Source organism: Sciurus vulgaris (assembly GCF_902686455.1).
Source record: "Sciurus vulgaris genome assembly, chromosome: 1".
Lineage (NCBI taxonomy): Eukaryota > Metazoa > Chordata > Mammalia > Rodentia > Sciuridae > Sciurus > Sciurus vulgaris.
This window is the reverse complement of record NC_136461.1, coordinates 17,775,270-17,897,165: the sequence shown is the minus strand read 5'-3', so window position 1 is coordinate 17,897,165 and position 121,896 is coordinate 17,775,270. Positions and strand designations below refer to the sequence as shown.

General features: G+C 45.6%; 4 protein-coding genes and 1 long non-coding RNA gene across 12 annotated transcripts; 4 read left to right on the top strand and 1 right to left on the bottom strand.

Annotated features, from left to right (window-relative positions):
- Positions 1-354: 354 nt before the first annotated feature.
- On the top strand, positions 355-34,526 carry RHCE (Rh blood group CcEe antigens). 2 transcript variants are annotated; one of them, XM_079130651.1, is made up of 9 exons: positions 362-672; positions 4,508-4,658; positions 9,568-9,715; positions 10,881-11,047; positions 12,991-13,125; positions 18,929-19,050; positions 25,957-26,036; positions 28,675-28,745; positions 33,840-34,526. In XM_079130651.1, the coding sequence occupies exons 1-9, from the start codon at positions 506-508 to the stop codon at positions 33,864-33,866; spliced, it is 1,068 nt and encodes a 355-aa protein (XP_078986777.1). In that variant the 5' UTR covers positions 362-505; the 3' UTR covers positions 33,867-34,526. The 2 variants fall into 2 exon arrangements, with proteins under 2 accessions (XP_078986776.1, XP_078986777.1); XM_079130650.1 differs by lacking the exons at positions 28,675-28,745; positions 33,840-34,526 and having other exon boundaries at positions 355-672; positions 25,957-26,563.
- A 555-nt stretch (positions 34,527-35,081) lies between these two features.
- On the bottom strand, positions 35,082-56,887 carry TMEM50A (transmembrane protein 50A). The gene is made up of 7 exons (XM_079130721.1): positions 56,735-56,887; positions 54,693-54,797; positions 51,760-51,872; positions 44,805-44,872; positions 42,619-42,711; positions 39,399-39,459; positions 35,082-35,557 (listed from the first exon to the last, which is right to left on the bottom strand). Exons 2-7 carry the CDS (start codon positions 54,783-54,785, stop codon positions 35,512-35,514), a joined length of 474 nt encoding a protein of 157 aa, XP_078986847.1. The 5' UTR covers positions 54,786-54,797; positions 56,735-56,887; the 3' UTR covers positions 35,082-35,511.
- A 486-nt stretch (positions 56,888-57,373) lies between these two features.
- On the top strand, positions 57,374-65,359 carry LOC306655966. 5 transcript variants are annotated; one of them, XR_013762369.1, is made up of 4 exons: positions 57,374-57,934; positions 58,693-58,720; positions 59,380-59,513; positions 65,287-65,359. It is a non-coding gene; the product is annotated as an uncharacterized lncRNA (long non-coding RNA). The 5 variants fall into 5 exon arrangements; XR_013762370.1 differs by lacking the exon at positions 65,287-65,359 and adding an exon at positions 62,903-63,138; XR_013762371.1 differs by lacking the exon at positions 65,287-65,359 and adding an exon at positions 61,651-63,138.
- A 10,242-nt stretch (positions 65,360-75,601) lies between these two features.
- On the top strand, positions 75,602-79,541 carry RSRP1 (arginine and serine rich protein 1). 2 transcript variants are annotated; one of them, XM_079130659.1, is made up of 5 exons: positions 75,602-75,757; positions 75,917-76,502; positions 77,193-77,344; positions 78,531-78,614; positions 79,099-79,541. In XM_079130659.1, the coding sequence occupies exons 2-5, from the start codon at positions 75,974-75,976 to the stop codon at positions 79,210-79,212; spliced, it is 879 nt and encodes a 292-aa protein (XP_078986785.1). In that variant the 5' UTR covers positions 75,602-75,757; positions 75,917-75,973; the 3' UTR covers positions 79,213-79,541. The 2 variants fall into 2 exon arrangements, 1 of the variants encoding a protein (XP_078986785.1); XR_013762344.1 differs by lacking the exons at positions 78,531-78,614; positions 79,099-79,541 and adding an exon at positions 77,986-78,506 and having other exon boundaries at positions 77,193-77,758.
- A 5,274-nt stretch (positions 79,542-84,815) lies between these two features.
- Positions 84,816-92,416, top strand: SYF2 (SYF2 pre-mRNA splicing factor). 2 transcript variants are annotated; one of them, XM_079130693.1, is made up of 7 exons: positions 84,816-84,957; positions 85,156-85,266; positions 88,043-88,168; positions 88,904-89,021; positions 89,356-89,446; positions 90,745-90,843; positions 92,101-92,416. In XM_079130693.1, exons 1-7 carry the CDS (start codon positions 84,931-84,933, stop codon positions 92,264-92,266), a joined length of 738 nt encoding a protein of 245 aa, XP_078986819.1. In that variant the 5' UTR covers positions 84,816-84,930; the 3' UTR covers positions 92,267-92,416. The 2 variants fall into 2 exon arrangements, with proteins under 2 accessions (XP_078986819.1, XP_078986820.1); XM_079130694.1 differs by having other exon boundaries at positions 84,856-84,957; positions 85,159-85,266.
- Positions 92,417-121,896: the final 29,480 nt, after the last annotated feature.

Genomic DNA, 121,896 nt, shown 5'->3' with positions numbered 1-121,896 from the left:
CAATGGGAGCTCAGGGCCTGCCTCTGCCTCCTCCTCCCGTGTGACCTGGGTCACGTCACTGCTGTGGCCTCCTTTTCTCACGTGCATGACCGGGAGTTGCACCTGATCTCCAGTAATAGCAGCAATTACCTCTCCTGAGTGTCACCCATATGTCAAGCATGGGTCCTGACGTTCTGCACTTGTTCGTGTCATTATGCTTATTAATAAAAACAATTGCTACACTTCCTGAGTGCTCACCGTGGGCCAGACCCTGCCTGAAGTGCTTAACCAGCGTTAGCTCATCTGATCCTCACCTCAGCCCTGTGCAGATGTGTGTGATCCCCATTATTCAGATGAGAAAACTGAGGCCAGCAGGCAGAGTGATTTGACCAAACACCCTTACTGCAGTGTTCCTTCCAGTGGTCATCCTGTAAAGCTCTCATTCCGTACCCACTCCTTTTTGTCTATTTCCTCCTCTTCCTTCCCCACCCCTCTTCTCTGAGCAGGCGTCCAGGAGCCTACCATCATGGCGGTCTTTGGCTTGGGCTTCCTCAACTCGTCTTTGCGGAGACTCGGCTGGAGCAGTGTGGGCTTCAACCTCTTCATGCTGGTCCTTGCGGTCCAGTGGGCTGTCCTGGTGGACGGACTCTTTTCCTTGATCCTCAATGGGAAGGTGCCCATCAAACTGAACAGGTAACCTCTGGGTCATTGAGGGCATAGGGTATGAGAGGGAAGGTTCTAGAAAAGTTGGAATATCTTTTTCTTTCTAGCTGTGGTGCCATGCAATACTTAGGGCATACATGTTCTAAAACATTGTTCATTGTTTGTCTCCAATGCCAAGTTAGCTGGGCATCCTGCATTTTATATGATGTCCCCAGTCGGTGGACTCACAGGCCTTCAGGGCTGCAGCCCTCCCTGGACCCTGGCTTTTTTATTATTGATTATGATTTTATGAAGACACACAGTCAACAAAGGCTCATGGAAAACTTAAGAGAAAGAGAGTAGACAAAAAGAAGCAGTAGCGGGGCTGGGGCTGGGACTGAGGGGCAGAGCGCTTGCCTGGCATGTGTGAGGCACTGGGTTCGAGCCTCAGCACCACATAAAAATAAATAAATCAAATAAAGCATTGTGTCCAGCTACGACTAAAAAAAATTAAAAAAAAAAAAAAAAAAAAAGCAATAATGTCACACTTGGAGAGACAGACTCTTGAAAAGAGGTACTGCAGATGCTGATGCCAAGGAACAAGCAAGACCTTGCTAACCTGAAGCTAACGTTGATCCATTCAGATGCATTCGGATTAGATGCTAGGAACGAGCAAACGTACACCACGTGCTAGAAGTCAGGTAATGGGCAACAAGTGGGTATTGATTAGGAAGGCGCACAGAATCACCCGCAGGCCAGTACGTGGTCTCTAGGTGAAGGTGGGCTAATCCGGGCCGTCACACTTGAAGAACCAAGTGACGTTTTTCCTTAAGAATTTTGTTGTTGTTTTATCCAACTCTGTCCTGCCCATATAATGATAATGCCATCTTAGGCACCTGGGGAGATATCACGCCCTCCTGAGGCCACCTCTGAGGCCCTGCTAGACCTTCTGAGCACTGCTGTTGAACAGCTGTCCATGAGCCAGGCACTGCACTGTGCTGGCCACTTCACAGGCATTTTGTTTAGCCCGTCCAGGTAGAGGTCCAACCTTTATTTATATAAGGTAATGAAGGCTCAGAAAGGCTAAGGCACTTGCCTGGGGTCACACAGCTAAGTGGTGGTGATGGCTTCGGCTTCTAACTATCCGCAACCTTTCTCACACACTCCACAGCGGTTGTGACATGAAACATGACCTTGCTGTTTTCCCAGTGCCCCTGGGTGGGGGTGGGGGTGTCTCCACATTTTTCACTTAAAAAAGCTGTAGAGCTGATCCCCAAGGGAATCGGTGTGCCCTGGTGTTCCCCTGGGAAGGCCCCCAGGAGTTCCGATGGCGTGTCCCTGGGTTCTCAAGCCCTCGGACTTCTGCACATCAGCAGGTCAGAGTGGGAGGTGTCTTGGGCTGCTCCCTTCTGATGTCCACCGGGACCTGCTGGTTCCTGACTCAATCCTGGAAGACAAGAAGGGGCCACTGGGGACTCCGTTGCCCTGCCCAAGGCCACCTGGGTCCTCCCAGCTGTGACCCTCACTGGACTAGATTGGATCAATGGGCTTCTTCCTGCCAGTCAGCCAGGCTGGACTGATGGGGTCCCCCTGACCGTCTCTGGGGACAGGGTCCTCTCCCTCTCTCCCTGAGCCTCACTGGAAACCGTGCTACCCGGCTCAGCACTGGACTGGTTCCGCCTTGATTCCGGCACGGGGGTCCTCCTGGCCAGCTGTGTCCTCCGCGTCCCTCACACAGTGAGAGCTGAGTGGTAAATGATTACCGGAACAGAGGATGAGATCAGAGGACCCGCAGCCAGTGATTCGCGTGTGCGCGCGCGCGCGCGCGTGCAGCTGGGGTTTGACAGGGCTCAGCCTGTACCAGGCACGTGCTCTGGACCCCATTTTAGCCCAACACCCCACTTTTTGTTTAGTTTTGTGCTTTGGTACCAGGAATTGAACCAGGGGTGCTTTCTGCTGAGCCACATCCCCAGACCTCTTCCTCTTTCTCCTCCTATATATTTTTTTTTTTTTAATTTGATACAGTGTCTCACTAAGTGGCTGAGGCTGGCCTTCAACTTGAGAGTTTCCTGCCTCAGCCTCCCACTGAGTGATTTTTTTTTTTTTTTTTTTGTGGTGCTGGGGATTGAACCCAGGGCCTTGTGCATGTGAGGCAAGCCACTCTACCAGCTGAGCTATGTCCCCAGCCCCTGAGTGATATTTTTAATGCTGTATTTTGAAAAATTCCAGAGGACTCTCCCTGGTGACAGTAGCAATAGCTGACCTTCTCATTGTGCTCAACAAGCATTAACTGGCTCCACCCTTCCACGGCTCCAGGGCATCGCTCTGCCTTATAGACCAAGACACTGGGGCAGAGTGGTTAAGTAATTTGCCCAAGATCATACAGCCAGGAAGTGGCGAAGTTGAACCTCCAGCCCAGGCAGGCTAACCCGGACACTGGGCTCCTAACCACTGTACTTCCTGGTCTCAACCTCTTCCCAGCACCACCTGGCTTCTGAGGTCTGAAATGCTATGGCTGGTACACATCCGCTCCCAGCGATGTCAGTGAGCCAGGCGCAGAAGCACATACCAGTAATCCCAGCTACTCAAGAGGCTGAGGCAGAAGGATCACCAGTTCAAGGCCAGCCTCAGCAATTTAGTGAGATCCTAGGCAGCTTAGCGAAACCATCTCAAAGTAAAAAATGGGAAGGGCTGGGATGTGGCTCAGAGGTAGAGCAATCTTGAGTTCAACCCCCAGAAACAAAACCAAAACAACACGAGGCCCTTCTTGGGGAAATAAGTGCTCACAAGGCCCAGGCTGCCCAGCCTTACATTGAGTAACCCCTAGATCTAGGTCATTCCTGGTCCTGTCCCCTTGCCCTGTGCCCCGCTGAAGTCCTTGAGCCTCAAGCAGGACGTATGTTAGCGGTGAACGCTGAGGGAGCACAGGCTTTGGATTGGCAGCTGGCTTTGAACCTCACATCTGTCACTGCAAGTCAATTCTCCTAGTCCAGTGTCTCCTGAGCGGTCACTTGTCACCGTCTTGCAGAAAGTTGCCCCGAGGATCAGCACTTAAGCGGTGACCAGCCTGTCGTGAAGCACTGTGATCACGGTCCTGGTGGTTGTCACAGCGGCAGCATTGACTCCTGGGGGTGGAGGGGTCCCTGGAACAAGGTGCTCAGGGGAAACAGACTGTGAGGTCAAATGCTGCCTCCTCCAGGAAGCCCCCTGTGAGTCCAGCGGGCACCACCCGCTCCTCCCCGAGAGCCCCCTCTGGCCTTGCTTATGGCGTCAAGGATGCCAGCTTCTCTTCCCGAGTCAGGTCTCCATGCCCGTCTTGGTGCTAGACACCACCCCTTCCAATCCCGGGCACCACTGGGAGATAAGGGTAATTATGGTTCTTATTTTACAGACAGAGAAACAGGCTCAGTGAGGTTACATAGCTACTCAAGGAGCGAAGCTGGGATGGGAAGCCCTGTGTCCCACGTCCAAAGCCAGTCTCTCCATCACCAGGAGGGAGAGAGAGGGATGCGGGGACGACAGGCGAAGGGCGCCCTCTGTTGAGCATCTGCGAGGGGTGATGGCAGAAAAGAAGTGCCACGGGCAGAACCCCCGGGGTCAGACCCCAGCGGGAGCCTCCTTGACTCACGTGACATTGGTGTGAGGCCTCGGAGCACCCTGAGCACAGAGCAGGCTTGGCGCCACTGGGGGACGGGGCAAAAGAGTCTGCAGACTGCACAGCCGCCCTCAGTGGGGAGACCTGTCTCGTCCCCACGCTGTGTCCTCAGTGTCTCGAGCAGGGTCAGGCACAGAGAGGTGCCTGCTGGACTCCCGGCTGCAGGAGCCAGCAGATGGAGGAGAGGCGTCCTTCCCACGTGGTCAGGCTGGCCCTCCCTGTCTCCTCCAGTATGTACTCGGCCACCATGAGCGCTGTGACGGTGCTGATCTCCGCCGGCACGGTCCTGGGGAGGGCCAACTTGGCGCAGCTGACTGTGATGACGCTGCTGGAGGTGACAGTTGTTAGTGTCACCAGGATGGTCACCTGGAAATTCTTCTACGTGAGTCACGGGGCTGGGGGGGCTTGTAAAAGGGGGGTGAGGAGGCGGGGTGGGGGTGGGGAGGGCGCTGCCTCCCTTTGGTGAAGCTTCTGGGGTTTGAAAACATCAAGTCAGGACCAGATGGGGTTGCGAAGTGGTGGTCTGCGTGACTTCCAAAAGAGGAACCCTTCCAATTGGACCTTACACAAGATAATCACAGGATATTTAAAAGAATGAATTCCTGGGCCCCACCAGCAGCGGGTCCGGCAAGTTGTATGGCCAGTGTCTTCTTTTAAATCAGTCAGTGTGTCAGTGACGACCTCGGTGACCTCGCTGGGACAGACCGTCCAAAGTCCAGGTTTGAACCAGGCGTGGTAAAGCTCTCCTGCCATCCCAGCCACTCAGGAGGCTGAGACAGGAGAATCTCAAGTTCAAGGTCAGCCTCAGCAACTTAGTGAGACCCTGAATCAAAGTATAAAATTTTAAAAGGGCTGGGGATGTGGCTGAGTGGCAAAAGCATGTCGGGGTCCAATCCCCAGGACTAAAAAAAACCCACAAATGTAGGTTTGAAGCAATCCGTGAAGGTGATGCCAGTCCAGATGCCTCTCCCAGACCCTCTGCCCTCACCCGGACCCTGTGAAGACATGGCTGAACTTCCTAGCTTGCAGATGAGAAAGATGGTGCCCAGAGAGGGGAAGGCACTGCCCACGGTCACACAGCAAGATAGATAGTGACTGAGCCTCTGGGAGAGCCCAGAGCTCTTACTTGATTCAGGAGAAAGAGCACTGGACTTGGGGCCCAAGACGGGTCTGTCTCCCGGTGCTGCCACTAATTCTTCAGCCCAGGTTCAAAGCTCAGCTCCACAACGCCAGTGCAGTCAACGCAGGCCCCTGCATTGACCTCTCTGTGCCTCAGTTTCCCTATCTGTAGAGTGGGTGACTCTATCCCCACACCTGGGGCTGCTGTGAGGCGTCCGCAGTGAGGAGGTCAGTGCCTGGCGCAGGATGCTGTTTTCCATCCTCATCCCTGTCCTCAGGCTCAATTGATTGGCATTGCTGAGGTGGGGACAGGGAAGGGGGCAGGACCAGTGGGGATGGGGGTGAGTGACAGGCCTGTGGGGGGACACTGGGTGTGGGTGGTGGAAGTAAAGTGCAGGAGAAGGTTTCAGAGCAGAGAGGGAGGGGCGGGACCAAGGTGCCCTTGGAAGGGCGATGGGGCCAACGTCCGCCGGACCAGGATGCCGAGGGCGCGGCAGCTGGGAGGGGCAGGGGTCGGCATGTCCTGGCGGTCGCTGGAGGGGCTTGGAGCGGGCAGGAGCCGGGGTCTGGGGCAACGCGGGAAGTCCCTACTGTTCATTAACTTTCAGTGCCCTTCATCAGCGTTTTCTCGTTTTTCTTTTTCTCGTTCTTTAGAGGAGGGAAAGTTTGTTTTAGGCTCATGGTTTCAGAGGTTTGGTGGTCAGTGACCTCTACGACTCTGGGCCCCAGACCGAAGACCGCGGTAGAAGGGTGTGGCCGAGGAGGGGGCGGTTCACGGCAGCCAGGCGGCGAGGGGGAGGGAGAGCTCAGCAGTCTTTCCTTATGACCCTAAATACTCAGCGCGTGGTTCCTAAGAACAGCATTCTCTTACGGTAGCCTTGTCCAGTTATCAAAATTGAGAAATCAACCTTGAGATAATATTATTACCTTATTCCGATGTCACCAATAATACCCTGTCCTAATAATACCCTGTTAGAGCAGAAGAAAGAAGTATTTTTCTGGTCCAGAATCACCCCTTCCATTTAGTTCTCATGTCTTTTAAAACTATCGTCAAGACTAGTTCCTGATCCCTTTATCTTTCCTGATTTTGATGTGTTTTGAAGTTAAAAGCCAGTCATCTTGCAGAATGTGGGCTTGTCTTCCATGTCCTCATGGTTGGATTGAGTGTGTGCATCTTCTGGGCAGAAATTCTACAAAAGCAACATTTTCTTTTGGTACATCATATCAGGAGACAAGCTGTCAGGTTGCCCCATTATAGGACATGTTCGCTTTGATCCCTTGGTTAAGGTGGTGTCTGCCTGGATCTTCCACCGTAAAGTTACTGTTGTTCCCTTTCTAATTAATAAACCCATTGTTGGGCGATACTTCCTATGACCACTCTGTTTCTCATCCAGCTTTCCCCAGTGGGTTAGCATCCATTGATTCTGGCTTGAATCAATCAGTACTATGACAATTGCCAGTCTCGGATTTCTAATTCCATCTTCCCTTCTCCATCCATTAGATTTCACTTTTGCTTCATTCATTCATTCATTCATCTATTTATGTCACTACAGGGCTCATGGACTCACATAGGCACACTCTCATTCCTTGCCTTTTCTGCTTCATGTAATGATAGATTACAACTCCTTGGTTCCAAAGAAGAAAATGTCCTTGGTGTTTCTTAGGCAGAATGAGAGGAATTCAGAATAAAGACCTCAAAACTGGTTGTGGTGGCACACACCTGTAATTCCAGCTATTCTGGAGGCTGAGGCAGGAGGATTGCAAGTCCAAGGTCAGCCTTGGCCATTTAGTAAGGCCCTCAGCAATTTAGAAAGCTCCTGCTTCAAAATAAAGCAAATAAATGAAAAAAAAAAAAAAAGGACTGAGGATGTAGCTCAGTGATGGAGCACCCCTGAGTTAAATCCCCAGTACACACACACACACACACACACACACACACACACACACACACACATGAAGCCCTCCAACCTCCAAGGGCAGAAAGTGCAGCTAGACTCAGGCAGGAAGGGACTGGACCTGCATATGAGTAGTGAGTGTCTCCATGCCAGGTGGTTTGTGCTCTCCGTCTTTGGGCTTCCTTGCTCTGTGCACACCAGCTTTCTCTTTAGTAAAAAAAATATATCCCTCCATCCCACCTTTCCATTTGTCCCAGATTCTGCAAAACACAAAAAGCAAAAACAAAAACAAAAAACCCCCAGCAGCCTTTTGTCTTGGTGTCCAGGGAGTCTCATTAGTCCACTGGGGTGTTTATCTCCTGGGGTCCAACCAGCCACAACTGGCCTGGAAGATGTTCCACACAGAAAACATGGCTGTCAGGAAGAGGGGTGAATCCAGGGATGAAACAGTACAGAGCTTCCAACTCTGAATGTTGGGTTTCATGACCAACATTGTAAGAGGATGCACATTAAGTTGACACCCTCTCTTGTCTTCTCTGCAACTTTGACTGGCTAGACAAACTGTCCCAGGGGAAGAGTCTGGCTCTGAAGGTTCAAGGTCCTCAAAAATTTTCCCTGGGTTTGTTCAGTGGAAGGGCTCAGGTGGAACCAGGGCTGGGGACCAGGGCCACGTCAGGGAGGCAACTCAGGAAATGAAAATTCCAAGCCATCCATGATCCCTGTGCACGGCTTCTGGATGCCTGGTGGGACTCAGACTTTTAAAAGTATGAGCTCTCTTTTTGTTTTTGTGGTACCAGGGATGCAACCGAGGGGTGCTCTACCACTAAGCTACCTCCTCAGCCCTTTTTATTTTAAGATAGAGTTTCTCTAAGTTGCTGAGGGTCTCACTAAGTTGCTGAGGCTGGCCTTGAACTTGTGATCCTGCTCCCAAGTCCAGCCTCCCAAGTCACTTGGAGTCACGGTGTGTGCTGGGCTTCTTTGCAGTTGTCATAAGAGAGTCGCATAGACTTGCATCTTTATGTATGATAGAGGATCCTTACAGCCGTTCGTCCATTTCAGGAGCATTTATTTAGTACCTATGATTTACCAGGCACTCTTGTGGCTGTGAAATCATTCAACTCTCCTGGAACTTCCATTCCAGAAGGAAGGCTGCAATTACCAAAAACCAGTCAAAAGTGATGGTGTGTTCGATGGCGAGGAATACCATGGAGAAAAATAAAAGGGAGAAAGGGAAGGCGAATGTTGGGGTGGGGGACAGAGCGTCAGGTAGGGCAGGCAGGGAAGCCCTGTCCCCAACTGAGTACAGCCCTGAGGGGCAGTCAGCACAGCGGCTCTGAGGACAGTGGCAGAAGACCCCCGCAGGGTGGGTTGTAGACCGTCCTCATCGCCTGCGCCTGGGGCAGACGGCTTGTCCACGCTGCCCTCGTCCTGCCCATACTGGAAAGGACTTCCCGGCACCGGCACGACCTAAGCGGGAGCCCGCTGGGGGTGAGGAGGAGGAGCAGGGGAAGGTGGGTGGCGGAGTACAGGGGCCGTCGGCTGGGGTCGTCCTGAGGCCACAAGGATGAGACTCAGTGAGGCGGGACCCTCTGGAGGACTCTGGGCAGGGCGCTGGCGAGATGGGACTTTCGTTGAACAGGGTTTCTTGCTGCTGCCACGCGGTGAATGGTCAGCAGGGAAAGGGTGGAAACGGGGTTATTGCAGGAATTTGGGGCGATGATCAGGGTGGCTCATACCAAGGAGGGGCCTGTGGGGAGTGGTAGTAAAGATTCTGCCGATTCTGGTTATTTTGGGGAGGCGCAGCTGCCGCCTGCCCCGTAGCCCTAAGTGAGTTATTGAGACTTACAGAGTTTAACCCTCATGAGGAAAATCAGCACGTAGCTGGAATTTACCGGAGACCTTGGAGTGGATCCTAAGAAGTCTGGGTGCTTCCTGTTGCAAAATTTATGTCCCTCTTCATTTCAGGCAGAACTGAATTTCAGCTGAAAAGTGGAAAGAAGTGGGGCCAGCCATGTGGCTTTTGCCCCACCTGAATGGACCTTGGCCAACAGCACTGAAGAGCGCTGATAAGGCCACCAGCAGCTTCCCTGAAGCCACCCTGCTGCCCCTGGGCACCTCTGCAGGGAAGGCCAGCTGGCAGGGCTGGATAAGCTCTGAGCCTGTCTGGCGACTTCAAGTCGAGCCTCCTGCAGGAGGCCCAGAACCTTCTTGAGCAGCCACGAGGCCGCCGGTGGGGAGCACGGTGACACTCACAGCTCCCTTGGGGTTTCACTGCAGATGGAACACCACACGGACGCCCTGGTCTTCCCCGTGTTCGCCGCCTATTTCGGGCTGACTGTGGCCTGGTGCCTATCACAGCCCCTTCCGGAGGGAGTGGAGGAGAAGGCTCAGATGGCTACGAGCCCCAGTTTGTTTGGCATGCTGGGTAAGGACGAGGTGGCCGGGTGACCTCCTGCCTGGGCTGAGCCACGCGGGCACAGGGGTGAAGTGTGTGAGGTTAGGGCGACAGCAGGTGGCTTGGGGTCCTGCTGGAGGTTGGGCAAGGATGAGGCTGGGCTCTGGCAAAATGTCTCCTGGGCCCTCTCACTGGGGTGCCTGAGGCCCTCCAGCACCCGTGGCCTCCAGCAAGGCTCGCTGAGTTCACCTTTGAATTAAGCATCTCCTTCCAAGGGCCTGACTTCGTCAACATGCAGTGGAGAGCAGAGGTCATTACACCTGAGTTTATTCAGTCCTTTGGTTCTCAGCTGAAAGGAGGAGACCAGACAAGTAGAGACAGTGGGCCCATGAGCAGGAAAGGGCGGAACGCTGGATTCTGAAAAGCAGCAGGGAAGACCACCAACCTAGGTGGCTGGGAGGGCCGTGGAAGAAATCAGGCAGAAGCCTGGCATGGTGGCACACGCCTGTAATCCCAGCGGCTCTGGAGGCTGAGGCAGGAGGATGGTGAGTTCAAAGCCAGCCTCAGCAAAACAGAGGTGGTGCTAAGCACGTCAGTGAGACCCTGTCTCTAAATAAAATACAAAATAGGGCTGCGGATGTGACTCAGTGGTTAAGTGCCCTGGGTTCAATCCTTGGTACCAAAAAAAAAAAGAAAGGAAAGAAAAAGGAAGAAAGAAAGAAAGAAAGAAAGAAAGAAAGAAAGAAAGAAAGAAAGAAAGAAAGAAAGAAAGAAAGAAAGAAGGCTATGGAACCAAATGGAAGCAGTGCTTTGATTTTCAAAGCATGCATTTGGGGGCGGGGCTGTGGCTCAGTGGTAGAACACTCGCCCAGCATGCGTGAGGCCCTGGGTTCAATTCCTAGCACTGTAAGACAAAACAAAAACAAGTAATTAGATTAACAGGGACCAGGGTTGGGAGCCTGAGGTTTATAGATTTCAGCTCCCAAGACCCTAGTTGGCCTGCCTGTAAAACATGTTAGCTGGTCAGCTTGAGGCTGCAGAGGGAAGAATCCTGAGGGGAGCCACAACTTCCCCGAAGTCCTGCAGCTGGAAAGCGACCAAGCCGAGGCTTGCCAGCTTGAGGGTTCCCCCCCTCCGAAGCCTCTGGAGGTTCAGGACTTTGGAGCCCATGCCAATGACCCTGTCTGGTCCCCAGGTACTCTCTTTTTGTGGATATTCTGGCCAAGTTTCAACTCCGCTCCGCTGGACTTGCCAAGTGAAAAGAGGACCGTTATTTTCAACACCTACTTTGCCCTTGCAGTCAGCGCCGTGACGGCCACCTGCGTGTCAGCCTTGGCTCATCCCCAAGGGAAGATCAACATGGTGAGGAGGGGCTGCCCCAGGGCACACTTGGGTGCAACAGGCCAACCACAGGTATCCGTGCCTGGCTCCCAGAACCAGCCTCAAGGGTCAGGAAGGATGGCGGGCTGCCAAAGCTTCCTTGTCTGCAAAACAGGAAGAAAGCTAGGGGGTCACAATGGGCCCTGGAACTCAGGAGCCTGTCAAACGTCACAGGCTCTCTGCAGGGGAGTGAGTCAATTCATCAGCGCTGACATCACACAGCCCACATTTGAGCCCCGTTTCTGCTAGTTACCAAAGTCAGCTATCTACCATAAACCACCATCAGCAGAACAGACTAGAACAGGGTTAGTCAGCTTCTCCTCTTCCCTCAAGAAATTTCAAGACTGGAATTAGCATCATCAGAAGTAAAAAAAAAAAAAAAAAAAAAAAAAAGTTATGATAGTCACATGACCTGGGTCAAGCCACTTTAACTCTTTGAGCCTCAGCTGTCCCATCTGTAAAGTGGGAATGAAGAGAGAATGTGTATAAAGTGCTTAACGAGGAGTGGATGTGAGGCAAGGTTAGCTGCTGTCATTGATGTGGGGGGGGCGGCTGTGTGCACAAGTTTGGGGAGGACCGCTGGGTCAGAAGAGAAGGCTGATGGGGGTAAGAGAAGAATGGAGGCACTTTGGATTATGTAGAGGGAAATGAGGGAGGGGAGGGGGCGGGGGAGGAAAGACATGGACTGAGAAAGACATCGTTACCCTATGTACACGAATGGTGTGACTCACATTGTGTGTAACCATGGATATGAAAAGTGGTACCCCATTTGTGTACAATGAATCAAATGCAGTCTGTAAATATAAAAATAAATACAATTTTTAAAAAAGAACCATATGCAATCTAAAATGATTAAGAAGTTCTTCTTGACCTTGGAGAACCTGAGATCTTAGGAGGACAGAGACAATTATTGTAAGACACAAACTGTATTATGTAATATAGGTGTAAAGGTATGCTATTGGTTAAAGGCTACAACATAAGAAAGTTGAACAGTAATCTAGCAAAATATAAATATCAGTTAAAGTGGGTCTTCAGGGTTTTTTCCTTCAATTTTTTCCCAGTTAAAAAAAGATACACACACACACACAAAAAGAGAGAGAGAGAGAGAAAGAGAAAGAAAGCAGATTCTCAGATGACCAGGCAGGGGTCAGGCAGCCAGAGGGGCTGGGGAAAATGGTGGATGGCGGGCCTGGAGTGGAGGGAATGTGGCGCATGACAATTCATAGCATAGTTCCAAAGCTGAGGGGAGGCTGATGTTGCCACACGTGAGCCTAGGAGCACACAGGAGGGGTCGTCCTTGGAGGTAGGACTTGGTATCGGGTCAGGAAGGCCCAGGACCTGTGCCGGGGCCCAGGGCTCCAGGCCTGGTTAAAATGAAGGGGCCAGAAGGGATCAAGACAAGACTCCAGATCCAGAGCATGAAGGACAGCAGCAGAGATGTGACCCAGGAATAGGGTCTGGCTTATTGGAACTGGATCCGGTCATAGGGAGTGGCATTGGCACCAGGTAGCCAGTGACAATAAAAACAACAACCGTGGCTCATGTTTATTAGGCGTTTATTCATGTTCTGCACCGGTTACTGGCTCAGGGCCTTATATGTGGTAACTAGGTCCTGACAATAGTTATGAAGTAGGAGTCATGAAACCCTGCTCTTCTAAGTGCCCACGAATTAGCGTGACAGGCCAGGGTGCTGGGTCTTTCCCTGCCTGCTTCCCAGTTGGAATGACTGCTTGCTCCTGAGCCTGAGAGGTGGGACTAGGGCAAGCCCATGGAGGAAGGTCCCCTGGTCCCCACTGAGGGGAGGGGATGTTTTCAGGACAACAGAGCAGGAAGGACATTACAGGGCTGCTCTGCAGTCAGCTCGCCAGCTTCCGGCAAGGTGGGGTCCCTGCCTCTCTTCATTCACCTCAGCTGTTTCTTTGCAGATTCACACCCACAATGCGGTGCTGGCTGGAGGCGTGGCTTTGAGTGCTCCAGGTCACCTAATTTCCTCTCCTTGGGTTGCTATGCTGCTGGGCCTTATGGCTGGGTTGATCTCCATTGGGGGAGCCAAGTGCCTGGTAAGGAATTGGGCAATGAATACTCTCTGCTTGGTCTGAAGTCTGCAGATGCCTGAGTCCCTGATGGGTCACTGTGTTCTGCCATGGGCTGCGTTAGGCGTGTTTGGGTGCTTCTTAGGTTGGCTTCCAAGCCTGGCAGAGGGACCACCCTAGTTAGCTGGCGCATCTGTTGGGGTGCTGGGGAACGAGTACTTGACTCATTGGAGCTTGCTCCGGCTAAGAGGGGATTTGTTGTAAGGGTGGCAGGGCGTCTAGAACCCAAGGACAGAGACCCTCCGGGTACCCAGGAGTTACTGCATGTGAAGCGATGCCAGTAGGTCTCTGTCTACTTCTTTCCTTGCTTTTCCTGAATATCTGCTTGATTCTCAGTCTGTAGACCTGCCTGCCCTTCTGCTCCACATTGTAGAATGTGGTCTTTTGCTTCAAGAAAACAGCAGGCAGACTCTCTAGGTCCCAAATTCTCTGGAAAAGGGGCTCCTTGGTTTAACTTAGGCCGTCTTTGTCTTTGGCTGGGGTGGAGGTGCTCAGGCACAGGCTGCTGCTGAGGAACTGTGGGGGGGAGGGGGGGAGCAGCAGCGCTCAGAAGAGGGAGAGCCAGGCTGCTAATCCAGGTCCTGTCCCCTCTGATAGTTTAATTCTTCACATGGATGGATTTTCATCCTTCTGTACTCCATGGGTAATGATTATACCAGAATGCTCCACACTAGCCAATTGGTTATGAAGTACATCTAAGAGGAATGTCTAGGGACATCAACTCTTAAAGAGTTTGAAGACACCACATAGAAAAAACAAAGGGCTTTTGAAGGCTGAATGTGGATAAACAATGGATATGCCAGGAGTCAGTTTTGACTCAAAATAAAGAATTGACCAGGCTTGATTTGACCAAAGATAAGGCAGTCTGCTTTTCATCTCTGCGGTGTGAACAGATGTCTTTTTATGTCCTCTGACTTTGAAACCCTGAGATGAAAGGAGAACATCAGGGAGGAGATTGAAAAATTCTTAGAGGTCAATGAGAATGATGATACAACGTATCAAAATCTCTGGGACACTATGAAAGCGGTACTAAGAGGAAAATTCATTGCATGGAGCGCATTCCAGAAAAGAATGAAAAGTCAACAATTAAATGACCTAACATTACAGCTCAAAGCCCTAGAAAAAGAAGAACAGAATAACAGCAAAAGTAGTAGAAGACAGGAAATAATTAAAATCGGAGCTGAAATCAATGAAATTGAAACAAAAGAAACAATTCAAAAAATTGACATAACAAAAAGTTGGTTCTTTGAGAAAGTAAACAAAATAGATAAACCCTTAGCCACACTAAAAAAGAGAAGGAGAGAGAAGACTCAAATTACTAAAATACATGATGCAAAAGGAAATAGCACAACAGACACCACTGAGATACAGAACATAATGAGAAGCTACTTTGAAAATCCGTATTCCAACAAAATAGAAACTACCGAAGACATTGACAAATTTCTAGAGACATATGCTCCTCCCAAACTGAACCAGGAGGACATACACGATTTAAACAGATCAATATCAAGCAATGAAATAGAAGAAGCCATTAAAAATCTACCATCCAAGAAAAGCCCAGGACCAGATGGATTCTCAGCCGAGTTCTACAAGACCTTCAAAGAAGAACTCATTCCAATACTTCTCAAAGTATTCCAGGAAATAGAAAAGGAGGGTACCCTACCGAACTCATTCTATGAAGCTAATATCACCCTCATACCCAAACCAGGAAAAGACACATCAAGGAAAGAAAATTTTAGACCAATATCCTTGATGAATATAGATCCTAAGATCCTTAACAAAATATTGGCAAACCGTATCCAAAAACATATTAAGAAAATTGTGCACCACGATCAAGTGGGGTTCATTCCTGGAATGCAAAGATGGTTTAACATCTGTAAATCAATAAATGTAATCCATCATGTCAATAGACTTAAGGATAAGAATCATATGGTTATTTCAATTGACGCAGAAAAAGCATTTGACAATATACAACACCCCTTCATGCTGAAAACACTAGAAAAAATAGGGATAGTAGGAACATACCTGAACATTGTAAAGGCTATTTATGCTAAGCCCATGACCAACATCATTCTTAATGGAGAAAAACTGAAACCATTCCCTTTAAAAACAGGAACAAGACAGGGATGTCCTCTTTCACCACTTCTATTCAACATTGTCCTCGAAACTCTAGCCAGAGCAATTAGGCAGACTAAAGAAATTAAAGGGATACGAATAGGCAAAGAGGAACTTAAGCTATCACTATTTGCGGATGACATGATTCTATATTTAGAGGATCCAAAAACTCCTCCAGAAAACTTCTAGACCTCATCAATGAATTCAGCAAAATAGCAGGCTATAAAATCAACACGCATAAATCTATAGCATTTTTATACACAAGCAATGAAACAGCAGAAAGGGAAATGAGGAAAACAACTCCATTTGCAATAGCCTCAAAAAAAATAAAATACTTGGGTATCAATCTAACCAAAGAGGTAAAAGATCTCTACAATGAAAACTACAAAACACTGAAGAAAGAAATTAAGGAAGACCTTAGAAGATGGAAAGATCTCCCATGTTCTTGGATAGGCAGAATTAATATTGTCAAAATGGCCATACTATCAAAAGTACTATACAGATTCAATGCAATTCCAATTAAAATTCCAATGACATACCTCACAGAAATAGAGCAAGCAATCATGAAATTCATCTGGAACAATAAGAATCCCAGAATAGCTAAAGCAATCCTTAGCAGGAAGAATGAAACAGGGGGGTATTGCAATACCAGAACTTCAACTATACTACAAAGCAATAGTAACAAAAACGGCATGGTATTGGCACCAAAGTAGACAGGTAGATCAATGGTACAGAATAGAGGACATGGACACAAACCCAAATAAATACAATTTTCTAATACTAGACAAAGGGGCCAAAAATATGCAGTGGAGAAAAGATAGCCTCTTCAAAAAATGGTGCTGGGAAAACTGGAAATCCATATGCAACAGAATGAAACTAAACCCCTATCTCTCACCCTGCACAAAACTCAACTCACAATGGATCAAGGACCTTGAAATCAGACCAGAGACCCTGCATCTTATAGAAGAAAAAGTAGGTCCAAATCTTCACCTTGTTGGCTTAGGATCAGACTTCCTTAACAGGACTCCCATAGCACAAGAAATAAAAGCAAGAATCAATAACTGGGATAGATTCAAACTAAATAGCTTTCTCTCAGCAAAGGAAACTATCAGCAATGTGAAGAGAGAGCCTACAGAGTGGGAGAATATCTTTGCCTCTCATACTTCAGATAGAGCACTAATTTCCAGAATCTGTAAAGAACTCAAAAAACTCTACACTAAGAATACAAATAACCCAATCAACAAATGGGCTAAGGAAATGAACAGACACTTCACAGAAGAAGATGTACAAGCAATCAACAGATATATGGAAAAATGTTCAACATCTTTAGTAGTAAGAGAAATGCAAATCAAAACCACCCTAAGATTCCATCTCACCCCAATTAGAATGGCGATTATCAAGAACACAAGCAACAATAGGTGTTGGAGAGGATGTGGGGAAAAAGGTACACTCGTACATTGCTGGTGGGGCTGCAAATTAGTGCAGCCACTCTGGAAAGCAGTGTGGAGATTCCTTAGAAAACTTGGAATGGACCCACCATTTGACCCAGCTATCCCACTACTCGGCCTATACCCTAAGGACCTAAAATCAGCACACTACAGAGATACAGCCACATCAATGTTCATAGCGGCTCAATTCACAATAGCCAGACTATGGAACCAACCTAGATGCCCTTCAATTGATGAATGGATAAAGAAACTGTGGTATATATATATACAATGGAATATTACTCAGCTATAAAGAATAATAAAATTATGGCATTTGCAGGCAAATGGATGAAATTGGAGAATATCATGTTAAGTGAGATAAGCCAATCTCAAAAATCCAAAAGAGGAATGTTCTCACTGATAAGCGGATGATGACACTTCATGGGGGGTGGGAGTGGGACAAGAATGGAGGAAGGAGGGACTGTATAGAGGGAAAAGAGAGGGGGGAGGGGTGGGGGAAGGAAAAAAAATAATGGAATGAATCAAACATCATTACTCTATGTAAATTTATGAATATGCAAATGGTATGCTGTTACTCCATGTACAAACTGAAACAACATGTATCCCACTTGTTTACAATAAAAATAAATTAAAAAAAAAAAAAAAAAAAGAAAGGAGAACATGCAAAAAAAGGATGCATAACAAGGCCAGGCGCTGTGTTGCCCACCTGTAATCTCAGAGACTTGGGAGGCTGAGGCAGGAGGATCACAGGTTTGAGGCCCACCTCAGCAATTTAGCAAGATCCTATCTCAAGATATAAAAAGGGCTGGGGATGTGGCTCATTGGTAAAGCTGCCCTGGGTTCAATCCTGGTACTAAACAAATAAAAGTGCAACAAGTCACCGTCAGGCCCAGTGTCCCTTGGTTTTTTGGGGTCCTTCGGTTGCTCTGATATAACCAACTACTGGTGTCTGTGTGATGCTATTCAAAGATCATTAATCAACTAATGTTTTTATTCATCATGTACATTTTAACACTTCTCAAGCTATAGCCTAGTGAGGGAAATGGACAGACAACCACCGTGCAATAGGTGCTACTGGAATTTAGATGTCTAAGCTGGCCTGAGACAGTCAGGAAATGAGTCCCAGAGCAGAGGACATCTTAGTGGAGCTGTGACAGGTAAGTGGTACTGGCCAGGTGGAGAAGTGAGAAATGTATTCCAGGCAGAAGAAGCTGAGTGAACAAGACTCAGCCGTGAGAAAGCTCGTGCCCCACCGGGAGACAGAAAGATGTTCTCATGGCCAGAGCCTGGGGTTTCCCTGGCAGCCTGGTGGAGCCACAGAGGAGGAAGAAGCCACCTCCTCAGCTGGATGACTAGTCTAATCTAAATTCTTTTTTTGGCGGGGTGGGTATCAGGGATTGAACTCAGGGGCACTCGACCATTGAACCACATCCCCAGCCCTATTTTTGTATTTTATTTAGTGACAGGGTCTCACTGTGTTGCTTAGTGCCTCGCCATTGCTGAGGCTGGCTTTGAACTCACCATCCTCCTGCCTCAGCCTCCCGAGCTGCTGGGATTACAGGCGTGTGCCACCTTGCCGGGCTTAATCTAAATTCTTACTCTGAAGACAAGGGGGTTCTATGGAGGGAACCAGCCTGATGCAGTTTGCACCTGGGCTGCCGGGGAGGTGGAGGGAGCACAGCATAGGCGTCAGAGGTGCTCAGCGCCCTCCTTCCGACTTCATCTCAACGACCATATTTTCTAAGGGATGCCGCTTAAGCCTGTCTAGACCGGTGCTTACCCATCCCCCACCATCCCCCACCCCCCATCTTGGCACACAGGTGGGGGCACTACCGGAGTGTAGAATGTGGGCGGAAGCCAGGCTGCTGCTAAACATTCTGCGAGGCACAGGGCAGCTTCTCCCTGTCCCCAGCATAGAATCGTGGGCCGCAAATGTGAGTAATGACCGTACGAGTTCCTGGCCACTCAGAGTGTGAGCCGTGGACTAGCAGCACTGGCGTCAGAAGTGCCAAATCCCAGGCCCCCTCAGGGCCACTGATTGTCTGCATTTACACAAGCGTCTCAGGGGTGGAAGTGCACGTTCAGGTCTGAGAGGGGCTTCTGTAGGTGAGCCTCACATCTGTCACCACTTGGCGTCCTGGAGGCTAAGGGTGTGTAAAAAGGGTGGGGACAGTTGCAGATACACTCACAATGCCATTTGTCCCCAGGTGAGTTTTAACCACGTGCTGGGGATCCAGGACTTCAATGGTGTGCACTATACCTTCGGCTTGCCGGGTCTGCTTGGAGAGTTCGCCTACCTCGTGCTGCTTTGGAACACCAAGCCTTCCATGTGGGTAACTTGGCCCACTTCCTTAACGCCCCGATCCCGTGCAGTAGGAAATGTGCCCAGGGCCCTGGGGAGGGGGTTGTGCGTTCAGGGCCTGGCGCTTCCTAGTCCTCAGGAATAAGCTGGTCAATAAAGTCTTCCCTTGCTTGGGTTATCACTTCCCCAGCCCCTTCTCCCCTGGGGTGCAGGGCCAAGGTGGAGCTCAGAGAGGCCCAGACAGGCAGGCAGAGCAGAGCAGTCAGGCTGAAGCCCGCTGGAGCTGTTTTCTAAACCATGGAGCTGAGGCTGCGCTGGATGACCTTCAGGTCATTCCCCCCACATTCCTGCAGGGTCACCACAGAAGCACTCCCGCCTCGGTTGCCCCAGTATGAATGGGGACAATGAGAGGGTCTCCTCTGGTGGGCTCGTGGGGAGGCTGTTTAACCACGCTGTTTGGTTAAGAAGATTTAAGAAGTTGACGTAGGGAAGTCTAAGCACAGCCAATCCTCAAGGTGCAGAGAGGGACGGGGCTTGGTGGCCGCCTCACTGTGAGGGGGGATCATGGGCTTCTGGATGAGAGGCAGGCTATGTGTCCCCCAGAGAATGGACAGCAATAAGCACTTAACTTACCAGAGCCCTGCTCTGACCGCCTGGCGTTCCTGTGAGTTTTTGCTGGACATGGCTCGCATAAACTGAGACTGTACAGGTGAGCTGATACAGCATGATGACATTACTCATATTGACCACTGTCCGTTGCCTGCTACTCATTGTGGCCAAAAAAAAAAAAAAAAAAAAAATTACATGCGCCATATGATCTTCACAACCAGCCATCTGCCCAAGGTCACGTGGCTGGAACCTGGGTCTAAAGGTGGAGGAAGTGGGGTTCGAGCCGGTGACTGGAGGCATCTCTGAGAAATCGTGGAGGGGGTGGGGTCTCTTTCACCTCTTGGATCCTGTGGAGCTCCGACAATCGAGGCGACCATAGCCCCAATCTGTAGGACGCTCATGGGTGGGAGACCTGTCCCTGCCTGAGTGCTGAGCTGAGGAGGACCCCACTCGGGAGGGGAGAGGGTGGTCTGTGTGGAGGCCCCTCGGCAGTGTCGTCCATGCTGCGTCTGCCACTGCCACACTATCAAGCTGTGCTCCTCCAGGTAAATCGCTTCCTCTCTCTGGGCCTCAGAACCCCATTCTGTAAAATGAGGGGTTGATCCAGCAGGGTTCCCAGCTCAGATGCCTGGAGGAACCAGGCAGATAACATATAAAATGAGACCCGCCCAGGGAGGCTGGCGGCTGCTCTTTCAGTTCAGGTAACCACTGCTGTGCAGGGACCCAGGTTCCGTGTCACTAGATCCACTGTTTTCAAGAGAAACCAGAAGTCCAGAATTTTGCATGCATTCCCCAAACGTTGGTGAAAAATTCAAAATCATTAGTGATGTTGAGTGGACTGAATTCTGTTTGTGGGATACCAACCTTTAACCTGTGGACCATCTATACTTCTAGGTCCCCAGTTCTGTGTGGCTCTGTGATTCTCCTAGGACAGTGGTTCTCAGACATCAGCAGCACCAGGGAACCTGCTAGAAATGCAAATCCTATGGCCCCACCCCAAACCTATGTGGAATAGGGCCTGACAATCTTTTTTTTTTTTTTTTTTGTAGCAGGGATTGAAACCAAGGGTCACATCCCCAGCCTCTTTTTGTATTTTATTTAGAGACAGGGTCTTGCTGAGTTGCTTAGGGCCTCACTAAATTGCTGAGGCTGGCTTTGAACTCACAATCCTCCTGCTTCAGCCTCCAGAGCCACTGGGATTACAGGCATGTCACCGTGCCTGGCCTAACCACCTTTTTTTCTTTCTGGACTGAGGATGGAATGCAGGCCTTGCACATGCTAGGCAAATGCTCTACTGCTGAGCTGTACCCCCAGTCCTAGTGCTGCTGTGTTTTAACAAGCCCTCTAGGTGAGTCTCAGGCAAGCCTGAGTTTGAGACTCACTGGCCTACAGGAAAAATAAATAAATAAATAAAAAATTCAGCAAGCGTGCTGGCAGAGGACTAAGAGACTGTTCTTAATCTTGGGAGGACAAAGCCTTTCCCTGCACTTGCTGATTACTGTGGTGTAAATGCTCCCACCAGCTGATTCAAGCTGCATCACTGAACACAGCTGGGCAGATCAGTCCTGCAGCCTGTGGAGCCATCAGGGTGACTCAGCAGAGGACCAAGCAGTAGTTGTCCTCTCACCTCTGCAGGAACCTGGCGAAGCAAAAGGCAGAGTGACAGCCGTGACCCCCTTTGGTGAGAACTTTGGTCTGCTGGAAGCAAAGGCCCAGGCTTTAGAGGCAGACAGAGCAGGGGCGTATTTACCAATCATGTGACTGCAGGCATGAACCTCAAGGTCTTTAAGTGTGGGTTGTTCTGTTTCTTTGTTTTGCCAGGTTGGGGATGGAGCATGTTAGGCAACTGCTGTGCCACTGAGCCACATCCCCAGCCCTATTTTGTATTTTATTTAGAGACAGGGTCTCACTGAGTTGCTTAGGGCCTCTCTAAGTTGCTGAGGCTGGCTTTGAACTCGCGATCCTCCTGCCTCAGCCTCCAGAGCCGCTGGGATTACAGGCGTGCGCCACCATGCCTGGCTGTGGCCCCCGTTTGGGGATGTTTATTGGTGCTGCTGCTTTCCTACCACAGGCAGCTCTGCCCATGGAAGGGTGGAGCGAGCTGCAGTCAGGATCAGCGGTTTGATTAGCTCGTGACTGGGCAAGTCAGTTACCTCTTCATCCATTCCATGAACGGTATTTGCCAGTTTTCTGTTCAGATGAGCATGTGGGACCCAGGCTGAGTGCAGATGCGGTGCTTGCGGCCGGGATGGGCTACTTTTCACTCATGGTGGGATTTTTAAGTGATGAGCAGATTCACAGAAGTAATGCTGAATAGTGCAACACGGGTGTTCTTTTTCCATCTTCAATTCTCATTCAGGCCTTTCCCCCCTGGTTTATTTAGTTTGATGTGGTGCTGGGGATCGAACCCAGTTCCTACCACGCGCTAGGCCAACGCTCTACCACTGAGCCACAGCCTTAGCCCCTGCTCAGGCCTTTGATTGACCAGGGCATAAAGTCTTCCCTTGGACTGAGGTCTCTGTGCCTTAGAACTCTGGCTAACTTTCCTGTTGAACAAAAGCAGAGGCGGCAACCCCCGTTCACCTCTGGGGGAGATTTTAGCAACACTTTGTTTTGGTTCTATTTCTTTTTACAGTCATCTCCCGGTTTCCCTTTCCTTGAGGTTAGTGATGCAACGTTGCCTTTTGAATTCATTTATATAAAGCAGGGGGGGAGGGGTCTGTTTTTGTTTTTAAAGAACTTTTTAAAAGAAATAGCATCTATGGCTAAGTATGTGAAGGTCGCCCTCAAATGTGGAAATTGGGGAAACTTGGCTCAGTTTGGTGGCCACAGTCAGGCCTGCCTGCTTGGAATCCCAAGAGCCACTAGTTCCAAGCCGGATAGCAAGGGGACACTTGTTCACTTCTCACCTGGACTTCTGCTCTGGGAAACACAGACGCAAACTCTGGCTCGAAGTCTGCGGCCAGGATCATGTGAAATCTGTTGGCAAAGAGCCAGGGCCTGGTATAGGGGTGGGGATGCACCCGGGAACGATTAATCTAGCATGGATCCTCCTCCGTCCATTTCTGCTTTCCCTTGGCACCACCAAAGTGTGGGTTACGGGGCAGATGCAGTGGCGCACGCCTGTAATCCCACGGGTCAGGAGGCTGAGGCAGGAGGGTCGAGAGTTCAAAGCCAGCCTCAGCAACTTAGTGAGGCCCTAAGCAACTTAGCAAGACCCTGTCTCTAAATAAAGTATAAAAAATGGCTGGGGAGGGGCTGGGGCTGGGGCTCAGTGGTAGAGCGCTTGCCTCACACAGGTGAGGCACTGGGTTCAATCCTCAGCACCACATAAAAATAAATACATACAAGATATTGTATCTATTTACAACTTAAAAATATATATACATTATAAAAAAGGGCCGGGGGTGTACCTCAGTGGTTAAGTGCTCTGGGGTTAAATCCTCGGTACCAAAAAAATAAATACATAAATAAACAAAAAAAAATGCGCATTATGGGTTAGCTGGTATGGGTTTAGCCTCCATTCTGCCACTTGTTGCTTTTAAAAATATTTTAATTAAAGTATAATCTACACTCAGGAAAGTGTGAATATCAAGGTACTACCTGATGAATTTTTGACATGTCTATGTAACCAGCACTCAAAATCTCTCCATGCCTCATCCCAGGATGACCACTAACCTGGCTTCTATTGGCCTCCTTCAGTTTTGCCTGGTTTTATGCTTTATGGACATGGAGTAACGGAGGCAGCCTGTGCTGTGTGTGCCTGGCATCTTGTGCTCACCACTGAGGTGTCCGATTCATCCACGTGTTCCTTTTTCAGTGGAGTATAGTGTTCCATCATGCCTGGGTCTTAATTCATACAGGTGACTGAGTGGCGACACAAAGGGGGTCAATGTCACTGGAAGGGATAACTTAAGGTTTCTCACAGTTCTACTGCAAGGAGAGGCCCAGCACCCCAGGCAGGGCCACACAAAACCATATCACATGCAGGGGCCAGGTGGCAGAGAGGAGGGGAAGGAAACTGGCAGGATGCCTGTATGACAGCAGCAACAGGGGAGTAACTGGGTGGGCATGTCCCCTCTTGGGCTGGAAGTGAGAATGGATGTGTCAGAGTTTATGAGTTCCCAAGAGTTGACTTGCAGGAGAATGAAGTAAATAACTTTGGCCACTAGTGTGGTCCTATGATAAATGAATGCCAGAGAGACAAATAAGAATAAGTGTTCCATTGTGTGAATATGGTGCAATTTATTTGTCCATTATTGATGAGCATTTGGGTAGTTTCCAGTTTGGAGTTAGCATGAATACTGTAGAATTGCTCCTGTGAACATTTTAGCATGTTTATTTTGGGAAAACGAATGCAGTTCTGTGGAGTTTATGCCTAGAAGCAGAGCTGATATGTCATATGGTATCCAAATGATAAGTCTGAGTGGCTATCACCAGTTTTCCCCAACAGTTCACGCCAATCTAACTGCCAATAGTACAGGAGGGTCCTCCTGTTTGTGTTCTCTAACACTTAGTGTTTTCTTTCATTTTAATTAGCCATTTAGTCACCAATATGTTTCAATTTTAACTTCCTCAAGGACTACTTAAATGGAGCACTTAGCTGGGTTCGGTGGTGCATGACTATAATCCCAGCTACTCAGGAGGCTGGGGCAGAAGGATTGCAAATTCAAGGCTAGCCTCAGCAATGTAGCAAGGCCCTGTCTCAAAAAATAAAAAAGTGGTGGGGAGGTGGCTCATTGAGAGAGCACTTCTGGGTTCAATCCCCAAATCTGGGGTGGGGAAAGGGGGGAACTTTCACAGGGTACTTTTAGGGCATTTGGATATCTGGTGACATGTCTGTTCGAGTTCCCAAACCATTTTCTATTGTGTTGTTCTTTTTCTTATTGATTTGTAAGAACTTTTTATATATTCAAAATTCGGGTCTTTTGTTTTACATATATACGAATACACACATATGTGTATATATATTACAAATATCTTCTCACATTTTGTGAGTTACTTTCACTTTCTTGTGTCTTTTGATCAATAGCAGTTCTTAATTTTAGTGGAGTCTAATTTGTCACGGTTTGATTTAGCTCTTTTACGTCTGTTTAAGAATCTTTGCAAGGTCATGCACATGTGCTGTGTTTTTCTCTAAAAGTTGCCCTTAGTAGATCAATGAATTGGGTAATTTACTGGATTTTCCATTCATTCAACAAACATTTCCCTGAGCTGTTAGCCTGAGTGTGTTTGGTGCTGGGTGGAGGCAGACTACCAGAGAGAGACAAAGGAGGTAGAGGAAGGGCCTGGCCCTGTCACCTGGAGGGGGGACTTGGCTTCATCTACCCCGCTGATGATCCTGCATGCCGGTCAGTGTGGCCTCTCTCCCCCTGAAGCCACGAGGTGGGTACTGCCATCATTGCCCCACCGTACAATAAGCGGCAGTAAAGCCAGGTTTACTGAGTGGCCAAGATCACCCAGAAATGGTGGGGGCTCCTACAGGCTCTGGGCTCTGCTTTCCTTGTTTTCAAAATGGGGCCCTGCCCACCTGCCTATGGAGCTTTGAAATGCGGAAAAGACCTGAAAACTGCCTTGTTTTGCCCAATCACCGAGCAGTGCGGTGACGGTGACGAGGCCAGAGCCCAGGCTGGGGCTGAACCTGGGGATCACTCAGCCTCCGGGTTCCTGTTAGTGCTTAATTTTTAAAGTGATGCCCTGGGGGCGGGGGCTGGACTCGGTGGCGGCAGCTCGCCTGGCCCGTGTGAGGCCCTGGGTTCCATCCTCAGCACCACATAAAAATAAAAAAAATGAAATAAAGGTCCATTAACAACTAAAACAAAACAGAACAAAAAAAGAGAAGGTGATGCTGGAATGGCTCTGAGGAGAGAGGGACCCAGAAGTGTTAGCAGGAAGCATGGCCCAGGAATAGGGGGGGAGGGGACGCGGCAGGTACCAAGCTACCCCCTACCCGCCCTGAGGGAAGTGAAGCCTTCGTCTTCATTCCGAGGAAACCAGGGCTCTGAGAGGCTAAGTGACTCGCCCGGGATCACACCGCTAGTGACAGCTGGGACTGGAACTTGGGTCTGCAGACTCCTGGTCTAGTTTATTATCCATGGGGTCTGAGGATCAAAATAGGTCAGTCTTGGAAGCCCTCCTTCCTCCTTCCTCCCCTGAGCACGGGTCTGCACGGCTCTGCAGGACAATGGCAGGGACCGTCCCAGCCGGGGAGGAATGTGGTCTCCACGTGGCTCATCCTGGCAGTGGCTGATGCCAACTGTCCTTTCGCTCCCGACGGCCCCTGCGGTGGGATGCCCGGGTGACCCTCTGCTTTGTCATCTCCAGGGTTGACATGAAGGTGCTCATGGGGACGGCGGCGTTCAGCTTCGCTGTGATCCTAAGTCTGGCCTCTGGTCTCCTGACAGGTCAGTATGACACAGGGCCCAGGGCACATCCTGCCTGGGCTGGCTGCGTGGGCGCCCTCCCCTCCCCCATGAACAGACCCCTCAGCTCCAGCTCAATGAGGCAAAAGGCTCAGACCCTGATTTTTTTAAAATCATATAATATATAATTCCAGAGATGGAAAGGCCTTCGGTCAGAATATTCATCTGCCCAGAAGGGGACTCGATTCCACAGGCAAACACCTCCTGTTGGTTAGACATCCACGGGTGTGTCCTAGGCAGGGGGTGGAAGCCAAATCAGAGGCAGAGTGGCCCACAAGGCACAGAGTTGGGTAACACCGGCTTATTACTTCACTCCCTCTGGGCCTGGTGAGCTTCTCTGTACAATGCAAGGATTACAGTAATAACATCTGCTTCCCTCCCCACTGAGAAGTATATGGAGGTATTCTTGAAGCGACCTGGGTAATTTGGGGCCTAAGACATTGGCTCAGTGTCTGGCCTGAGCTTTCGATGAAACCTGAGAGGATTAGAGATGGAGGTGCATTAGGGCCACAAGCCAACCGGCCGACCCTGGGCTGGACGGCGGTGTTTAGCAGATGAACACCCAGGCCCCATCTTCCCAGTTCAGAATTAGATCAGCGAGGACTCCACGCGGGCTCCCAGGCTCCAGCGCCCTCCTCACAGCGTGTACGGGGGGCACTGACTCGCACTGTGAGCACCCAGGAGTCGCGCAAGAGCAGCAGAAGAGACACCCGTCACCCCTGCAGGCAGCTTAGGGAACGCAGACGACTCGGCTGGGCCACCGTGGCTCCCAGGCAGAGTTCCTGCCGCGGCTCAAGGTCCAGCTTCGAACCCAGAGCCACACGCAACACACTCAGAAAGGACCTGGCCAGAGGGAGGGCCAGAAGTCGCAAAAGCAACCACAGTAGCACCAAGCCGCATGCTGACACCAGGCCCGCAGCTTGTTCCTAGCTGCTGCCCCCACCCGGGCCCACCCGGGCCTGTCTGGACTGGTTGGGCTTCCCCGTTCCGGCAGGTTAGACAGCGATGAGAGGTGGATGGTCTCTAGAGGTGACATGTTGGCAGAGTCAGAAATGAACACAGAGCCTGGCAGAGGACCAGCACTTCTTAATTCCAGAGCCCAGGACTGGAAATGCCTGGGCGGCAGGCACAGGCCCACAGGCCCTGCCAGCCACGGGGCTCCAGGTGTACAGCACTCCGCGTCCATGGGTGTTTCTAACTGTGGTTCTGGGTTCTATTTTATTTTATTTTTTTAGTACTGGGGATTGAACTCAGGGGCACTTGACCACTGAACCACATCCCAGCCCTAGTTTGTATTTATTTAGAGAGAGCATCTCAGGGAGTTGCTTAGCACCTCACTGTGGCTGAGGTTGGCTTTGGATTCTGGTTTTTTTTTTTTTGTTTTTTTTTTTAGTGTCTCTAAATATGTTCAGTGTTGTCTCTTAAGACAAGAAAATATATTTTAAGCCAAGCAAGGTGGTGCATGCTTGTAATCCCAGTGATCTGGGAGGCTAAGACAAGAGAATTGCAAGTTCAAGGCCAGCCTCCGCAACTTGGTGAGGCCCTAAGTAGCTTAGCGAGACTCTGTCTCAAATAAAAAATAAAAAGGGCTGAGGATGTGGCTCAGTGGTTAGGTGCCCCTGGGTTTAATCCTCAGCACCCCCCATCCCCTCCCCTGCAAACACACAAAAAGCATTTTAGACCGATGTTCATGAGTGATGAGGGGAAACCTTAGTTATCTGGAAAATTCACATGGGCGCTAGAGATGACTTCTGAATAATTCTAGCTATGTGATGGGTGCCGTTAGCCCCCCGCATGCCTATATCAGTTAAAAGCATATACTTCCAAAGGAAAATAGAAGTTCATGAAGCACGTGCCTTCTCCTGTTAGCCTTATTATTCAGTACACGAGCCAGTCGTCATTAAAAACACCAGGAGAGCTGGGTGCAGTGGTGTGCACCTCTGGTCCCAGCTGCTCGGGAGGCTTAGGCAAGGGGATTGCTCAGACCCAGGAATTAGAGGTCGCCTCAGCAACAGTCAGACCTTTGTCTTTTAACTCCCCCGCCATGTGTATAGAGATAGACCCAAGAGGAGCATTTCCTGCTTCACGTGAAAGGTTAGCACTCACTTGTGTGACGTATTCTGGGAAATTCACTAACTGCAGAGCCAAGGGGACCCAAAGGGTCAAGCTCTCTGGGCAGAGGCCAGATAGGAAAAAGGAACAGGAACAAAAGCAAGTTGTCCTTGATGGTCACTTCACAGTGGAGTCTCGAGCTGGGGTTGCTGGGAGGCGTTGGAGCAGGTCAAGACGGACCTACCTGGGCCTGCTGGGAGTCGCTCTCCATGGCAGCTCTCGTGTTTTGAACCATCAGTTCTGAGTGAGGCCCACCTGCCAGGGCCCTTCGTCAGAGCCAGGGCTGTTGGACGCTGCCTGGTGTCCTCTCCGCCACTCCTTTTAGAAGATGCCCACAGAGTTGACGTCACTGGTCCAGGAGGGACCGTCCTTCCACTCGCCTATCTCCCCCAGGTGGACCACACAGGGTTTCTGTTGAGATACCACAGTCTACACACAATATTTAGGTTCATCTTGAGATCATAAATGTGCTCCAAATATTTTAATATTGAATTACCATTTGTTTAAGGTTTGCTCCTGAAACTCAAAATCTGGAGGGCACCTCATGAGACCAAACTTGATGACCAAACTTTCTGGGAGGTAAGATTTTTAACCAGCTCACATGAGCGCTTTGGAGGGGATGAACTTAAGACGGTATCTGGGTGGGTGTTAGTGTGGTGGTTATCACACCGAAACAAAAGTGAGGTAGAGTGTCTGGGAGGAGCAAATCTATGGGGCCTGTGCATGAGGGGTGTGTGTGTGTGTCTCGGTGGGGAACTGGTAAGGTCATCATCACCCCAAGGCCTCGACACCACTAAAGGTCAGGTTGGAGGGGAGAGCCACTGGCCACCTTGCTCTCCCCAAATGGAGTGACTAAGCAGGCAGATAGTCGGACAAGAGGGTGATGGAACCCACGATGTAGGAGCAGAAGATACTGTGGGCCAATGAGTCTGACCCCCATTTATCAGATGCTCAGAGTGGAGACGCAGCGGTGTGGCTCACTGAGGGAGTGACAGCCCTGGATCTGGAACACAGCTCCGGATGAATTAAAGGAGTGGACACAAGGAAACATGGAGTCGGAATCTGGGGCCCCTTAGCAGAAGGATTCAAGGACTCAAGGGCTATGGGGACTCTGTTACATCGTAGCTTCCATGGTCGGGAATGCTCTAGAAAGGAGGTCAGGATCATGCCTGTCACCCCGCCGCCCTGCGCCCTTGGACTCACATACATGGTGCAGAGCACTCTGGCGTGTCCCTGGGAAATCAATCCTCCAACCAATGCCACGGGCAGGTGGGGCAAGCAGGGTCAGTGTGGCCAAGGGAGGCTGGCCGAGGGAGGTCAGGCTACAGCCCAGCATCGTGCCTTTGTAAGCAGAAGAGACACCAGCCACCAGGAATCCTGAGTCCCAGACCAGTCCTTTCTCCCAAGACCTCCAACATACTGACCACGAAAGAGTCAGAGGAGCAGTTTACTACAGGCCTGGGCATGCGTGCTAGCAGGGAACAAGCAGGGGGAACCTGGAGAGAGAACCCGCCTCTTCTCCATTTCCCTCTCCACCTTCTTCCTCCTGCCCTTCAAACAGCTTTACTGAGGTATAATTGACATACAATGGACTGTATTTACTTAAAGTATACATAAAATCAGGAACATCTCAACATGTTTATGACACTATCATGCATCAAGTCAAGGAACTTATCAGCCCCAAACATTTCCTTGTGCCTCTTTGAACTGCTCCCTCTTTATCTCTCCTGGTTCCATTCCCTGACAACTGCTGAACTACTTTCTGTTAAGTATAGTTTGCATTTTCATTTGTTTGTTTTTTTCTTGGTACTGGGAATTGAACCCGGGTCCTTTACCACTGAGCTACATCCCCAGCCCTTTTTTGCATTTTTTAAAAAAATTTTGAGACAGGGTCTCCCTAAGTGGCTGAAGCTGGTCTCAAACTTGCAGTCCTTCTGCCTCAGCCTCCCATGTTCGCTGGGATCACAGGCATGCACCACAGTGCCCGGCTGAATAATAATAATCTTTTTTCAATCTCACTAGGTTGTATGAAGATCAAATGAAGCAATAATGTTTGTAACAACATCCTGGAAAATGCAAACCGCTAAGTGAATGTGCAAGTTTATTCTTAGGGGTTTAGCCAACCATGGAGGGCTGAGCACAATAGTTATCACAGTGCGAGCCTACTTTCTGATTTTGTGCCACACGCCTTTCAGCATTATTAGATTCTATCCTCACAATAAGCTGGCATGACGGCAAGTCGCCCAATTTTAAAGATAAGGAGATTGGGGCTGGGGTTGTGGCTCAGTGGTAGAGCACTTGCCTGGCATGTGTGAGGCCCTGGGTTTGATCCTCAGCACCACATATAAATAAGTAAATAAATAAAAGATCCGTTGACAACTACAAAATATTAAAAAATAAATAAATAAAGATAAGGAGATTGGGGCTGATGGAGATTAAGTAGCTTGTCCAAAATGACAGCTAGTAGATGGAACAGGAGGAATCTGAACAGATGTCTCTCTGGCTCCAGAGACACCACACATGCATGGGCTGTGGGCAGCCAGTGGGGAGCAGCTGTTCTAGCCACCACCACTTGGGTGATCTGCTGATTTATTTTCTTGCATCTCAGTGGAACCATTTATTCAGAAGAGTACCATTTTCAGCTTGCATTCAAAAGCCAAATATCCATTAGCGGCAAGGATTCAAACTTGCAGAGCTGATAAATCCTGGGGTGATTTTTTTTTTTTTTTTGTAAACTGTCCAACAAGACATTTTAAACTTTATTAATACTTATTGCACTTCACTGACCAGACTACTGGAGTTGAAAGGACCATTAAAGCCAGCTCAGGGGCTGGGAGTGAAGCTTGTTCTTTCCTTCTCCAAGGCCCTAGGTTCCATCCTCAGTGCTTAATAATAATTAATAACAACAACAACAACAACAATAATAATAATAAATGAAGCTAGCTCAGTTGTCATTCACTAGGGACCCAGACTTTGGTGCTGAGCAGGGGTGTCCACCCATCCTTGCCTGGTTTGTGAACAGGTGCTGATTCATGCACTAACTTACTGCACTACATGAATTAGTCTGTGACATTTAAGTTCTAGGAGACCAATTTAAGGAAAACAGTTTTGGGTCTCAAGGAGACAGATGTACTAATCCTCTGTTTCACTGAAGTTATGATGACTCTCACTGGATACTGATTTATAAAATTCAGGTCAGAACACAATTTTTCATATGACTTGTCTTTACCAAGAGAATAAACCACTTCCTTCAGTTCTTTATTTCAATTAATAAACCAGGAACTTTATTTCATGCTTTGAAAAGCACAAAGATTCACTGACATCTACTCTTTAAAACTAATGCCACAATTAACATTTCTGAAGTCAGGCAAGGAGTTTTTTGTGAGTCTACCAGTGGGCCAGCTCCCGTTCTGAGCCTCGTGTGCAGGACCCAGGAAGTAGGGTTTAAGCACTTGCTTGGAGGGACTGAACCTTTGCGTGTGCACAGATCTACTCGTAAGGACCGAGTCACCCGGGCAGTAGCTGCTGGAAGACTGAGAGCTCGGAGGTTCTGTGTAGGGAAAGTCAGGGAAAATGAACTTGGCATTGTGTTGGACTGGGCTAAGTGGCTGGAAGCAAGACGCCCTCCGAGCAAGGGAAGACCAGACGCAAGGCCAGAGGGCGTGTGAAGCAACCTGGCTCAGTGGTTTGTGGGAAGGCTGTAAGGTAGCCAGAGCCACAGGAGTGGGGGAATGATGCCATAAAATGGAAGTTTCAGCATTCAGAAGGATGACAGGATTGAGCGTGGAGGATGGATTCTGAAACGACAGTATGCTGAGGGTCACCGCTGGCTTCTGAATCGAGTATCTGCAGTATCAGACCAGGAACCCCTGGTGCTGGGGGTTGAAACAGGGCCTCGGGCATGTTCAACACATGCTCTGCCATTGAGCTACACCCCCAACACCTGGAGTGCATTTTTTAAATGATTTTATTGCCAAGAAATATAAGCATCATTACCACTTGGGCACAAAAATGCAGCAAAATGTGTTGGGTTCCTCTTGCTGTTTCATGCAGATGTGATTTAAGAAACCTGGTCTTGCCACCCTGGCATCACCCACTTGATTTTAAGTAACCGTTCTAGACACACAGGAAGGGTCCAATAACAGCTGGCCAGTGGGATGAGGAAAGCCAGCTTTTAAAGTAGGAAAACAGATTGGGAGCCTGCCAGGGGCCACTTCCAGTGCCAGAGGTTTAAAAGAGCTTTGTTCTGGAAGGGAGATCCGAATCTAGTCCTAGCTCACCCACTGGCAGGCTGGAGCCTCTGGGCAGGTCGCTTGACATCTCTGGGCTCCATATTTTTAAAAATCTATAAATGAGATCAAACTCCACGTTCTAAGAACACACGCTCTGGAGTCAGCCAGACTGGGCTCTCCTATGTTCACTCCTGTGAACTTGTGGAACCTGACCCCCACCCCCATCTCTGCAATGCAGGTAATGCTAGCAACTCTCTCACTGGGTAGCTGTGAGGGTTTAAAGGAAATAAAGTGAAATGCTAGTGCACTGATCCACAGGAAATGCCCCTAAGCGTCAGCGGCCCCCTCTCCAGCCTAGGATAGTGACCCAAGGTCACGAAGCACGCAGTGCTGTTGCTCGGCAGCATGGCAGGCTGACCAGCATTGAAGAAGTCAGGTTTCCTCGGCCTGCAGAAGAGGACACCCAAAGAGGCTAGAAACTCTCCAAACACTCGCAGGGTGGGCAGAGAAGAGCTTCTCCCCATGGGCCTCTGAAGAATCTGAGGTCCAGTGGGAGGGGCAGCATACACTTCTCGTTTTTTAGATGCTGATGAACCTTTGTTTTATTCATTTATTTACATGTATGCTAAGGACAGAACCCAGGGCCTCACATGCTAGGCAAGCGCTCCACCACTGAGCCCCAGCCCAGCCCAGTGAACACTCCTAAATCACAACTGTTGTGCAAAATGGAGCGTGCTACTTCATGGGACAGTGAGCTCCCAGTACTGGAGGTATTCACACAAAAGCTAGATGATAGTCTAAATGAGCCATGTACACAGGCACACCTGTAATCCCAGCAACGCAGGAGGCTGAGGCACGAGGATCCCAAGTATAAGGCCAGTCTGGGCAACAAAATAAAAAATAAAAAGTGCTGAGGATGTAGCTCAATGATTGAGTGCCCCTGGGTTCAGCTCCCAGTACCAGAAGAAAGAAAAAAATCTAAACAAAGTAAATCTAACTATTCTTCTAATTCAGAGTTTATAGAAGAACCCCTCTGGTCTTTGTATTACAACATTTAGGGGGGCTGGGGTTGTAGCTCAGTGATAAGAGCTCTTGCCATCTGGCATGTATGAGGCTCTGGGTTCAATCCTCGGCACCACATAAAAAAATAAATAAAATAAAGTTATTGTGTCCATCTACAAGTAAAACAAACAAACATTTAGATTGACATAAACTTCAAGAGTTCAAGCCATAGCTGTGTGAGGTGGTGTGTGCCTGTAATCCTACCTACTTAGAGGTTGAGGCAGGAGGATTGCAGGTTCAAGGCCAGCCTCAGAAACTTCGGGAGACCTTGTCTCGAGAAAAAAAAAAAAAAAAGGAGATGGAACTGGAATCAGTATGAATATAAAATGTAAGAGGATAAGGATTCATCTGTAATATAAATGTTTGCTTTGTTTTACAGTTTCCTCACTTGGCTGTTGGATTTTAAGCAAAAGCATCCAAGAATAACAAGACAGACTGATCTTGGAAACAAGTCAGCTTCCTTTCCCTGTTAGCTACCTTTGTATGTGACTAACACACACTGATTACAGCAAGGGCTTCTTATGTTCAGTGGCACAAGGTCAGAGACGGATTTGATATTAGAAAATAAAAGACTAAAAACTTGCTTAAGTAGTAATTTAATGATAGTTTTAAATAATAAGATTTCATTAAAGATGATGCTACCAGAATTTTCGGTTTGGGTTAATTAAGGTTTCGGTTCCATTCTATTAACAATCCTTATGTTCTTTCTCACGCTTAATGGAAGTGTGCTGGCCACTTAACTGCCTGCAGCGGAAGAGCGGATAATATGAACTGGGAAAACGAAGACCTCACTTCTATTCAGTCCCTGCAGGCTTGCTCTTACAAGGTGGTCGGCATGGTGGGGACAGGGGCTGGTGTCAAGGGTGGGATGGAGATGGACTGCCTCGGGGTTGAACTAGTTCCCTGACCTTATTTGCAGTCTGGGTCCTCACATGTATGAAACAGCAGGTGGATTTGAGCTTCTGAGAGGCCCTCCCGCTTTTACATCCTACAGAGCTATGCAGAAACTCGAGTCATTTCATGGGGGATGACAGCGATCCTATCGTTTCTTTGAAGAATGTCCTGATGAACGAGTGGCAGCCAGTGGCGACGTGGAAAGCCCACACATAAGACACAGTTTGTGTTTCCCATGGGCTGAGGCGTGCCCTATTTTGCAGACGTAGAAAGCTGGGGGCGGGGACAAGAGTTCCAAGAGGAACAGCCTCAGGGTTCCTGGTAGCTAACATGTGTCATTATAACTGACCGTGCTGGTCTGCTGAGCTCAGTGGTTCAATTCAGATATAAAATGAAACAGAATCCAATTTATTATCAGAACAATAAAGAAACTGTGTCACCTGAGAGAGGTGTCAAGTCCCTCTCCTTTTCCTTTCCCTCAGTAGTAAATGTGAACGCCAGTGTCCAGGGCCCTGGGACCTGGCTGAGTTGCCTCTTCCTTCCTTCCGAGCCCTGGCACAGTGGAAGAGAGCCTCTCAGAAGGGACACAGGGAGCCTGGTGGCCGGATCACTCCCCAGTGGGAGACCCTCAGGTGCTACTTATGCAGAAATGTGGACAGAAATTTTTGGTAAAACTGTGTAAACCAAAACCAAAGTATAACACAAAAGAATTCTGACCATTGAGTAGTTTTGAAAAACAAGAAATGTTTATATTTGAGACCTGACACAGGAGAGGCCACATTTAAATAACCACATTAAGTCTTCAGAGCACTTTCATTCTAGTTTTGGACCTCAAGTCAGAAAATCCTTATATTCGTAAATCCATAATTTCTTTTGTAACTTACTTGAATTTTATGAATCAGACCATGATAGAACCTGGCAGCAGTTGCTCAGGAGAGGCAGTGTCCTTGGGCGCTGTGGACGTGGACCCAGTGCATTTAGACCAGGAGGACTTGGCTGCCGACACGCTTTCCATGGGGAGCTCTCATGATTTTAGCATTGTGCAACTCGAAGCTGAGGCCACACTCAGAAATAAGTTTAGAAAACGGCTTTACAAAATACTGGGAGTGAGCGGTAAAGACGCCCACGCAGGGCTGTGAGCAGCAGGAACCAGTGCTTCACTGCCACAAGTCTTCTGTGCGGCCAAACTTAAAAACCAGTCCTCTGTGGATAAAGCAAGAAACATCATGTGACTGCCCGACCCGCAGAGAGGAAGGCACGAGAGCGGAGGGAGCCGAGCGGCAGAGGAGAAACACGTGAGCTGTGCACGTCCAGACAGACCGCCAACTCGGCTGGTGCACTCTCCCGCCAGCCCAGCTATGCTCCCAGTCATCGCCCTCCCCGGACCTCAACACAGAGGTGCTGGAGATGCATGTGATGTTTGAAGAGCCAGCTGACATCCAGTGTGTGACCATTATATACTTTGTTTTGTCAAATTCATTCAACACCTTTTTGCAGTGTGGGCTTGGAACCCAGGGCCTCGTGCACGCCAGGCAAGTGCTCCCTCATTAAGCTGCACACCCAGAGTGTCCCGATGTGCTAGATGCAAGGGCTATAAAGATAAACAGGAGACAGAGTCCTTGTCCTCAAACTGCTCACATGTGCTAACACCATGTGGTCAGGATGGGGCGAGGGCAGACAGAGGTGGACAACAAGGACGCGGACGCACAGGATCAGCCCAGCTGCAAGGCCGAAAGGGTGTGCAGAGGTGGTGATGTATGGACGGTGCTGGGGGGTGATCAGGGGCTCAGATGGAACAAGAGCTCGTGAGATGATGGACAAGGTGCTTCAGGGAGAGCAAGCAGCACCTCAAAAGGCAGGGAGGCCTAAGAACATGGGTTTTGGGGGCTATGCTGTGCGGACTGCCCCCGGATGGCGCCTGGCAGCCAGCCAGAGGTTGCTTTGATCACATTGTGGGTGAGAAGGTTGATTAACATAAGTACACCCAGGTGATTTGTCATTGGCCGTATCCAATTAAGTCCACGCACACAACGCGTGCACAGGTGTTCCCCAGTGCTCCTGATCGTGCCTGCTCGTTTTGACCTTTACCATGATTGGGCAGCTAGCTCCTCGCCTGATCTTTGCATAAATGGCGTCAGCCCTACCCTTCACCTCCTAGGGGGGATATAAGCCGGCTCTCCTCGAGTGCTGGGTTCGAGGTTGAAGGTTGGAGGTTTGAGGTTGGAGGTTCCAGTTCCCAGTTCCCAGGTTTGCTGATTCATCAATAAACCGTTTCGAATTCAAGAGCCTCACTACTCTTTTGTCCCCTGCGCCAACTTGACTCCGCTGGACGGCGTCACATGGGGCCAGGGCGGGTGTGGCTCAGGAGTGCAGGGCTTACACAGCACATGAGAGGCCCTGGGTTCCACCCCAGCCCTGCCCCCAAGCCCCCCCAAATCTCACCGGGCATGGCAGAAGCAGAAACAAAGCAAAGCGCGTCAGGAACAGGCCCTCTCAGCGCTCTGGCCTTGGGCCTGGGCTGCCTACAGCTGTCCTACAGGTGCCAAGAAAGAGGCACAGGATGGCAACTGTGCTGACAAAAAGCTGTCTGGGGTGCCAGAGGACGGGGGAGTCCAGCGTGGCTAGGTGACTGCTGAAGAGACGAGGAGGACAGGGGACAGGCAGCCAGGCTTTGGGGAGCCAACTACCACGGGGGCCAGCTCTCAGGTGCCAAGGCTCCAGCTGAGTGTTAATGTCTGGGGCCTGTGGTTGTCAAAACTTCCAGTTTCTCAAGAAAAGTCAAAATTCAGATTTTTATGTCAACTCTCTTGATTTTTTAAAATATTGGCTCAATAAAATAAAAACAATACTATACAGGCTAAATAAAACAGCTGTGGCAGGGAGTGGCTGGGTGGCCACCAGATTTCTTAGACAGCTGAGATTAAACATGGTAAGATGGGAAATGACAGGATCTGGGCTTTGCTTGAGAAGAAAACTGACAGTGGGAAAACTGCTCACTTCTGGTGCCGACGTCTGTCTCTGATTTCTGGAACAGTAACTGTGACCTTTGCTAAGGACTGTTCTGTTCTAAATCAGAATGGCAGGCATCCGTTCCAACTGTTCTACAGCCATGCCCGTTAGCTGAGTTCAATTTCAATTTGCCTGTAGTACTTTCACAAAACCTAATTTGTTTTTAAACTGAATAAAAGAGAAATCAACCAATCTTGTTGCCTATGAAACAATTCATTATAACTAAAGTGGGACCAGGACAAGTCAGTGGTCAGTTTCCCAGGTTTTATGAAATCTGATGATATGTGGAGTCCATGTCTCTCCCCTCACTGGAAGGCAAGTATTTCCCATAAAATGTCCTCTCTCCCTTCTCTGCTCACCAGCTGTCACACACTAACTCCCGAGGGAGCTTGCTTAGCACTGCATCCTTTGCCCTCACCGGACGGATCGGATCGTGACTGGCTGGAGGCCCTCAGCCAGTGCCCTCCCCACGCCCCCTGGGGCTCCTCTCACCCCTGCCTCTGACCTCTCGACACCAACTTCCTTTGGCTGGCACTGCGGGCTGCTGAGTCCCCGGAGCACCTCTAACCGCATGGAGCTACGGGAGCCGAGGATGCCTGCTCATTAACACTCAAATCTCAGCACCGTGACTGGAAAGAAGAACCCTGAACATGGACGTGCTCCTTCTCATAAGCACAGGCCACACCTCCCTACAGAGTAATAGACTTACTCAAATTTTATTTCATAAGGGGAGGCGAGGTTTATTCATTTTATATTTTTCAAGTCTAGGGCTTAAAAGGAGGAAGGAAACAACTCACTGAGCAACTGGCTGAAGACTTAGCAAAAGGAGAAAGTATCAATGAATTCACCTCAGATTTCACCATAGCAAGCTTTGTAGTCAGACAACCTTGAGCTGAATTTCAGTCACGTGGTCTCAGGTTACCTAGGTCTCCTGTGCCTGTTTGCTCACATAAAATGGGGTAATGATGGGGCCACCTTCAGAGTGGCTATGGGGGTTAACCAACCCTGTATACATAAAAAAAGCCTAAAAGTGGTGCCTACACATAGTAACTGCTCAATAAACTTCAGTTATTATTATTTTCTGCAAAAAAGTCAATAGTTTTACTTAAAAACAAGACACTCTGAGTTTTTTCAGGACACAAGGTTTAACCCAAAGAGGACATGTATCCTGTCACATCTCAATTTAAGCTTATTTTCAAACTGACTTTATAAAATGGCAAAAATGACTGGTGGTGGAAAGGAGTAAGTGTGAATACCAACTGCTGACTCCTACTAAGGGCAACTAGTAACTAATGGTTCAAGTGGATAAAGGGCTTTTCTTTCTTTTTTGGAGGTAAGAAGGGATAGGGAAAAACAAAGCTTATAATGTACAGCAGTCTCCCAGTCACTTTTGTATTCCTTCTTTAAAAATTTGATGAAAGCCACAGACTGCCCAGAAACCCCAGCTCCTTGCACATGGCAACGCCCGGTGGCTCTCCGCCGTCAGAAGCCCGCCTGTGGCACCGCGGTGGGGGCTCCTGAGGCACAGACTAGAAGTGGTGTGGTGGAGAGAGCGGCTGGGCAGGGAAGCACGGGCGCTGGGCTTCCAGGAAGAACGGCAGGGACAGTGACTGCCGGAGGCTGGGAGGACAGCGTCAGCCAGGGCTGCTCCTCCACAGTTCAGAGCTCACTCACAGACTCTAGTGACATCAAGGACAGAAGAACCAGGAAATGTGCCCGGAAGCCAATGTAAGGAGAGATGGCTTTAGGCAGGATTATTTGCTAAAAGCAACTATTGGAGATCTGTACTTAAAAATGAACATTTCCTTTCAGGTAACTAAACCTACAGGAATCAGTTATTCATTAACGGGTGGCAATAAGGAGTTAACTGTGTCCCCAACATGGGAAGCAAACTAACCCCTGTATTAAAATGATTCTTTCATTCTTCGTACTTTATGAAAATAGCATGGGGGAGGGGCATCGAACAAGCAAATAGGTACAGAACATAAAAGAAATGTATTAAAAACAGGAGATGGACAATAAAAAACAAACTTACCCAAAAAAGATGAAGGCATTCTGGAAAAATACAGCAATTCCAGGATATACTATGGGTTTCTCTGTTAAAAGACAAATGTAATATTTAGGAGTTTAGATCTCAAAACATTCATTTTTGGATGTACCCGCAAATGTCAGTTTCCTTGCCTAAGGTGACTGACTGTTCTGGTAACTGTGGCTGACGTGTTGAGTAATGGAGTATGTAAGACGGCACAGGAGCGGCGGAGTGAAAGGCAGCTCCCTTCATTCCGTGACAAATGTTTACTGAGGGCACACCGGGCTCAGCACGTGCACACACCCGGTTTAACGTGCTACGGAGTCAGCAGTAAACAAAGTCAGCAGTAAACAAAACAGGCGTTTTTTTTGCCTTCATAGAGTTAGACAATATGCAGAATAAACCGGGAAAGCAAATAAAGCCGACTGACACAGGAAATGTAGCACAGGATGGCACGAGACACAGGTGGCTAGAAGACCTCATGAGAAGCTGACCCTGGAGTGAGGACATGAAAAGGAGAGGCAGGAACCTTGCAGTGCGAGAGCAAGTGCAAAGGCCCTGAGGTGGGAGTGTGCTGGCCTGGTGGAGGAATGGCCCATTGGGGATGAGAGAAAAACGGGGGACTGATCAGAGCTGTAGGGGGCAGGCTGGTGGTGAGTGTCCCACACAGCCTTGCAGCCTCAGTGAGGACTCCAACTTTTATCTGAGTTGAGAAGCCACTGGAAAGTTCTGAGACAAAAAGTGGCATTGGCGACGTATTTTAACAGGATCCCTCTGGCTGCTGGGCTGAAAACACATGACAGGGGTCCGGGGAGACAGGGAAACCAGTTTGAGGCTCTTTCAGGAAATCAGGCCAACAACTGTGACTGACCCAAGCAGTGTGGCAGCCGTGGAGACGGCAGAGTGGAAAGAGGCTGGGTGCATCTTACAGCAGAGGAACTGCACACGGATGCAGAGGACAGGCCTTCGCAGCCTCAGGCTCCTGGCCTCCACACCTGAAGGACAGGGGAGCGCTTACCTAAGGTGGGAAAGGGAACACCATGCTGGGACTACATTTGGGGCAGGAGGTGAAAGCTCGCGAGCGAATGCCCACTCCCAGGCTGTCAGCGTCCTGACAAAACAAGGCCTGATGGGCATGAGAAGCGTCAACTTTTTCTCACTTCAAAATGGTGGAAGTTAATCTAATTAGCAACTGGCTGGTCTAGGCCTCCCCTCTGATGCCACATTGCCCAAACGCTGCCATTAGAATGACTCATATAAAAATGTTAGATAAAAGCAAATTCATACAATTACAGGTCTGCTGCTAATAATTCTCAAAGCGTGACCCCATTCCAGAATGAAGCCACAGGAGAAGTCCACAAGAAAGGGTCTCTCTCCATTTTCCGTCTTTCTCTCTGCCATGCTGGGATGGAACCCAGGCCTTGTGCACGGCAGGCAGGCAGACCAGCCTCTGCCGCAGCCTGTGTTGAGTCATATTTGGGAAAGAACTGTCAGTAATTTTTTTCGTTTAGTACTTTTATATTCTGTTTTCTATAATAAACAAGCATTATGCAATTCACGTAATAAAAAGTAATTTTTTGTTTTTAAAATACAATGGTGATAGACATTTTGTGGCAGCAAGAGATCGACTTAGGACATCATGTTAAATGCCAAAAGCAGGGAGCACAGTTGCATTTATTGTCACAATAACAACCACACAAAAGACGTATAAAAGGTACTGGGTGGAAACATACTCAGATGTTTAATAAGAGTGGCAAGATTATTATAGCTTCTTTTTTTTTTTTTCATTTCTACATTTTTGGTAATAGTTTTAATAATACATCATATAAACAAAAGAAAAAATACATATTATCTTATAAATGTCTATCATTCCTATCTATAAGATTCAAGTAATTTTAATAAAAATTTAGGAAACCCATAATTTTAACATAAAAGTTACATTTTCTTCTAAGAAGTAAGGTGTTAAATGAGCTAAATTATCTCATCTCAATTCAGAAAACTGACAGTGCTGTGTGACGGCTTGGTCAGAATCAACGGAAGTCAAGGGAGGGAGGGCGGAAGGGAGGGTGGGGGTGTCTGGCTGGTGCTGGAAGAGGGGTTCAGGGCTTCCTCCCAAGCGCTCCTTCCACATGAGCTCTGGACCCATTGGCCAGCGATTTTCAACCCGCTACGAGTCAGCACATTTTTGGAATGTGGGGTTACTAGGGATTTAACCCAGGTGCTCTATCATTGAGCTATATCCCAGATATTTTTATTTTTTTAATACTTTTTTTATAGATGGGTACAATACTTTTATTTTATTTACTTATTTTATGTGGTGCCGAGGATTGAACCCAATGTCTCACACATGCTAGGCAAGCGCTCTACCACTGAACTGCAACTCCAGCCCTCTTATTTTTATTTTATTTTCAGACAAATTCTTTTTAAGTTGCCTAGACCCTCACTAAGTTGCTGAGGCTGGCCTTGAACTTGAAATCCTCCTGCCTTAGCCTCCCAGGTTGCTGGGATTACAGGTGTGCAGCACCATGCTCAGTGTATATGTTAACTATACTCTAAAAGGAGAAATAAAAAGAAAGCACATTGCTATTTTTAAAAAAGAACTAGATTAAATCTAGTTTGGTCCAATTCTTGCAAATCATTATTGTTATGCTTTTACTATGATAAGTACAATTTTATCTGTAACATTAAATGGGTTTCATATTTTTCTTGGGTCCCTTCAGGGAATTTCAGCCAGGGATTTAATAGTACACTCTTTCCTGAGCTTTTCTTAACCTGCCCTTATATGGCAGACATATTTTAAATGTTAATTAATTTTTCTATATAAAAGGATAATTTATCATATTACCAGGAGACTTAACTGAATATATTTCGAGTCTAGGATGTTAGAGCTTTGCATGAACACTATTCTGAAAGTCAAAACTTGCTAAATAGCTAGGGAACATACACATTCTGCCTCTCAGATTTTGGGAAGCCAGAGAAAGTGCTGAGCTGTTTACCACTCCTACCAGACCCTAGACTGGAAGATAAACTAACTACAGAAGAAAGGGATGCTAAAAACATATCAAACAAACAAACCAAACCCTAACGGGAAGGAGGGAAGTACTCAGTAACGAATGCCTTGCTTGTAGCTGGCCCACCTATGTGAAAAAAGCTTCATTCCAGAGTTACCAACTTCAATGCTAAATTCAGGATTACATTAAAGTAACACAATCAGCATCTCTCTCACCTTTAGCAACATAACCTCCAAAGAGGATCCACATAGATGCGATCAGAGAGCCGAAGGCCAGCATGAAACCCAGGAACAGCCAAATGCGAGCACCTGGAAAAAGGGACAGTTACCAGAACTGCCTCACACAGAGCTGCCGTCGCTCAGTTAACTTCCAAAGGAAAACAAAAACCCAAATGGGAGATGCGCTAAAGTCTAAGATAGGAACAGTGGGAGAAAATGCGTTAGGAATCTTTCACTGGTGGAGATGTTGGCCTTTTTCTTCCTGGTTAGAGTGTGAGAGAGAGAGAGAGAGAGAGAGAGAGAGAGTATGTGAGTGTGTGTGTGTGTGTGTGTATGTGAATAAAAACTTATTGGTCTGTATATTCTACGTGGATATATTTAATTTTCTCAGTTACCTATGCTGAAAACATTTTTACTTAATTTTCCTATAAAACATTTCATATTTCTCACTATATCCAATGGGTCATTCCTTATATATTTCTAAAAACTGTGCTCCAAAGTTTAAAGTTCTCCAAGACCACTTTCAAATGATAACACAAATGTAGTTTTAAAAATTTATATTTGCTAGGCACAGTGGTGCATGCCTATGATCCCAGAGGCTCAGGAGGTTGAGGCAGGAGGATCCTGAGTTCAAAGCCAGCCTCAGCAAATTAGCGAGGTCCTAAGCAACTCAGTGAGACCCTGACTCGAAATAAAATTTAAAAAAGGGCTAGGGATGTGCCCCAGTGGTTAAGTGCCTCTGAGTTTGATTCTCGGTACCAAAAAAAAAAAAAAAAAAAAAAAAAAAAAAAAAAAAAAAAAAAAATCATATTCAGTGATATAGGAATCAAAAAGCTACTTCCAGGGAAGTCACAGAATAAATTCAAATTTACTAGGGCCAGCATGTAGGAAAGTTGCATTAAAATTATGTTAATAGAGGAGGTTAGTCAACTTTTTAAAAAATATTTTTTAGTTGTCAACGGACTTTTATTTTTTTAATATGCAGTGCTGAGAATCGATCCCAGTGCCTCATGCACACTAGGCAAGCCCTCTACCACTGAGCTTCGACTCCAGCCCCAGAACAGTCAACTTTTAAACCACCTTTATACAACACTTGGAAGATTTGCTGGAAACATCAGACTACCTATCATGAGTACAGAGTCCGTTTATAATAATAACGAGCACAAACATATTTTAGCAAAAATACTACCTGCTCAATAAACACAGCAAACAGAAAGTAATATATTCATTTCTGATTTTAGGCCCAAAACAAAATAATAGTTCCAGTAAGCTACTGCTCTCAGATGCGATACTAAAATACCGGGGGCTCTAGACCCCCAAAGCTGTGCTGGCTGATGAACACTACTTAGAGGTGTGATGGCCACGGAGGCGCGGTCCAGCCGATCCAGCCACGCGGGCTTACACTGTGACCCTAGCTGCAACCATTCACCTTTCACAATGAGACAGGGGGCTAGTGCTATTTGTTTCACTAAAAAAAAAAAAGTTAAAAAGTCCCTTGAAATTGCCTAGATCCAGGCCATTTTTACGTGGATGTCATACTTAGGTTCATCATTTAATCTGTCTATTCAGCATCTGTCCCTGGAGCCTCTCGGTACCCTGTGCCCCGCCCCATCCTGCATCCTGCCCGCTTCAGCCACTGAGTCCAGGCTGGGAGTTCCCAGAGGAGAAAGCAGGGCCTGTGCGAGTCCAAGCACCCAAACTCTGTGATTCACTCAGTTCTGCAAGGTGGAGAGTTCTAGAGAACAGCGGCATGACCATGTGAATGTATGATACTTTCCTAATAATACTGATTGTGCATGTGAAAGTGGTTAAGATGGTGGGTTTTATTATATGATCTTACCACGTTAAAAAAAAATAGCTCTATGATTCTATTTCAAAATGCTAATTCAACCAAATGTAGTTGGCAGAAGAAGAATTTTCATGGTATAGTTCAAAATACTATGAATTCTATTTTGCAAGTGTTCCCACAAATTGCTCCCCACCGGATCTGGTGGGCACTAAGGCTACCTGCTACTGAACGGGGCCATGCACTGACCGTGGGCGGTGTTCTGCACTGTCGGCCAACTTAGACCAAAGGTAACTTCAGCTCTCTGCTCTAGACACCATCCTCCCTATGCCTTCCACATGCAGTTCTCATTTTAAGGACAAAAACACATAATGAAGTGCTGTTTGCACCTGTTTACCTGTTTGACCAAGACAACCTTCACTGTAGCTATCACCCCGGACTTGTCCATTCGATACTGCATTAATCCTGTGTGAATAAAACAAAACCAAGAAATCAGGGCCTCTGACTCCAAGGGGAAACTGTCTGTGACGTCAAACTACTAGAAATAATAAGCTAAATTCTCCCAAATTCAATGTCAGTCCTCATGAGTCCTGGGTAATGGGTTCATGTGACCTTACTTGAATCACCTCAGCCAGCCACTTGCCAAAGCTGTGGTTGTGGCCCCAGAATGGCAGAGTCAGAGCTACCTGGCAGCTTGCTTGAAAATTCTGCTTCACCTACTTACTGAAGCAGAACCATGGGCTGGGAGCCCAGGAATCTGGGTTCTGATCTTCAGGTGATTCTGGGTATAATTCTCAAAATTTTACCGTGCTAACACTAGAACAGGTAAAAGGATGTTCAGCATTATTCTCTCTAGTTTCATTTGTATACATCAGATATCTTCAACACAGAACCATGTTTGGCAATGGCAGAGAGGAAATGGGCTCTTGCCAGTCCAAAACTTACTTAAAATTGGCTTTGGAATAAAATTTTTTGTAATAATTTTATAGTAGTGCCCAATGTTTGGCGCACTGTAAGTCTTTTACTGATTTATAAAATACCACTCTAAATTGATGATCTTTGAAAAAATTTAAAAGCCATGGGTAAAAGTTCACAATGTATCAAGTTGAAGTTACAAAATATTACATACACCCATTTGGGGTGTGTGTGACTATAACTGTTTAAGGGTCCTGAGGGCAGGGCCATGTCTACATTGCTTTCCATTTTTGTTCTCAGTGCCAGACCAAGGCTTGGCATATAGTAGATACTCAATAAATGTGTTGAAAAAATACATTTATACCCTAACTGTTTTTTGTAATAACGAGGTCTTAACTTACACAAATCAAAGTTTTAGAATGATTCAAAATACTTATAATTATTTTTTATGAACTCAATACTAATTTTTGTACATAAAAATTTATTTAAAACAACCTTCATATTAAAAATGCAAATGTGCTTAGGTTAGTGATTCTTAGCTCTGTTTTTCCTTGCTGAGCCATATGAATAAACTTTGTCTCTCTCTGTCAGACACCTCCCCCCCACTATCAGGTATATCTGGAGTGAACAATTTCTACTGTTTTGTCTAGCATTATGACATACACATTTATTATCAAATTTACACAATAGTAAAATTTTTCCTGTAGCATTTGACGTTTCAACTTGACACCCCATAACCCCATAAACTTTTACATATTTTCTACAAATAAGACTATTCTACAGAACCACAATTATCAAATTTATCCATCAGTCATCTAATCTGTAGACCCTATTCCAGTTTCCCCAATTGCCCTAATAATGCCCTCACTAGCAAAAGGATCTTGTCCAGAATCACGGAACACATGTTCCCATTTTTCTTTAGTCTCTGTGAGTCTGGAACATTTCCTTAGCCTTTTATGACTTTTATAATCATTATGCTTTTGAAGAACTCAGGATAGTTATTTTGTAGACTCTCCCTCAATTTGGGTTTGCTTAAAGTTTCTTTTTTTTTAAAAATATTTATTTAGATGTTGACAGAGACCTTTATTTTATTCATTTATTTTTACTTGGTGCTGAAGATTGAACCCAGTGCCTCACAATTGCTAGGAAAGTGCTCTACCACTGAGCCACAACCCCAGCAGCCCCTGCTTAATGTTTCATGATTAAGTCTTGGATATGCATCTGAGGCAGAAAGAACACCCAAGTGACAGTGTTTTCAGTGCATCCAGCTGGGTGGCACAGGGCTTTGATTTGTCCCATGATGCTGCTGTTGACGCTGATTACTTAGGTGTGATCTACCAGACTTCACCATAGGTATTCCCCAAGGCGACTCATATTTGGTGGGGAAGTACTTGGAGTCTGCGTGTGTCCTGCTATGCAGCAAATTTTCTCTTTTTGTATTTATTTATATCATTATAGAGCCATAGATTCCTATTTTATTTGAAGGGTTAAAGTATTTTTTTATCATTATTTATTGGTCCCTCATTTGGCTACAGGGAGTTCCTTGAGTTCCAAGATGTCTTCTAGGTTCTCTGACACTTCCCGCCGTCTGTGGGTGTTTCTTTGCTCTTTGGCAAGGGAGGGTCACTCTCCTCATGTGTTTCGGGTACTCCCTCTAGAATCAGCCATGTGCTGAAAAAGCTGAAATCCTTTTAGTACAGAATGGTGTAATAATCCAAGATCTAGGTGTTACATGTGCTCTGTTTTTGGAGTGTAGCTGTTCTCTGACTGCTCCTCACTCTCATTATGGACAGCCTTGTCACTTTACTAGACTCCTACGTCCCCTATCTTCTCCCCACCCCCACTGCAGGGCCCCTCCCATCCTGTCCAGACCTGCGAGCCAGTGCTGTGCAGACAACTTCCCACCTGCTTTAGCTCTGCCATGCACCTGGTCTTCTGTTGAGGATGGCTGTCATCCCTGACCCCACCTAATGGTGTCTGGACTAAACTTTTCCAGGAAGGACGGAAGAAAACCAAGCACAGTGGCACCTGCCTATAATCCCAGCAACTTGGGAGCCTGAGGTGGCAGGATCACAAGTTCAAAGCCAGCCTCAGCAACTTAGTGAGACTCTGTCTCAAAACAAAAAATAAAATGGGGATGAGGCTCAGTGGTAAGGTACCCCTGGGTTCAATTCTCAGTACCAATCAATCAATCAATCAGTTTAAGAGTATAGGGGAAAAAAAGAGTATAGGAAAGGAGAAATAGTTGAATAATACTTCAAAAAAATAGATATAGGGCTGGGGCTATAGCTCAGTGGCAGAGCGCTTGCCTAGCATGTGTGAAGCACTGGGTTTCATCCTCAGCACCACATACAAATAAAATATAAGGCATTCTGTCCAAATTAAAAAAAATGTTTAAATGTATATATGTTAGGAAAAAAATGAAAAAAAAAAGGTAGAATAGATATCAAAATGTTATAGTGTGGTGTGGGATTATAGGTAACTTCTTCTCTTTTGCTTATTCGTATATTCCACATTTTTAACTAAAAAAGATAAGAGTAAAACATAAAACATTTACTAACATTTTAAAAGTCACAAATACAAGAACTTTTTAAATAAGAGAAAAAGCTAGGTGTGATGGCACATGCCTGTAATCTCAGTTACTTGTTAGGCTGAGGCAGGAGGACTGAAAGTTCAAGGCCAACCTGGGTAATTTAGGGAGACCCTGTCTCACAAATAAAAAATTAAAAAATAAAAAGGGCTCAGGATGTAGCTTAGTGGTAGAGCACACCTGGGTTTCATCCATAGTACTTCAAAATTAACTAATTAAGTAATGAGTTATTAACAAAAAAGTAACCACTCTTTGACTCCTATACACTTGAATTACAATGAAGAACTTTATCTTAAAAGGTCTGCTGGGCTGGGGAGATAGCTCAGTCAGTAGAGTGCTTGCCTTATAAGTACAAGGCCCTGGGTTCAATCCACACACACACACACACACAAAAAGGTCTGCTGGATTATGATTTGACACTATCTTGAAAAGATATAAATTGAAGCCAAGCAGATGGCAAAAACTAATAAAAATATGAGTCAGATCTGCAATGACTGGGTGCCAGAAACCCAGCAGAATACCAGTCTGGCAGGGGACGCTCATTTGCACAGTCCTCTTGACCCCATTACAGCACCTCTCCTTCCAGTCAGGGCTGCGAATGCTCCATAGGGGAATAAAATAATTTTTTAAAGCTCTGAGGACAAAATGAATGAGTAATATCACAAAAATAAAACTTTTAAGTTGGAACCAATGTTGAAATTTATAAATGTGCCAGCTTTCTCTAAAGGGATTTTAACAGCATACTGCTGCAATAAAATTGCAATGAAATGGAAGGAACTAGAAATAGCCACTTGCCAGCTGAACTTCAAAGAAAAAGACTCCAGCCCTCTGCTTATCAGGCGGCTGAGGTGAGACCTTCCTCTGTCATGGTTAACTGTTCTGCACTGAGCGTAGCCCCATCAGAGCCACTTGGCCCTCAAGTCAGCGTAGGGAGAACTTGAAATTAATGTGGGAAATTTCAATCAGGTTAGGTGGAAGTCTCTAAGAGTCAACTCCAAAACTCAAAAGTGCAGGAAAGCATGACAGTGACAGAGGTCAGGACGGCGTTGTGTGCTGGGGTGGAGGACTGACTGGCAAAAAGCAGGAAGCACACTCTGAGGTGATAAAATGTTTCAAGTCTTGATCCAGGTGGTGCGCACACAGGTCTACACAAAAGTGAGAACTTACTGAGAAGTACCTATGATCTGTGACTTCAAGTTCCTCACTGAATATATTTGATACTCTATTTTAATATCATAGAGGAAAATCAAAAAACACCACTTGCTGGACGCAGTGGCTCATGTCTGTAATCCCAGCAGCTCAGTAGGCTGAGACAGATTGTTCACAAGTTCAAAGCAGTCTCAGCAAATTAGTGAGGCCCTAAGCACCTTAGCGAGACCATGTCACAAACTAACAAATTAAAAATGAAAGTATAGGGAGAAAAATATAATATCATGAAAAAAAAGAAAATGAGAGAGTCCTCAGCAGATGAAGTTTTCTTCACATTTGGGGAATACAGATCAACACAGATCAAGAGGAGCCTGCACTTAAGAATCTGCATCCCTCAGAAGCAAGATGATCAAATGTTCAAATAAGAATAGATAACAGGAGTCCCCAGGCCCCCAAGGCCTGCAGCATGTCCGGGACCAGACAGACAGTCGGCCCTAAAGCACTAACAGACAAGAAGCACAGAGGCACTGGAAACAAGAAAGCCTTCGGAAATAAGACATGAGGCCTGAGATGAAAACATCCATCAGGTGGGACGATGACCCTGAGATGATTCCCTGCAGTGTGGAGCAAAAGAAGACAGGAGACCCTACCATGACAGCAGCGCCCAATCGGAGTGCCAGGGAGAGGAGCCGGGTCCATCATCAAAGACAGAATCCAAGGCAATCTCCCGGAGCAAAGGTGACACGGGAATCCTCGGCATCTTCACAAGCACAGTGAGGATAAGATCAATGCCTGTCAACAACCCCGCCCGCCCGAAGATGGCAGGGCAGGGACTCCAGGTTCTGAGGTAAATGACACTGAACCTAGAATCCTACATCTAACCCATCTATGAATGAAGCATGAGGGGAAACTGAGACGTTTTCAGGCAAACAAGGACCAGAGAGTGGAAACGAGGGAAAAAGTGGACCCAATCCTGAGGAAACAGGGAAGGGAAGTACCCAGTGCAGCTCTGTGGGTGGCTTACACAACACCACTCCTACCAACACAGACTGCGGCTTCTGGGATGGAAAGCTCTAGAACGAAGGAGTAGCAATACAATACTAATAATTTACATTATTGAGAATTTGGAATAATGGCAGGATATGCAAGAAAAGAGAGAAAAGGCAGCTAGAAACTAGAAAAAAACATAAAGCTGAACAAGACTATATTTCAGTCCACACAGTAAGCAACCACCAAAACTAGAATGGCAGGGCTGGGGGTGGCTCAGTGGTAGAGCACCTGCCTAGCACGTGAGGCACTGGGTTCCAACCTCAGCACTGTATATAAATAAATGAGTAAAAGAAAGGCCCATCAACAACTAAAACTAGATAGATGAATAATTAAAACAATAGAAAGGCTTTTAAGGAGAATGAAAGGGGTCCTACAGCAAACATAATTCTTTTTGTCAACAAGGCAACCAGAAACTCCAGGAAAAACAATACTCGATAAGAAAAGCAGCACCCAGGATGGAAACAAACTAACACATAGCTTGGACTTGAGAAACCAGCGGAGCACTGGGGTATTTTCAAAATACATGTGAACATGTGCTGAGAAGTGAGGAGTTACGGTATTCAGACCGCCATCAGACCACCCTGACTTGGTGGTGAATGTTGTCGATGGGTTTTTGGTACTGGAGACTGGACTCAGGGGTGCCTCACTACTCAGCCACATCTCCAGTCCTTTTTTATTTTTTAATTTGAGACAGGGTCCCATTAACTTGTTGAGGCTGATCTCGAACTTGTGATCCTCCTCCTCGGCCTCCTGAGTCACGGGAATTATAGGCGAGCACCACTGCGCCTGGCACTGCCCACTATTTTCAAGCAGGAAACGTTCCCGTTAAGTCAGGTCATACCATTCTTCTCCGACTCTCCAAAACTCTCTGGCAGCTTCCATCATCCTCACAATGAAGCAAAGTCCTCGCGTTGCTTTATTCTATGCCACGTAACAGGTGCCACGCCACCTCGCCAACTCACCCTTCCCCCTCTCCCTGACCACACCCTCCAGTCATGGAGGTCTCCCTGCCTCAGAGCCTTTGTAGAGCACTTGCCGTTCCATCTGCCTCTCTTTCCTGACCCCATGGTCAGTTCCTTCATTTTTTTTCAAGTCTTTACTAAAAACCACTTTCTTGTGCAAGCGTCCTTGATCCTATGTAAAATGTCTACACTTCCTGTTCCCACCTTCCTGCCTTCTGTGCACTTATTGTCATCTAGCATGCTATGAATTTAGTTTCTCCCTAGTTGCTGTTTGCCTCACTCACTGGAGTATAAATTCCATAAGGGCACGGGGTTTTCCCTGTTTTAATCACTACTGTATCTACGTACAGGAACCTGGAACATAAAAACAATAAATATTTGATGGAAGAATGAATAATCCCTTAGATGAAGTACATGTTTTTTGATTTAAATGTAAAGTTTTAAACTCTAGCAGTGCAGAAATAAAAGGCTAGCTGGAAGAAGCTGGGAGACAGACATGGGAGAGGAGAGAGAGAAGAAAGACTAGAAGAGTACTGTCACTTTTATGTTTTCTACAATTTGCTTTTTATATCATGCCCAATATGTTAATTTTATATCATTTTAAAATTGTAAATCTTGCAATTATATGTAAACAATTTGGCCTTGAGGTAATCTACGTGGGTGGTGTCAATAATGAAGGCACTTACATCAGGAAGGCGATGGTTGCTATCACACCACAGGCATGGTAAGAGTGGTTGAACTCTTCCATGGTGGGATAAATAACAGCTGCATCTATGATAATCCACCAGCCTGTGAAAAACTGAAACAAGAACAGGTGATACTGATGAGAAACACAGCACTGTCACATCTGACTGGCTAGCACGAAGGCAAGGTATTTAAGTGAAAGGGTCCCTTCCAATGAATTTCAAAAATTCCTTAAATGTTCCATCTGTTTCTTGCATATAATTTACACATGACTTAATAGCTGATTAAACATCAGGTGCCCTAAGCTTCCTTCAATTTCTATTTTATATTGTTGTAATAAAGTCTACAATTTAACTTTGTGAACTAGAAACCAGTACAACATGTTATGGAGAAACTAGATCAGATTCCAACTGACACAAGAATTGCCTTATTGCTAATGTATTACAGGCCTGTAGGAAGACATGATTAAAAATGAAAAAAAAAATTTTCAATTAAAAATGGGAAACAATTATTGTTTGTAGAATTTAGCTATTCTCTGAGCAGAGTGGAATAACTCTGCAGTTCTGCTTCTCCTTTTGATGAATTATAGTGCAATCTTGAGATGATTTCAGATATAAGTTTAATACAATCTGAATATCAAATTATAATGTACCTAACTGAATTTTGGTTCTGGATATTATCAAGGACAGATCATAATAAAAAAAAACTACACAGTATTTTTATCATCTGAGTAGAAATTTATAATAGTAACCAAATTCTGACAAGAAGATTAGAAGGTTTTGAAAGTAATCACCTGTTCTACCCCTGTTCCCATCATCGACCTAGTTAGCGCCAGAAATCGCCATCTCCTGGCAATTATTGCAAATAGCAATTTTAGGCTAATCAAGTTACTTTTATTGGGTTATAAACAGATCCATAAGCTAATGATGACATTTTTATAGGCTAGTATGAGTAATGACTCATTTTTTTTTTTTTTAAACCCTCAGCTCAATGTAATTAAATTTCTTTTTCCTTTTTGTGATACGGGGGACTAAACCAGGCACCCTCTACCAGTGAGCTACATACCCAGCCATTTAATTTTTTATTTTGAGACAGGGTTTTGCTGAATTGCTCAGGCTGACCTGTAACTTGTGATCCTCCTGCCTTGGCCTCTGAGTAGCCAGGAACGCTGGCATGTACTGCTGTGCCTGGCTTCAAAATATTTCCTTCATGGAAAAAAAGAAAAAGCTTTAAAAAATATTTATAAGAAGCCAGTGTGGTGGCACTTGCCTATAATCTCAGCTATTCAGAAGGCCGAGGCAGGAGGATTGTTGAGTGTGAGGCCAGCCTGGGCAACTAAGTGAGACCCCATCTCAAAAACTAAAAATTAAAAAAGGGGTGTAGTCTGGGCATGGTGGTGCATGTCTGTAATCTCAGTGACTGGGGAGGCTGAGACAGGAGGATCCTAAGTTCAAAGCCAGCCTTAGCAACTTAGCAAGGCCTTGTCTCTAAATAAAATATTAAAAAAGGAGGCAGGGGATGTGGCTCAGTGGTTAAGTGCCCCTGGGTTCAATCCCCAGTACCAAACAACAACAACAACAAAAGAAGCGTAATTCAGAAGTTAGAACACCCCTGAAGCTGGGCACAGTGGTGCATGCCTGTATTCCCAGTGACTTGGGAAGCAAGTATGAGCCAGCCTCAGCAACTTAGCAAGGCCCTAAGCAACTTAGTGAGACTCTGTCTCAAAATAAAAAAAGGGCTAGAGATGTGGTTTAGTGGTTAAGCAACCCTGGGTTCAATCCCTAGTATAAAACAAAAATTATTCATTAAAAAAAATTCTTTTAGACGTTGATAGACCTTTTTTTATTCATTTATTCATATGTTGTGAGAGAATTGAACCCAGTGCTTCAGGTATACTATGCAAGTGCTCTACCACTGAGCCTGAACCCCAGCAGCACCCCCAAAAGAATTTAGAAGAGCAGAATTTCTATAGTGGTATTAAATATTGACATATTTTGGTTAAATATAAAGCCACTGATTTGGTGAATAGGAGATATTTAAGTTTAGGTTTTTATTTGTTCATTTTAGTTAGAATCTACTCTTTAGGGACTGGGGATGTAGTTCAGTGGTGAAGAATCGTGAAGCCCTGGGTTGGTTCAGTCCCAAGTACCACAAAAAAACAAAAATAAAAAGTTACTCTTTAGACCATATAATACCATAAGATTGTACAACACAAACATCAGACGCTTGAGGAATTTGCAATTTAAATAAGAATTTTATTCTGTAAATTATTTCTTTTTCTTTTTTTTTTTTGAGGTGCAGGAGGATCACAAGACCCAGGGCCTTGTGCACGCAACACAAGCACTCTACCAACTGAGCTACGTGTTGGCAATATAGCCCATCAGGTAGAGTGCCTGACTCGCATGCTGGAGGCCTGGGTTCGAGTCCCCAGCACTGTGGGATTGTGGAAATAACAAACAAGTGAAACCAACTGAGCTATATCCCCAGCCCAATTCCGTAAATTATTTCTAAGTAATATCTTTTAATAAATGTCCTCTAATTTTTCTTATGAGATTGAGAAGATAGTGAACTTTGGATTATGGAAAAATGCAATCATATCTTTTGACTGGTTTTAACCAGACTATTTCTTCAATAGTTCATTGTACCTTATTGTACTCATTAAGATGAGGCATACTATTTTTATTGAATAAAAAGTAAAATGTTTTATCATGTCATTTTTACCATGCAGTTAAACTAGCCCATCCAATCTATTGAATCAGATTTCAAACCATTAATAACCCCCCATGAAAAAAAAAAAATCAACATTTATTAAAATAAATTCAGTGGTCAAAAGATTTTTTTTAAAGTGCATATTTTAAAATATCACAACCAATTCAAAACATATAAACGAAAACACACCACAACGATGACAGCCAAAATGACCAGTGACACTTACCAGAACACCGGCAGCAACAGAAGCAATAGTATTTCGTTTCTCCCCCCAATCAATGCATTCCGAGCATCTCAAACCTTCTAGAAATCCAGACATCTTTGTAGGTTACTTAAAAAGAAAACAAAACACAACTAAATAAAGCATTTTCATTTACTCTTCAAACCTGATTTGTGTTCCTAGAAAATAGTTAATAGTTCAAGAATAACTTAATACTGTTAGCTGGGCTGGGTGGCACAAGCAGGTAATCCCAGTGACAGTGGAGGCTGAGGCAGCTGAAGGCCAAACTCTGCAACCTACTGAGACCCTCAGCAACTCAGGAAGTTCCTGTCTCAAAATAAAAAATAAAATGGACTGGATATAGCTTAGTGATAAAGCATCCTTGGGTTAAATCCTTAATATGCGCCCCTAAGGGAATAAATTAATACAAGTGAAGTATTTTGGCTCCACATATTTCTTCAGAATATGATGAACTGCTTCTGATGAACTGCCACACTGTAACTTTGGAAAACAAAATCTGGACTAGGGAGGCTGAAGCAGGAGGATCACAAGTTCAAGATCAGCCTGGCAATTTAAGAGGGGCTGGGGATGGGGATAGGTGATAAAGTGCCCCTGGGTTTACTCTAGTACTGGGGGTGGGGGGGATAGTTTGGGTATATTTAAGTAATTTAATAAACATGGGTATCCAAATATTGGAAAAAATTAAGAATTTAACTCCTGAAATCTGTCACATCCTATTTAATACATTATTAAGTGATCCTTTAAATAATGTTAAATTATGGAGTATAATGATTATTAACCCACAAGAATTCTTTTGGTTTAATTCCAAATTAAGTTATTTGTTTTTGATACCTACAGTCCAGGAACACTAACATAGTGAGGACAGGCAGAGGTGATAAACTTTGAGTTAAGAGCACAGAATCAGATTTTTAAAAATTTCACCTGAGAATTTATACATTTTATCATAGAACGTGTGCTTCTTCATATCCAGATATAAAAAATAAATAAAACACTGCAGTGCATTTTACCTCTACCCACATCACTTCCTTTCACCTCAATTTTTCCCCCTTTTCCAAACCTACCTTTTGGTGTCGTTTCTATTTTTTTTTTTTAATTTTATTTTAATATCTCTAGTTCTGGTTCTAACAGATGTTTCCAACACCCTCCTTCAAAAGCACAGAGCTGAGGTTAATGTTAATTCAGACCATAAATAAATAATCCACCTCTATTTAAATTTATCACAACCGTACTAAACTCTCTTTAACAAATTACATGAAACACTCCTCCAAGCTGAGCCTGAATTACATATAACTTGCTAACAACCCAGAAACACCCAAACTCCTGCAGTGAATCAGAACCCGTCCACTGAGCTGCGCTGCAGCCAGCAATTATGGTCGTCCAAAAACCATGATGCCCTAAAAAGTGCAACGATTTCAATTTTTAGCTTCCTTTTTAAAAATTAAATATAAAAAAAAAAAAACTATGATTATAACCACTGCTACTCTATGCCTTTGGGCCGAGTCTATTTTGAAAATTCACCCCTCTTCTGTCCGGGAGGAACAGGAACCCAGTTTTATTTTCGGTTCTCCCCAGCGGCCCCGCCCCGCATCCGTTCCCCGCTGCACGACTGCGGACGCTGCAGCCCACACTCCGCCCGCCAGGCCGGGAGCGGCAGGTCTGCAGAGCGGACGGGCACCTGGAGGATGCGGGTCCTGGCTGAGGCTCGGCCGCTCCCTGGCCGAGTCAACCAGCCGGTTACACTCGCTCTCGGGGTCTGCGGCCAGCTTGGGCGGGGGTGGTTTTCAGGCCCCTGCGTTGTCCCGGGCGAGGCCCGCCGTGCCGCTCCACCGCCCCAGGAGTCCGAGCCGGGAGGGTCTGGTCGCGGCGGCGCCGGGCGCAGGACGGCAGGAAGTGGCCAGGAAGGGTCCGGCCCGGCACAGCCCGACCCCACGGCTTCCCGCAGGGTGGAGAACGTGACCCGACCGCCTCAGTCAAGGATGTGAGCCCTGGGCAGCCTGCGGCCGCGTCCCCACCCCCTGGGCACTTACGTCCAGCCCCGCGGGTGCAGTAGGTCCCGATCCCCCAGTCGCGCTGCGCCGGGCAGCCTCACTTTCCCGGACTTTCGGCCAAGAAAACAAAACACCCACAGGCCGCCAGACGCCCGGATGTAGCAGCTCCGCCCCCGGGCCAGTTGCGCATGCGGAGACGGGGCGGAGGGCGGGACGCGAAGAGAGGAGACGGGGCGGCCCGAAGAGGGCCACGCCCACCGCGCCGACGAGTCTGCGCATGCTCAAGTATGCTTCTTAGGTCGGCTTCAAATAGTCCGCGTTGCTTCTGAACGTGGCGAGTTCTATCTTTGAGCAAGGCTTTCGGAGCTGAGTGTGAGAGATCGATTTTTGTCCTAAGCTCTAGAAAGGGAAGCGTCCATCAGTCCTTAGTATCCGTCTTGAGTGAGGGCGGTGCATTTTCTAGTGTTGAGGCTGGTCCCGCTGCTCTCTCAGATGTGGGCCGCAGGTGAACATTCGGGCCCCTTGTGGTGCAAAAGGTGGGTGCGGGCTCGCGGACTCGCTGCACTAAAGTGTTCAGGATTAAAGTGCTGTTTGTTTTTGGAGCGCCGCAGCTCCAACTCCTCGCCAGAGGCGGGCTCAAGTCCGGGGCGGGGCTTCCCAGTTCCGCGTGTAGGTTCCCTGAGCTCCTGCCGGGCTCCGGACCCTCTCGGAACCTGACCTTGGCGATTTGTTTTAGGGAAAGATATCTCAGCCTCGGCCCTACTCACATTGGGGTCGGATAATTCTGTTTATAGGTGGCTGCCCTGTGCTCACCTGTCGTCTACCCAATGTCTGCAAGCAGCTCCCTCAGTTGCACAACCAAAAATGTCTCCAGGCTTTGCCAAATATGCCCTCCTGGGAAAATCTTCCGGTTGAAAACCACTATTTAGGAGATATCCTGAATTTTCGGGAAGCAACAACCCTTTTAGAAGAGAGGAAGATAAGCCGGGAACAATGATGTCTTAGCCTTGTGAAGGACTGGTGCGCGGGCGCCCCTCTTGCAGAAGCTGTCAGTCCGGGTCCCACGTCTCCAATCAGTCGGTGTCCAGGAGTGGGAGGGAGGCGACCCGGGAAGACAAGCAGGTCAGGGTCTCTATCGAGAAGGCGCTACTGGTGGAATTAGACGCTGCGGGTTTTACCCGCAGAGCCCGACGTGATCCCTTGGCGCCCGTACCAAGAGGCGCTGCTGCTGTCCCGGAGGTATTACCAGAATCCTCGGTACAGATCCCGGAGCAGGTCCTCCTCCTGGAGAAGGTCGTAGTGTTAGAGCCTACGCGATCACGCAAGCGCGACGCTACTGCGACTTTGACCCAATAGTGTACTGAGAGGAACCCAAGAGATCGAGGGAGAGATCCAGGAAGGCATTATTTGTCATTAAGAGAGGCACGCAGCCCCGCGCGGTGGCGCATAGATGTAATCCCAGACTGGAGGCTGAAGCAGGAGGATCGCAAGTTCAAAGCCAGCCTCAGCAATTTAGCAAAGCCTTGTCTTAAAATAAAACATAGAAAGGGCCAGGGATGTAGCCCAGTGGTTAGGTGAACCCAGTGGTTAGGTACCCCTGGGTTCAATTCCAGGTACTTCCAGGTACAAAAAGGGACAGAGGAGGAGGACAGAGAGAGAGAGAGAGGCAGACACACAAGTTTGTGCTATTTACATGTGACCCAGGCTGCGGTTAGGCTAAGGTGGTTGTGTTGTTTCTTTTCTGGTGATGGTGCTGGGGATCTAACTCACCTAAGCACGCACTCTTCTGCTGAACTGCCCCCAGTCCCAGCACTGAAGTTTTTTTTTTTTTTTTTTTTTTTTTGTAGATGGACACCATACCTTCATTTTATTTATTCATTTTTCTGTGGTGCTGAGAATTGAACCCAGTGCCTCACACATACTAGGCAAGCGCTCTACAATGACAGCCCCTGCAGGCAGTTCTTAATGAGACCTTTTTTCTTTTTGTGGTGCTGGAGATTGAACCCAGGACCTCCTGCATGTGAGGTAAGCACTCTACCAACAGAGCTATATCCCCAGCCTTTAATGAAACACTTTTAATGTCTATTAATGATTAACATTAGTTTACCAGCTCTTAGCAATATTTCTGTTCATTCATTCATTATTTTTTCAGTGCTGGGGATCCAACCCAGGGCTTTGTGCATAGTAAGCAACTGTTCTATCACCGAGCTACCTGCCCAATCACTTATTAGCAATTTTTTTTTATAAGGAGATACTGGGGATTAAACCCAGGGGCACTTTACCACTGAGCCACATCCCCAGCCCTTTTTATATTTTATTCTGAGACAGGGTCTCCCTAAATTGCTTAGAGCCTTGCCAAGTTGCTAAGACTAACCTGGAACTTGTGACACTCCTTCCCAGAGTTGCTGGAACTACAGGTGTGTACCACCACACCCTGCTCTTAACAGCATTTTAAAACCTTAACTAAAACTAATAATAAGCTACCTGACCATAAGAGGAAAGGTCTGACTTAACTCTCTTATTCTGTCGCTACCCTTTTTTTAACTTTACCTTTACATGATTGTCAAGAAATTTATACACGAGTGAACATTATATATTGCTATTATAACAAAAGACATGCTTTGTCATTCTTAGTTCTTGGGGGATATGTGTAGAATTAATGAGTATTTGTTTGTCTTTTGTAGACTGAATGGAGCTATTGGAAATAGCAAAAACAAGTGCAGGGAAAACTTCAGAAACAACCAACCTTGACTTGCCAAGGAATCTCAGAACTAAAGAAATAAGCTGCGGAGCAGGTGTACCAAGTAATGATGCCAAGGTAAGTATTCTAGGACTATCCAAACAAAGCCTTTAGGACTACCGCCAGAGAGATGTGATTTACCATTTTAATTTGATTTATCTTAGATAAAGATAAAGATTATTGAAATATGATTTGCTAAAGTCAGAATAGCAGACCTGAAAATAGTAGGCAGGCAGTCACCCACGAAAATTGGAGTGTAAGGGATTTTATATTTTTGGTGAGCAGCCATTCTGGATTGTCTGGGATTGTTCCTGAAAGTTCCACATTTCAGAAAACCACTTTTGGGTGTAGAAAGTCATGGTTTTCAGCTGAGCATGGAAGTTTGGAAGGGGTGATATAAAATCTACTTGGTGGCCCAAAAAGGCACTGAAATGATAAAAATACTGTTTTCAGTGGTAAATGAATATGGTAGTGGTCTGTCTTTTGCTGAATGCTGTGATGATGGCTCTTCCAGTCTCTCAGAGCAACTTAAGTTCTAGTCAGTGTTAACCATCCAGTTAACTGTTGTGCTTTGTCTGGAGATAGCTATTGCTAATTTAATTTTTAACTTTGAGATAGTGTCATGAATACAACACCAGGGCCAGCATAACCCAGACATTACCAAACGGGAAGCCTAAACAGCTACGTTATTTTAATAACTGGTGAAGAACACATACAACTGGATTAGGGAGGTAAACTACTCAACTGGAGCATTACTCAGGAGATAAAGGAAAGAATTTGGGGAGGCGATGATGCTTGCCTATAACCCAGCAACTCGAGAAGCTGAGGCAGGAAGATTGTGAGTTTGAGGTCAGCCTGGGCAACTTAATGAGGTTCTGTCTCAAAAACAAAAAATACTGGGGATGTAGTTCAGTGGTGAGCATCCTGAGTTCAATCCCCAGTATCCAAAAAAAAAAAAGAAAAGAAAAGAAAAAAAAAGAAAAGAAAAGAAAGAAAGGAAAAGAAAAAAATAGAATTTGGGTTTGGGCATGGTGGAAAAGAGGAATTAAAAGCACATATGGAACTGACTCTCCCAAGCCCAGGATGAGACATGAAAGTGCTTTTGAATCAATATAAAGTGTTTTTGTCTCCCCAAAATACCAACGTTCAGCTGAAAACAGCAGTCACTAAACTAGCTTGAGCATACCATATAAATAATCATTATCATATCATTCCCTTGATCACTTTATAAAGTTGCATTTCCTGACTCAGAGGTTGCAACTACAATGTCCTGTGGGCAAAGAAAAGATAACAGATATGTTGATACCTTACAGTGTAGAGCCGATTTGGTCAGATCTTCCTGTGATCATACTTTGTACAGCATATCAAGTGATGTGATGAGTGATGGCAATAAAATGTGTTCCCCCTAGCTCTTCGGTACTTTGATTTGAAAAATGGAGTCTCAAATGGTCTTCTTGATTTTTGTGAAGATTTTGATGAAACCTCAGAAAACATAAAAGATTACTGACATCTTGTCCAAATACAGACTAGACTTTGCTCACCTCTCTGTATATTCAGCAGAGAGTACACATGTAAATTTTGGCAAATTTCATTCCATCTATAAACTTTTTACCAAAGAAAATGAAAAGATCTTACTTGCTGAATGTCCTGTATGTCTTGCACACAAGACTGCTAAAAAGGGGTGTGATTTGCTTTTCCATGACATTGAAGCCGCCTTTTTTTTTTTTTTTTTTTTTTGACTGGGGATTGAACCCAGGGGCGCTTAACCACTGAGCCACATCCCTAGCAAAAAATAAATATATTTTTATTAGAGACAGAGTCTCACTGAATTACTTAGTGCCTTGCTAAGTTGCTGAGGCTGGCTTTCAACTAGTAATCTTCCTGCCTCAGCCTCCCTAGCGGCTGGGATTACAGGCATGCACCACCACCCCGGCAAGGCCTTCTTAATAAAAGTTTTTGGTTACTTTTCAGTTTTCTCAAAAGATGCAGAAACACTTAATGAGATTTTTTTACTTTGTAGAAAGAAGAGATAGATTCTTTAGATTTGTACCTATACAATGGCTGTCATTATTGCTGGTCATAGAAAAGATGTTAAAATGTTGGTCTGCTTATAATCCCATGTGAGAAAAGAAGAATGTCCATCTCTAATTTGGAAATATACTGAGGATGAGAAAAGGATTATACTACAACAGAAATTTATATGCTTTTTGTCCAGAACTACTTAATGACCTTTGAAGAAGCCATAAGAAGCCTAGAAAAGGGCAGACTGACTGCACCTGAATTATTTGGTATTTATCTTGTCCAGAGCAACTAAACTCTTGGGTCCAGAGAGGGCCGAAGGGGGATTGGAAAATAAAGATTCACAGACACAGATCTTGAAGATTAAGCTGGGATCAGGTGGAGCTTTGTCCTCTGATGGAGATGCAGATCTAGAGTTACTCCAGCAATATTTTTTTATACATGTCTCATTATCAGGTTAAAGATTATACAACCATTATTCTTTGTATTCAGGAACGTTACAGAAACTAGGATGTCTATGTAGCTTTTCCACAGTTGCAATCCACAGTTGCAAAGTGCAATGTTAGGAGCTTTGTGCAGCTCTCAAGGAAGTCCATTGTTTAAAGTTGCTGTAAGGTGGGCAGGAACCTGAGAAGGGGGGCTGGTGAAACATTGTGGTTGTCTAGCATAAGAATTCCTTCCTTCCCGGGAGCTGTGTGCCTAGATTAAGGTCAGAGCTGATAGGACTCTTGTACAGAGCCTCCTTATGCAGGGCAATGCCACAGCAGCTGAGCATCCTGTGCCCTTGCACGGGAACATTCCCAGGCACCAGGCTTGCAACAGCCATGAAATCATCAGAGACCCCCAATCTCAGTCACTGCTTTTCCATCCTCTGTCACTGCTCTCCACAGGTATTATGCGTAAGTTGCAACATGAACTCCTAACAATGAAAAAAATAACTCATTTTTTGGAAAAAAGACTGCTTTAGGATTCAAAACAATGTCACCAAAAGAGGGCAACCAAATTAAACAGACTTTTCCCATTGCTTTATTAGAATGATAACTTTTTTGGAATCCAATTTCAATTTTACAAGTTCAGATTACCTCTGTGCTTGGCTGGGCATGTGGCACATCCCTGTAATCTCAATGGCTCTGGAGGCTGAGGTAGGAGGATCCCAAGTTGAAGGCTAGCCTCATTAATTTAGTGAGACCCTAAACAATGTAGCAAGACGCTGTCTCAAAATAAAAACAAAGGGCTGGGGATGTGGCTCAGTGGTAAAGTGCCTCTGAATTCAATGTCCAAACCCCTCTGCTCAAAAAAAGAACAACAACAAAAAAGCAAATTACCTCTGTGCTTTAAAACCATTTTCCCTGAGGAGAGGTTTAACTTACATGACATTCAGTGGGCTTTAGAATGTTTAGAAATGATGAGCCTTTTAAACACAGATAGCCCTTATGATGCATTTACAGATGCCCAGAACCTGATTGACAAACAGGTGGTCTACCCAAACAAGCCTGTACATTAAAAAAATGGATGGACATTTTTGGAGAGCTAGGAACAAATTCCTACGTCTAAAAAGCTGCTGTTGCTAGTAAGCAAAATCCTAAGTATTCCATGCCCAGGTGTTTTTGCTGAGAGAATATTCCGATTGATGTCATCACAGTGGACTGACACCAGGAGTTCATGTAATGTGGGCTTGGCAAGAGCGAGCTACAGGTCAAGGAGAATTTCATATCTGACTGTGTTCAGTTTTACCATGACAGAAAAGAAAAGAAAGGTATCCTCAAGATTGCCGACGATTCAGAGAAGTATTACTGGAAAAGGAAACAATAGGAGTAAAAATTGCCTCAGCCAGGGATTGTGGCACAGGATAGTCCCAGCTGCTTGGGGGACTGAAGTCGGGGGATTGCCTGATCCCAGGAGTTTGGGGCCACCCTGGGCAATATAGTGAAACCTCATCTCAAAGGGAAAAAAAAAAATCTTTCAAAAAATATTCTATTAAGCTGGTGTGGTGGTACATATGGGTAATGCCAGTTAATCAGGATGCTGAGGCAGGAGGATTAAAGTTCAAGGCCAGCCTGTATATTTTAGTGAGACTGTATCTCAGAATAAAAAAATAAAAAGGGCTGGGGATGTGGCTCCGTGGTGGAGCACTTGCCTAGAATGTGTGAGGCCTGGGTTCCTTTCCAAGTAACACACACACACACACACACACACACACAATTCCATTAAATTATGAGACAAACATGGCATTGTACTTTTAAAATCTTACTTTTTTGCAATTTAAGAATATTGAGTAATATTACCTACAGAGGTTAAATATTCAATATGAATTTTAAAATGTAATTTTAAATGAATTTTTAAATGTTAATTTTAAAATGTATCAGGATAGAAATATGTAAAATTGTTCTATATTTCTTATATATTGTTTATTCCCATTAATTATTATTGTTTCTTTCAACTGGTTCTTTGGTGTAAAAAATCACATTTATGTAACTGAATGATAAATAATATAGCCTTTATGCTTTCAAGTAGACACCTTTCATGTTTTTGTATTAATAACAACAAACTCCTCTATAAGGACTGTATGTTGTATTGTGGCAGGTTTGTTGGGTTTTATCCTAGATTGTCTGCCTACAGTCAGGCCTTCTAAGCTTCTTAACTATGGCATTTTGATCTCTGGTTTAAGTGGATTCTCTTTGTAGCTTTTCCCCTCAGTACCAGTTATGCTGTGTGAAGAGAAGCATTACATAATTACTTTTGGCCGAGGGGATGAGGCAGACCTTATCCTCTGAACTGGGTCTGAACAGACAAACATTAGGAAGGACCTTCTAGAGAAAGAAACAGTTGTATCAGGGAAAGATACAGAATTGGGAGAGTGTTGACTTGTCAAAAGAAAAAGAAAAGGATTCATTTGACCTCAAAGGTCAGTTGCAATCAGTTCATATAGGGCTTTTTTTTTTCCGGGTGGGGGTGGGGGTGGGGGTGGTTTTAGGAATTGAACCCAGGGGCAGTTAACCACTGAGCCACATCCACAAGTCTTTTTTTTTTTTTTAATTTTGAGAAAGGGTCTCGCTAAGTTGCTGAGGCTGATTTGAACTTGCAATCCTCCTGCTTCAGCCCCTTGAGTCACTTGGATTACAGGCGTGTACAATGGCACCTGGACCATAAAGGGCTTTCTGAATGCCTAATGTGAATTGATAGGAAGTGGACCTGCCTTCAGATCCCCTGCCCAGGAGAGTGAGATGTCTGAGGGACCTTGAGATCACCTTGGCACCAGTTGCCTGGATGTGTTGAAGGAGGATTAGTGATGGGAAGACTTTTTTTTTTTTTTTTTTTAAGTTGTACATGGACACAGTGCCTTTAGTTAATTAATTAATTAGTTAATTAATTAATTTTTATTTATACATGGTGCTGAGGATCGAACCCAGTGCGTCACACATGCTAGGCAAACACTCTACCACTGAGCCACAACCCCAGCCCAGTGATGGGAAGACTTAAGGAACTTTATAACAATAAAGCAGGGTGTTTAAAAGAACTTTGACTTTGGGGGCTGGGGCTGGGCTCAGTGGTAGAGAGCACTTGCCTAGCATGTGTGAGGTACTGGGTTTGATTCTCAGCACCATGAATTAGTTAAAAAATAAAATAAAGGCCCATCAACAACTTAAAAAAAAAAATTGTGGACTTTGGAGGCAGCCAGACCTGGGTCCATATATCAGCTCTGCCACTTGGTTGCCTGACTTCAGCAAGTCACCCAATTCTTGTGATTTTTCACCCCTCCCCAATCCTAGGGATTGAACTGAGGACTTTTTGCATGTTAGGCAATTGCTCTACCACTGCGCTCCATTCCCAGCCCCAAGTTTCCAATTCCATACCCTGTGGACAGAAAAAAATTGAAGAAAAAGGACAGACTTCTAAAAAAATTATAAAATAGAGGTAACTCTAAAATTAACCATTTTAACTGTTTTTAAGTACATAGTTCTGTGGCATGAACATTATAACCATTTCCATGGATGTCAGTTACATTGTTTGGGGGTTTATGGCACAATTAAACAGTATAGAAAGTTCCCATATTAACCTCATCTCTCAGTTTTCCCTTATTATGAGTGTATTTCATTATTGTGGAATATCCATTACAATTAATGAACTAATGATGTGTATTTCTAACTGACGACCAGTTTATCCAGAGTCAGTTTTTCCCTACCGTCCTTTTCCTGTTCCAGGATCCCATCTGGAATCCCACATTTCAATTTCTCGTCAGGTCTCCTGAGTCTCCTCAGTCTCCTCGTGGCTGCGACAGTTTCTTACACTTGCCTCCTTTGGGATGGATGGGTTTGAGGAGTGCGAGCAGGAGTTTTGTAGGCATGGGTTACTGTTTGTGCAGGACATTTCATGATTACAATTTCTGATCAGTTAGGTTCCGAGTACCTGTTGGGCCTGCCTCCCAGCCACACCCACCCCATCCCAGCCCTGCCTGCTGGCCCTTTAGTGCAAGCTGGTACTGCAGTCCTCTCTGGGCTTCAGAACTCCCTCCTCTTTTTTTCTACACGACAACCACCGAGACTTGTAAAACATAAAACAGATCCCACAAATTCTGTTCTCTGAATGCTCAGTGGCTTCCCCTCGTGTAAATAAAATCCTATAAGATCCTTGTTGCTCTGGCTCCTTGTGGCCAGAGAGGAGCTGATCTGTCCCTTCTGCTGGTTCACAGGGCTCCGTCAATCATGTGGTTTCTTTGCTGATCTGACTGTGAAGGGCCCTCAGCTCCTTCTCTCCACCTGGACCTCTCTCCTCTACTCCTGGGTGTGGCTCCCTCCTTCACTTCATTCACATCTGCTCAGGGGCTGCCTCTGGGGATAAGCTTCCTGATGCCATCTTGCATGGCTGCCTCCTGTATAAGTTGTCCTCTTTCTCTTTACCTTCAATCTAATTCCAAGTATTTACTACTAATGTTACATTCTGTATCTGTTTGTTTATTTGTCTCTCATGAGAGCAGAGACTTCAGCCTATTTCCTTATTGCTATATCTTAGGCTCAAAGTTATCACTCAGTAAATACTTGTTAAAATAAGTAAACTAATGGATGAAATTTTTCTTTTTTATAAGTAAGTTGGATTATTAGGTACTGTGGTTCACCATCTATAATTTCTGAATTCTTACATGTCTTTTTATTTGGGGGGGGAGGGTACTGGGGATTGAACTTGGAGGTATTTTACCACTGGGCACCTATATCTCGAGCCCTTTTTATTTTTGATTTTGAGACAGGGCTTCACTAAGTTGCTAAGGCTGGCCTTGAACCTCTAATTCTCCTGCCTCAGCCTCCTTCCTGAGTTGCTGCGATTACAGGTATGTATTACCACGCCTGGCTCCTACATGTCTTTGAAGGCAGCAATTTTCTGAATTTCTAACAGTCTAGTCAGACTGTGAGTTAGTTAAGAAAAGGAGCTTTAGTACATGCATGTATATATTCCCAGAATCTAGAATAATTCCTAAAATACATTGAGTGCTGAAAAGATGTATCTATTATCATTAACTGTCAATGAAGGAAATAAGGATTCACATTTTCTTAAAGCAATACCATAGCAGAGGCAGTGGAACACTGAGGTTTATGCATAAGGACAATAATCACACATTAAAAGTATCTTCAGATTCATGTTGTTTGTTAATGACTATTGTCATGGACTGTCCCCTCCAAATGTATGTGTTGAAGCCCTAATTCCCAATGTGACTGTAGTGGGAAATAGGGCCTTTAAGTAAGCAACAGCTGAGCCAGGCACCAGCACCTGCCTGTAATCCCAGCAACTGGCAAGACTGAGGAAGGAAGATGGCAAGTTTGAAGCCAGTGGGTAATTTAGCAAGAACTTGTCTCAAAATTTAACACACACCCAGGCAAAGTAGTGCATGCCTATAATCCCAGTGACTCAGGAGACTGGGGCAAGTGGACCCCAAATTCAAGGCCAGCCTTGGCAATTTAGCAAGGCCTTGACTCAAAATTAAAAATAAAATAAGAAAAGGGCTGTGGATGTAGCTCAGTGGTAATGCTCTCCTGGGTTCAGTCTTCAGTACTGCCAAAAAAAAAAAAAACCAAGCAATAATTAAATGAGATCATAAGGGTGGGCCTTTAATCTCACAGGGCTAATGTCCTCATAAGAAGAAATCACTTACCAGGGGAATGAATGCACAGAAGAAACACTATGTGAGGACATAACAAGAAAGCAGGGACCCATAAGACAGGAAGAAAGGCTTCCTGTCACCCTGACCTTGGATTTACTGCCTCCAGAACTATGGAAATAGATTTCTGTTGTGTAAGCTCCTCGGTTTGTGGTATTTTGTTATAGCAACCCAAGCAGACCAATACAGTTAGTCAAGAGGCCAATGTGAGTGGAATCACTCTAGAATGTGAAGGACAGGAGGAGGATACACACATACCCCTTCCCTGTACGAGGGAAGCTTCAGATTCCTCTTGTGTTATGTGCTATATTGGAAAAAATCTATGAAATAAAATACTATATGTTTTATTTTTTATTTTTATTTTTGAGAAAAAGGAAAAAGGAGGTTTATTGCTTTGTTAGCAAAGGAGAAACACAGGGACTTCTCTCCCACAGGGTGTAATTCTTCCCATCAGCAGGAATCGGGGGGCGGGGGAGTGCTTTCAAAGAGGTGACTCAAAAGGCTACATTCCTCATGTTCTCTGTTGGAGTTGTCTACTATGTTCGTAATCAACACATTGGTTCTCTTTTATTCAAGTAGTGCTTTAATTTGAAAAAGTTGTGGAAAAATAGCTGGGCCTGGTGGCATGTGCCTATAATTCCAGCAACTTGTGAGGCTGAGGCAGGAGGATGGCAAGTTCAAGACCAGCCTGGACAACTTAGCCAGACCCTTTCTGGAAAAAGGAAAAAAAAGTTCTGAAAAAATAAATTCACAATCATATTTTAAATAAACAACCATACTTATGTAAGTATAAACTTGGTAGTTCTGTAGCTTTTTCATTTTTTATTTTAGTGTGCTCTCTTTCTTTTGTGGTAGTAAGGATTGAACCCAAGAATGCTCTGCCACTGAGCCACATCACTAGCCCTTTTAATTTTTTAAAAATATGGTTTTAGATGTTGATGGACTTTTATTTTATTCATTTATTTGAATGGGTGCTGAGAATTGAGCCCAATGCCTCACACATGCTAGGCAAACACTCTACCACTGAGCCACAACCTCAGCCCCAATTTTTTAAAATTTTGAGACAGTGTCTCACTAAGTTGCTGAAGCTAGCTTCAAACTTGCAATCCTCCTGTGTCAGCCACCCAAATCACTGAGATTACAGGCATGGACAACCATGCCTGGCAGAATTTTCAAAGAAAATTATATTTTGGTCAGAACAAGAATCCCCACAGTAATAACAATGACACCTTACAGACAGAGTCCATGATTAAATTGTTTATGCTTTTCTTAAGCAATAGAGTTAATGTTGACCAGACAGCTAGTAAAAATTGCATAAGAAAACTGCCATGTCTGTCTGGTAAAGTGTGACACAGGAATAGTAAGACATCATCCTGAGATGTGTTTGCAGACACATCCCAGGATGACTCTGTGACTCTGTGGTCAGAGCTGTGGCCTCAAGGTTTCAGTAGAGCCACCATGACAACCTGTGTCCTGCAACTGGGTGAGGATGCAGTTCTCCCTTGGGTCTTGGAGGAGGGCTGAATCACAAGCACTGCAGGTTCACAAAGCTCTAGTTTTTTTTTTTTTTTTTTTTCAATACTGAGGATTAAACCCAGAGCCTTGTACATGCTAGGCAGGTGCTCTGCCACTAAGCTCTCTTCCCAGCGCAAAGCCGTTAATTCTTCAAAGCACTGAACAGTCTTCACAAAGTAAGTATAAAAATCTTGAGACTCTAATAGTATAATTTAGAGTCTGTGAAGCACAGGATTGTTATGACAAAGCAGTCTCTATGAGCTCACTGCTACCTGTGAGAAAAGCAGAGGCCCTGCCAGAAACCAGAAAGAATTTTTTTTTTTTTTTTGTATCAGGGATTGAACTCAGAGGTGCTTAACCACTGAGCCACATCCCCTGTCCTTTTTTTAATTTTTTTTTATTTTGGGAAAGGATCTTTCTAAGTTGCTTTAGGGCCTCAGAACTTGTGATCCTCCTGTCTTAGCCTTCTGAGCCACTTGGATTACAGGCATGTGCCACCGTGCCCAGCTACCAGAAAGATTTCATATTATATAAAATTTATTAATGTGTTTGAATTCATCTTATAAATTTCATAACATTCTGTCTTTACCAGTGTTACTATGTGGGGGAGGGGGGGGGGACTGGGGGCTGAAGCCAGGGACACTTTACCACTGAACTACATCTCCAGTCCTTTCTAAAATTTTTATTTTGAGACAGGGTCTTGCTAAGTTGCCTAGGCTAGCTTCAAACTTAAAATTTTTCTGCTTCAGCTTCTGAGTAGCTGGGATTACAGGCATGTACCACAAGCTACTAGGGCTAATTTTTTGTGATGCTACATAAGATCATTAAAGAGGAAATACTGAGAAATGAATAAATTAATGGATAATTAATTTATTCTAGAAATTCTAGAATTTATTCAGAATTCTAGAAAGAAACTGTTAAGAGAATGAATGCTAGATCTTTAAGGAAGCTACCATTTACTTTTGGCTTCCCCCTTTTCTGAAAATAAAACATAACTGGGCAGATTGAAAATTTTTTGATAGTTTTCCATCTTCCTTTGTATATTCAGCGACATAATCCTCAAGAGAAATAAAGGCACTAAAATAAAATCCTTGTTTATTCTAATTATCTTGATCAGAAGAACTGACATAAGATGTGCTATTCTTAGGTTCTTAATTTCAACAATATCTAGTATTAAAGCATTTTTAATCAACATAAGTAGCAATGGGAAAAAACTCTTCTGTGCATGCAGTACAAACTCATTATTAACTCACTTCTTCATTCAAATACCAAAAATCTCTAATATGATGAGATCACATGCTAGAGGAAAAGATAATAGATTGGTCTCATTTTAAACTCATGATCACTGGAGCTGGAGGTGGAGCTCAGTGGTAGAGAACGCACAGGTCCTGGGCTCAATCCAGAGGGTCCCAGAAGAAACACTCCCCCACCCCAAAGAAAACCCCTTGTGGTTGCTAACTTCAGTTGGTTCTGTGTAATGCTTCTTGTCCTATCCTCTGGTCAAGTCATCCCAAATGACTGTATTTAGACTTTCAATATCTCCTACCTTCCTTAGACCTTCCTTCTTCAGACTCTGAATATCTCCTCCCCTCCTCAATCTCAGCTGCTCATTTCACCTGGAAAAGCATTACAAGAGGACTTCTAAGCGCTCACCACCAAGCTGTCATACTAGCCCCACCGGTGTGTCTGTACCACCTTTCCACCTGTTAAGCTCAGTAAACTGCCTGTGTTCCCTTAAGGCCAACTCCTCCACTTGTCTCTCCTACTCAAGAATGTGGCTCCCAAGCTGTCCGACTCCTCTCCTGCTATCCACCTTCTCCTTTCTATTAGATTATTTCTTCCAGTCTATAAACATGCTACATATATTCTTTCATAAAAAAAGCTTGGTCTGACCACATTCTCTGGCCAGCAGCCCAACTACCGACTTCTCTTTACAGTAAAACTCCTCTAAATCCACATACTCTAAGATGAATATAATCGAAAAAGAAAAAAGTGTTGGTGAAGATGTACAGGAACTGAAACATTCATACATTGCTGGCAGGAATGTCAGATGTGGAAAACAGCTTGACATTTCCTCAGGCCTTAAAAGCCTTTTGAGCGTTATTCTCCCAAATCCTGCAAGTGTTTCCTTTTCCTCCCATCCAGTTAGGTGAAGTGTGCGCTCTCAGTAGATCCAGCAACTGTGAAGGTAGATCCAGTACTTCAGATGAACAGGGCCCTGCTGGTTTGACAGGCAGATGCCCATGTCCCTGGCTCACCATCTGCCCCTTTATCTCACACTCCCCCCAACCCTTTTCCTCTAGCCAAGTTGGTTTCTTTTCTGTCACAAAATTCTAAAATGGGCATTTCTATTTCCGAGTTTGCTAAGACCCCCATTCTAAAATATTCCCTTCCTTTCCCTCTGTCTTTTAAAACCTGTTGGAGATTTCTATTTCATTCTTCATTCAGTAAACAGAGTGCCTACCACATGCAATACATTGCCCGGAATGCTAGAGTAAAGAATAAGTTCCCGTCCTTATGCAATTTATATTCTGGTGGGAACAACACATTTATAAAATCAATTAATATTTCATTACAGTTGTGATAAGTGCTAAAAATAAGCACAGGAAAGCAGGATGACCTAAAATGGAGGAATGACACTGGAGATTTAGCTCAGTTGGTAGAGTGTTTGCCTAGCATGCATAAGGCTCTGGGTTCAGTCCCCAGCACCACCAAAACTATAGCATCAACAACAACAAAAAACCCGGAAATTAAATCTAAAATGGGGGATGACCTATCTGGGGGTTATGATGGTGTTCTCACGCATTGTGTGACAACTATTTTGGAAAGTAATAAGGCTCATTCCTCTTGGTAGCTCTCTTCCTTTTGAGTAGCTCCACAGGTGGAAGCTCCTCTAATCCTGCCTCTCTGAGAGAATGTGCTTACCCACCACTGTTGGAGGTACTGTCTTAGAGTAGTGCTGGGGGGAGGGCTTCAGGCTTCATTGCAATCAGCTGCTCCAGGTTGAGTCCTGTACATGGCTCTATTGACCTTGACCTTGTGGATTAGGAGCCACTGAGAAGCTCTGCTACTGCTCTAACATCTTTGGATAATTCTGAAGCATGGTTTTTAGTGAAAATACTGGAGCCATGTGCAAGTCCTCTTGTGGTATCAACCTTCTCCTTTCTACTAGATTATTTCTATCAGCTTATTTTCTACTAGATTATTTCTATTTTAACTTAAGGTTAAAAAATTAGGGACAAAGCCTAATTTCTGTAGTTCATGACTGTGGAGGCTAAATTGTTATGTTGTGTACATATACAAATATGTAACAACAAATGCCACCACTACGTACAATTATAATGCACCCATTAAAAATATACGGATGAGGGCTGAGGCTGTAGCTCAGGGGCAGAGCACTTGCCTGGTACATGGGAGGCACTGGATTCGATCCTTAGCACCGCATAAAAATAAACAAAATAAAGGCATTCTGAGGTTGGGGATATAGCTCAGTGGGTAGAGTGCCTGCCTCGCATGCACAAAGCTCTGGGTTCAATCCTCAGCACCGAAAATAAATAAATAAATAAATAAATAAATAAAATAAAGGCATTCTGTCCATCTACAACTACAAACAAAATTTTTAAAAATATAGGAAAAGAAGATAATGACAGAATTTTCCAAAGAAAAAAGAAACTAACCCTTCACAGTTACACAAAAGACTCCACCAACTGCAGGGAAAAAAAAAAGGTATGGAATATTATACAGCTGATAAATGAATACATTAGATTGTGTGGTTTATCTTAATGTTCATTATAAATGTTCTAAATCAATTTGTTTATAATGAGCCCATATTTGTAAAAAATAATATAGAGTTGAAAGATCTTGGAGAAAGGATGTGAGAGGGCACCCAATAAATTAAATGTTAACACTGGTTACCTCTACGTTATGGGAAAGGATGGGGGCTTCTTTCAAAGGATTCCATACCTTTAGGGAATGAATTATTAGTTTTTATTTTATATCTTAAAGATTCCTTGGCTGGGTGTGGTTGCATATACCTGTAATCCCAGTGGCTTGGGAGTGTGAGGCAGGGGGGTTACAAATTCAAATCCAGCTTCAGCAATTTAGCAAGACCCTAAGCAACTTAGTGACACCCTGTCTCAAAATAAAAAATAAAAAGGGCTGGGGATGTGGCTCAGTGGTTGAGCACCCCTGGGTTCAATCCCTGATAGAAAACAAAATAAAACAAAACAGACTCCTTTACTTGTTAGAAAAATTTTGTCACTGAACCTTAATTTAAAAAAACTGATTTTGGTTAAGTAAAAGATGACTAAATTTTTCTGAACCTATTTAACAGCATGTAATACACATTCTATAAATATTTGTGAAAGGAGGGGAGGAGGGACAGGTTTAAGTATGTTTGGTAGAGATAAAAAGATAACCACGGGGCTGGGGAGATAGCTCAGCTGGTAGAGTGCATAAAAACTGAAAATACTCGAACGGTGCCTGGGGATGCAGTTCAGTAGTAGAGCCCTTGCCTAGCATGTGGGAGGCCCTGGGTTCCATTCCTCGCCCTGCAAAAACAACCAAATGAAGCAAAAAACTTAAAGCAAAATGTCATATTTTTAGATGAGAAGCTTTCCTATTTAAAGATGTCATTTCTGCCTAAATTGGCCCACAAATTCAGTGCTAGATGTACTAATGATAATTGAAGTTGGATTATTCTATCAGGTAAGTAGATAGTTGTTCAGAGATTATATTCACAGAAATAAAGACACTCAACATAAGGAAGACTGCATGTATTCTAGAGACAAACACCAGTATTCTGCACAAAGGCAAAGGCGTGTTTCCAACATCCTATTAACATCCAGAATTTTTCTAGCCATAATGTTTTAGGCACACATTTGTTACTATGAACTGTTCACAGACTCCTATCACCCCTTCCTTATTCATAACCATAGTTTCACTTCTTTTCCCCAAACATCATTTTTACACTTATCACATGAGGAATTTATATTTTTCTGTTCACTCACAAAGCTTCATGAGAACTTTCAGCAAAAGTTATAGTAAGCACTGTATCTTGCTTGAGAGGGTATTTTAGAAAAAGAAGCATTTTTAAGAACTGTTTTCATCAAGGTAATCCTCAGAGAAGTGGATAGGCACCCTGCACGCTGAGAGTAAGGCAGACCCCATCCGAGTGCTCGGGTGTTGATGCCTTCCACTTCTGTGCGGGTTTGGGGCTGCGGGGTGAGGATGAACAAGATGAGAGCATTTAGATGTCCCTCCAAAATAAGTGGGTTTTGTAACAGTGCACTTGCAAAGGAATACATATGTCTGACTCGCTTTATTGAAGTGGTTAGTTCATTTAATTAAAAAGAAATCAGTTAGCCTGGTGCAGTGGCACACGCCTGTAATCCCAGCGGCTCGGGAGGCTGAGGCAGGAGGATCTGAGTTCAAAGCCAGCCTCAGCAAGAGCGAGGCGCTAAGCAACTCAGTGAGACCCTGTCACTAAATAAAATACAAAATAGGACTGGGAGTGTGGCTCAGTGGTCGGGTGCCCCGAGCTCAATTCCCCGGTACCAAAAAACAAAGAAAAAAAATCAATGAATGCTGGGCGCGGTGGTGCACGCCTGTCATCCCAGCTACTCCGCAGGCTGAGATGAAAACGTGAGGCCAACCTGGGAAACTTGGTGAGATCCTGCCTCAAGATCAAAAAACAAAAAAGGCTGTGGCTGCGGCTCTGGGTCAGCCTGAGCACCGCAAAACCCACGAGTCCCGTTCAAGGCAACGTTCTGCGTCTTTCCAACAGCCGGCAGGTCCTGGGACGGAGTCCGCGTGCTCAGCGGGCTCGCCGGCCCGGACTCGTCCTCCCGGGGAGGCCACCCCGGCGGTCGCCTGTCCGGTCTCCACCGGGAGTCCCGTGCCCGTCAAGCCTGGAGGGCAACCTCTTGGTGACGCCTGGGGAGGGCGCGGGCGGCTTCCCGCGGGGCGGGAGCCGTGACCTGGGGCGCGGGGCGGCCAGACGGCCTAGCCATGGGCTTCGGGGCGTCTCATCGCCCAACCTCAACCCCAATCCTGTCAGCAAAATTCCTATCGCCCTGTTAGGATGACATATTCATGGGTTCCCGGAAATTAGGGCGGAGTGTCTTTAGGAGCCATTAGTCTGCCCGTCACAGTGAACAAGTGTCACATTTTTAGATGGGGGGATTCCCAATTGTGCGAGCTCGGTCCCACCAGTGGCTGCAGCCCCTCCGCCTCCCAGCCGGGCCCTCAGGCCGGAGAGCTCTTAATTCTCTCAGAACGAAAAACAAAACTCGCAGCGAGATGCCCGGATGTAGCCGCGGGGCCCAGGTCGGGGTGCGCATGCGCACCCAGCTGGTGTTGGCGCGCGGCAATGGGTGGGGCGAGGCGGCCGGGCGGCGGTTGGGCGACAAGGGCCACGCCCACCGCGCCAACGTTTCTGCGCATGCTCCAGGCGTCAGCTTCTAGTACTTTCGACGCGTCAGTAGACGCCCCGCTCAGTCGGCGTCCGGACGTCGGAGGTGGGGGTTGCTGTGTCCGAGGTCGAGAATCCTTGCGAAACCCCCCCTCTGCGTCCCGAGCTTGGGGAGGGAGGCTTCCGTTGGGCCTTTCTCTCCGTCCTGCGGAGGCTTGACGGGCTGCGGTGAGTGTCCTGCCGGCGCGGCGGCTCCTGCGCTTCTGGACGCGGGTGCCTGGGGAGGTGCGGGCGGCCGGCGCGGGGCGGGAAGGCCGCGCTTCGCCTGGGCCGAGCCCCGGCGCCGCTCCCGGCCTGACCCGTGGTTCTCCCTGTCCGTGCTCGCAGAGGCCCGGGTTTGCGGGAGGCGCGCGCTCCGCCCGAGGAGGCCCGGCCGCAGGCGCCATGTCCAACTACGTGAACGACCTGTGGCCCGGCTCGCCGCAGAAGGACTCGCCCGCCACCTCGCGGTCCGGCCGCTCCAGCCGCCTGTGGTCGCGGTCGCGGAGCCGCTCCTCGTGCGCGAGCTCCCGGCCCGACTCGCGCGGCTCCAGCCGCTCGTCGTCCGGGAGCCGCAGCCGGCCCCGCAGGCGCAGCAGGTCGCGCTCTCGCTCCAGGAGGCGCCACCAGCGCAAGTACCGGCGCTACTCGCGCTCCTACTCGCGGAGCCGGTCGCGCTCCCGCGGCCGCCGGTACCGGGAGAGGCGCTACGGGCCGCCGCGCAGGGCTCGCCGCTCGCCCTCGCCCTACCGCTCGCGGAGCAGGTCGCGCTCGCGCGGACGGTCGCACCAGCCAAGGTCCTACTACGCCGTCGCGCGGGGGCGGCGCTACTACGGCTTCGGCCGCACCGTTTACCCCGAGGAGCACGGCCGGTGGCGGGACAGGTCCAGGACCAGGTCGCGCAGCAGGACGCCGTTTCGTCTAAGTGAAAAAGGTGGGCGTCGTGCTCGGCGCGACGGAGCTTCCCCTTTGTGTGCGGTCGGCGACGGCGTTCGGGTGGCCAGGGAACCCAGCGTGGGTCGCGGAAGTCGCGGTTCCTTTGTCGGGGGGAGGGGAAGCTGCAGCCGGTTCGTGGTGAGCTGTGCCTACATTTAAACGGACCACGCTTCCACTTGGAATTGAAGTCCAACTGCGACGTTCCTGCTTCAGTGTGGCTCCCTTGTGATTCGCTGTTCTTGGTGTAGCTTTTTGAATGTAGACGAGTTAGTAGTTTACCCTAAGGCTTACAAATCAGCTGCTCGGAAGAAAAATGTCAGAATAAGGCTTTTGTCACTGTATTACTGAACAGATGGGAATGTGAACAAGTGACTTGGTGTCCTAGATGAAATTAAGTAGAAATACTTAGGGGGAACTGGGTCGTTAGTAACAGCAATTATGGGTTTAGTAAATGACAGTTGCTCCACACAGGGTCTTTAAAAAATGCTAATGTTCAGAAATAAAATGAAGAGAAAGCAAAATAACAAATTATGGTTGTGAGTCAGAAAAACTGAATTGTTGGGTAATTCAGGAATGCTTTTGATAGCAATAAATGAGAGAATTTTGTTTCTCAATTGAAACGTTTTGTGGGTCACTTTTTGTGGTGAAACTGCTACAGGATTAATGGATTTCTTGTTTATTCTTTTAGATCGAATGGAGCTATTAGAAATAGCAAAGGCCAATGCAGCAAAAGCGTTAGGAACAACTAACTTTGACTTGCCAGCTAGTCTGAGAACTGTTCCTGTAGCTAAAGAAACAAGCCATGGAGCAGGTGTACCAAGTAATGGTGTAAAGTTTGAGGTAAGTATTCTAACTATCAGATCATCTTCTGAAAAGCCACTTCCAGAAAGATCTGATCAGCCATTCTTTATCCTAGGCTACACTTCTTGGAAAGTCTAGCTATGTAAAATTTTCCAATAACAAAATATATTCATGATATAACAGCATCAGCACCCATGAAATTGGGAGATAATTTTATTCTAGTCCTTTCATAACACCATGAATATATTATTGCTGGTATTTTGGAGATTTCTGTGTTATCAAAGTTTTCCCTACTCAAGTCTTTATAGACAAAGAGTCTTTTCTGTAGCTTTCATTTGCAGCATTATGTTCCCACAAATCTGTGCTCAACATACAGTATAGTTTATCTGCTTTATTTCTGTCTTATAGAAATCATGAATGTGGTCTCCAGACAATGATGAAGAAAATCTGTTGGTAATTGATACATGGGCTAAAACATCAGAGGTTTAACTAAAGTTTATGTTCACACACTAAAAGCTTAGTTTTGTGTTGGTAGTTCCATGTGCATGCTAGAATTTGTGACAGGTTCCATTTGCATAAGGTGTTAAAGACAAGTTTTAAGTTAAGCAAAGGTACACTTTATAATGGTGGGGCATCTGTGGCATAGATGTCCCATTCATAATATATGCAATATATTCCAGATATTTTGAGAGATTACAGAAGAGGAGTCCTGCTTCACTTGCAGATAAGTTTATTATAATTCTCCAGAAATATGCAGGAAGTGTGTTGGCAAATTGCACTGTACTTCTAAGTTAAATGTGAAATCTAAAGCTTAAAATTGATAAAAGGTAGAAATTGATAAAATGAATCTATTATTGGGACTCAGATGTGGTTTTTGTTCAATAATAGACAAGGTGTTGAGTCGTTTATTAATTAGGTGTCCAACTGGCAAATGCCTTGGTTCCTTGAAACTAGGTATTTCTGGTATGACCTTACTTTTAAAAATTACTTGGATTTGTGTCAGGGAAATAAAATATGGGAAAGTGTGCCTTTAGTCTACTATCAAATCAGTTTGCTAAGTGGAAACCTGACAGTTGTCTTTTTTAGGCTATTAACTGTGGTGTTAGATCCAACTTGATTTGTGTGTCTACAACCATACTTATGTACAATTAGGCTTTTTATACAATTAGTTAAAAAAAAAAAAAAAAGGATTTTTTTTTTTAATGTCTTCTTCTTACCTGTCTAGCTGTCGGAAAAGCTAACAGAAGATGGAACTAAAAATCCCAGTGAGAAATCTTCCCAGCAAAAAAACATAGCTTTTAGCTCTAATGTAAGTATATTAATGCAGTAGCTACTGAAAAATTGAGTCAATTTTTTTGTATTGTGTAGACATTTATCTTTTGTTTTAATCTTTGATGATTAAGCCCTGCTAAGCCTCTTTGTAAAGAGAATCAGTCTATATATACAAGTATTATATGGGCACCTTCCATATCTTGTACATACTCGGGTTCAATAAATATTTTTCTCGTTTAATTTTTGAAATTTAAAAAGAAATCTCAACGACCATTAGGGTTTTGTGTGTGGATTTTTTTTTTTTTTTAAATGGGCTTTAGAATTAGTCATCCCCTGTGTAGGCCTCTCTCCTGCCCTGTCTCCCATAGTTTCTTGATTTTATAGTTCAGCTCACGTTACAAATTAGGTCCGTGCTTTGCATTTGGTTGATAATGTTTAATATGATCATTGAATGTGTTTTTGAGAAATGTTATAATTATGTAAAATGTGTTTGGAAGCTGACTTAATTTATTGTCTTACAGAATTCTGTAGCAAAGCCAGTGCAGAAAACAGCTAAAGCTGCTGAAGAGACATCTTCACGATCGCCAAAAATAGATAAGAAAAAAAGTCCATATGGACTATGGGTACCTGTCTAAAAGAAAAAAACTAATGCTTAAAATTGCACTTTATTGCAAGTTTGTTTCTAGCATTATCCCATCCCTTTGAGTCATTTAGTGATATTTGTTAAAATTAAAAATCAACACAAAGATACACTTCTTGGTAAAATATTAACATTTTATGTTTCTCTTCAAGATATGAAAGCACAAATGGACCAGAGTTTACATACAGGTGGGAGTCTTGTAAATACATGTAAATATTGTATACTATAAATTGGTTATACAGAAATGAAATTTGTAAGACAAACACAGGGATTGAACTGTGTTTGTGTTTTTGTATATTTGGTAATAAATTTCTTATTTTTATCGGCTTGTCTTTTTTGTGTATATACTACCTAACAAGTCTTGAATGGAAAAGGGGGCATCTTTTTGAAATTAGCCTTACCCCAGATCCAAGTCCATAAATTAATAATACATTGGGCTCATAGGCCTTGGGTGGAGTTTGAGGAATGCTGAATCTCAAGTCCCCACCTCAAAGCTACTGAATGAGGAACAAATTTCATCAATATTCCCAATTCACGTGAATACATTCATTAAAGTTTGAGAAGTTGGTCTACATTATATGAAATAACATGTAGCATACTATTGGGTTTTAGGGTAGGAAACTTAAGGTAAAATGGAGTGCCTCACAAAGGTGGGAAATGTGTTGAGGTACAGTTGGCGTTTATTGTGCATTTATGACATTCAAGTCATTTTGGAGTGTCTTCCCCCCAAGGGCGCTGTGCAACTGACCTCGTCCTCAGGCCCCAAAGTCCCCTCCCACCCCCAGCCTCCATAGTTGGCTGGAATTACAAGCATGTACTCTACTGCACAGTTGCTTCTAGATCACCTTTGCGTTTTACTTAGTTTGAATTGAGCTTAAGATGCCAGTTTCAGGGCTGGGGTTAAGGCTCAGTGGTAGAGAGCTTGCCTAGCTGTGTGATTTTCAGCACTACATACAAATAAACGAATAAAGGTCTATCAACATCTAAATACTAAAAGAAAGGCCAGGTTCATAAATTTTAGGGATTTGTTAGGCCTAACTGCTAGGCCTAAGCAACAAAGTATGTCTTGGTAGAACCTAGGCAAGAAGTAAAAATTATTTTCAGACTGAACATGGATGAGGTGTCATTGAAATTTTTTTAACATTTGTCCCCTTAGACTGTACTGTCTTGGCGTTTTCCTTTAGTTTTTAGTGTAGGTATGGTTTTCTTCCCTGCTACCTTGAATTTCTATTTTCAGACAAGGTCTGCCAAGTTCCTGAGGCTGGCTTTGAACTTGTGATCCTCCTGCCTCAGCTTCCTGAGCAACTGGCCTTGAACATCTTAAAACAATGGAATGGATTCCTGTATAGGTTGAGATGATAAAAACTAGAGTACCATGGAAGAAGAATCTTACCAGGCATAGTAAGTCAGGAACACACCCAAGAATGACAGTAGATGGTGTAGGCTGTGCAAAAAAAGTCGGACGTATTTAAAAAGGATAACTAATGAACAGCCTAAGAGGGAAACACCTGGGATTTCCCCCGCCAAGAAAACGTGCAATTCTTGGGTTTACTAATGGAATGTTCTGTGGTTTTAATCCAACTCTGATGTATGTGAAGGTAGTATGGACCTTGTAAATGAAGGGTTGAGTCCTACCAGACTACCTGCTCCCTTCAGGTGTCAACTGCAAGTGTTTCCATGTTCATTACTCCTGGTTTGATAGTTGACCCATCATCCCACTCGCTGAGTGGGGGATATGTGGGGGAACTTGGTGACTTGTAAAGAATACAAATGAACAGCCAGATGAGATACAGGGTGTGAAGTCCAGAAGGGAACTTCTCTTTGGTGTTTGGGTGTGCCACCTTCCTGACACAGGGATGTTTACTCCAACCCCCAATCAGTGAACAGGGTAGGAATTTTACGATTGAGTCATTAGCCATGGGGTGATAACTGACCCTACCCTTTTCCAGAGGGGAGAGGTGAGGCGAACCTTGAAATCATTTGGTTCATTTGGCAACCAGACCCTTTTTTCAAGTGACTGGCATAAGCATGGTGTAGTTAAAAGGGGCTGACTGTAAATATCACTTAGCCTGTATCACTCAGGAAAGGTTTTAGGAACTGCCAAGAACAGGATAAAGATAAAATAGTATCACTCGAGCAGTGCTGTCCAGTACTATCTGCACTTTCCAATAAATTGTGTTTGAAAATTTAGTTCCTTGGTCATCACTAGCCAATTCTAAGTCAATGGCTACCCTATTGTAAAGTGCATGTCAGAATATTTCTATCAGCCTGGTGCAGTGGTGCATGCCTATAATCCCAGTAACCCTGGCGGCTCAGGATGAGAAGCTGGAGGCCAGCCCGGGCAACACAGACTCAGAAAAAGCTGATGATGTAGCTCAGTGACAGCCCCTGGGTTCAATCCCCAGTACTGCTAAAAAAGCTATAATATTTTGGCTAAATGTTTTAACTTCCTTTCTTCCAAGGATATTTGCTTTTTGGAAGATGGTATTTTATTAGAGGTTGTCTTCTTTTCCCTGTTTGCTTCTCCTATAGGTGGCATGTGTACTCTGGGATAGGCCTGTAATTGTGATTGCTTCCAAGAGAGGAGGACACTGGGGTGAATTTCCAGGAGCCACTGTCGGCTTCCTTGCACTGCCTACTATAATTTGTAAGAAAAATTACTATTTAGCAATAAATAGTAATTTAGCATCCTACCTCTGAAGCTCTGAAGCTCAGTTCCTGGAAATTAGATGGATGACAAATTCAGGACAACAATGGCTTGCCTGTTTGTAATATGAATTTTTAAACCCAGCAGACTTCACACATTAAGCACAGATGACCTTTCTCAAATGACTCAGGAGGCTGAGGCAGGATTCCAAGTTCAAGGCCAGCCTCAGCAACTTAACAAGAGCCTAGCTCAAAAATATAAAGGGTTGGGGGTGTCACTCAGTGGTTAAGTGCCCTTGGGTTCAATATCCAGTACCAAAAAAAAAGAAAAAAATTCTAATACAATATAAGAAGTACATAAGCATGAAAAATAAAGACATTCATAAGATACAAATGATGAAAGGTAGAGACCTGGTTTACTAGTACAATTGGGCAGTCAAAATAGTTCCTGAAGGAGATTAGGCAGCTGTTCCTCTTTCCAAGTTTTGTCTAATTTCAGCTGTAAACTTTCCATAGAATCCTGCATTTTCATGGAATTTAGCATTCTTTTCATTAATGTTATTTGCATAATCATTATAAGGCCATTTCCAGCCATATTTGTTTTGTTTTATTCAATTCTGTAATAGACATGAAAACATACTTTTGGTCTGAAGATTGAAAGTATCTTTTTGTAGAAATATATTTTACAAAATGTTCATTGAGCTTTCTTGAACTTAACAGTACAGACAGATGATCTGAAGTTTGGGAAATGACCCTGATTTGCATTGAAATATAAGGCAGAACAATTATATAATAACACCACCAAAAAATAAAATGGAAAAAAAAAAAAAAAAAAAAAAAAACGGGAAAACCAGAGGCTATACAGCACAGACAGATACTAATGTTTTTGAGGGCAGGTGGACAACTTCTATTAGATGTCTTTTCTACCATTACTGATTGAAGATTTCCTCATAAGGAAAGAAAGAATATTCTGTTTCATAGAGTACTGATGCATTTTTTTTCTGTGACAAAATGCAATAAAGTCTTTCAGGAAGCAGTTGTCAGAGAAAGAAAGAAACAAACAAACAAAAAAACCATGAGGCCAGGTTGGGGATGTAACTCAGTGGTCAACAGCCCTGGGTTTGATTCCTGGCACCACCAGCCAAAAGAAAACCAAAGTGAGAAAAACATTCCTGGGAGCTACTTCTAAATACCTGTGAGAGCAGGAAACAGCCCCTGGGGCCTATTAAACTCTCCTTTTCCCTTCTGTTTCTTCCCTTCCGTTTCTTCCCTTCCAGCAATGTCAATTACACCAAATATATGAAGTCATTTCCCATATTTCAAAAATTTCCTTAGTATAGAGAAAATGTAATGGGTTCTGAAGCAACACCCCCACATTGTCACTTTTATTAGCTTTTTGTCTATCTCTCCTTAGTTCTTTGTGCAAAACAAAAATGTATTCCTTGTAACCCTAATCCTACCTATTACCTCTCTGAATGTAGCAGAAGTACCACCCAGTTCCACTCCTCTTATTTTTCACTTAGTATATTTTGGAGATCTTTCTAAATTGATATATGAAGAACTGCTCCATTCCTTTACCACATGGTGTTTCACTGAATGTGGCACAATTTATTTACTTATGTTTTTGTGGTGCTGGGGACTGAACCCAGGGCCTTGTGCATGCTAGGCAGCACTGTACCAACTGAGCTATATCCCCAGCCCCAGGATGCAGCATAATTTATTTAATGAGACTTCTGACAGTCATTTGTCTCCATTTTTTTGCTATCACCAAAACCCAAAAAACCTGAAATGAATAACCTTATAGATAAGTCATCCCATACCTGTGCAATTGTATCTGTAGGATGAATTCCCAGAAGAGTGATAGCAGAGTCCCAGAGTATTCACCTTTGCAACTTTTATTGCCAAATTGACTTCTAAGGGGTTGGACCAATTTTTAAGTTTTAGGATCAACATATATAGTAATATTTCTCAGTATTACCAACTAAGTGGTTTTGAATTTCTAGTTTTTTTTTTTTTTTCCTACAGTGTTGGGGATCCAACCCAGGACTCCACACATGCTAGGCACGTGCTCTCCACTGAGCTACACATGTAGACCAGCAACTTTAGATTTTTTTTTGCCACATCATTTTCCAGAACTAAAATTTAAAAGCAACCCTCAAGATTCTGATAGGCATAACATTTTTATAAACTCACTTGAGATACTTTGGAGATGTTTTGTGATACTGTCTTCTAGCCAGAAAAAAGATTATCCTTCAATATTGAGATGTAACTTTTGCATACATTGAATTTTTTTTTTCATGTTACTGTTAGATATCTTTTCATTTGGAAGATTACATTTTAATTGCTTTTTCTTTGTTTTTTTTTTTTTTTTTTTTTTTTTTTGTACTAGGGATTGAACTCAAGGACACTCAACCACTGAGCCACATTTTCATTTCTACATTTAATTAGTAAGTTGTCAGAAAACAATTTCCATATATTTCTCTTGCACATCAAGCACATTATTGCTTCATCTTAACTTTAGCACGGTTATTAATTATACCACTGCTCCTTACTGCGCATGTTAAGAGAACAAGATTGGTCCGGCCCTAATCTGCAGTCAACAACAGACAAGAAAAATATTTTAGGACTATGGAAGGGACTTTAAAACAGTGTCAATAGTAAGGTAAACTGAGACACAGCAGTTCAGAAAGAACTGCCTTTCGTAACAGGTCACACTGAGGCTAAGCACTAAATGGAAAGCACTTGCTGTTCTGGGGAACAGCACGCAGATTAGGGGATTTCCTACCACGGCCTCCAGGCCCTTCCTAGCCTTCCTCTTCTGAGCCCTTCCCAATCCGTCTCTCCCCTCATCACTTCCTGCCACCGCCTCTGCAACCTTCTGCGGCTGCGCAGAACCCTAACCAATCGAAAACATCTTATTGCTAAACGGGGCAGGGATTGGCCCCAAGTTCCTGAGGCCGTCCGGAAGGGGCGGGGCCTGTGGCTTATCTGTGCCTGTCGACGGGGCGGAACAGAGGCCGACGGAAGTGCTCCGTATTGTTGCCGGAAGTAGGGGAAGAAGGGTGTAATGGCGGCTGAGGCCGAAGTCGAGAAGGTAAGTGTTGTCGGCCCCACCTGGAGGATTTTGTTGGTGAGTTTCGATGGAGGTGGAGGCTTGGGCGTCGGGCTAGGAAGGCGCAGACTCCGCGGGGTCGGTGGGCGGTGGGGACGTGGCCGGGCTTTCAACCCGCCGGGCTTGGCCCGGACGGTTCTGGGAGGAACCAAGCCCCGCCTGAAGCCGGTTTCCTCATAGCAGGTGCCGGCAGATGGCGCGGAGGAGGGGTTTCGCTCAGCGGCGGAGGAGCTGGCCGCCCAGAAGCGCGAACAGAGACTGCGCAAATTCCGGGAGCTGCATCTGAAGCGGGTGAGTAGCCCCCGAGGCCCGCTGAGACCTGCCCCCTGTCCAGCCCCACACCCGTTCGTAGAGGGACGAGCAGGGCGCACTAACTTGCCTGCCAGACCGCAGAGCTGGATCATCCCCTGAAATGGGAGATCTACACATTGAGATCACTTTGAGAACTTGGCCGTGCATCTGCTCGCTCCTCCCCGTCCCGCCCGCATTTTATTTAATGTGTCTGGGCTAGGTTTGGGAGTCTATTACTAGCTGCCTCTCTGCTCTGTGATTCCAACAAACTCTTCATTTTACTTAGAGAAATATGTAGGTTTAGAAATTGGAAGAAACTTGTGTCATTAACAGTTTCTTCATTTGAATAAAAATCAACAAACCTCTGAAATTCTACAGTGTGGTGGGTGGTTCAGCTAGAGTAAGGCCTCTTCTGAAATAAGAGGGGGCACAACCTTATTAATTGAGGACATAACCTTATAACCAGAAGTTATACTGCAGTAAATGCAGTTTTGGGGTAGGAATAAAGTGCCCTGGAAGTGCAGAGGAGAAATCAATGCAGTTTTAGAGGCTTCAGTGAGGTGACACTAAACTACTGTTTGAAGGAATACAATATCATCAGACAAATAAAGGAGATGGAGGAAGAGATGTCCTGGAGGAAGAGTTACTCAAGTGGAGGGAACTAATGCAAAGGAAGAGAATTCGTATTAGGAATATGAGTCCAGCAGACAGCTGGCTACAGTTGGAACTAAGAAAGGAAAAAAGTAGCCCCAGACTTTGAACTTGGAGTGACCTGCCTGACAGCTAGGCCATGTTTCTACAAAAGCTCAGCATCTTTCCAAGTGTTGTAGTGAGACAGAATCAACAAGACTGTTTTGGTCACAGAAGTGACCACACATCCCTATTGTCTTGGTAACATGACTTGCTGGTATTATCAATTATTATAGTCTTATTCTATTCCTCCTGTCTCCTATGCAATAATAAGCTACTTAATCATAGAATGCCCCTGCTTTCTGACAATGCCCAAATCAGAGCCTTGAATTTGAACTCCAGTCACCTGATACAAACTCATGTTTTGTAACTAGCTCTTTTAATATCCTCTTACTGAAATGTTCCTAGTGGTTTGTGCTCTCCTTCAATGCAACAAATGCAACTTTGTTTGAGTGCAAACTATAGGGCATTGCCAGAGCCAAGAGCGTGTAACTGTAGCTCAGTGGCAGAGCACTTGCCTCTAGCATGTGTGAGGCACTGGGTTCCATCCTCAGCACCACATACAAATAAATTAAATAAAGGTAAAAAAGAATTAAAAAAAAAAAGGAAGTATGGGATGGAAGTTAAGATGAGTATCTCTCTTAGCTTTCGTTCTTTTTTTGGTGGTGCTGGGGGTTGAACCAGGGCCTTGTGCTTTGGGCAAGTGCTCTACTACTGAGCTGCCCTGCTTGCCCCAAGAGTATCTCTCTGTGACCAGAGAAAGTTAATTTGATAAACACACAAACATACTTAAGGGTTTACTTGGAGGGATTGTTTAAAGAACGCATATCTGGAATCTAGGAAACATGGCTTTCTGGACTACCTGCCACCATCCTGTGACCTAAGAAACATCTAGCTTCAGTTTTCCACAAGAAAATGTACTCAATTTGTTTTATGCAGTTAATTTTGTTTTAAAATACATTATTCACTAACACTTCAAATGGGAAGTTCCTTTCATGTGTACAATGTAAATAAACCTTTAAAATATTTCAAAAGTAGGGGAGACTTAGAAAGGATTAGGATATCAAGATAGGTAGTAAAATCCTCAAACCCCAAATTGAGTCTTTTTCTTTGAACTCATCAGAATTAAGAGATTTAAAAGTAGAATATCTTCCAGTGCCTCTGTAATATAGCTCTCCCACTTTGCAAAATCTTGTTCTGATCCATGTTCTGATCTGATTACATGGCTAAATGGGCACATCTGGAAAACCAGTGTAGCCCAGTGCATTTAAAATAAAATGGTGTTTTAGTCGTCAGTGGGCCTTTATTTATTTATATGTGGTGATAAGAATTGAACCCAGTGCCTCATGCATGCTAGGCAAGCTACTTCTCATGTTAGGCTCTACCTCTCAGCTATAACCCTAGCCCCCCAGCGCATTTTTTCCTTGATTACATACCTTACTAGTCTGCTGTTCCCTTGCTTAAGATCATCTGATGGCTGTTATGGTTTGGGTTTGAAAGTGTTACACAAAAATCTCATTTGTTAGGCAATATAGCAGTGCTCTGAGGTTAAAAGATTGGATTATAACATCTATTACCTCATCAGTGGATTAATCAATTGATGGATTATTAATTCAGAAGGACTACTGAGTGGTGATGGTAGGCAGGTTTGGTGTGCTCTGGCTCTAGCTTCTTTCTCTCTTTTCTTCCTGGCTGCCATCATCTGAGCAGCTTTCCTTTACCACACCCTTCTGCCCCTTCCCTCAGGCCCAGAGCCCTGGAGTTGACTGCCCACAGACTGACCCTCTGAAACGGAGCCCCAAATAAACTTCCTCCTGAGTCTTTCTTATCAGGTCTTTTGGTCACAGCAATAAAAAGCTTGACTACTGTGTAATGTGTCTTTCCTGAATTCCTTAAAGAAGGCAAGATATGTTTGGATTTTTTTTTCATATTTCTTTTTTTAAAAAATAGTTGTAGGTGGACACATACCTTTATTTTCTTTATTTTTATGTGATGCTGAGGATCAAACCCAGTGCCTCCCATGTGCTAGACACAACCCCAAATGCTTCTTTTCATATTTCTGACAAACTCTTTTTAATGGTTTTAGAATGAAGCTCGTAAATTAAATCATCAAGAAGTTGTGGAAGAAGATAAAAGACTTAAGTTGCCTGCAAACTGGGAAGCCAAAAAGGCTCGTTTAGAATGGGAACTACAGGAAGAAGAAAAGAAAAAGGTCAGGAGCTGCTCCACTCATGAGCTATTTCTTCCATCACTCTTGCATTGAGACACAAGAACATGGTTGTTGCTTAGCCTGGTTCTGGAGCCAAAGTACTGCCAGAATTGAAAGCTTAGCTCTGCTCTTTACTGGCTGCCACATTTTGGGCAAGTTATTTAACCTTGAGTTAATTCTGAATTAAATGAGTTAATGCATGCAAAGCATTTAAAATAGGGTCTGATACCTGTTGAAACACTAAGAAGTATCACATGCACCCTTACTATATACCATATCAAATTCCCAAATTTATTTCACATAGCAGTCATTGTTTAAAAAATTATTACTTAATATCTATTTTTTAAAATTTGGTCGTCTGTGGATGCCTTTCTTTCTTTCTTTCTTTCTTTCTTTTTTTTGGTATCAGGGCTTGAACCCAGGGGTGCTTTACCACTGAGCCACATCCCCAGCCCTTTTTGCGTTTTATTTAGAGATGGTCTCACTGAGTTGCGTAGGGCCTTGCTAAGTTGCTGAGGCTGGCTTTGAACTCATGATCCTCCTGGCTCAGCCTCCCAGTCTGCTGGAATAATAGGCGTGGGCCACCCAGGCCCAGCTTATGGACACCTTTCAACACTGAGGGACAGGAGCTTCCTTCTTAGCTTGACTTAATTTCTTGTTTATACTTCACTGACTTAAAGTAGGTTAAGTAATTGCTCATATCATAATTGTAGGTGCCAGCTTTGTTGTTCTTTTTAGGAATGTGCAGCAAGAGGGGAAGACTATGAGAAGGTGAAGTTGCTGGAGATCAGTGCAGAAGATGCAGAGAGATGGGAGAGGAAGAAGAAAAGGAAAAACCCTGACCTGGGATTTTCAGGTAAAACCAATCTTTCTTGAACAGGCCTATTAGACAAGTATTGCCTTCTGCATTCCTGCTTTAATGAGAGGATGCTCGTGCCTCCTTCATGGAATGTTTGCTAAGAGGCCTAAACCCAAGAGAAATTTAAATATGTCTCAGAGGATAGAGCTCAAAAAGTCTGTGCAGTAGCTTGATGATTCTCTGTGGTATCTTTATCAGCATATTCAGGATAAGGGACTATGCTTGGATTAGTGTCTTGTGCATATATTACTTCATAACAATTTGATTTTTTTCTGAATAGTAATGCCCAAACAAGGATACATATCATCTCTGATTCTCATTTCATTTTTAGATTATGCTGCTGCCCAGTTACGCCAGTATCATCGGTTGACAAAGCAGATCAAACCTGACATGGAAACCTACGAGAGACTGAGAGAAAAACAGTAAGTCCGTGGGTTTCATGCAAGTTGTTTTCTCATCCTGGGGGTATGAATGTATTTATATGGGTATATATGTCCACACCTACATATACAAGTGTATAAATACAGGCATGCTTTATGCTGAGCTGTGGGTTATTAGCTGTCTAGGAATGGTCTGTTTGGACAACACTATTTATGATTCAGTTTATAGCAGTTAAGCTCCCCCCCCACCCTGCACCCCACACTGCTCCAGTACTGTGGATAGAACCAGCGGTGCTTTACCACTAAGCTGCATCTCCAGCCTTTTTTTTTTTTTTTTTTTTTTGTGGGGGGAGTATGAGGGATTGAACTTTGAACTTAGGGACACTTGATCACTGAGCCACATCACCAACCCTATTTTATATTTTATTTAGAGACAGGGTCTCACTGAGTTGATTAGCACTTACTTTTGCTGTGACTGGCTTTGAACGCTTGATCTTCCTGCCTTAGCCTCCCGAGTTGCTAGGATTACAGGCATGTGCCGCCATGCCCTGCTTATTTTTTGTTTTTTTTTTGAGACAGGATTTTGCTAAATTTCCAAGGCTGGCTTTGAACTTGCAATCCTGCCTCTGCCTCCCAAGTTGGGTGAATATTTTGTTCTGTTTTGTTTTATTTTGAACCTAAGGGCTGTCTGCTACTGAGCCATATCCCCAACCCTTTTTATTTTGAGTCAGAATTTCATTAAGTTGCTGAGGGTCTCGATAAGTTTCTGAGACTGGCCTCAAATTTGTGATCCTTCTGCTTCAGCCTCCTGAGTCTCTGGGATGACAAGCGAGAGTTGCCATGCCCTATGTGAGGTTTTGTTTGTTTTCTTTAATAAAGGACCAGATAATAGATATTTGAGGCTTTATGGGCCACATAGCCTCATTCATGGCTGCTCACCTGTGCCAGTGCAGTGTGAAGGCAGCCACAAGGATCCATGTGTGAGTGTCTGGGTCCCAGTAAAAACTGTTTTCAAAAATAGGTTGTGACTATAGCTCGAAGGCCTCTGCTTTAATAGAAAGAGAGCCAGAGCGCAGAAGCTCTGATCCCAACTCTCTGCAGCCTTTGATAATTAACTTCTGGCCATTGGCTTGTTCATCTGAAGATGAAGGTGTTGGAGTAGGTGATTTCTTAGGTCCTTTCTAATTCTGTATATTCTTTTTTTTTTTTTAAAAATTAAGGTAGGATCCCACAGTAAGTATATATATATGTATTTTGTCACCTCATGAATGACTTTTAGTTTGAAATTTGAAATTGAAAATTTGTAGTGTTATTTTAAGTTCATTTTGCTGCTTTTTCAGTGGAGAAGAATTTTTTCCAACCTCCAACAGCCTCCTTCATGGGACACATGTGCCTTCCACAGAGGAAATTGATAGAATGGTCACAGATCTGGAAAAACAGTAAGTACCCAGAGCTGCCTGTAATGTTACAAGCTTAATGATAGAGTGGACTTAGAGTGTATGTTTTCAGTCCATTGTGCTTTGAATGAATTAAATAGCAGAAATGATACTTGTTTCGACTCCATTTATGCAGTGGTTTTGAAGATAGGCAGCTACATGGATTGGGTCCATGTGATTTGGAATAGAGATGCACAGTATCGATGGAATTGGATTATGATGTGTTAGCTTTCCATCACTGTGACAAAACAGTTGAGGTAAACGGGTTATAAGAAGGAAAGATTGGTGGTTGCTGGGCCTGTCACTGTGGGCCTGTGGCTGCCCAGTACCTACCGTGGAGGCACATGATGAAGGAGGTCTCTTCATTTCGTGGTGGGGACGCAGAGAGAGGGAGGGGGAAGGACAGAACTGGCTGGGGTCGCAGCCTCCCTCCAAGGGCACACCTGAGGGGCCCAACTCTCCAGCTAAGCCCCGCTCGGAAAGATTCCACCTCCTCCCAGTAGCGCCCTAGGTGGGGCAGGAGGCTTCCAGCACGTGGGCCTCTGGGGACAGTCAGTGTCCAACTGCAGCAGTTACGAAGGAGGAGAGGGGTCTGAGGAACCCACGATTCCTCCATAGCACCCACTCTACTGTTTGATCGGAAGAAACAAGAATGTTCTGTGAATGTGCCTCAGTTATATTTGTGTTTTTTAACACTGATGGAGGTGAATACTAGGTAGAGCAGAGTGAATTCTAATTTTAGGAATTGATATCTGTAAAGTGTTAATATAGTGTCTGGCACATACTAATGCACTGTATTAACTGGTTATTAATATATATCAACATATAAAACAATAATATATATGAATGTTATTAATATACAAATAATACCATTATCAGTATATTAATACTACAGAAATATTGTTATTAATATTTTATAAATAATATTATAATAATTACCTTCTTCTAAGTCATAATTATTCAGTTCCTAACTCTGTATCATTGGTCTTTTAGAAGAATTGTAAAGATGAGTTTGTGTTTACTGAATTTCATGGTTTATACCTGAGGTTATGCTGCTAATTAGCAGTTTCAGCTTGAAATTGATGAAAACCCAGCTTGCTCCCTGCCCCTGCCCCAGAGCTGAGTGTCCCAATTCTGTTCTTCACTCTGCCCAGATACGGGGAGTAGCAGATCTGTCCTCCCATGAATATCAACAGTGTGTAGTTACTGAGTCAAAAAAGAAGGCAGTTTTGAACTTTATAAGTGATTTTCTTCCCCTAGAATCGAAAAACGAGACAAATATAGCCGAAGACGTCCTTATAATGACGATGCAGATATCGACTACATCAATGAAAGGAATGCCAAGTTCAACAAGAAGGCCGAGAGATTCTATGGGAAGTACACAGCTGAGATCAAACAGAATCTGGAAAGAGGAACAGCTGTTTAATTCCTTCAGAAACTGTTTTTAGGCACTTGAGAATGGAGTGAAATTTCTGCTAGTGAATTGAAAGTCACTTCACAATTTTATCAGTAAACCAGAACTTAGTCTCTGTCTTCCCACTCAGCATTTTAAAATAAATGTTTTTTCTTACACATATACTTCCATGTATATTTCCACATTTTTGTGCTTGGATATAAGATGTATTTCTTGTAGTGAAGTTGTTTTGTAAAAATCTACTTTGTATAAATTCTAATTATATTATTTTTCTATGTATTTTAAATGTGTATAACGGTTTAATCTTTGGAGTATTTTGAGCTTACAATTGCTGGCAGCGTGTGCGAATGCAGTCATTGTTGACTTGAATATCGTAATGAATCTGGCGGAATCTAGAGCTTGGCTGTGGAGCCACTGGGGTTGGGAACTCTGAAGCCGAGGACAGCGAAGGTGGCAGTAGGTTCTGGAATGCCGGCGCAGGCTCCCCAGGGCTGCGCAGGACCAAGAGCAGGGACAGCAGAAGCATCCTCCCATGAGTACCAACCGTGTGCAGTTAGCGCCCTTTTTAAAGAGCTATAAAACGTGCTGGTGTCGCCTTCCTGCTAATACTGTATCATTTAAAACAAATGTTTGCATATATACACTTGTGTATATGTTAGCACAAACATACATGTGCACTTCATTCCACAAGCACAGACCCATTTCTTTAAAAATATATTTTAAGATATTTTTTAGTTGAGACGGACACAATACCTTTATTTATTTTTCCCTAGGTGGTGCTGAGGATCCAACCCAATGCCTCACACCTTCTAGCCCCAGCCCCAGCCCCAGCCCCGCCATCTCTCTTAGTGGGTATTTCAGAGGAATTTTAGAAAGGGGAGGGGCAGCCCAGGAGTGGAGCACTTGCTGGAGGTGAGGCCCAGGGAGCCCAGTGAAGGGATGAACGATCCATGCGGCCACACACCCTCCCGGTGGTCAACATCAGCTCATGGGTGTGTTTCATCTTTATCTCTGTCCCCTCTCTGGAACTCCTGTATGGTGAAGTGAACATTAGATGTGTGGATTTATAGATCATGCACTATGTATCCCTGAAAGACCTGAAAACAGCACAGCAACAATTTTATTTTCATAGAAGTCCAGAGAGATTGTTTTTGTATGTTGATTAAAATACTCAATTTCTAATTAGGATATTCTAAATTGAATCCGAAATGCAGAAAATTTTACGGATGCTTGGGCTTTGGAGTTTGAAGTCGATTTCGCATTCGCGACCGCTGTGAGCCCCTCCCTGTGACACTGACTGGCACTTCTGTTCTTTGTGCTTCTGTTCCCGGTCTTAGTGTCTATGTGCACTTGACCTCAGGTCTGTCGGTTTGGATGCTTCTGAAAATAAATTGATTATGTCTCAATCTTTCTGTTTCCATTTCCACTAACAGTTCAAGTTCTTTGACCCTGAATATTGGAGGAGCCTAGGAAAGCTTTCCAAAATGTTGTCAAATAGAATGTGACATGTATTTAAAAGAACAGTTCAAAGATGGATGTGGTGGTGCATGCTGGAAATCCCCGCTACTCAAGAGGCTGAGGCAGGAGGATCCAAAGTTCGAGGGCAGCATTTATTGAAAAAAATAAATAAAAGGCCTGAGGATGTCACTCAGTAGTAGAGTATCCCAAGTTCAATCTGCAGTACCACAATGACTTGAGTTTCATTCCCAGAATGCAACACTAGCTCACAGAGCATGTCAGTAGCCTGCCCAGTACTATTTCTTTTTTTATCACCAAGCAGAGTCCTATATTTTGTGAATTTGTGGTTATTTTTCCAACTAAACACTTGCTTTCCCAGACTGACTGACTGTTATAAGTGGTTAAATGTTATAGTTGTGGCTAATAAATGAAATTTTATTTTGAGAAATCTTACGTTCCTGATTTTTTTGATTTTCCTAATTTTGGGAAAGTTGATTCCTGCTTTCCCCTTCTTTCTTCCTGCTTGGATCTCATACATGAGGCCTAGAGTTGTAGCAGCCATTTTGTGCCATGAAGTAATAAGCGTAAGGAGGATGAGATGGCCCATGTTTGCGTTGCTCAGCTTCTGCACTAGCCCTAAACATCTGTCACTTTCCTGTTACTGTTGAATAAATGACCTCTGCATGGTTTAATTTCTGGACAGATGTCAGCAGATTCAATGATTAAATGCAAATATTCATAGTTTTTTCTCTACTCTAGATATAAGTGACTACAAAGGAGATGGAGGAAACAGTCTAGTTATAGTAGTAACAAAAATTAGCATAAATTTAATAAGAAAAGCAGAGGATTTATGTGAGGAAAATTATGAAATCTAACTGAAGAATAAACAGGAGACTTCTGCTTCTATCCTAAATGGAGAACGGATTTACTTTCCTGCAACAACAAAAGACAACCTACGTGAGGTGAGAGTTTTCAAAATACTGGAAATGAGACAAAGAAGGGCAGCCGTGCCCAGGGCGAAGGCGATCAGCTGTGTGATCGCCATGGCTTGATTCCTTTTGGAGAACTTCCAGGCTGGTGGGGCCCCTTGCTTGAGATAGAATTAGAAAGTCTAGGAAAACCAAGGAAACGAGAGATCAAAGTACTGGGCGCTGGAGAGAGGACAGAGAGGCCACTCAGGAAACCTGCAGAGTCCCCTAAGTATAGGTAAAGTATCCATCTGCTTGTGTATAAAAGGAGTTTTCTCTCCTGAGAAAGAAGCACCTGAAAAGATTAGAGGGATTAGTACTTGGCATTTGTGAAGAGCCAGGAAGTGTTTTTTCCAGCAGGCAAAATAGAAAATAGAAAATTTCATGATTCAATGGGTTGTGTTAGGCCAATTCTCATTACTATAACAAGATACCTGAGACAATCAACTTATAAAGAGGAGAGGTATTTTTTGGTCCATAGTTTGGGAGGTTTCGGTCCATGTTTGGGTGAACCCATTGCTTTTGGACTCATGGTGTTTGGACAGTGCAAGAGAGAAAGAGGATCCCACAACACCTTTAGGGCACATCCCCCTGACCTCACCTCTTGCTAGGCCCACCTCTTGGAGGTTCCCCTCCTCCCGGGGGCTGCAGACCAGCCTTCGACACACGGGCTGACGCGGACATGTCCAGTCCACAGCAGCGGGGCACCGAGTTGAATATTGAACGGTTCCTGCCTCAGGAGTGGAGAGTGGTCAACCCAGGTTCGCTCTGCTCAGGTCTCGCCAGGAAGACCGCTGGGTCACAGCTAGGAGAGCACAGTCGCAGGTGCCCAGTGGCCAGGATTCAAACCCAGCTTCCGTTTGCCAGGGAAGCAGCTCCCCGTGCTAGTCTGCTCCTGCTGCCACACGCAACACCAGAGTGGCTTCAGGGACATTTATCCCCCACCGATCCGGGGGCTGCAAGTCCAGGGTCAAGATGGGCAGGCGTGGGGTGGGCGAGGCCTCCTCTCCATCCTGTAGGGCTGCCTCCTCTCCGTGTCCTCCCGTGGCCTTTCTCTGTGCTTCCACTCCTGGTGTCCCTTCCTCTTCCTGTGGGGCCCCCAGCTCTGCTGGATTAGGGACCCACTGTGACCTCGCTGACCCTCGCGGACCCTTATCACCACCTGAGGGCTGTTTCCTGCTGGGTCACATGGGGTGAGGGCGTCCACCAGGATTTGGAGGATGACCCAGGTCAGTCCCTCACTTCACTCGGCCACTGGGTGCCTGTTTTCCCAGCTCTGAGAGGCGCCAGTGACACCTACCTCGGGGGCTTGTCATGAGGACAAGGTGATCCCCTGGGCTTAGCTGGGCCAGCCGTCGTGAGCGGTGTGGATGGAACCTCGGTCAGACCCACGCTGGGCCTTTCTGGCTCTGGGCCTGCGGTGCTCCTCACCTCCAGGTCCAGGTGAGGCCAGAGGGAGGATGGGCTCTCCACGGACCTCCTCCTTCCCCCTGGAAGTCTTGGCCGTTTTTAAAGAGCTGGCGGAGACCTCTCTTTCCGCCCGCCCGCCCGGGCCTCTGAGCATCTGAGCCTGGCTTCCTCCCGCCCTTCTGCCCCGCGGTGGCCGTGCTTTGCAGGGTGGAGCCCGGCGCTCCTCTGGGCTCACCTGGGAAACTCGTGGCGTCTGCAGGATTAACTTTGCACTCTCTCCGGCGGCTTCTCCTCTCAAAAGCCCTTGAGTCAAAATTCAGTTTCTGGGAAATGATAGCTGCTTGCTTGCAGAACTCGGAGCTGAAGATCAGAGGTCCCAACTGGCTCTACGCCGGTACAGAACCAATGCTCAAGGTCAAAGCAGTAAAAGCGGACACACAACCTTCCACCAATAAAACCCTCTATTTAAAACATGTTGGACGAAGATATTGACACGTATCCCCTGGCTGAAACGTGCGTGTGGCGGGGGGGGCAGAGGCGAATACTAGGGATTGAACCCGGGAGCACTCCCACTGAGCCACATCCCAAGCCACTTTTATTTTATATTTTGAGACAGGGTCTCCCTAAGTTGCCAAAGGCCTCTCTAAGTGACTGAGGCTGGCCTTGAACTTGGGATGCTCCTGCCTCAGTCTCCCAAGTCCTGGGAATACAGGTGTGCCCCACCGTTCCCAGGAGAGGAAGGTATTTCTTGTGTTGGGAGTGGCCCATTGAGCTCAGCTACAAAAGTACTCAGCAATCTCAGAAATATACCCTAGAATGTATGCAAGATGTTCATTTATGTACACGAAAAGTTTAAATGTGAGACGTAGAACATCACGATTTTAGAAAATCCTGCCTTGGCACTTCTTATTTATATACTTTAAGCCCTGGAGTAAGGACCAGCCTGGTCCTCAGTGCGCTCAGGAAAGGCGGGAAGCAGGAAGAGCAGGGGGAGGGGAACTGGGGGCCATTAGCAGGGACCAGGGTAAGTGTTCAGCGCCCCCTTGTGGGATCCGAGGAACATAATTACAAAATCAGTCTTTTAAAAAAAAAAAACTAAGCAGCAATAATAATGATGATAGTAAAAAAAAATATGAAAATGTAGTATTCGTCCACAGTTATTGTAGAAAACTGCATCCTCCAATTTGGTGGCGGTGAGGGGTGGGAAGTACGGAATCTTTTTTTATTTTTTATTTTTATTTTTTTTCTTTTTTTTATGTAAACAAATGGGATACATGTTGTTTCTGATTGTACATGGAGTAACAGCATACCATTTGCATATTCATACATTTACATAGGGTAATGATGTTTGATTCATTCTGTTATTTTTTCCTTCCCCCCACCCCTCCCACCCCTCTTTTCCCTCTAAACAGTCCCTCCTTCCTCCATTCTTGCCCCCCTCCCACCACCCCTCATTATGTGTCATCATCCGCTTATCAGCGAGATCATTCGTCCTTTGGTTTTTTGAGATTGGCTTATCTCACTTAGCATGATATTCTCCAATTTCATCCATTTGCCTGCAAATGCCATAATTTTCTTATTCTTTATAGCTGAGTAAAATTCCATTGTATATATATATATACCACAGTTTCTTTATCCATTCATCAATCGAAGGACATCTAGGTTGGTTCCACAGTCTGGCTATTGTGAATTGAGCCGCTATGAACATTGATGTGGCTGTATCTCTGTAGTATGCTGATTTTAAGTGCTTTGGGTATAGGCCAAGGAGTGGCATAGCTGGGTCAAATGGTGGGTCCATTTCAAGTTTTCTAAGGAATCTCCACACTGCTTTCCAGAGTGGCTGCACTAATTTGCAGCCCCACCAGCAATGTATGAGTGTACCTTTTTCCCCACATCCTCTCCAACACCTATTGTTGCTTGTATTCTTGATAATCACCATTCTAATTGGGGTGAGATGGAATCTTAAGGTAGTTTTGATTTGCATTTCTCTTACTACTAAAGATGGTGAACATTTTTTCATTGATTGCTTGTACATCTTCTTCTGTGAAGCGTCTGTTCATATCCTTAGCCCATTTGTTGATTGGGTTATTTGTATTCTTGGTGTAGAGTTTGTTGAGTTCTTTATATATTCTGGAAATTAGTGCTCTATCTGAAGTATGAGTGGCAAAGATATTCTCCCACTCTGTAGGCTCTCTCTTCACATTGTTGATAGTTTCCTTTGCTGAGAGAAAGCTATTTAGTTTGTATCTATCCCAGTTGTTGATTCTTGTTTTTATTTCTTGTGCTATGGGAGTCCTGTTAAGGAAGTCTGATCCTAAGCCAACAAGGTGAAGATTTGGACCTACTTTTTCTTCTATAAGATGCAGGGTCTCTGGTCTGATTTCAAGGTCCTTGATCCATTGTGAGTTGAGTTTTGTGCAGGGTGAGAGATAGGGGTTTAGTTTCATTCTGTTGCATATGGATTTCCAGTTTTCCCAGCATCATTTGTTGAAGAGGCTATCTTTTCTCCACTGCATATTTTTGGCCCCTTTGTCTAGTATGAGAAAATTGTATTTATTTGGGTTTGTATCTGTGTCCTCTATTCTGTACCATTGATCTACCTGTCTATTTTGGTGCCAATACCATGCCGTTTTTGTTACTATTGCTTTGTAGTATAGTTGAAATTCTGGTATTGCGATACCCCCTGCTTCACTCTTCCTGCTAAGGATTGCTTTAGCTATTCTGGGATTCTTATTGTTCCAGATGAATTTCATGATTGCTTGCTCTATTTCTGTAAGGTACATCATTGGGATTTTAATTGGAATTGCATTGAATCTGTATAGAACTTTTGATAGTATGGCCATTTTGAAAATATTAATTCTGCCTATCCAAGAACATGGGAGATCTTTCCATCTTCTAAGTCTTCCTCAATTTCTTTCTTCAGCGTTTTGTAGTTTTCATTGTAGAGATCTTTTACCTCTTTGGTTAGATTGATGCCCAAGTATTTTATTTTTTTTGAGGCTATTGCAAATGGAGTTGTTTTCCTCATTTCTCTTTCAGCTGTTTCGTTGCTTGCGTATAACAATGCTTTAGATTTATGCGTGTTGATTTTATAGCCTGCTATTTTGCTGAATTCATTGATGAAGTCTAGAAGTTTTCTGGAGGAGTTTTTTAGATCCTCTAAATATAGAATCATGTCATCAGCAAATAGTGACAGCTTAAGTTCCTCTTTTCCTATTTGTATCCCTTTAATTTCTTTCGTCTGCCTAATTGCTCTGGCTAGAGTTTCGAGGACAATGTTGAATAGAAGTGGTGAAAAGGACATCCCTGTCTTGTTCCCGTTTTTAAAGGAAATGGTTTCAGTTTTTCTCCATTAAGAATGATGTTGGCCATGGGCTTAGCATAAATAGCCTTTACAATGTTCAGGTATGTTCCTACTATCCCTATTTTTTCTAGTGTTTTCAGCATGAAGGGGTGTTGTATTTTGTCAAACGCTTTTTCTGCGTCAATTGAAATAACCATGTGATTCTTATCCTTAAGTCTATTGACATGATAGATTACATTTGTTGATTTACAGATGTTAAACCTTCCTTGCATTCCGGGGATGAACCCCACTTGATTGTGGTGCATGATTTTCTTAATATGCTTTTGGATACGGTTTGTCAATATTTTGTTAAGGATCTTTGCATTTATATTCATCAAGGATATTGGCCTAAAATTTTCTTTCCTTGATGTGTCTTTTCCTGGTTTGGGTATGAGGGTGATATTAGCTTCATAGAATGAGTTCGGTAGGGTACCCTCTTTTTCTATTTCCTGGAATACTTTGAGAAGTATTGGAATGAGATCGTCTTTGAAGGTCTTGTAGAACTTGGCTGAGAATCTGTCTGGTCTTGGGCTTTTCTTGGATGGTAGGTTTTTAATGGCTTCTTCTATTTCATTGCTTGATATTGATCTGTTTAAATTGTGTATGTCCTCTTGGTTCAGTTTGGGAGGAGCATATGTCTCTAGAAATTTGTCAATGTCTTCGGTAGTTTCTATTTTGTTGGAATACGGATTTTCAAAGTAGCTTCTCATTATGTTCTGTATCTCAGTGGTGTCTGTTGTGATATTTCCTTTTGCATCATGTATTTTAGTAATTTGAGTCTTCTCTCTCCTTCTCTTTTTTAGTGTGGCTAAGGGTTTATCTATTTTGTTTACTTTCTCAAAGAACCAACTTTTTGTTATGTCAATTTTTTGAATTGTTTCTTTTGTTTCAATTTCATTGATTTCAGTTCTGATTTTAATTATTTCCTGTCTTCTACTACTTTTGCTGTTATTCTGTTCTTCTTTTTCTAGGGCTTTGAGCTGTAATGTTAGGTCATTTAATTGTTGACTTTTCATTCTTTTCTGGAATGCGCTCCATGCAATGATTTTTCCTCTCAGTACCGCTTTCATAGTGTCCCAGAGATTTTGATATGTTGTATCGTCATTCTCATTGACCTCTAAGAATTTTTTTTATCTCCTCCCTGATGTTTTCTGTTATCCATGTTTCATTCAATAGCATATTATTTAGTCTCCAGGTGTTGGAGTAATTTCTCTTTTTTATTTTGTCATTGATTTCTACTCTCAGTCCATTATGATCTGATAGAACATAAGGCAGTATCTCTATTTTTTTTGCATTTCCTGAGGGCTGCTTTGTGGTATAACATATGGTCTATTTTTGAGAAGGTTCCATGTGCTGCTGAGAAGAAAGTGAATCTGCTCGTTGATGGATGGAATATTCTATATATGTCTATTAAGTCTAGGTTATTGATTGTGTTATTGAATTCTATGGTTTCTTTGTTCGGTTTTTGTTTGGATGATCTATCTAGTGGTGACAGCGGTGCGTTAAAGTCACCGAGAATTATTGTGTTGTGGTCTATGTGATTCCTGAAATTGAAAAGGATTTGTTTGATGTACAGGGATGCACCATTGTTTGGGGCATAAATATTTACTATCGTTATGTCTTCCTGATTTATGGTTCCCTTAAGCAGTATGAAATGTCCTTCTTTATCCCTTCTGACTAACTTTGGCTTGAAGTCCACTTTATCTGATATAAGGATGGAAACCCCTGCTTTTTTACTGAGTTCATGTACATGGTAGATTTTTTTCCCATCCTTTCACCTTTAGTCTGTGGATGTCTTTTTCTATGAGATGAGTCTCTTGCAAGCAGCATATTTTTGGGTCTTTCTTTTTAATCCATTCTGCCAGTCTATGTCTTTTGATGGATGAGTTTAGGCCATTAACGTTCAGGGTTATTATTGAGATATGATTTCTATTCCCAGTCATTTGGCTTAATTTTGGTTTTTAATTTGGCTTTTTTTCTCCTTCGAGTGGTTTTTCTCTAAGGTAGTTCCTCCCTTTGCTGACCTCCATTGTTGTTTTTCATTTCCTCCTCATGGAATATTTTGTTGAGAACATTCTGTAGCACAGGCTTTCTATTTGTAAATTCTTTTAACTTTTGTTTATCATGGAAGGATTGTATTTCATCTTCAAATCTGAAGGTTAGTTTTGCTGGGTATAGGATTCTTAGTTGGCAACCATGTTCTTTCAGAGCTTGAAATATATTGGTCCAGGCCCTTCTAGCTTTTAGAGTCTGGGTTGAGAAGTCGGCTGCTATCCGTATTGGTCTCCCCCTACACGTAATCTGATGCTTTTCTCTTGCGGCCTTCAAAATCCTATCTTTATTTTGAATGTTAGGCATTTTCATTATAATGTGCCTTGGTATGGATCTGTTGTGATTTTGTGCATTTGGTGTTCTGTAAGCCTCTTGTATTTGATTTTCCATTTCATTCTTCAGGCTTAGGAAATTTTCTGATATTATTTCATTGACTAGGTTGTTCATTCCTTTGGTTTGTATCTCTGTGCCTTCCTCAATCCCAATAATTCTTAAATTTGATCTTTTCATGATGTCTCATAGTTCTTGGAGATTCTGTTCATGATTTCTTACCATCTTCTCTGTTTGGGCAACTTTATTTTCAAGATTAAATATTTTGTCTTCATTGTCTGAGGTTCTGTCTTCCAAGTGGTCTAGTTTTTTGGTGATGCTTTCCATTGAGTTTTTTATTTGGTTTATTGTTTCCTTCATTTCAAGGATTTCCATTTGTTTTTTTTTTTTGAGAATCTCTATCTCTTTGTTGAAATGATCTTTTGTTTCCTGCAGGTGCTCTTTCAGCTTATTGATATTATCATTCATTGTCTGCATTTGCTCTCTTATCTCATCCTTTGCTTCGCGAATCATCTTAATCATGTATAGTCTGAAGTCCATTTCTTCTAACATACTGTCATTGGATTCTATTAATATAGATTCTAGGTTTGTTTGGATCATTTTCTTCCCTTGTTTTTTCATGTTGTTAATGTATCTTCCCCTCTAGCACTGCAGATCTGGGGTATTGCAGATTTCCCCCTATAGGCTTATAGTGGCCCTATAGGTTTCCAAAACCCTTTCTTTAAGGGGAGATCAAAATTAGCAGTGCCCAATTCAGACACTATGCAATCCTAGACCAAATAGTCCCTATGAGGACAATAACAAAATTGTCATAATAAACAGAATGAGTTAAAATATTATCTTCAATAAAACAAACAGATTTGCAATAAGGTCTGCAGTTTCTAATGGAGGACAAAGAGGATGCAGAGGGATGTAGAATGTGGCTGTTAATGGGATAAGAAAAGATTATACAGAAGTTTTAGATAATAGAAAGGGTGAGAGTGTAATCAAAGGAAATTGGATGTTAGCATGCAAAAAAGGGAGAAAGAGACTCTGAGGGAACAGGTAAACTAAAGGAAAAGAGAGCAAGAAAAGTAAAGAGATAAAAACTTAATTTTTTTCTATAAGGAGAAAAAAGAAAATCTACTGTATAACAGTCATATAGTAATGAAACCTCCGAGTTCAGTAGCCTAATGCATGAGAGGTACCTGACAATGAGCTTCAAGCCTCCAGCAGGCGTCTCAGGATGGGATTTGCCCCACCCAAAGATCGAAGCTATGGCTTCCAGGATTATCCAAGATGGCCTCTCTGGCTTGGAAATGTGTTGGTAAATGGGGAGTTGCAGCTCAGGGTGTGGCCATGGTCCGCAGGAGGTCCTGGAGGTGGGATGTGGTTGGTCAGGCAGGGGTCCTGGAGGTCTGGTGTGCCTGGTGTGGTTGTGGGATCCTGGAGGCTGGTTGCAATCAGTCAGTCTGGGGTCCCGGTGATAGGGCGCAGTCAGTTGGTCTGGGGGTCCTGGTGGCAGGGAGCAGTCGATGTGAGGGCCCCAGAGGCAGAGAGTGATCGGTTGGGCTGAGGTATCCTGGAGACGGGGCTCAGTTAGTCTGGCCAGGGGTCCTATGGGGCCTGGCTGTTGTCTCAAAATGGTGGCAGCCACATGTAATCAAACCTGCAGGTACTGTAACAGTGAACTTCCAGGCAGCAGCAGGCAGCTGGTGCTCCACTGGCGGTCAGTGATCAGTTTGCTGACTATTGTCGGATGATCAGGAGGTGAACCTTGTGTGTTAAGTGATGGATAGGTGTAAGGCAGGCAATGGACAGGCGAGAGGCAGGCAAATGGCAGATGATAGGCGCCTGACAGTGAGCAATCTGCACTCAAAAAAGGCGTCGATATGCTGGCAGACTGCAGGTGATCACAGCAGACAAATGGGGTAAACACTAGGGGATCGATAAGCAGCAAAAACTGCCTCACAAAGAAACAGATATCCTCTGCTTGAAACCGGAGTTATGGAGCGACAAGGAACGTAGCCTCCCTCTAGTCTGCCATCTTGGATCCCAGAAGTATGGAATCTTTTGTGTGTGTGGTACCAGGGACTGAACCCAGGGGTGCTCAACCACTGAGTCACCTCTCCAGCCCTTTTTATTTTTTATTTTGAGACAAGGTCTTGCTAAGTGGCCCATGCTGGCCTCGAACCTGCCATCCTTCTGCCTCAGCCTCCCGAGTTGCTGGGATCACAGGCGTGTGCCATTGCGCCTGACCAGGCCACATCTTCTCATACTCCTGCCGTCTTCTCTGTGGCGCGTGGCTGCCCAGACCATCATCGGGGCTCATGACTGCAGAGGATAAATTAGTTCCAATTACTATACATAATTAAGAGAAGAAAAATATATCCAAAACCATTTAGAATTTAAGCTTTTCACTAATTCAGGATGCACTTTTGTTCAACTTGGACCATTTTTTTTTTTTTTTCTGCCAGACAGACCAGAATATTGATACCCCCATTTACTGGTGAGGAGTCCTGCTTCCTCAGGTGTTGAAGTATAATGCCAGAGAAGCATGCCGAGGCAAGCGTAGAGTAGAAAGTAAGATTTATTAAAGAAAAGTAAATGCAGACTTCTCCAGGGTGGAAGAAGGGGACCCAAAGGCGGAATCCATAGGATGAGAAAATCCTGTCCTTTTTAGAGGTTTTATTCTCCTGTTCTCTCCCCCTTATCTCTTTCCTTCCAGCCTGATTAGGCCTGATTTTGCATAAAGTGAGAAGCCATGGGCAGGGGGAGGGCCAAGGTGATTCAGGCAGGTAAGGGCCCAGGGGTCACTAATTAGCAGTTCCTTGCCTGTAGTCCCTGACAAAAGCAGGTAAATTTGGTTATCAATGGGCCCTGCAGGTCCTTGACATTCCATTCTCCCAGGGCAGTCTCCAACTTCCAGAGGTAGATGGCTTTCATGGCCCCCATTTCCTTGATCTGACCAGATCCCCTATTTCTACTCTAACTGCCTACCCCCAATTCTGGCTTCAATACCAGATCACCTTTCCTTTGTAATGGATGCAGGTGTTCATGATCAGTGGCCTATGACTTAATTGATGCAATTTCACAAAGTTCATACTAAGTTAAACTGAATAAATAAGATTAAACTTATGTCTGGACATTTTTCTCAAGAAGAGATTTGAGAAGATACTGTAAGAAATCCCACAAAAACCATGCCGGACACAGGAAATCACATAAGGGAGTTTATTAAGCAAACAGAGTGTCTCCCTGCAGGGTAAGCGAGAAAATGAAAGGAAGTGAGAAAGGAAAGAGAAAGGGCACATGCAAGAAAGAGTGTGAAAAGCGAGGAGGAGAAAGAAAGCAAGTGAGTAGGATAGAAAAAGCAAGAGAAAAGATGGAGGGGTAGCTACCGTGAAGCAGTTGACTCCCGCGGGGCTAACAGGGGACCAATATGGGAGAAGGATACTTGCAAGCTGACTGATGAACCAATAGCTAGCCAGGATGTCCACAGACTGACAGTACTTGGGAGGCGGGGAAATGGCTGCAATAGAAAGGCGGGGGGGGGGGGGGGGAGCAGCTTTGTACATTACAGATACTCAATAGCATTAGCCCTTTGGGAAATGTAGAGTAAAACTATTGATACCGCCATTTAACGGTGGAGTTCTGCTCCTTCTAATGTTGAAGACTGAACACTAGAGAAGCACGCCAAGGCAAGCACATTAAGCAGTTTTTATTTAAAGGTAATAATACAGACTTCTCCCGGTAGGAAGAAGGGGGCCATGGCTGATGTTCTAAAGTCCCCAGAAGTGAGCACACCCTACATCTTTTATAGGTTGAAGTCTCTTTTGTTCTCCAGTTCTTTCCCCCTTTATCTCTCCTTCCTGCCTATGTGACTAGGCCTGGTTTTGCATTAAGTGAGAAGCCATGGGCAGGGGGAGGGCCAAGGTGATTCAGGCAGATAAGGGACCAGAGGGCATTAATTAGAAGCCCCTTGTTTGCAGTCCTTGATAAAGGCAAGTAAATTTGGAGCACAATGAGCTCTGGAGATCCTTGACATTCCATTCTCCCAGGGCAGTCTCTAACTTCCAGAGGCAGATGGCTTCATGGCTTCATTTCCTCGATTTGACCTGATCCCCTATTTCTACACTAACTACCTGTTCCCAATTCTGGCTTCATTCCCCCCTTTAGCTTTAGGAACCCCTAACTGCTTGTTAAGGAAAGGGGCGTCGGTCATTCTGGCTGCTTCGAAGCTGAATGGGGGCAGGGAGGGGCGAGCAGTTTGGAGTTTCTTTCTTTCTTTTTCTTTTTTTTTTAAATCGGGTCAATCGAGGGGTCCCAGGAAGAAGCCTGGTTGGGGAAGAGCAGGTTGTAAAGTCATCTGGGGGTGGGTGCTTCTATGATAGAAGAACAAAAAGACATGAGTACTGAAATGAGATTAGTACAAAGTAAATGTTGCAGCATCTGAAACATGCCACTGAGTATCATGAAAATGACAGAAGTCAATCTCTCACCAGGAGGTGGAAGAACTGAGAAATTGTTCCCATAATTAGGCCTAGCAAAGGCTGGAGAGGACAAGACCTTTATTTGGGGACTTTAACATTGTCCAGGCTATCAGGAATGTAAACACAACATTTAACTTTTAATGTCATAGATGTCCCCAGAAAATATAGTTAAGCTACTTAATGTCATCTGATTTTGTAAAATATCCCTTTATTGGTATAACCTGTGTTTAGTAGACATCTCTATACTTCTGTTGTTTAGGAATAGATAATCATACTAGCAAACATAGATTAAGTCTACCTGTGTAGCTTAGGAAGGTCTGCAGGCCTTAAACTGACTAAAAACTTCTGACTCTGGCAGTTTCTCTTGATAGTTATCAGGCACATTTGCTGAAGAATCTTTCTTTCATTTGTAGCTTCCAGTCTTTATTCTAGTGGGCTAGTACAAGTGTACATCTTAAGTTACATTTAACTATTATTTCCTTTAAATGCCCAAGAATGGCTATATTTTGGTTTTAACTGTTTTGCTGGGTATCTAAGATCAAGCTGGTCAAATTGACCTGGTTCCTGTCTTGTTAAAGAGTCAGCTGAGTTCCCACAGGGGTCACTCGTACAGAACTTAAGAGCGGTTCCTTAGCTCCACCAGTGACTTTGATTAGGCAGGGTCTCCTGATGAGGTGGCTTCCTTTGGAAGCATCAAGGGATGTCCCCCTTTTTCCATGACCCTCCTCTGCAGCAGATGCACTGGGTGATTTTTCATCCTCTAGTCTCAACAATCTCCTTGATCAGGAGGTTGTGTGACCCAGAGTTGCAACGCTCCTTAGAGAAGTCCTCTTATTCCCTGGGTTCAGGCTGACGTTGAGGGCAAGACCCAAATATGGACTTTTCTTGACTTCTGTATTTAACTCCAATCTCTAAGTTAATCATCCAGCAAGCCAGTCTCACCAGTCATAAAGTAAGAGTACTGGGCTTTAACTTTAATGGCCATAACTTTACAGTTATTTACCCTTTTATCTAACTGGAGTCTGTATTAGTACTGGAAGTTACCACTATCTATTCTATAGGTGATGGCTTATTATCACAAGTTACGTAGGTTGTATGTTCTTGAAGCAGCTACTTTTGCAAAACATTAACAGGTAACAGTTTTACAAAATGAAATTAGCAAGAGTAAAAATATATTCAGCTTGTATAATAGCTATCTTGAATTTTGATTGAGAACCACATTCTATCCCCTATTTGAGATCACAGTACTTCTACAACAAGAACCAATTTTTTTGACTATAACTTTAAATAAGCTGAAGTCTGACTTATTTTGGAGCTATTCTACACAGTGAGGTGGGAGGCAGAGCCTTATCTCAGGTAAGGTGTGGCTCTTTACAGATCTTAAGTGTTCTAATTCTGATGTTGATCTTTGCTTCTTCCTTAAATACCATTAAGTAGTTTACATATACTGTTTCCTGAGTCTATATAAACTTTATAATTAACACAATTTAACATAGTATCTAAAACATGAATCAAAGAAAAGCTGAGAGAGCTTTCAACTTTCCTTTTGTGTGATAAAGTGGCAAAATGTTCTCATGTTTCTTTCATGTTTCACAATATTAACCTTTAAACAAATCAGACTCTAATGTTTAGAAATACATTTACATTTGAAATTCTTTATCTCAGTGTAAAAAGTGACAAATTTTACACATACCCTATTTATAGCAGGTCCTATAATAGAACATTAAATGATAGAAATAAATCCCCAATAAAATTTACTCTTTATAAGTTTAAGATTACTATTACAGACAAGTTTGATCTGGAGAATAGCAGAGCTTAATAAATTCCTTGCTTTAAAAACTTGTGTACCTGAAAAATATGAACACATTTAATATACAACTAGTGACCATTTCACAATTACCTTGACACTTTTATCTTACCAAATTTAGTTCTTAAAGAAAAATGTAGACTCTGTAACAAAGTACAATACTCTATAACAGTTGTTTAACCATAATTGTATACACCCCAATTTTTAAGACTAATTGTTCTAAAGAATAAAACTTAATAGACACAAAGTTAAGAGTAAATTAGTGTTTCAAATCCTTGTCATTTTACCATGTCATTCTACCATATAGATTAAACTTTGGTTTATATCAGAACGTTAGTATTTCACCTTAGGAAAAACCTTAAATAGTTTTAGCTGTCTCACATACATATAACCAACTTAGTTACACACAAACTTGTTGAAAATTGCCCTTTACTTACACCGACTTTCTTAGCACTTACTTAGACCCTCATATATTTCATCACACAAGCACTTTCTTACCCAGAAACATTTCCTTTTCCCTTTTACTAAATATATTTCCATACCCAGAACCTTTTATTTTCTCTTTCCTATTTCTTGACCCCTTTTTGTTCACATTCTGAAACAACTCTTATGAAATTTCTGAATTTAGATAAATTACTCTATTTTAATAAGATTAAATATTCTGTTGTTTATAGTACTCTAATTGAAACACAGTTGAAACTTTTGGGACCCTTTGTATATAGAATTGCACTTGTTAGGACATAACTCTTAGTAACCTTGTTTTTAGTTTAGTGATGACACAAAGCAAGTTTAAACCCTTTTATTTACCAACCTATGAAAACACCAATAATGTTTAAGTATGATACCCCATGGAATTTAAGGAGTTAAAAGTACTCGATGTTACTTAACAATTAGCATTTTAACTTTGTAAATTAACCAGATGTCTCTACAAACACATTAGAGTAATCCCATACATGTTAACTCTAATTCACTTATTCTGTAAAAACCAAGATATCAGACAAATGTCCTGTACAGTATTTGCTGTCTCTTTCCTGTTGAAGAAAAGTCCTAGAAACAATTGATATTAGACACTTTATTAACATCAGTATTTTATTAGCTTGACCACCTAGAGACTTGTGAGTTATTTTCAAAGACATTTTGCTTTTATTAGTTTGCCCAATTTGAACCTTTTTAAATCACGTGAATTAAAAGTATCTGGATCCATTTTTAAATTTTAATTTTAGGAGCGCTCAGTTTTGATACAGACAAAACATGACATCAGACAGCACGACATACAAATAACACAAAATCAAAGGCCTTGTAACTTTATAGGTGAATCTCCATTGCAATGTAACAGATGTTCAAAAACTCTAGTTGAATAAAAAATAGAACTGATCAAAAAATCATGAGCTCAAAAAAATATATAATAAAAAAAAAAAAGAGTCCTGGAAAAATGATACGGCCATTAATTACTTTAGTAAAGTACCATAAAATTTACTTTGCTGGAGTTTTAAAGACTGTTTACCTTTTCTTTCCCTGGGTTTGAGACCCGTCTCCTACTGAGCCTTTAGGCTTCTTTTATTTATATTTCAGTGAAAGCCTTGACTGAGATCTGGAAGGATCTAACAGGTTTTAACAGAAACCTTGTGCCTAGGGCATTTTAGCCATCTCATCAGGGCAGGTTGGATGTTAAAGAAAATTATGAGACCTTATTTTCCATTACTTTTGAGAATGAAGCTACTTTGCTAAGTTACCCTTCAGAGCTGTCGGGAGGGGGAGTCTGGAGAAGGAACCTTTGGGGTCCACCCGAGAGTAGCCTGGGCCGAGAACCCCGCAGTTGTTCCAACCCTTCCTCCACCTTGCCCGCCACGAACACACAACAGAATCAGTCGGGCGCGATCTTAACCCGATCAGCGCCCTTACCGATGGAGACTACCAGGTGTCCCTGGCTCTCTTCCACCCTTGGGGCGTCCCCCAGGGCTGCAACCTGTGGCCCTCCAGGCACGTCTACCGACCACTGTTCGACCACTCTCACGAGTCACCGAACGGTTGCCAAACCGAAACTGAAAGCGCGCTCACAGAACCAGACCAACTAACAAAACACAAGACAAAGACAGACAACTTCGGGGTACCCCTTCTTACCTCCAAGGTTGACTCCGCGGATGAGGGGGGCCGTCTTATCCCGGATGAGCCCCCAAATGTAAGGCCCCCCAAAAAGGAACCCCAACTCTGTCCCATGGATCGACGGCAACCCCAATCAACCGCAGGAGGTGTCACTTGATGCAAACCGCAAGAGGTGTTTATTCCAGCGCGCTGGGACCCGACTTGTGACTCACGCAGGAGTCGAGGAGTCGAGGAGTCGAGTCCCGAGCAAAAAATCTTGTAGGTTTATAAAGGCAGAGACCACACATCGGGAGGGGTCGCACATGAAAGGGAAAAGGGGGACAAAGCTGCCGGGAAATTTCAAAGGGGGGTCTGGGTTTGCTGATAACATACAACATGTTTCACAATGTTTTACAACAGGGTGCAGATTCTGGTGTCTTAACTCCCTGAATACTATCTTGCTCCAATTACTCTTTTACTCTCTGTTTGGGGCTGTTTCCTGGAACAGCTTTAAGGGTTTTGTTCCCATCACTGGGAGGGAGACCTTAGGGAGTTGAGATAAAACAGACAGCTTAAAAAAATGTCCATTCTTTCAATGGTCGCACAACCCTGTGAATACTAAAAACCACTGAACTGTGTGCTGTAGACGTTTTGATTTTATGGTCAGTGAGTTAAATCTCAATAAAACTGTTGTGGCTTCTGTTTGTATCTATATCATGAAAAGACTTCCATTGGGTGTGGAAGGTCTGTTGAGTATGCCGGTTGTGTGGCTTTCAAGAAACTCACTGGGCTAGAGTCTTGGGAGGCCGAGGCAGGAGGGTGGCAAGTTCAGAGTCAGGCTCAGCAACTTAGTGAAGCCCTAAGCTACTTAGAGAGACCCTGTCTCAAAATGAAAATGGGGTTATGGCTCAGTGGTTAAGCACCTCTGGGTTCAATCCTTAGTAACAAAACAAAATGAGACAAAACAAATGAATACCCCACTTTGGTGCGATTTCTAGGAGGCCCCTGGAGAAGGCAAAGCGGATAAAACAGATTCCCAGTAGACACACGTGATTGCCCCTCTGGGGGAATAGTAATCATCTAAGTTATTCATCTAGCAAGCTATGTGGAACCCCATTCTGAGGCAGAAAGTGTTAGAGACCTGGTTATGTCTATGAAACAAGCCCCCTATCCTCACTTACATTATACCAGGCAGAGAGAAACTAGAGATAAGCATAATAAACAACCAAATCATAAGCTATGTCAGAAGCTTCTAAATGTAAGGATGAAACAAAAAAGTAGAACAAGATAAGGGTACTGGAAGTTTGTGGGGAGAGGTACAACTTTAGAGTGGTCAGAGTAGCCTCTGAGAAGGTGGCATCCAAGCAAAAACTTGGAGGCCAGTGAGCTGGTTGTATTAGTTAGCGCTCTGTCACTGTAATAATATACCTGACACAGGCTACTCAGGAAGTGGGGAGAGGTTCATTTTGGCTCATGGGTCTGGAGGCTTGAGTCCAAGACTGAGCAGCTCCATTGGTTTTGGCCTTTGGTGGGCAGCACATGGCGGACTGTTCATATCTGTAGCCAAGAAGCCAGGGAGAGGGAGACAGATTGGGGTCCCACAGTCCCCTTTAGGACATGCCTCCAATGACCTAGGGACCTCCCCCAAGGCTCTGCCTCCAGGAGGTTCCAGAGTCCCTTCCCAAGTGCCTCCCTCGGGGCCAAGCCTTTAACCTAGAGCCTCTGGGTTCACCGCCCACATTCATACCATAACAGCATTTTGGGGGAGCGTGGGGTGGAGGGAGTGCAGAGGAAGCAGCCCAGAGCAGAATCCCAGGGTCTGAGGAGCAGCCGCGAGGCCAGCGTGGCTGGAGTGGAGCCGGATGAGCAGAGAACACGGAGCAACTTGAACCTGAGCTTGGAGCAGAAATGCCCGGGCTCCGAGCCCAGGAGCCGCTTCAGTGAAGCTGCTTCTCACGCGGCCAGCTCTCTTCCGCTCCTTCCAGGGAGAGGCCGGTGCTGAGTGCTTGGTATGATCGAGGACTCCCACTGTCCTGCTCTGGGGGCGCGGGGTGTGGCCAAGTTACACAAAAAGGAGAGAGGAACAACTAGTTGCTGCAAGTGTAAAAGTTCTTTTTTTTTTTTGTCATTTTTAAGGTCAGTGGCCCTGGGAAACGGCCCGGCTCTGACTTACAGAAATCCCAACAAACCAGAGCCTGAACAAAGAGACGTGGCTTTTTTTCCTTTTTCTTTTTTCTACTTTATACCAAAACGTGGAGGCGCTGACTGATCACTCAGAGACCATCAGGGCCTGTTTCTCGCTGGGCTTCCTGAGTGGACTGACCTGTCTTTGTGCTTGTACCCTGCGGTCACCAGGTGGTGCTCGGTTCTAGGCATGGTGACCTCACACCAGTGCCCCTGGACCCAGAGAGGGTTAGGGCAAGGTCCCCTCTCTGAGGCTCCACTGACTCTGGAAGGTTTCCTGGCGTCCCACGGTCAGCGTCCAGGGCAGCATCTGCTGAGCAAGGCAGCTGGTTCTAGACCTTGGGTCCAGTTTGGGTCAGCCCTGTGTCGGGCCGGGAGCGCGAGGGTCCACCGACAGCACAGGGACCGTTCAAACCTCGGCTTGAGTCACTGTGAACCGTCTCATTGGCCAAGGCAAGTCACATGGCCACGCTCATTGGCCAAGGCAAGTCACACGGCCACGCCCACCGTCAAGGGGCCGGGAATCCACCTTCGTCCACCTGGAAGTCACGCTCAGGGTTCAGGCGAAGTGGAATTATAGTTCTGCTCATCCTCCCAGGGGGAGCGAAGGTCACGGCGTCGCTTTTCCCTAGACCAGGAGACAGGATTGGCAATGGCCACGAAGGGCGGAGGACATGCACCACTCACAAAGTCGTGCCTGGCCGCTGAAGCGAGGACTCCAGAGTGGGTCTCCAGGATCATTTTAAGTCCCCACGCCTCAGATTCTTCATCCCTAAAAGGAGCGTCCTAGCACCCCCCGGGGGTGGTCATGATGTGACCTGTGCTATAAAATTGCCTGGCTCACAGCAGGGGGCCACAGTGGGGTTAGCTCAGGTCCTCGAGGGTCTCAGTGCTCCTGGAGTCCCTGAAAGCTGTGACATGTGAGCCACCTGGGAGGAAGGAAGAGGGGAAAGGAGTGGCAGGAGGAGGGCCGGCCTTCCTGCCTCGCTGCTCGTTCCCTCTGGGCCAGGAGGGCTCCGACCTGGTCTGCGTCCTCCTGCCTTGCAAACAGCTGGCCAGCTAATGCACCGCAATTGCTTTTTCATTAGTAGCCACAGAATTCACATCCAGCAACTGCCGACCACTGAGGTCTGCAGTTAATGGTGGCCTCGGACTCTGAAACCTGAAGCTGAACTGTTGACTCCGGCCCTGTCAGGACGAAATCGTCCACTTGAATACAGAAGGCCACTTCATTACCTGCTCCCGGGTCAGGCAGGAAGGAAAGAGACTGAAGCCAGAATTGGGGACAGGCAGTTAGTGTAGAAATAGGGGATCGGGTCAGATCAAGGAAATGGAGGCCATGAAAGCCACCTGCCTCTAGAAGTTGGAGACCGCCCCTGGGAGAATGGAATGTCAAGGATCTCCGGAGTCCATTGGTTACCAAATTTACCTGTGCTTGTCAGGGATTACAGGCAAGGAGCTGCTAATTAATGCCCCCTGAGCCCTGACCTGCCTAAATTACTTGCCCCCCCCCCCCCCCCCCCGTCCCATCTGCTTCTCATTTTATGCATCTCGCCTGCAAAACCAGGCCTAGTCACATAGGCAGGAAGGAAAGAGATAAGGGGGGGTGTGAAGAACAGGAGAATAAAACCTCTAAAAAGGACAAGATTTACTCATCCTATGGATTCCGACTTTGGGTCCCCTTCTTCCACTCGGGACAAGTCTGCTTTACTTTTCTTTAACAGAGCTTCTTACTTTCTACCCTGCGTTTGCCTCGCATGCTTCCCTGGCGTCACACTTCAACACCTGAGGAAGCGGGACCCGTCACTGGTCAACGGCGGTATCAAGACCATCTCACCACATGTTCCCCGAGCTGGAGCTCCAGAGTTCCGGGGTCGTGAATGGGTTCATTCCAGAGGGTTCTCAATCGCAGCACGAGGCCGGGGGACGTGTCTTCACACCAGCAGGGCCGCAGCCTGTGTGGAGACGGGGATCTGTGCAGAGCTAAGTCAGACTGATTAGCTGTCAGCTGCCTCACATCTGGAGATCAAATATAAACCGCTGGCATCAAACGCCGTTCCGGTCCCTGTCATTTCCGTTCTCCTGGTACTGCGCCTTCCCTTTGGGCATGGCTTTAACGTGCTTCTTCATGCTGACAAAACTCTAGCCGCTTGCCAAGCGCGGAATGCAAGTCATCTGCCACTGGGGGCGGCGTTCCCCTTTACTTCATGCTGGATGGAGTTGGCGACCCAGGTCTGTTCCTGGGATGGGTAGGTGGGAACCGGCAATGGCACTTGGGGCACTTCAGGATGCGATTTTCACGGGGAAAAGGAAAGTGCACGCGGAAACATGGGACAGTGGAAATCGGTGACAAATTTGGGTAAATATGGCCTGAGAAACGAAACCTCTAGAGGGGTCTCAATTTTAAGAGTCGCCTTTTGTTTCCCCTGCCACGTGTGGCAGATGTTTATAAGGCTGCCTGTTAACGGTTTCCTTTGTCCCCTCTGTGTATGCAGAGCTCAAACCCCGCAGGCCTGGACCCGCCTCCTGGTGTGGATTTCATCGGCCACTCGAGGTCAGCGTGTTTGGCCAAAGCGGGTTGGAGGGCTGGGGTGTGGGTTTGCTTTTCAGAAGAGGTATGTGCATCTGGCAGTGGGAGAGTGGCCAGAGGACGGAGCCAGCAGCAGTTTTGTTCTATTTAGATATTTAAAGTGTTTTTCCTCTGGTGGAAAATAATCTGTTTCTGGTTTAAGTTGATTTAAAATCACTGCCATGTTATTGTAAATAATGTGACACCTCATTCCTTTAAAGAAGCCTGGAGTATGGTTATGGAATCCCAAATATACAAATGACAAGTGGGCTTTGTGAATTTGATTCTTCTCCATGACAAAAGATAGGTAATTTTTGTGCAGTTAGAATGGAAGGAATTCTAGACATTGGGTAGTACCAGGATCTGTCCACCAGGTGGCAGTACACCTTCAGGTTTTTTAACACGCAGCCCAGAGGGTCCTGGAGCCTGCAGCTTCAGCCCCACCTGGGGGATTTGTTAGAAAAGGGAACCCTTTGGCTCCACCTCACAACCCCTGAATCAGAATCCCTGGGAGTGGGCTCAGCACTCTGTTTTAACAAACTCTCTGGGAGATTCTGCTGCACTCTGAGGCTTGAGGGACCCTGATCTAGTTAAAGTGTGAGGACTTTCTGCAATTGCCGGCATCATGGGTGATCTAGTGTGGTGGGCATGCGTTGTGACTGAGACATCAGAAGACACCGCGTCTCAGGTACCTTTTATTCTGGGAAGTCCCCAGTGTCCAAGATATCCCCAAGTAGTCATGTCTTGGGGTAAAGTAGGGAAAGGCCCAGTCAGTACAGAAGTGGGCCTCTAGATGCAACAGAGTTATCATGCACTCACCCCTGAGAGCTGACAGATTCTCAGCCCAAATCTGACTCAGCACTTGTGTTTGTAAATAAAATTTTATTGATACACGGCCACATTCATGTTATCTGTGGTACGGCAACAGAGTCTAGTGGTTCCACAGAGATGGCGTGGCTTGTAAGACCTCAGATAGTTCCTATCTGGTCCTCTGCAGAAAAAGGTGTGGACTGAAAGATGAAGGGATTATCCAGCAAGGCCTTGAGGGACTGGGTCACCGGGCTGAGGACACTTGAAGGACCAGGGTGGGGGAACTTGAGTAGTCAGGGGCCAAGAGATTCCAGGGAGAGGGCTGAGGAGAGGGGTGGGACAGGGCCTGGAGAGGCACTGCGAGGTTTGCAGCCAGCCTTCAATTTGCTTGTGTCCATAAATGCAAATAAGGATCAGTGACTCATTGAATTACGTTTACTCGTCTCTCATTACTCTTCTGTAAATGCCAACTCTTTACAGTCAACTAAGATGGCGCTTGATGGGATTTTAACTTGCATTTACTTAAATTCTGTGCACTTGCTTTCAGAAGACTTGAGGTGGCGCACCAAGTTCAAGGCCACCCTGGGCTACTTGGTCAGAACCTGTCTTAAAACAAAAAGGACTGAAGATGTAGCTCTGTGGTAAAGCACCCCTGGGTTGGATCTAGAGTACCACAAAAAAAAAAAAAAAAAAAAAAAAAAAGTGCAGACAATAAGACGACATTTGCTAATAAAACAGAAGGGGCTCCCTTCAACCATGCTCTCTCCACTTGCTTCCACCCTTAGCTTGAGCGTCTGTGCCGGAATTTCTTGAGCAATATTTTCCATGTATTTTGCGCCTCTTTTGTCCTGGGTAATTTTTGTATATTGCATCTGTTGAATTTCCACCACAAACACACACACACACACTGGTCCTCTACCTACATACAGGAGGTGCGGGTTGACCAGTTGGCCCTGGGACCCAGGCCCCCTGAGCAAAGCCTGGTGCAGGCCAGAGCTGCCCCCCGGCTGGTCTTCCTAGTAGTGCTATTCTTGGTACTCTTTTTATAGACTGGCAGGGAGGCCTAGCAGACTTACTTAAGTAGTTATATTATTATCCTTCCTAGTAGGACCCTAATTAATTAATCATATAGAAATGGTGGCCCATTTAGTCCATTAGGTTAAATGGAGGTGTTTAGCCAGAAGTGCCAGAAGCCGTGGTCAGGGCGTGGCTGTCCCCCGACGGTGAGCTCTGACCGAACATCTAGGAGACACAGGGCAGAAGGACTGAGGCTGGAGGATGTGTTACCTGTTGAACTGGAAGGTTCCAGAGAACCAGCTGCCTGGGTGAAGGTGATGTCGAAGCTGACGCGGGCTGGAGGGGCAGGGGTGTCCTGGGATGGGCAGGTCTGTGGGGGCCATGCGCAGGACATGACGGATCCAGAAGCAATTCTGACAGCGCAAAGGCTACAGCTGGGCCTTCCCCTCGTCTCTACCGAGGTTCTTCCTGAGGCCCAGGGACCACTCTGTGCTCTCCCCGTAAGCCTGGCTGGGCTCTGAAGTGACCACTGGCACCCTGTGTGCGTGCTGCCCCTTGGCACCTCCCTGGAGGCCTCTGGAACCCGTGGGGAGCAGGTGTGGTCCTTGGGGCTTGGACTGGAGCGGGCCTCCCATTCCTGCTGCCTGTCAGGTGGTCAGGGCAGGAAGTTGTGCCTAACAGCTGCAGAAGGCAGGCTGGGTCGGAGGGCTCAGCACACAGACAGAAGCAAATCGCTTTTGAAAGAACCGAGCTGCAAAGAGCTCGACGGCCGGGGGAGGGCCTGCTGGCTTCACTCTGGATTTGGTGAAATGTCCCAAGATATTTTCCCAAAGCCCTGGATTTGGCCAAGCCGGCTACGTTCTTTGCCAAAGCCTTTCCTTCCTTCACTTCTGAAGTCAAGGGTGCCTTGAAGGAGGCTCCTCCGCTGTGTGGGAGTCACCTGCTCTCGTCCCAGGACTGTGCGGAGCCCCAGCTGTCCAGACGAGCAGATCTCAGGAGCCAGAGGCTGAAGCAGAGAGACGGGCCCATCCCATAGGCCCCGGCCTGGTGCCTGAGAGGGAGGAAGGCCCCAGGAAACGAAGCCGAGGCCCGGGCTCCGCGGTGGCCCTGGGCGAGGGTGGCACTCCTCAGTCACAGGGACCTTCCTGGTTTCTGACCCCTGCTCCCCCTGAGCCTCCTCATTCTGTTCTTCTCTCGGATTCTAGAAATGCTGCAGATCCCAAAGCCACAGATTCCTGGAGGCCATAACGTGGGGGGCAGAGCCTGGGTGTCGCGTCCAGCAGGTCTCCCGCCGCCTCAGCTCCCTCAGCTTGGGAGGGTCTCGTCCGTGGAGCTGACCCAGGATCTCCAAGTGCGGTGATGAGGTCCAGCACCCTGGGTCTCTGCTCTGCTAAGGATGCAGAAACCGAGCCTCAGGAGCTCTGGCTCGTCTGCCGCCTGTCCTGGTCTCGCCGGGCTCCGGATCCCTGCTGGACGGGCAGACAGGGCGCCTGGGGCTGGTCTGCTGGGACCCTCACGCGGGCTCCAGCCGAGAGCCGCCTTCCAGCACATCCAGCCTTTTATTTCAGCCTCATAGTGGAAAAATCTGCAACGATCCCTTCTGAGCCAATTCCACTGGGGCTCTGGTGACAAACCACCCTGGCCGTGTCTCGTGGTTTACAGTGTCATCAGAGCCCTTGACGGAATTACGGCTGCTGCTCATTGTCGGGGCTGTCTCCCTGCCCCGTCTCCCTGGACTGGGAAGAGCTGGAACTAAGCTGGGGCCTGTGCCTGAGCAGCCTTGGCCCCAGGTGCCCACACGCTGCCGTGGCCTGGCAACAGGGGCAGCGGAGCTGGGGCAGAGCCCAGTGCGGGAACCGGCGATTGAACCCAAGTTCCTCTGCGGAGGCTCATTTCCCGGGTCCACGTTTCCTACGGAGCTGAAGGGCGCGCAGCCGGCCAGCAGTGCTAGGGCTTGCGTCCGGGCAGTGGCTAGTCCCTAAGGTGCGGCCTTGCGCCTCCATCCTGTCTCTGTCTCCCTCTCTTCGTCCCTTTCTGGGTCACGCGCACACAGATCGGCTGAGGGCCCCGGCTTTGGGGCGTCTGAGGTCGCTTCTTGGTTGGGACTCTGATGGCCTGGGCTCGGCACGAGTCGAGAGGGCCAGTCCCCGCCCTGCCCTTCCGTGGCCATTCCGTGGCTCGAGGCCGGGGCGTGGGAAGAGAGGAGCCAGGGGCTGCTGGCTGGCAGGGCGGGCGAGACGTGGACCATCCGTCCTCCCGTGGTTGGTGGGCGCTGGCCTGGACGCCTTCTCCCTGCTCTGGCTCCCTGCGGCCAGGCCCCGCTGGCTTCCTGAGATGAGCCCAGCTTGGAGCGCAGTGGGCTATTGTTCTCAAGACAATGAGGGAGACTGGGACCTGTGGCCTTGTCCCTCCCTGGCCTGCGGGTCGGTTAGAGCCTCGTGTGTGTTCCTGTGTTCAGGGGCGGCCAGATTGCGCCTGCCAAGGTGGACAGAGCAGGGACTAGAGGAGAGCGGAGGCCGAGGCACCGACATGGGCGGAGAGAAGCCCCGCCCTCCCGCGTGGCATCGTGACAGATTTAAAGCTTCTTGATGGTCCCCGGGGGTTCTCAAGCGACCTGCGTCTCCGCGGCCTGGCCATTAACCAGAGTGCAAACGACCCGCCAAGGACCCTCCACCTGTCACGGGCTGTCACTAGAGTGCTTTATGGCTTCTGAGCACCCGGTGCATGATGGCCCCACGGCCCCCTCTTCCCTGCACGGGCGCGTCTGCACTGTGGAGCTCGCGGGCCCGGCCGGTTCCCCTGGGGCTGGCATCCTTACCGGCCGAGCCACAGGTTACAGGTGGCACTATGCCCCACGCCCCACTGGTGGCCTCAGCCCCGTCAGCGCCCGAGAGGGCGTGGGGCTCCCAGGAGACCAGGGGCCAGCGGCGGCTGGAGCTTCCTGGGGCGCTGCCCGCCCGCCCACTACCGTCTTCCCACCCTCTGCTTGTCTGTCGGTCAGCGTCTCCTCCTGCCGGTTCACTCCCTGGTGGCCCCTGCGCCCTCTTGGGTTGGCTTTGCCCACATAGAACCACCCCTGGCTGTCCGTATTAGCAGAGAGATGGCTTCCTCTGGCTCCTAAAGGGCAGAGCTGGGGTCCTGCCTCTCCACCCAGATTCCACCGGCTCCACACACACTTCCCAAGGCCCCTGGCACCCCCCAACTCCAGCCCTCCCAACCCCCATCCTTGCCAGTGTCCATTCACGTTATGGAGCCGGGTTGCTCCCGTCAAATCCTTGCTCTGTCACTTTTACCAGCTGTGTGATCTGGAACATGTAACTTAACCTCTCTGGGCCTAAGTTTCTCCTCTGTAAAACAGAGGTTCTTAGAGCATGCCTGCCTCATGGGGTGGCCTGGAGGACTAAGTGACATGCCTGGGGTCTGTGCTGGGCCCTCAGGAAACAGGTGATGGAGGTGAGCTTTGGTTAATATAATTCTCACTGTCACGCTGACCTGTCCCCCACCGCCTGCCTGTCCTGTGGCCACACGGCTCTCCTGGGTCTCCCTCTGTGTGTGAGCCGGGCTCCTTCCTGGAGCGCTGAAGACGCTGACTCCCGTGGTCCTTGGGCCAGCATTGCGCAGGCGCACGCATCGGCCCCAGGTCGCGAAGCCTGGCGGGTGAGGCCGGGTCTCAGGAAGTGTTGTTCTGGGTTTCTTGGGATTTGAGGCCACATAGGAAAAGCTGTTCCTGAAACGATCAGTGTGGTTTGCAGGTGGCGTGTGAGGGTCTGGCGGAGGCTTCCCTCCTGTCTGTCCTTCTGGGCACCTTGGAGTCCTCCCTGGGCCAGTTGGTGTGCCCCGGTCCACCCCGGCTGTCCTGGGGCAGGAGCCGCCCACCTGGAGGTTGGCCGGCCCTCTGTGGGGGATTGGGGGCCTTTGCTTCCGGCCCCTCCTGCACATTGTGTGGTTCAAGGTGTGGCTCAGCCGGGCTGTCCCTCAGGTCCCTCAGGCCCCTGGCCACTCTTTCTCTTTCTTCCCCTCATTTCCGTTTTGGGCCGTGGAGGGGAAACATCCATTGTGAAAGGGCCACTTGTCAAGATAAGAATCACACAGCTCAACCATGCTGCTGGCCCAGCACCCGCAGCCTCGGAGAGGTGCCAGGGGACAGAGCCCAGGGGGTGGCCCAGGGCACAGATGCCTGTCCAGCCGGCCTGGCCTCTTTCTGGCTGTGCTACTTATGCACTCTGTGCCTCAGTTTCCTCATCTTCCAAGTGAGAATAACAACTCCGAGTGTGTGTGTGTGTGGGGGGGGGGGGTCTGGGGAGCTTTTCCACTGAACTACACCCCACCCCTTTCGGTTTTATTGAACTTGCTACGTCGCTGAGGCTGGCCTCGAACTTGCAATCCTCCTGCCTCAGCCTCTGGAGTAGCTGGGGTTCCAGGCGCACCCAGTAGAGATAACCACCCCTACACCACAGGCCGTTGGGGAGGATGAGCGGGTCTCTCATCCCACACGCGGGCCACACCTGGCCCAGGGTCAGCTTTCTACCTGTGTTTGCTGACTGATCCTGTCTGCTGGGAGTTTGGGTGGAACATGAGCCACGAGGACGGAGACTTCCAGACTCGGCTGCTCTTCACGATTCCCCGGGGCACTTAACCGTCTCACCCCACGAATCCGAACTGTCTCCCATTTCGTTTGTAGGCAGGTGTCCAGCGGCTCCAGGACCAGGTGGGAGCGGGGCCGGGTTCTGTGACTTGGATCTTCTCTCGGGTCCTGGTGGGGTGCTGGGGCCACAGCAGAGAGCGGACAGACGCCACGGAGCTGCCTCGGCTTCTCCTGCTGGACAGAAGCACGCAGGCGTCTCTTCAGAGGCTCAACTAGTTGCCGCCTCAGCCCTTCCCGGAGGTAAACCGGCCTGGTCGCTGGGTTTGTTTCGGTTGCCGTCGGGTGAAGATCCGGGCGGCGTGGCCTGGCCTGGACGGGAAGCCCTCGGCCGTGGCGGCCTGCGCTTGCTCCCTGGCCCCAGCAGCCCCCTCTCCGTTTCTCTGCCCTGCTGTGCAGATGTGAGCGGGCAGGCATTTGGAGAGTGGGTGGAGGTTCCTGGAAAAGTAATCGCACGACTGGCTTGTGACCCAGCAACCTCGCGCCTGGTGTGCCGCTACG

Bases quoted from the DNA above. Each gene is read 5' to 3' on its own strand.
- RHCE (XM_079130650.1), top strand. From the start codon at position 506: ATGGCGGTCTTTGGCTTGGGCTTCCTCAACTCGTCTTTGCGGAGACTC. The intron at 11,048-12,990 runs GTGAGGAGGGGC...GTTTCTTTGCAG, and splicing joins CCCAAGGGAAGATCAACATG to ATTCACACCCACAATGCGGT. The intron at 19,051-25,956 runs GTGGGTAACTTG...TGTCATCTCCAG, and splicing joins TGGAACACCAAGCCTTCCAT to GGTTGACATGAAGGTGCTCA.
- TMEM50A (XM_079130721.1), bottom strand. From the start codon at position 54,785: ATGTCTGGATTTCTAGAAGGTTTGAGATGCTCGGAATGCATTGATTGG. The intron at 42,712-44,804 runs GTAAACAGGTGC...CCCTTTTTCCAG, and splicing joins AGGTTGTCTTGGTCAAACAG to GTGCTCGCATTTGGCTGTTC. The intron at 39,460-42,618 runs GTGAGAGAGATG...GTCTTTTAACAG, and splicing joins TGGAGGTTATGTTGCTAAAG to AGAAACCCATAGTATATCCT.
- RSRP1 (XM_079130659.1), top strand. From the start codon at position 75,974: ATGTCCAACTACGTGAACGACCTGTGGCCCGGCTCGCCGCAGAAGGAC. The intron at 76,503-77,192 runs GTGGGCGTCGTG...TTATTCTTTTAG, and splicing joins GTTTCGTCTAAGTGAAAAAG to ATCGAATGGAGCTATTAGAA. The intron at 77,345-78,530 runs GTAAGTATTCTA...TTACCTGTCTAG, and splicing joins GTAATGGTGTAAAGTTTGAG to CTGTCGGAAAAGCTAACAGA.
- SYF2 (XM_079130693.1), top strand. From the start codon at position 84,931: ATGGCGGCTGAGGCCGAAGTCGAGAAG. The intron at 85,267-88,042 runs GTGAGTAGCCCC...TAATGGTTTTAG, and splicing joins GGGAGCTGCATCTGAAGCGG to AATGAAGCTCGTAAATTAAA. The intron at 89,447-90,744 runs GTAAGTCCGTGG...CTGCTTTTTCAG, and splicing joins GAGAGACTGAGAGAAAAACA to TGGAGAAGAATTTTTTCCAA.